The 135,218-nt window shown below is 34.4% G+C and overlaps 3 protein-coding genes across 4 annotated transcripts in view; 1 reads left to right on the forward strand and 2 right to left on the reverse strand.

The window, feature by feature from the left end:
* Positions 1-3,869, reverse strand: part of LOC115981993 (agamous-like MADS-box protein AP1) — a 7,739-nt gene extending 3,870 nt beyond the window's left edge. Inside the window, exon 1 of the mRNA XM_031104461.1 lies at positions 3,614-3,869. Within this exon, the coding sequence (XP_030960321.1) occupies positions 3,614-3,798 (185 nt within the window). The 5' untranslated portion in view covers positions 3,799-3,869. The remainder of the gene's footprint in view (positions 1-3,613) is intronic.
* Positions 3,870-33,242: 29,373 nt separating this feature from the next.
* On the reverse strand, positions 33,243-71,475 carry LOC115979508 (MADS-box protein CMB1-like). Of its 2 annotated transcripts, none has more exons than XM_031101561.1 (8): positions 71,249-71,475; positions 60,551-60,629; positions 60,315-60,376; positions 59,927-60,026; positions 59,498-59,539; positions 59,366-59,407; positions 33,740-33,870; positions 33,243-33,613 (listed from the first exon to the last, which is right to left on the reverse strand). In XM_031101561.1, exons 1-8 carry the CDS (start codon positions 71,431-71,433, stop codon positions 33,529-33,531), a joined length of 726 nt encoding a protein of 241 aa, XP_030957421.1. In that variant the 5' UTR covers positions 71,434-71,475; the 3' UTR covers positions 33,243-33,528. The 2 variants fall into 2 exon arrangements, with proteins under 2 accessions (XP_030957421.1, XP_030957422.1); XM_031101562.1 differs by lacking the exon at positions 33,243-33,613 and adding an exon at positions 41,849-41,917 and having other exon boundaries at positions 33,783-33,870.
* A 21,506-nt stretch (positions 71,476-92,981) lies between these two features.
* Positions 92,982-108,327, forward strand: LOC115981443 (protein BIG GRAIN 1-like E). Its single transcript, XM_031103592.1, has 3 exons — positions 92,982-93,134; positions 93,171-93,294; positions 106,784-108,327. Exons 1-3 carry the CDS (start codon positions 92,982-92,984, stop codon positions 107,977-107,979), a joined length of 1,473 nt encoding a protein of 490 aa, XP_030959452.1. The 3' UTR covers positions 107,980-108,327.
* The last annotated feature ends 26,891 nt before the right edge of the window (positions 108,328-135,218 follow it).

A 135,218-nucleotide genomic window follows, 5' to 3' on the forward strand; every position in this document is an offset into this window, starting at 1 on the left:
AACCGTTTAGAGTGTTTTGATTAGCTTTTTCTTGTCGGCTTATTTGCTTATATACAAGTTTTTAACAAAAAGAAAATCCAATTCACACATATGAACTGATATTTTGAAAGTTGTAAAGCAGCAGAGACATGTACACATCAAGAGAAACTCAAGCAAGAGGGTTGGATTAAAAACTCAAAGAAGCGCATTACCTTGCATAAGTTTATATCATGTATATTTACAAGTTGAGTTCAACATAATTAGTTTATAGAAACAAACATAGAACTAAATTAATAAACCTATAAACTAGGCATTTATACAATAAAATTTTCTTTCTATTTTTCTTAGTGAAATTCTACTTATATAAAAAATGTACAAGTTAATATAGACATATAAAGAATTCATAAAAGAGAAAAAAAGAAAGAAAAAAGAATCAAATTAAAGGACTTTGCTTTTTCTCCCCAAACCCCTAGCACCACACCATGAGTATCATAATCTTGCATGCTTGCTATTTCATTTAAAATATTAAGGATATTTTTATGTAACTCAGGGCTAATAAATCATCAGAATATATTAATCTTCACAATGTTAATGAAGTCCATAGTGTTTGATAGCATTAGAATGTGTATCTTTGTTAGTCACAATAAGAAAATTTCATGGTATCAACTAGCTTTAATGTTTACTATTGATTACCTTTCCAAAAAAAAAAAATGTTTACTATTGATTAAGGCATTGATTTCTTCTCAACGATGGCTCCAAGTCTAGAAGCCCATAAAATCCCAGTCCAATTCATTTAATTTTACAATATAAAGTAACTCAATATGTTAACTTCACCCTGGACTTCTTGAAATTTTAACATCCATGATTAAAAGAATGCTTAAAATTTTACCATGTTATCAGCCTTTAAAAAATATTAAGATGTTTCTCAAAAATAAATAAATAAAATAAACATTAAGTTGCAATATTTTTTGTATGTAATTAAAATGTAGATGATGTGTTAAAATCCAAACTATTCAATTAACCACGAAGGTTATGATTTCAAGAATTCCATGATTAGTGGTGGAGCAAAGATTATTTTCAAGGACAGTCAAATTAAATATATCAATAATTTCAAAAATTACAAAATAAAAAACACACACATGTATTATATTTATTATTTTCTCATTTATAAAAAAATTTCATCAAGTCAGTTGTATATGATTCCAACCAAATTCGATTTCTTTTTATTAAATCATGTGTATTATCATTTAAATTATATTAATCACAATTAATAATTTTTAAACTTTTAATTAAGGTTTTTTTGTTAAATAAATTAAAGATTACACATCAAAGCAAAATAATATATTAAGATATGAAATGTATACAAATCATTAATTTTAGAATAATTGAATCATAAATATCACTTTGATTATCCTAACATATACAATTTAATATATGAGAAAAATAAAAATAATAACAAATGGAAACTTTTCTCTTGTATAATGATGATAAATAAATAGAACATGTCCAAATCTTTTAACCATAAAAATCATAGTATTAATACACACACACACACACACACACACACACACACACACACATATATATATATATATATATATGTAATGCATTAATCCTAGATACAACATGAAAAGGAGTTTATTTTTTAAGAAAAATATTTGTAGTAAAAAAATTTTCATATATCTTCATGGAAACACACTTCAAATGCTTTTAAAGTTAATGGATTATACATGGGAAAAAATAATGAATGTTAGACATATTAATACTTTAAATGAGAAAGGAGAGTTTGTACAATTTTTAAGAAACATAAAGGGGGTCATTAAGCAAAATTCCTACCTAACTTAAAGGGGGGCCATGGTCCTCTAGGCCCCCTCCTTAATTACCCCATTATCTAGGGTAGAGTTAGCTTAAAAACTCTAAAATATTATGATAGTTTTAATTAAACCATTCGAAATCTGAGAGGTTAGGTTAAATTTTCTTATAATTTGAATTTTCATTAATAAACAAAAGTGGGTAGGATTTTTTGTAAAAAAAAAATTAGGGGACCATGGTCTTTTAGGCCCCCTCCTTAATTACTCCATTCTCCAGAGTAAAGTTAGCCAAAAAACTCTAAAAGATTATAATAGTTTTAGTTCAACAATGAGAGAGAGAGAGAGAGAGAGAGAGAGAGAGAGAGAGATCAGTAAATCAAGTGATAAGCACAAGTAACAGTAAAAAAAAAAGTGATAAGCATAAGTAGTAGTCATAAATCCTTCACACATCCGTATATTCCCCTCATAGTTTCTTAATTAGAAGGCCGAGTTTGCAAATCTGGCTATGATTAAGGCAAGCAGATTTTATCAATTTTTCCTAATTAAACTCTAAAATTATTTTCATATTTTTTTTGATAATTAGAAGAAATTGATTAGATAAATTAGGTGGAAAAAAGAAAGAAAGATATATTAGTAAAAGAATACCAACAACCAAGCTTTTATGGTAGGATGCAAATTAATAATGGTATTTTGTGTGCCTTACCCTATTAGGACCTATCATAATAACAATAAGTCCACCCCCCCACCCCCACCCCCTCCCAAAAAAAAAAAAAACATCCAAATGTGCAGGGCTAAGAGTTTTGCCCTATTACGATCTATCATACAAATAACAAGATAAAACAAAATCCATTATTTTAAAAAAAAAAAAAAAAAAAATCCAATCATGAAGGGCTAAGAGTCACAAAACTTTGATATTACACTTGATCTGCAAAATGCATGCAAGTATACACATATGTTTTTTCTTTTTTTGATAAATCTCACAAATGGTTTCAAATACAAAATCAAATCAAATCAAATCCCAGATCAGATGTTGTTGAACCAAGGTTTTTCATAAATTTCTTGAAAATTCTTTTAATTTTTTTTTTGGCACATACTATTATTTATTTTCTCAACCCAGATCCCAATTCAATTACAGAAAAAAAGAAAAAGAAAAAGAAGTATGTATGTACTTATGTACTTTTTAGAGTAATATTCATAATATTTCGTTTTGTTTGAATTGTGATAAACCGGGAAATAGTAGTTCATCTCATATCCCGAAGTTCAAGGCTCCTTTTAGTATGATATGACATGCCTTCCAAGGCCTTTGTTTTCAGGATCCGTTTAGTGCTTCTGAAGTACTTGTTATTACTACTATTATATTAAATCAAACTGGATTATCTGAAACCATCACTGCAGTATTAGCGGTATAGCATATTTTACTTACCAAAACCATGCTAATCTGACATAAGTTATAACACCTATCCCAAAAATAAAGTGAGAATCTGAAGGTAAGGCAGAAGAGCACAAAAGAAAAATCCACAAAATAGAAGTTAGAGCTTCATAGACGCGCAGAGCTAGCTAGTAAGAAAGCACAAAGAAAGTGTAAAAGAGAAATGAAATCCCATGGCAAAGAAAGAAAGAAAGAAAATCAGGAAAACCCCAGATGAAAAAAAAAACACCTTGTAGGGCACTCTTTCTTGTTTTTCTTTAGATTCATAAAAATTGAGCATATAGCCAATAATATAACTGAGAAGAAAAAGAAGAAGTAATAGTAGTGAAAAACAAGCACATAACCTATATATATATGAGTAAGAAGAAGAAGAAGAAGAAGAAGAGTATAGTACCAAGAATCTGTGGCGTACTCAAAGAGCTTCCCTTTGTGAGAGAAGACAATCAAAGCAACCTCAGCATCACAAAGCACAGAGATCTCATGAGCTTTCTTCAAAAGCCCACCTCTCCTTTTGGAAAACGTAACCTGGCGGTTGATTTTGTTCTCTATCCTCTTCAACTGAACCCTACCCCTTCCCATTTTTCTCTTTCAAAAATCAAAAGAAAAACACGCACACCCCAAAAGAAGAAAAACAAAACCACCTGAAACTGAAAGAGAGAGAGAGAGAGAGAGAGAGAATTATTAATGGGTATTTCTTCTTCTTGCCAAATGTGAAGGTATTTGAGAAAACATGGTTGCATATATATAGAAATAGTAATGGTTACGGAAATTTGACAGAAAAAGTGGTTTTAGAGAAATAGTGAGTGGTTTCTGAAAAAAACCAGGGTGGTTTTTGCATTATTTGTTGTCGACTTCTGATTGGTTGGAGTGTAATGTCTAGTCGTTGGTTGTGCCTAGAAACCACATCATTCTTTTGTATTGGGGGAATACTCTCTAGACTCTAGGCTCTGCTCACTAATAATTTTCTCCTTTAATAAAAAAAAAAAAAAAAAAAAACCTCTATAGACTCGGTACTCACCACTTACTACACTGTTCAGTAGTGTGAAAATAAAGAAGGATTTTTTGTACGGACTTTACAGCATCATAATAGTGATGCCTATTTTTGCTTATATTTTGTTGACGGCGCCCCTTGTGGTCTTTGGCAACATTCATTAAGATGGCCAAGTGGGTCTCTCTCTCTCTCTCTCTCTCTCTCTCTCTCAACTCTCAACTCTCAACTCTCAAGGACTAGGGCACTAGGTTTTCTTTTTATATTTATTTACTCCTGTCAATTTTTTGTTCCTTCTATATCTGGCTATATAGCAAATTATGTTACTCCAAAAGTTATAACTTAAAATGAATATTTGGTTTGTGTGTTTGAGAATGCAATATTGAAAATTTTATGAATAATTTTTAAGGTTAAATATATGTTTTGCCTTTTGTCTTCACTGTTAAAAAAAAAAGAAAAAAAAGAAGAGAAAGTGTATGGGGATGATATAACTCAAAGACATATTTTTAGAAAAATTAAAATTAACAACTTGTTTGGTAAAGAAATAAAGAAATTAAACACAAAACCAGTAATATTTTTAATCAACCTTTCAATTTCATTGCCAACCAACAACCAATAATTGCCCACAAAAAACCAACACATACCGCTGCAACATGGCACAATATATACAAGCCGCTATCAAACTTCACCCCATATACTAAATCCAAGGACATATCTGCTTTGTCAAAGACGCACATCTTTCTATTTTCCCAATAGAAGGTTTTCAATTGCCTAAGAGATCTCTCAAAAGTCTGTATATTTATTAAATTAAGCTCTGAAGATATTTGTTTGACCCCGAATTAAAAATGTGCAGTGGATTATTCAATTAATATCTAATTATGCCAATGATTTAATCTTTGTTTTAGCAAATTAAACAATATATTCAGCAGTCACCGATCACAAAGCAATAAAAAAATTAAGCAATGCACATGTAATATGGTGACAAAGTAGAAAATCTAAAGAAAATGTTTCCAAGAGAAAAATCACTACAAGGAAAACCTTATGTTAGAGTTAAATTTTCTATATAATTGACTAATCTTTTGACAAAACACACTTTACTTATAATTAGGTAGATCTAAGTTTAGTTTAATGTATCAAGAAGTATGTTGTTCAAACATATCAAATGGTATCATTAAAGACATGAAGTTTGATCCAAGAAACAAGTGAAGAAAAGTTGTTTCATTAAAGCTCGACACTAGCTACTATTGAGGATTAATGAAGAAGCCCAACACAAACTCGACACAAGCTCGATCTATCGAGAATTACGATTTTAGAATTCTCAGATTTGAAATTCGGCCCATGATGACTTGAATTATTAGGGTTTCTCTCTCTACAACCCTAGTCATATAAGAGGCTTATTTTAAAAGTTATCAAGTACGGAATCAGAGACTCAGAACTCATATACTTTGTGTGAAGCTATTGCGTTTGTACGCCTTAGGGTTTTGTAACCAAGTGCTTCCTAATTTTCATTGTTTATGAAGTGAAGAATTTTGTAGCCAACAACAATCAATCAATTTGCTGGAGTTAGTCACGTACTGGAATCCATGCAAAGAAGCTAGTCATAGATTGGAGATTTGTGGAAAGCGAAGAAGTTTGCTACATGATCAAGTTCAATTGGATATTGAAGTAAATGTTCAATTGTAGGTTGGTATTTTGGGATAGACCAGGGTAATGGTAAGATTCCTCATACTTATAACTGCTTGATTATTGATTAGTGGATTCTTGGGAGTAGTGACCTGAAATTCACCCGGTGGAGTTTTTGTCTTGCGAAAAGTTTTTCCATTTGTTAACAAATCACCGTGTTATTTATTTTTTGCTGCATATTAGTTATTTGGTGATTTGTTGGTGCCTCCAAAATTTGCATGTGATTTGACTTAATTAATCAACTTGGGTAATTGAATTAATTAACGGGGTCAATCTATTTAAACCCAACACCTTCCCCCAACGAAGAAATTCATTATAATAAGAGAATGTTTATAATCTGAATTAAAATCTTTGACATTAGACTCTATCCGGTAGATGAAACTTCCTATTATGGATGCCTTCATTGATAACATATCCACACTTCAAGACCGGAACATCTTATCGATTCCAAGAACCTTTTAAACATTTTTTTCACCGCAGTAACATACTAGGATTCTGTAATTTCAACCTTTGATCACACAATTATAGCAACCCCATATTGTATATCTCTCAATGATTCAATCTACACTCACGGGTTGTGGAAAATTGTAGGCTTGAATATTGTCTGATTAGGTATAGGACAACATATAGCCTCCCTAGCCTCTATCAAGTCAAGCATAAACTGTATAATAGTGTCTTAATTTCATACTTAATGTAAGCAGTGAAAGCAAACAGCAGATTTCAGGAACTAAAACATGGCAATCCCAATTCTTGAACGATCGAGCCTCAATCGAGGTCCTGTCAAACTTTGATCAATTGGAGAGTGATTGAAGGACAGTCAAATCTTCAAAGATTGCCTTTCTTGAGTTTCTTCTTACACAACTGATCCTGAACTTCAATGAACACGTTACCTATCTTTAATACTCCTTCAAGCAAGACTTTCAAGGTTAAGTACTATCGTACCAAGAGCATTTAAGCCTAAATAGAAAATAATTTCCTATGGTTTTTTAACTTGAAAACTTAAAATGATTTCCATGATAACAACAGAATTTTGTAACCCTTGTCAATGTCTTCAATCAGAGCCGGCAGTTAGAGGCCTAAAGTTATAACTTTATATGAGCCGTTTTTTTATATTTAAATATCATTTAAATAATATTTGGTGAATGTTCTCACTTCTACTATATTATAATATTTTATATTTTTTTTTGGTGAACATAATATTTTATATTTAAATCCATGGTTCTTACTTTTTAAAATCCACTAATTCACTTAATGATGATTGGTTTGAATTGCTAGTAATCCCTATTTTTTTTGGGAAATACTAAAAGTCTAAAACTACAAAAAAAATTTACTACAAAACACTTACAAACTGATGTAGTAATTAATGTGATTGGTAACACGTCAAAAAGATAATATATGAGCATTTAAATTACTTTTTGTGATTAGTAACATATCAATTTATAAAATTTGTAGTACCACTCTATCTTTTGGACCTTTTATGGGGGCCAAAATGGCCAAATACCACTATTGGCCAAATTATTTAGCAATCTACCATTATTTTGGAAATATATATGGATGTACCACTCTTTTGGAATTCAATTTCCAGAAATTCAAGTTCTTTGAAAAAATAGCCTTCAAGTTTGCTGTTCTATTTTTTATGGAACTCAAGTTCCTAGAACTCAAGTTCCATAAAAAATTGGTGGTTATTTTTCATAGACTCGAGTTACATGACAAACTCAAGTTTCAAAATAGTGGTAGATCTCTAATTATTTCTTAAATAGTGTTAGATCGTCAAATATTTCCAAAGATAGTTTTTGGTCCTTTTATGAGTGGAGGAAAAAAAAAGTTTAATGAAAAAATATCACTTATATATTGACCCATATTTAGAGCATCTCCAATAGGCTCTCTAAACACAAAATGTTATCTATTATAGAGAGTAAACCCACAAAATGACTCTCCAACAAACTTTCTATACTTGAAATTTTTTTTGGCTCATAAACAGTAGCTCATCAAGTCTGATGGGCTACTGTTCTTTCTTCAAATATTTTTTTCCTATTATAATAATAAGATATTGAATAAAAAAATGTTGGAAGATGTGTAGTTGTTAAAAAAAGAATAAATAATGAATAAAGAAATAATATTTAAATGAGATAAAGAATCTGTTGGAAAGTGTATTTGAAAAAGTGGGTAGCTAAAAGATAAAAGTCACTGTTCATTTTCCAAATAGTATAAAAATTTGTCTAATCTGCTGGAGATGCTCTTAAGAGGCCTTTCTCTAGTATAGGAGCCCCAGGCTATAACCTAAGTGGCTTAGGCTTAAGGTCAGCCTTGAGTTCACTGACATACTAAAGTTCTAAATTGGTGTAGACATGTTTGTTTGTGGTGGAGACTCCATAGACGAGATCCAATTAAGTTCATGTAGCCCTTATGATGGGAGGTAAACAAATTGTTTGCTTAGTTACACATTAAGTCGGTTGGCAAATATTTTGTAAGTATAGGTTGTTGTAAAAAAATATATATATATATATATTTAGTGATTTTCCAGTGGGATAGGTTACATTGAAAGTATTTTTTTCTTATGACAAGTTCTTCAAAAGTTTTTCATTTTGTCAAAAAATCCCTATATTGATTTTTCTTCTCTTTTTAGAGTAAGTAATTTACTGTTCTTAGATTTTGATGTTATTGTTGTGGCTGCTTTATCATTATGTTCGGTAAACTGCTATTGATTAACTTGATAAGCAATCCGGTTAATAGGTCAACGGGATCAAATTAGATTTTCATGTAAGATAAGCTCATCCAAATAAGCTCCAATTTAATATATATATATATATATATATATATATATATTTGTGAGAATGTTTGGCCCATAAGAAAACCTGAAAAAGGGATTACTTCGTTCCCTCTAGCATTTTTTTTTTCACCCTTTCTAACAGGAGAGGCATTTTAGGGCACCTTTCCCTTTCAAATAATTGAACAAAGTATAAAGGAAAGAACTGAATCAACTGATGCATGCATGGTCTTGTTATAGCCTTACCTTCTTTTTTTCTTTTTTTTTCTTCCTTTCCTTTTTTATGCTATTTAAGCCTCGAGCTAAATTTTATTGGAAATCCAACCCACTCCACTTTCAATTGAGTCAAGCGACCAATATTCTTTGCTCCTCCTATAAGTTCAATCATGTAAACATGCCAGTGATCAGGTGGGGATTCAAGGTAAAGGTTTGATTTATCTGGTTAAGCATAGATCAATCAAATATACCAGACGTCGACATTAGCAAAAGGAAATTAAACTTTCATTGAATACTTCAGTTAATAGAGTAATTAAGCCACCCAAAAAAAAAAAACATGAAGTAGTAAGTTCCAAGACCTGTATGGTTGAGGTTCTTTTTTTTTTTTTTTTTTTTTTTTTACCTGTATGGTTGAGGTTTTTTTTTTTTTTTTTTTTTTTCTTTTTGCTACTTTAAAAACACAGAGAACAAACCAAAGAAAAGATCAACCTAGAGAGATGTCCTTCTTTAAAGCACGAACTACTCTGTCCGGGAAAGTCGATAGCTATTTGTATGGTTGAGTTTACAAGAGTAGGAACAAGTAATTTATATATTTATTTGTAGATATAATTTTTAATGAAAAAAGGAAAAAAAGAAAAAAACATGTAACATGTGATGGTGATGTTGGGGCAAAATATTAAATGGTGTTGATGATAGTGATGGTACTATAATGGTAGTGATGTGATATATCGATGAAAGAAGTGATGTTAGGGTGGTAGTGCAATAACATTGTCATTGATAATGACGATAATGTTGTAGTTGTGATTGTGGTATTGAAAATTGCTTATTGGGATGAGAAAGTTTTTTTTTTTTTTTTTTTTTTTTAGAAGAAAGATAATCTGACATTAAAATTAAACCCGAAGGTCAGATCATACAAAAGTAGAGATGTCTAGAGGAACAGACTCCATCCAAAGTGGAAACAAAGATATAATATGGTGCAGCCTATATCTATAGCAAAAAGATTTAAGATACTACATAGCTCTCTACAATATAAATTTTTTTAAGTTATAATGACCCTAAACTATAGACTAATATTAGGATGTAGTACAAATTAGAATGTACAATACTAGTATTGCAGTAATATAACTACAATGAATCCAGACTAACATATCAAACATCCCCTTCAAAATTAAGGTGAAAACTTTAAGACATCTTGAGTTTAGATAATAGGACGTGAAAGCGTGAGACAAATATGGTGACATTGAACGACAGATGAAAGCATCGTTGGTATTCTTTTGCCATCGAGGAAGGCCACTTAACTAGGCAGAAATACCATTAGTCGACCACTGAATTTCTCAAGCCACCATGAGATCTACCAAATTTGAGGAATTTAACAGATGGAGAGATAAAATGAATGATATTAAAGGCCTCCCTCTCTTCAAAGGGGGTAAGCAAAATAAGAATATGAAGAGAGAACACAAAAAATACTTTTGGTTACAATCCTTGCCGACTTAATCATTGGAGCGACTCTGGTCATCCCCCACTAGGCCAACTTTAAACATTTTTGTGGGTTTCTTTTGTAACTTAGGGAAAGCTAATCAGTGGTGGTGGTGCTCGTGGCTTGGCAACTTCCTTTAGCCTATTATTTTTGTGATCTTTTCATTCCTCAAGTTCACCCACCCATATATTTTTTTAACAAATCCACCATTATATTACATTGTCATCCTAACGTTTGGGGGTGATTTGAATTTTATACCCTAAAATTTTAGAATTTGGTTTTTACCCTCCTGAAGTTTGAAGTGTTTGGATTTTACACCCTGACATTTCAGAATTTTGATTTTATCCCCTAAAGTTTGTGAGTATCTGAATTTTACACTCCAAAATTATGAAACTTTAGGGTGTAAAATCCAAACACCTCTAAATTTTAGGGGGTAAAATCCAAACACAACAAATATATAGGATTTAAAATCCAAATTCTGAAATGTCAGAGTGTAAAATCTAAACACCCCCAAACTTTAGGTGGTAAAATACAAATTTTGAAACTTCAGGGTGTAAAATCCAATCACTCTCAAACTTTAAGGATGTAATTTGCAATTTATCTTAAAATTTTGAATTTTTATTTTTCAATATATATATTTTGTATTTCAATATTATACTCAAAACATGAGGTTACATATCAAATAATAACATTTGATGTACACAAAATTTTGTATACATATTAAAAAAAAAAAAGACATAATTTAACAGTGAGATTTTTAATTAATTTATTAAATGATATAATATCTATAAAAAGTTATAACAGATATAATTCAGTCTTGACTCTTACACACACCAACAAATAGAGACATATTCAATTAAAATAACTTAGCTTGATCTAAGATGATAATGAAATGTGACATCAATGGTACCTGTTAGTATTAATTTAAAATTTCTTGAATTATTACAAGCATGATAAGGGAACAATAAACGGATTACATTTGTAAGGGTACTAGAACAAATATGGGGGACAAAGTTGATAATTCTTACGACAGTTTTTGGTGCACGAAATGAAGGCAAGTGCCATCAAGACTGTTAGGTTCTAAATCTTTCGTTTCTAAAAGTTTAGTTTGTTGGCAAACTGGTCTAGGTATAGATCATAGTATCTATAAGTCGTATTAGACATTGTTTAAACTGCTAAAAGTTAGAATACAAGAACAAGGAAGTTGCAGCTTCAGGAATTCAAAATTAGTTAGTTTTGACCGATCGAGACTATGCTTCGATCAATCAAATTGCGAATTTGCAGAATTTAAATTAAGGCTCATCAACCTGTTAGCCCATCAGAAGATTGGGGTTTCAGATCTACACTAAGTATATAAAGAAAACCCTAAGACATGTTTTGAGAAGACTTTGGAGTTGCTCTTTTGATATCTAAAAGGTTCTGTACCTTCTCCTTTCAAAGTTACTACCGGAAATCAATTTATATATTATTAGACCCGATAGATTTGGAGTTACTACATACCAGTCATCAAAGGTTTTGGATCTAAACTTTCAAGGGTGGTCTTGAAATCCTAGACTGAAGGTCTACGTTGGAGATCTAAAGCATGAGCTGGAAGTTCATGTTGGAGTAGATCCATATAAAAAATGTTTAAGGACTTCATAGCTAGGTTTGATAATCGTAGTTAAGTTTACTACGAATTAAACATTCTTGATTGTAAACTTCTATTTGATAGTGGATTGTTCTTCTTGGGATTGATCCTCCAAAATTTCTTACCTTGAAACTGGTTTGTGTTTCACTAATTTGTTTCATTGGTTTTCTTAAGTCATCATATTTTATGTTATTTAGATTTTCCACTGCATGATATGTTTGATTTATGTTTAACCTACGGCTTCCATAATTGACTTAATCAATAACTTAACCATAAAATCAAGTTAAACATTGTTTGTTCAGAGGTCTAGAAACTAACAAAGACAATTTACAAGTAGTATGTAAAATTGTGACAAGTGTTATATAAACCCAACAAGAGAAAGATAGGTGGATGAAGGAACAATTATTAATAACTATCAAGCCACAAGTATAGATAGGGGCCAATCCTTAAAAAAGGGACATCGTACGCATCCAGAGAATTTATTTTGTTAGGGGCAATCTTTAGTGTTGGCGAATTCCACAACTCCTGTGTATGCCAAAATCAAGTTTTTAATGTGTCAATGAAGATTGGATCAAGAAATAGCTTAACAAGGCAAGATACAACTCAAGTGTTTAAGTCCATCAGAGTTCAGCTAACCCTCAATTGCTGTTCGATTGATTGAAGTTTCAGCAGCCTTTCGATCGATAATGACTATCAATCAAAGATTTTTTCATTGATTTTAAATATCTATTATCATAGTGGATTTTCTTAGTCGGGGAAGGTTTCCTTGGAGTGGGCTTTCCTTTGGAGTGTTCTCCATCAGTTTTCACTTTGTTAGCCATAACACCATCTCCTTGTGAATGATTTTGTGTGATTGGTGACACATTATTGAACATGCCTCTACATGCATTAAAGTGCCTTACTCATGAATTATAAATTGGTATAATCAGACTAATTGAACAACTTGGTTACTTCACTTGGAATTCAACAACCATGGTCTAAATCTTAACATATTTTACACAGAGAACATTGTAATTCTAGTTCCTTGTGAAGTGTTCATGCTTGTAATTGGTTCTTTGTGATCTTGTACTTTTTTTATATAATTTTCTTTTTCTTTACTTTTGATTCAATTTGATGTTTAGTCTTAGGCCTCGATCTATTTATCCACCTTCAATTTAATTAATTTGATACTTAGCTTGACTATTTGGCCTTCAATATTTTTGCTTTAGGATGATCATGGATAACTTAGGCCTTGTTTGGTTTGAACCTAACTCAAAACTCAGTTTTCATTTCTCACTTCTCATCACTCAAACTCTATTTCCATATCTCATCTCTTTATATCTACTTTTTCCATAACTCCAACAGATTTTTGTTTGGTCTTTGTTCTCAATTGTATATCTCACTAGTTAAACTCAATTTTTTGATAAAGTGGTGGAGCCCACACATTATGCTTGGTCAGAAGTCAAAATGGTAACAAGAAGCTCAATACCCACATTTGCCCAGCAAAATCACAAACGAAATTGAAAGAGAGCAAACAAAATTAAACAAGAATCACAATATCAACAACGAAATTGAGAGAGAGCACACAAATATGACAAACACAAATGAAATTGAGGCATAGCTCACCACCATTAAATGCATAAACCCACGATTACCACAACGCACAAAAACCCATCAACCACCGAGGAGTATGCCACCATAAACAACCCACAAACACAACACCACCATAAACAACCCATAAATCCATTGATCTCAACCTAATGAGAAACATATCTATAATTTGGGATGAGAAAGGCAAAGAAGAAAGAAAAAAAATTTCTGGGATGAGAAAGGCAAAGAGGAAAGATGGAAAAAAAAGAAGAAGAAAGAAATTAGAACTCAATTGCTTCTGGGTGTTAAGGTGGAGAAGAAAGAAAGAAAGAAGAAAGAAAGAAGAGGTGGAGAAGAAGGAAAAATAGAAAGAAAAGGTGACCGGTTAGAGAGAGTGTGTTAATAAAGTGAGTCAAAATCTGACTTGACAGAGACCAGTAGGTCCCAGTGCCTTTATTTTTTTTATAAGTTTGCCATTGGACTCAATTCTCATTACTTGAAAATATCTAAAATTTGTTTTTGTTTTCAGTAACTCATAACCTGGTTTTGTGAGAATTGAGTGATGGAAACTTTAATACCCCAAAAATCATCCAAACAAGCTTCTTCTCTATGGGACCCACTTATTTTGGGTGATAAGTGATGGAAACCCACAAATCCAAACAACCCCTTTGTTCTTGAAACTTGAAAGTTCATCAGCATAGGCTTCACTTCAAAATTAATTTGATAACTTAGGATTTGATTCACTTGCTTTCCAAATTCTAGTATCAAACCTCAAAAGGGAGGCAATATCAATCCTCATCCCTTTAACCTAAAAGTCAGATTTTATTTTGAAACTTGAAAGAGACATAAAACCACCTGTGAAACTATCAAACAGATAAAAATTAAAGTATCCCCAAACAGTACCCGTTTGCTATAGCCTAGTGGCAGGGGCAAAGCCACAACATAGCTTGGGGTATGGTCCCCCAAATATTTTTAAAATTCTCTTCATGTATATGATTTTTCATAGTTTTTTTCAAAAAAAAAAAAAAAAAAAAGACCCAAAAAATAAGAGTTGCCTCCCCCCCCCCCCCACACACCAAAAAACAATAAAAAAATGAATTGAACAATTAATCATTGATCTAAAGCCAATAATTGATAATAACAAAAAACTATCTATTTTTTAACCCAAAAAAAAGGTACTACTAGAACAACATTTCTCTTTTATTTTTCCCTCTTATTTGGTAAGTTCTAGTTGTCAAGTTCAAATAGTGAGTATTTAATAATAAAAAAGTACTTTTGCAAATCTTTATTATTTGGAACTAAGCTTTTCGTTGTCGTTGTTGTTAAATTGAAAATTGTTTGTCAATATTTGAATTAGATTCAAAATGTTAAATGTAAAAAATAAATAAATAAAGGAGATTTAATTTAGGGAGTGATAGTATTCAAAAAAATTTTAATAAAATAATGGTGATTTTTTTTATACATATTGATTGCAAAGTAGGTAATTTTTGCATATTAAAATTTATAAAGATAATAAGTTTCCCTTCAAAATTATATATATACACACACACACGCTCGTGTGTAAATGTATGTTTGAATGTGTTTTGAATTTCTCATTACTAATTTATCAATATGTGATTCGACACCCCAAACCAAAGTTTCTAACTCTACCCTTGCCTATTGCCAAATTTGCATGACTCCATTGAGGCTACATTTTAGTAAGTCATGTTTGATTAATTGACTGAAATTAGCAAATTGGTACCACATCAACTGTAACAACAGTTTCTTAATTGATCATATTGTTAAAAAAATTAAAGATGGGAAAGTATGCATTGTGTGTAGGGGTGTTCGCGGTGCGGTTTTGGGTCACTTTTAGCATTTCACTTTGTGGTGCAGTTTATCTAAAATCATAACTGCACCACACCTTATTTTTGCGGTCACATGTGCGGTGTGATGCAGTGCAGTGCAGTTTAAAGTTTAACCAAAACCATAATTACATCGCACCTCATTTTTGTGGTCACATGTGCGGTGCGATGTATAAGATGCGGTTTAAATGGTTTAAAGTTGGTATATTTTTCAAATTTTGGGTTTTTCCTACTCAGCCCAAAACTAATTTTTCCTTTTGTTTTGGTTCAAGTTTTAAATTATTGAGCTAGTTTTTCTTCATTTTGGGCTGGCTTTCCTAATCAACACATGCTAGGGTTATCAAACTTTTTTTTTTTTTTTTGAAAACTAGGGTTATTAAACTTTTAATAATATATTTAATATTAAAAATAATTAAATATATTAATATATAGAGAAGATGCAGTGCGGTGCGGTTTGTGCTATTATAAAACCGCAATCTGCATTGCACCATGCAGTGTGGTGTGATGTGGTGCACTATTACTTACAGTGCGGTATGGTTATGCCATTTTGCGAGTGGTTTTAGTGCGGTTTTTGCAGTTTGCGATGTTTATGCGGTTTGGTGAACACCCCTAATTGTGTGTATGTGTTTTTCCAGTTATTCGTAATAGTACATAGTATTCCATAGATAATAATGTCATTTCTTAACAGCATAAGCGCAATGGTGTTGTACTTATTCCTATCTTGCAATGAATAAGCAGTAGCTTTCATTTTCCATTAAAAAAAATCATAAAAAAGCAGTATCTTTCATTATTAATGGCTATAGAATGACATGTACCTTCTCTTTTTTGTGGACAAAATTGGAGGAAAAAACATCAACAACTAATTTCCATCTGAATAAGCATAGAAAAATAATAGACATAATTAAGTTGGAAAGTAAAAAATTATACAACCGCAAAAAATGGAATCCTTAACCAATTTAAGAAAGTGTCACAAAATGAATGTTTAAAAACTTAGTTTCTCTAGAATGAAATACACATAAATATCTTCATTCTCTGTAGTTTTAATTTTTTAGGTGACATATCACCATTTTCCCACCATTTATGACTTGTGTGATCTTTTTTTGAGACTTCAGACTTATGTGATCTGACATAACCTTGTGGTTGTAGTGTGTAATATTTGGTCAAGACATTGTGTTTCTTTTTGGTACGCCAAATAAATGGGAAGGTCACGGTGTTATATATGCATATTGACATATGGCGGGTTGGCACATAATTATCAATTTTTTTTTTTGGTGAGAATGAACATAATTATTAACTAGTTAAAGAACTTAAGCATATTTTGCTCCTTTTCTTTTGCCACATAAATTTCAAAAATGAAACAGAAAGCTGGAAAATATAGATAGTGTAAGTTTGAGTTTATTCAACCATGTGTTAGGTTTATTCCATACCAAATTTGCTTGTAATTTAGCAATTAAAAGCCTTGTATTTATGTGGGAATAATGTAAGGGTTGTGTGTAAGAGAGTATGAAGAATTGATCAAGTGTGTGCATTTAAGAGCATGCAGGAAGTTGAAGGGTTAGTATAGCTGTATTGTCCAGAAGGGTCAGTATAGCTGTATTTTCTAGAGTGTGAAGAACTGAATCATGAGTGGTGACTCGTCAGAAGTGTCACACGTGTGAAGCATGCAGGAAGTTGAAGGGTCAGTATAGCTGGATCACTATAGGACAAAAAGTACAATCTGGCCATTCTGTTAGTTGGCGATTGGAACTCGCAACTCATCTTAGTCGCGAGTCACTTGCCAAAGCCACCTGTTTTGTAGAAAAAATGTCTTTTTACATTCTTTCTCATACCCTACTATATATACCCACGAAATGTAGAGAGCTTTAGAGAGAAATTTGAGAGAGAAACCCCAGAAAACAACAAGATTGATTCATCCACAATCTTATACGTTTGACTCTTCAAATTCCTTTACTCTCACCCGCTCCATTGACATACCCTTGAGAGGATCTTTAGCCAAATTCTTATCTCACCATACCCATATCAGTGAAAAGGTTATTTGATGCTTGGGAAGTAGTTCAGAGAGGACCAATTCATTTGGTTGATGCGATGGGCTTATTGCGAGATCCGGTAAGCTAGAGAATACAAGGTTAGGCTTAACCCTGTTGGAACAAGAAGCTTTGGCCCCCCTCCTCCCAATAAGTTACAAATTGCCCATGAAAATGATAAATTCAACTGGCAAACAACTATACTACAACATCTATGTTACTGTGTTGGCTGTTTCTTACTCTTTCTTCTTAGATCCAAGCTATTTTTTTTATGAGTGTTAAGATTGACTATTTGAATTTTTGTGAAAAGGATATGACTATTTTTGCTAAAAAGAAAAAAAAAAATGCACAAAGAAGAAGAAGAAGAAAGATAGATGAATAAAAATTACAAACCAAGTTAATGTACTTGTAGTGAGTGAGAGTGGGGGTGCATGGGTGGCCATTAATCAGTGTGTGGGTTGGGATGGCAAGTGTGTTTGAATATTAATTTTTAACTTAAAATATTTAATTTTTTTTTTTAACTTACTACTTACTAGTTGGTTGTTTATCAGTAAATTGGTTTAATTTTATGTGGGGTATTATAGAATTGAATAGTTGCGTTAATATATTGGTGCTAATGTGTAGTGTACAGTCATTAGTATTACAAATTTTATTATATAAATTTTATAAATTCATGTATCATTAATCAAAAGAAAATTAGGATTGAAAGGGAGATTGTTGCAAAGTTTAGTACAAAATCGATGATTTTTGTTGTTTAAAAGAATGTTGAATTCTATTTTTAAATTATTAATTTAAAATGTATTAATAAACGGTTACTTTGTTTCTCCTCTTTTTTGTTGATATTTTCTCAACATTAAATATATGCTAATTTGTATTTTAAAGATTTTTTTTTATTGAGGTTTTAGCCCCCTTAAAATTTGATCCTAGTTTTGTCCCTGCTTAGGTGTATCGGGTAGATTAGGTTTGGAGGGTTTATTGCTATTCATGTATTCCAACTAATTTTCTAGTGGATCATTTGACCGCTTGGAGTGGCGGAGAGGTTTTTCGCCGAGTTCTTTAGTTTCCTCTTCAATAACACATGCCAGTGTTATCTTGCGTTTGCTTCTCTCTATCCTTTACTTTTTGTATTTAATTACTGTTGTGTTGTGATTAAATTATGGTTTAGAGTAGTTTGATTGTTTGGGTATAGCTTATATTAATCATTCCGCACATATATTGTTTGAATATAAACTTGTGTTGGTATTTTTGAAATTGGGGGTCTAAACATTCACTAGTGTTTTACACACCAAGTGAACATTCAGAAAGGTTGGAAAATAATACAAAAGGGCACATTGCCAATCTAGTAAATGGTCCAGGGAAAAACACACTCACACTTCAATGAAAAGGTGATAACATGCTTGCGCTGAAAGTTTGGCACTTCAGAATTGATTGATGGAGAGTTCTTCTAGTACCACAAATAAACTCACAATTTTTGCTACAACACTTTAACTTGTTGTCTATCACTTTTACATGAATTCATTACTTTTTATTTAGCAATCACAATCAGCTATACAGAGAGCTGTGACAAAAATTATGTCTTTTATTGTGGTACTAGATCTTTTGACTAATTAAATTCAAATGGATGTGATAGGCTCGACAAAATATCTACAAAGATTTCATTGTTAACCATTAATTCATTTCCCAAACATGGTACAAAATAGCAAGTTGATTTTTTGGTGAAATACATTTATTCAGGTGACAATAAATTTTACCATGAGAGGTATCTTTGCTATATAGAGCTACACAAATTCTGCATTGCTAGTGACAGTAAAACAAAAAAAGCACAACCGAACGAATCTTTGCGCGTGGGTCGACATAATTCAATAATTCCAGTGCTCTAGTCTTTACCTTCTCGAGTTGAATCATGCACGTACGGGTGGCCATCTTGTGAGTTAACTTTTAAGTCTTGAAAGAAATCTACTCTAATAACTTTACCGACACATTTTTTTTGGAACGGTTAATATGAATAATTGCAATTGAAATAACATTATTTTTATATGAACTTATTACTTACATCTTATATTTTTATTAGCATCAATTACGAACATATAATCCATGTTGATTATATATATATATATATATATATATACATAGAGAGAGAGAGAGAGAGAGAGAGAGAGAGGTTGTAATGTGTGAGTAATCTTGCTTGAGAGGTTGTAATGTGTGAGTAATCTTGCTTTAATAATAAAAGAATGAAGAATGACTAAGAAATAAAATTTGAGTTTTAGTGGATCCCTTGAACGAAGTTATCGGTAAAGAAAGTTCCCAAATGGACAAACTGAGAAATTTGTTGTAAAAGCGGCAGCAATAATACTAAGTTGTTGCAGGAATGGGCCTCCAAATAACACTCCCATATAAGATTTTTTCTTTTTTCTTTTTTTTTTTCTTTTTTTTTTTTAAATTTAAGGGAAAAGAAACGAAAAATAGCAACCACAAACAAAGTAAGAGCATAGAGAATTTATATAGTTCAAACAGTAGCCTAACTCTAGCGGTATTAGATTACAAAGTGTTTACATACTCAAAGAACCCTCACAGATAACAAAATCTCTCTCAAACTCATTTAAAGTCTCTCTCCATGTGGGAGGACCTTCTGGTCAAAGCCATATTCAAAATGTTTATATAATATTTCAATATTCATTACTTGGTAGATAAGGTTTACCTTTTCGTAGTGGACAATGAATACGTTCCTTTGTAGGCAAAGAGTACCATTACTTATTTAAATAGGAATAGACTTAATTTCTTTCTACACCATGAAGACCCAAACCAAGTAAAATAGGAATTTGGAACATTTTATAAATTAAAAAAAAAAAAGAAAAAAGAAAAAAAAAGTCCACCTTGACTCAAATTCCACAAAGTATGAGTCATAAATTAAGCTATTTCGTAAATTGTAATACAAAATTAGATTGGCACTTTAGTTGAGCCTACTCGAGTAAGACTTCAGCAAGTATGGGCGGAGTCTTATAATGGCTCGCTCGATTGGCATTCGAAGGCCACTCAAGCGAGATAGCTGCAACGTATTAAAATTTTGTTGAAAACGATAGAAAAATAAACTTTTCCAGCCTGTAACGATTAGTAATAGTCAATGCAACATTTTAGAAGGTTTATATCAACCAAAGTGACATTTCAAGTTTATATTTTTAATGGCAAACTTTAGAGAAATTCACAGGATTCTCAAATTTGCTTCTAGAAGGAAATCTAACTTACTTGTATCATAGAGTTAAATTTCTTTGCAATTATTTAGCAAACTCAATCAAGTGGGGGGAAAATATTGTCTTAAAAAAAAGATACATCCATGCCTTTAATTAAGCCTACTATTCTTGTGTTCTTTCTATTGTTTACCCCCTAAGAGCATCTGCACTGGGCATGCTAAATGGCATATGTCCAACAATTTTACCATTTTCACACAAAAAGCATGCTTCATTTGGAATTGTAAAACTCAACTATTGCAAATTTTTTTGCAATAGTGCTACAGTGCAATTCAACTTTTAGAATTGCACTGTAGCTCAATTGTAAAAAAAAAAAAAAATTCCCGAAATTTCTCTCCCCTCTCTCTCTCATTATTTCTATTCTCTTCTCTCTCTTCCTTCTCTCTTTCTCATTTGCTCTCTCCTCTCTTTAGACCCAAACACCATCCGCCTCCCAACATCAACATCGCACATCACAGTGGTTCATTTTTTCTGGTGGGTTGCGATCCGGGTTATTTTTTTTTGTGCTGTGACCAGTGCTTAAAGGAAGAGGTGGGTATGGTTGGGTTTCTAGTTTGCTTAGATTGGTGATGGGTTTGGTGGAGATTGGCGTAGGTCATAGCGAGGTTTGGGTTCTGCATTTTGGTTGGCGTGGGTTACGGTGAGGTCTGGAGATGAGGTCGTGCTTGGTTGGCGAGGTCTAGCTGGGTTCTGCGTTTTTTTTTTTTATTATTATTATTTATAATATGGGTTTTTGTTCTGGTGGGATTTTGGTGGGCAGTGGGCAATGGTGGCATGGTGGGCATGGTGGAGGCGCGGTGGTGATTACTGGGCAGTGGAGCATGATGATAGAGGTTGAGGGAAGGTGGAGGAGAAAATTGGGAAAAAATAAAAAAGGAAAAATATATTTTATTGTGTAGATTTATTATTTTAATGAGTAGAATAGGAAAATAAAAGTTGGGATGTGGATGTTTTGTAAAATGGTATTATATAATTGATAAAATGGCTTTTTGAGATGGTAAAATAGGATAGAGTAGAATTTTCTAATGTGAATGCTCTAATCTCCCATTCTCAACCATTATAAAAAAGATGGTGAAATTTATTGCATTTCTTCACTTGCTGAATATTTCACTATTTGGGGTCTTGAAACCATGTGATAAATCAATTTGATATAGTTAAGTATTTTTTTTCAATTAAGGGGAGATATAGACCAAAATGAGAAATATTAAGAGGTGAAATGAAATTTTTGGGTATAATTTGTTACTTTTGAAACTATTGGTAGTACAAAATAAGATAAATTTCTCTCCAAATTAGTTTAGAGAAAAGCCCTTCAAACTCTCACTAAAAAATTAAAATAACTATATATTTTGAAAATTTAATTGTTAGATTGCATGTTCTTAACATGCATGTCAAATTTTGTTCAAATCGTATGTTAATTACTATTCTATCCAGAAACCTATTTTTTATGCATAATTTAAGACTAAAAAAACTTGAAATTTGAACATTTTATTGATAATATAATTATCGATCTTTGATCTTTTTGAAAATTTGCAAGCATGGAGGATATATCTTTGATCTTAACATGCAGGTCAAATTTTGTTCAAATCGAATGTTAATTACTATTCTAGACATTTTATTGATAATATAACTATTAATCTTTGATCTTTTTGAAAAATTGCAAGCATAGAGGATATAATAAGAAAATGCAATCTAACGGTGGTTTGTCAAAATTCACTTTCAATAAAAAGATATAAGAGAAGTGTTGGGTTATAGATTGAACACATTTAATTAATTCAATTACCTAAGTTAATTAATTAGGTCAAATTATATGCAATATCATGGAGGCACCAACAAATCACAATTCTAATCTAGAGTGCAACGAAAAATAAATTTGACACAATGATTTGTTGACTAATGGAGAAAATTTTCACAAGGCAAAAACCCCACCAGGTGATTTTTAAGTCATCACTTTCAAGAATCCACTAATTAAAATCAAGTGATTACAAGTAAAGAAATCTTACCCTCCTGGTCTATCCCAAAATACCTATCTACAATAAAATCTTTACGCTAATCTCCAATTAGACTTAATCTTATAGAGACTTCTTCAATTGCACAAATCTTCAATCCATGACAAACTCCCAGCAACTTGAAGTTTGTTATTGGATGCAAAGTTCTTCAGTACACACTTGTAGAAGAGAAAGCAACTTGGTCACAAAACCCTAAGGTGCATAAGAACGCAATAGCTTCACAAACAGTGTATAGATTCTTTGTGTGAGTCTTTGTTTATAATGACGGCTTTAAAATTACTTTTATATCATATAGTAGTTTAGAGAACGAAACCCTAGAAGAGACACGTCTTCATAAGCTGACAATCAAATATGAAAATTCTAGATCTATGAAACTTGATAGTTCAAGAGGTATCGAGGTTCATTTATTCTCGATAGAAGCAGGTACCAAGTCACCAATTTTCAACTTTTTTACACTTATTTCTTTGTGCAGTCTTCATGTCTTCAATACTACCACTTGTAAAGTCTTTTCAACATACTTCATGATATTCTTGAATCCACTTAAAATTACCCAAATATAAGTAAAGTGTGTTTTGACAAAGGATATGCTAACTACATAAAAATATGACCTTAACAAGAAGTTTAAAGGTTTTTTTTTTTTTTTTCAAACTAGTTTAGGAAGAAACTTTTTCCTACAAAATATGTTTTTGAACATGTCATATAACTTATTTAAAAAGTATTTTGAAAAAGTATACATTCATGGTCTCATAATATTTCTATTACAATTCATATCTAGACTTATATTTACAATATTATTTTAGTTCAACAAAAACACTTTCATATATCTATATCTCATTTAAAACATTAGTTCTTCACTAAATATTTTACATGGTTGAGTCCAAATTTGAAAAACGTAAACATTTACTAAATGTAATCATGGGTTGAGAAAAAAAAAAAAAAACTATTATTTTAATGAGGAAGAAAATTATGATTTTCATCTTTAACAAACTTAGTTAAAATAATAAAACAATAATTTTTATAATGAAAAACAAACACACTCAAAAAAGAAAAGTTTCTAGCATTATAGGAACAATATGTCCTCGGTTTAATTTTATCCCAAGATAGGGTCCATTATTTTTGTCGTGTGAGTGGGTCATTATAACACATTTCCGTACATGGTTCGGCCAAGGGATCAGTCACACTCTCTCCAAAAGAAACTAGGTTATATGCCTATAGGCATGCTAGTCCATGTGATTGGGAATGGCCTTCAATAGGAACCTAATTCTTACAGATTTTCCTTTTTACAAAATTCTAACCCTAAGATCAAGTTTGGGGCTAAGTTACTTACTAATCCACTTTAAAAATCAAGCTATTAACATCATAGAGCCAATAATCTAAACATAAAACATTAAGTTCATCAAAATGTGAAGATCACGCATGATTGGCTTAAACATCCTAATCATGAGAAATCACCAAATCGCAAAAAAAAATAAACTACATTCCTGAAAAGGTTATAGATGATTGATGCAGGTAGAAAACTGCAAGAAACATAATACATCTATTTCAAGATGATAATCTATTCACAAGGAAAACTCCAGAATCCACCAAAAAGTAAAAGAGAAAACTGTATTACCTTGGAGGCTACAATACTCTTAAAAACCCTAATTTGTGTTAGACACTAAATTAGACTAGAAAATAGAAAAGATTGCCAAAAAATGGAAAAATTGCAAAATCAAATACTACGGTTTTTTTTAAGTGGAGTTTGTAGTGTGCCTCGGTCCCTCTCCCTTGTATGCGTGTTTGTTTCTCAAAAGATAAAAATAAAAATAAAAATAAAATAATCCTATAGTCTCTAGGAGACATCCTAGAACAAATGAAACATTATTCTAACTTCTAAATTGAAAGTTATAATGAGAAGAACAATCACTATAAATAACAAAGATGATTAATTAAAGGCCTAAATAAAGGAGTTTTCTTGAAAATCGATATAGGTCATGGCCAAAGGCATGAAAATTGATCCTTATGACAACTCGCTTCAGATCACCAATTTTCATGCGATTTCATCAATGGCTTCGATGATTTCTACTAGTACTTTTCATGAGTATTGAATGATCTTAACCCCAACTTTCTCTATTCAATCTTCTCTCCTTTGCAATGCTTAAAAGGGAGTTTCTCTTTCTTTCAAATTCTTTGTGAACATAAGCAGTTTGATTAGTCTAATATTAATAGGGATTACTGACCTATTTTTTCTAAATACCATGATGAAATTTAAGAATATATATTATTAATAACCCCAAGGTAATTTTTTACTAAATTAACCAGTTTGATAAACCACTTATTACTTTGTTTCAATTGTTACACCAACCTTTTATACACTCTATATTTTGAAACATTATTAGATATCCTCAAAATATGATTGACGTGGTACTATATACCAATAAAAAAAAAGTCACCTAATATAAAAGTTAGTATTTTCATATAAATTTTTGAGCTTATGTCAATTTTTTACATTAAACTGTTTGTTTTTACTAGTGTGGAAATTGAAATATCACGTTAGCTATATTCCAAGACTACTTAAGAATTATTTACACATCTTATTTTCAACTTAAACATAATTAAGATATATTCCAAACCCATCTCACTTATATATATACACACACACATACACACCCATCTCACGTGCACTTAAGCTTAGAAATCCAATCTTTCAAATAAAACATTCAAATTTTATAATTTAAAAAAAAAAATCCAACTTTGATTAATGGTGGAATATGTAGATATTTCTTTTTTTGGGAGAGAGGGAGAAATTATAATTTTAGAATGTGTAAGCAAAAGAAAACTTAGATATTTCAGTATAAAAGTGTCACACTCATACCCTAAACTTTTAATACTTGGCACCAGAATGTCCATGGCCTGATCATCTTGAGAGATCAATGGGCGCATAAACTCTCCTTTGGACATTCGTTCCATCGCTATCATTATGGAGCTAGCGTGATAAAGAGAAACTTATATTGATCTGGGTAAGGTTTGAATTCTACCTACGATTGGGATGGGTAGAAAAATCCATCAAATCCATCTCAGTCTCATAGTCACCCTTTCTAGAAATTAGAAAAGTCTAAACAAATTATTTTCCTTTTTAAAAAAAAAAATATATATATATATATATATATATGGGTCATACTAACGGGTGCCTTTAGGCAATTGTTAACAATTCATTTTAGGAAATTTTTGACACCACTTTTATGAAAAATGGAAAGTCAAAATATTAATTTTTTTTTTCCATAAAAACTTTCTTTAAATAGATTATTAACCATTGCCCTAAGGACATCCGTTAGCATTTCATTTTATATATATAAATATATATATAAGTAAATGACTTTAATAAGAAAGGAAATAATCAAATTATTGATAATAATAATAATAACAATAACATTTTCTCAAAAGGTACGAAATATTAATGATAACAATATTTTGGGGCATAAACCTCTTGTCATCATTTTGGAGCCATCCCCTATAAAATTCATTCCTATAATAACCTGTATACACCCGAAGAAATAGTCAGATACTCAAAAAGGTTTGGACGCCCTCATTTATAATAAAAAATAATAATAATAAGAATGTCCTCTTCCTTTTGGCTTGGTCGACAAGATAGAAAGGTCCCTCTTGTTGAGGGTTAGGTGGAATTGATTATATCAATCATGTTTATTTGACTTCCCCCTCCCCCCCCCCCTCTCTCAAATTAATGTCCTCTGCTTCCAATCACAATTGTGTTACATTGGAAAAGTGAAACTACGAACCATTATATAATAAGTTAAAGGAGATTAATTGTCATAGTAAAATAAAAAATTTTCAAAATTTGATTGACAAGATGAGGGTGACAATAATTTGCAAATTTGAGACAATTTCAAACTGGATGTGAAGCACATGTGCAATGAGTGTCTCGCTGCTTGCAGTGTACCACATAGGATACCAATTCCTCTATTAGAGCATTCCCATCAGAAAATGTCATTCTATCCTATTTTATCATCCAAAAAAACTACTTTATCAATTATATCAATTATTTAACAGAGAGCTGACAGAGAAGAGAGAGAAAGAGAGGAAAGTGAGTGAGGGACAGAGAAAGATAGAGAGAGATGAGAGACCATGAATGAGAGAGAAAAGTCTGATATGAATAAAATATTAATATATTTTTTTGGCATAGTGCTACAGTACCATCATACATTTACGATGGTACTGTAGCACTATACCAAAAAAATTTACAATTTTTCAAGTTTAGCCTTCCAGCTGGTGAGACAAATTGGGCCTTAATACTAAAATATGCTTACATTTGGCATTTACCAGCCCATCTTTGAATGCTCTTAAAGGTCTACTGGACCTAAAATAGCTACAATACCAAATATATATATTTTTTAAAATTGACATACTTTCTTAGCTTTGATTTTAGGGAAATGTTAAACAATATTATTAGGAGAATAATAAAATAATAAATGTTGTCGACATCTTTTGTTATTTCCTATGAAAGTTGTGTCAAAATTGCCCCAAGGGCATTCATTAACTTTTTTATTTTTTTTAGGGACAAGGGCATTTTTTAACATAACCCATGATTTTATGCCCATATTTTTTTATAATTATTGGCAGACTTCCTTATGGGGGAAAAAGAACATGTATAATAATATTGACCAAATAGCCAAAAGCCTTACAATTCAATTACATAACTCACTTTCATTTATTGGGCCAATCAAGATTTAAATTAAACCGAAAAACAAGGAAACCGATACGGTGAGACCCAACCATACGTTACGCACGTTAACGCAATCAATACCCCAGCAATTACTCCATGATACGGTACAGGTGGATGCGAATATTTCAGGAAATATGGTTAATGCACATTCACGCTCGACCAATATGGAAACTGAAAACGGTGATCATGGCCTTTATTACGTGCCAATCAGTTACGGGGAATCAAATGCAAGTCACACGCCGTCTACTAAGGAGTCACGTGCCACTGTTGATGAAGCAAAAACAACACGTACAGCTACTTGGAAGAAGATACCAAGACAGGGGACGCCCAAAAACAAAACAGAGGAGGAAGACCGTGTACCAGTAGGGAAGAAGAGACAATCTAAAACTAGTGAGCTTGACAATGGACAGGATATCACAACCAGCAACAAACGGCTTAAGGGTGTGGCCGGATCAACACAACCTACATCTCCAACGGTGGTGGCTGCGTCACAGCCCCGTCGATCGCAATGATCGTCCTAAGCTGGAACTGCCGAGGGCTCGGGAACCGCTCGGCAGTGGAGGTTCTTGCTGCATTGGTGAGAACACAAGTTCCCACAATTTTGTTTCTCATGGAAACAAAATTGACCGTGCGTGAGATGGAACCGATTAAGTCAGAGTTGGGATTCTCTTCTATGTTGGCTGTCTCAAGTGAAGGAAGAAAGGGTGGCCTGGCTATGTTGTGGAAGCCCGACGTAGTGATTGACACACAGACATACTCCCCACATCATATAGACGTTCAAGTGCTTGTCCCGTCCACTCAACCATGGAGACTAACGGGTGTCTACGGTTACCCGGAGGAGCAGATGAAGCCTGAAACTTGGAGATTAATAAGGCACTTAAAAAACAGATCCAATCTACCGTGGTTATGCATAGGCGACTACAATGAGATACTACATTCTGAGGAAAAAAATGGAAGGCACCCTAGGCCATTGCCACCGATGGCTGCATTCCAGAGCACCTTGTTGGCTTGCGGACTAATAGACTTGGGATATAGTGGGTATATGTACACATGGCGGAATGGAAGAGAAGGAGAAGCTTTCGTTGAGGAAAGGCTGGATAGAGCGTGTGCCTCCCTGGAATGGTCTGACTTGTACCCGGCGGCCAAGGTGAAACACTTGACAGTATCATACTCTGACCATGACCCAATCATAATTGACACAAGACCCATGAACCATCAGCAGGTAAGCAGGTAACAAAAGCTCCACCGGTTTGAAGAAAAATGGGTTGCTCACCCGGAGTGCGAAGGGGTAATCCGAGATTCATGGACCCATACTCAACCATCGGGCAGCCCTATGTACTGCCTTTTTGAGAAGATTAAAAGCTGCAGAGCACGCCTGGTAGCATGGAGTAAGTCAGCTTTCGGAAACACAAAAGCTCGCCTAACAGAAAAACAAAAGGAACTTGCGGAGATAGTGCAACAGGGACATGCACCAAATCTTGAACGTATAAAAATATTGAGAAGGGAGATCAATGAATTGATACACCATGAGGAAGTGTTTTGGAGGCAGCGGTCTAGGTCCTTATGGCTTCCGGCGGGCGACAAAAATACTAGCTTCTTTCACCAAAGGGCTAGCCAAAGAAAGAAGAAAAATACTATTGAGGGGCTGTATGATGAAAATGGGGTGTGGCAAACAAATGAGGGAAGAATCTCTGCTATAGCCGAAAGATACTATGCTGACTTGTTCAAAGCTCAAAGTCATACAAATATGGATAGGGTGCTGAAGGATGTGGACAAGGTAGTCACGGATGAAATGGTGGGCTCTTTAAACCAACCATACTCAGAGGAGGAAGTAAGGAGGGCTCTTTTTAGCATGCACCCATCAAAATCACCCGGACCGGATGGTATGTCTTCTTTCTTTTTCCAAAATTTTTGGCACATTGTAGGGCCGGATGTTGTCATGGCTGTGTTATCCATCTTACATTCGGGTAAATATTTGAGAAAAATGAATTTCACACATATTGTACTCATACCTAAAAAGAATGACCCACAAAATATCACAGAGTTCCGCCCCATAAGTTTGGGAAATGTTGTATCCCATATTGTATCAAAAGTACTTGCAAACCGGGTGAAATCTATTTTACCCAATATTATATCTGACGCCCAAAGTGCTTTTATTCCTAATAGACTTATCACAGACAATACTACAGTTGCGTATGAAATGCTTCATAGAATGCGCAATCGGAGAAGAGGGAAGATAGGTCACATGGCGATAAAGCTTGATATAAGCAAGGCGTACGATAGAGTCGAATGGGGTTTTCTCCGACGGATTATGCTCAAGATGGGACTACCGGATTAGTGGGTGACTTTGGCTATGGAAACCGTGAGCACAGTCTCCTACTCCATACTCATCAATGGAGAACCAAAAGGCCTCATAACACCAACCTGTGGAATAAAGCAAGGTGATCCTTTATCCCCTTACCTCTTCTTATTTTTTGCTGAGGGGCTATCTTCTATGATCAGGAAGGCAGTGACTACCAATAAATTAAAAGGCATTCAAAGTTGCCGGGATGGTGTCCGTATCTCCCACCTCCTCTTTGCAGACGATAGCCTGTTGTTCTGTGAGGCTAAGAGAGGCGAATGTCAGCAGCTCCTTGAAATCCTTACACAATATGAAGAGGCATCCGGACAAGCAATCAACAAACAAAAGACCACAATTTTCTTTAGCAAAAACACTGCCCCAAGTGTTAAGGAGGAAATTCAGAATTTGTTTGGTGCACAGGTTATGACAAATTGTGAAAAATACCTTGGCCTTCCTATGGTGGGGGGAAAATCTAAGGTGAATACCTTTAAGGACCTGCAGGAGCGGATAACAAAAAGGGTGATGGGGTGGAAGGAAAAAACAATCTCTAAGGCGGGAAGGGAGGTGTTGATAAAGACGGTGGCCCAAGCAATACCCACATACTCTATGAGTATTTTTAAGCTCCCTAAGAAGGTGTGTGACGATATTAACTCGGTGTTGGCTAAGTATTGGTGGGGCCAAACTCGCAATGAGAAAAAGATACATTGGATAAACTGGAATAAATTGTGTAATCCAAAGAATAAGGGAGGAATGGGTTTCCGAAACATCCACGCCTTCAACCTAGCTATGTTAGCCAAGCAGGCTTGGCAGCTGGTCACAGGGGCACAATCTCTATTTTATAGAGTGTATAAGCTAGATATTTTCCCCGGTGTTCATTCTTGGAGGCTGAGTTGGGTCCTAATCCATCTTTTGTGTGGCGTAGCTTGTGTGCTGCTAGAGAGCTCATCATAGAGGGGTCACAATGGTAGATTGGAAATGGGCAAAGTATCACCATAAACAACCAAAAGTGGCTGCCTTGTCCACCCCTTTTCAAACCGGGGGCTGACACATCATTGAAAGTAGGTGACCTTATTGACACACACACCATGCAGTGGGATAGGCCAAGGGTACAAGACATCTTCATGCCACCCACACAACAGGATGTACTCAATATCAGGCTCGGTGACCTCCGGACACAAGACATAATTTATTGGAAGGAAAATAAGGCCAACCGCTTCACAGTCCGGTCTGCCTACTTTGTTGCCCTTCGCTTGAACCAAGGAGGCGTGGTTGAACACTTCAGAGCACACGAGGATAAGAGGTTGTGGAATAAAATATGGAGATTGCGAGTACCACCGAAGGTGCGAAACTTCCTTTGGCGAGGACATCCTTCCAACTCGAGCTAATATTGTGAAACGAAGACTCCCTATTGATCCTAGCTGTGCAATCTGTGGTCAGGCAGAAGAATCAGTTTGTCATGCACTATGGGAGTGTTCGTTAGCCACCAATGTTTGGGCGCTGGTTAAAGGAAAGTTGCAGAAAAGCTCGGCGGTAGTGCAGGATTTCCATTCTCTCGCCAGACAAATGGAAGACAAGCTCACGGGTAAGGAAATGGAGGTTTGGGCAATGGTTGCTTGGTCTATTTGGAACGCCAGAAATCGTTTCTACTTTGAGAAGAAACAGTCCCAACCTGGCGACATACTCCACAGCGCCATGTCCCTGTTACAAGAATACCAACGTCTGAATCAGCACCTAGCCGGACAGAACCACCCAATGTGAGACCTCATGGGTTGACATAATGTAACTTCTTTTTATGTTTTAGTGGACAAAGAAAATGTAAGCCAATATGGGGTGTCCCCTGTTTTTTTATTAATGAAATTTCTATCTTCAGTGTCAAAAAAAAAAAAAAAAAAAGATTTAAATTAAACCCCTCTTATTATACTATTGAATTTTTTTTTTTTTTTAAAATAAAAAAAACCCCTATATTGATAGTATATATATCCTAAACTGAATAACTGCCCAAACTCATTGTTCTAACTTCTAACAAGAAAAATAAGACTTTGTGGTGTCTCCAGTAAATATCCATATTTGAGTGATAACAAAAAGAAACTAAGTTCAATAAAGATTCAGTGTAAAATGGTGTTACATTAGGTTTTTTTTTCTTTTTTTAATCAAATAAAAGTACAGGGATTAACACACATTTCTTTTCAACTAATATATTCTGAATATTTAGAAAAACCTAAAACAAAATAAAACTATTTATGGTGGGCCGTTGCTGGAGATGATGATGGAACAGGAATCGAACTGGGACAAACAGAAGAAGACCATGGAGCAGAGAATTAAGAAGCATGGGGAGTAGATGGACAACATGCACGTGCAGCTAGCAACCTCGGTACCAAAGCCAGCGAACAAGAAAAAGGCCACAAAGCGTGTTGCGATTGTGTATATCGTGAAATTAAGCAACAAAGTCATGGGGGCACAAAACTGTCTCTGAGGTCTATGGCCATTGTTTAAAGAAGAAACCAAAGCTTGGCAATATAGTCATGAAGGCACATACCTTTATAGGTACAATACCTTTCCACCAATGTTTGGGATGGAATAATCCATGGCATAATACCTTATATTCATTCAGTTATGGGTAAATTTTAACTTTAAAAAATGACATTCACAAAAATGTATACATGATAATACAATTCAATTGATGGAAATCCATGGCAAAATTCCAAGGCATACCTACTCAAATTGTTACTCATCCATGGAACAGGGATGTCAATCAATGGGACATGGTCGAGTCAAATTAGGAGTATCATGTCCCTACCTCGTCCCTTCTTTGGGGTGGGGAAACCCACATGGGGTGTGAGCATTACAGGTTGGTAACAAGATGGGGGTGGGAGCTATTTTTTTCATCTCTAATTAGATGGCTTTGGAGAGAGGAAAAGGTCAATCGTGAGATTAATTGGTAAGAGAGAGAGTGAACAAGTGTTTTGGAAGATGGTAATCGAATATGTACAAAGTATGGGTAAATTGCATTGAATTCTCATGAGGTTTTCGTTATTATACACTCACTTTCTCTTTCGTTTGGAATAAGATATCTACCTCGCTTAAAATGCAAATATTTACATTGACATCCAGGGTGATTCAAAAACGGCTCTAATAAATCTTGAATTTTTTATTTTACCCTTCATCTATCATTCATACCCTCTCTAATAGGAAACTCGGGATTTGTAACATTTTTATTTTTTTGAATTTCTAAAATATTTTTCACCGTTCTAAGGGAAGTTAGAGTAAATAGTTTGCATTTTAGGTGAATAGAGTGTTTTATTCCAAACTAGAGGGTAGGTGAGTGTTATGAACTACTCTGAGAATCCAATGAAATTGACGCAAAGAAAACATTTCTTCAATAGAGTAAAACCAAGATAAAAATAGTTTTCTTGCACCCAGAACATTTATTCATCATTTCCACACAAAATATATGCAGGTATTTAAGCTACAGACAGAAATTATATATTATAAAAACTTTGAATTGCATGTCCAATACCAGTAAGAGCCTTTTTATTATTAATGGTATAAAAAAGTATTAGAAATTATTTATTACATTCCACTTATTAGCTATTGCTCATGTCCCCTAATGCTCTCAAGTTGCCAGATAATATACTGAGCTTTGCAACAATTTGAGCAACAACACTATTACTGTAGCATCTGCTTATTGCCAACTCTTGCAGACAACATTGCAACAATGATAAGTAGGTGAGCATGAACAGTCATATATATTTTTTTTAATAAAGGTTAAGGCTATGATGAATTTCAAATGTGACTTCAAAAATCAAAGCATCCACCCTGGAATGATGCCATTAGCATTTTCAGCTGAAGTTGCAGGATTTGCCTGATTTGTCACTGAAGGATTGTAACTGCAGAAAAAAATAAATAAATAAATAAAAGAAAGGAAGGCCAAAAATACAAATTACAATGGAACATACATACCAAACTATCTTTGGACAGAACTAAAGCATTAATTACAAATGCCAAATATTTACCAAATGTGCAATGTGCTATCACATCGTAGAGGCTGAAAAAATTCCTCTTGCTGTGCTGGGTTGCAACTATATAGAACATTTTTCTCCCTAGCTTCCCATGTTGATTGAAGGGCAGCATTACCTTCTTCCAACTGTCCAACATCAAAATTAAGGACATTAACAAAATAACACAATCCTATGAAGTTAAAAGATGGATTGAGAGGGACAGCAGAGGAAATGCAAAACTAGAGGGGTTCACTTCACAGCAGAAACCTGGCCCTACCCCCAACCACCACCTGCTGATAGCATTTGTGCACATGATAATATCAGCATTGATGATAGAATCATTGAGCTCCCACATTAAAAAATAAAAAGAAATTACAGATGCTCGAGAATATATAGGGATGAGAAGTGTTCTGGCCCCTTCATCATTTTGACCCGAGTTTTTCGCCGTTGTCATTCCCTTTTTTTCTCTTATTTCTTTAAATCTTGTTGGGTTGACACTATCTCATTAGGTATAGCAAAATGCCTCTACCCCACACCGTCCTGCCTCACCCTACTCCAACCAACGTGTAGGTTTTTCTTACCCCAAAGAGTGAATGGGGGCGCTCATGATTTGGTCATGCCTTGACATACCTTGTTGCATTTCCTAGTGAAGAAATTATTCATATCCAATTCATACATACATATATATATATATATATATATAATCACATTCTAGATATAATGAAATAAGATGAATTGATCGATGATAGTTTGTAAATAAGAATGTTGAAGATTAACTTCTTCTTTTTTTGTTCGGTGGCTTGAACAAATTCAATAATTTCTGATCTCAAGTGGACATCTCTGTAGGATTTGAATCTAAATGAATAGTTGACCTCATTTTAGAGGGAGAAAAAGAATGGATCTTGTTGGATTTCTAAGAAATTCTTCGATTTCTCACGTCCTATATGTGAATTGCTCAGTATTTTATTAATGATTTTAAATAACACACTGTCGTATATTAGTAAATTTGGCCCATAAAGAAATGAACAGCAAAGTTGTATTTACGTAATTTAACATAAGTAATTGGATCCAAGACTTTGTTAAGTCAAGTTTCAGTTCTATCCGTATAAATTATTTCGAAGACTCCACCTTCCCCAACCATTATCCTTGGGTAGATCATGGAATGAGTATTGGTTTAAGTCTGAAGTTTTCGGTTCTAAATATTTAGAATTAAATGTTTAGATTCTTATTTTGTGTATGTTGGCAAACTGAGAACAAAAACATGTCTAGATTAGACTTGATCAATTGAAAATCATAGATAAGTCAATTTTGCAAAATTTAAATTAGGCCTAAACCCGCGAAAACGTTTAGGGTTTCAATCCATCACTACTTGGTATAAAAGGAAAACCCTAAGTACATTTTCAGAGCTCTTGGAAGACTTGTGAGTTACTCTTGTGAGATTTGAGAGGTTTCTATACCTTATAACTCAACAAGCATCTGTCGAAACGAGATCTACAATCAAGAATTAGTGGAAAAAAGTTGCCACTAAAAATCTACTACTGATGGTGATCTGAAACCTTTGAGTGGGATCTCAAAGCCATAAATGGGGAGTTTGTGTTCAATAAATCCAAGATAGAAGAGTCTGTGGAGTCAAAGCTGCACGTGATCATGTTAGTAAGTTCTACTTGAGATAGCTTTAGATTTAGGGTTTAAATCTATAGTAATCTTCCATTCTATCGTAGTGGATTTGTTTATCTTGAGGATATCTAGGTTAAATTCTCCTTAGATTTTTACCTTAAAACAGTTGGTTTCATTAGTTTTCCTAAGTCATCATATTTCTGTCTTCTTTACTTTTCTGCACTTAGTAATATGTTTGCATGTGTTTAACCTAGATCTCATAATTAACCTAAGTAAATACTTGGCTAATTCATTAGGTTAAACTAATATGTTCATCAGGTTAAATTAATCTGTTTCTCAAGGAGTCTAAACAAACAAACAAGTGGTATCAAAGCAGGTTATCTCTTATTTAGGTAGTTTTATTTTGAATTGATCCCTGACCCCTACTGCTATGGAACACGGTCACTCTCTTGTGATTCCTCCCCACTTTGATGGGAATAACTATGCCTATTGGAAGATAAGGATGAAAGCCTTATTGAAATCTCTAAATGAGAGAGTTTGGTTGTCTGCTGAAAACGGTTGGGAAAGACTTGCCACTCCTGTGGGTGAGTGGACTATTGCTCAAAAGGATGTAGCAAGCTTTAATAGCAAGGCCATGAATGCAATATTCAATGCCGTTTCTATGGAAGAACTCAAAAGGATTTCTAATGTGGAGGTTGCACACATTGCCTGGCATATTTTGCAAACTATGCATGAAGGCACTAAGGCTGTGAAAATAAACAAATTGCAATAGTTAATTTCTAGGTTTGAGAGCACTAGAATGGCAGATGATGAAACTTTTGATGAGTTCTATGCCAAACTAAATGACATAGTCAACCCAGCCTTTAATTTGGGTGATGTATATGATCAACCTAAGATAGTTAGGAAGATCCTTAGATCTTTAATTAAATATTTTAGACCCAAAGTCATTGTCATTACTGAAAGCAAGGATATTGACACCATTCCTATTGATGAACATGTTGGATTCCTTCAATCCTATGAGTCTGACTTACCCAAGACTAACAAATCTAAATCTATCCTATGGCTAGGGGTGTCCACGGGTCGGGTCGATTTGGGTCTGGTCTCAACCCGGAATCGACCTGATCTTGTCGGGTGGTTGGACGACGGACCCGCCGCAGACCGTGAAAAATCACAGGTCGAGTCAGATCGGGCTCAAGTGGAAAGCAATCAAATCCAACTCCAACCGAAAGACAAAAATCAAAGAACAAACTTGAAACAAATTCCACAAATCTGAAAGAACAAATCTATAAACCCAAATACTAGTAGCCCATCCAAAGAAAACAAACAGAGATAAGAGAACTGATAGCAGATCTGAACATGCAAGAGACTGAAATAAAGAAATAAAGAAACAAAATGACTGAAAATCAAACCCGAGAGAGATTATTTCAGATCGGCGATGGTACGATGGTGCAATGGAGGAGAATCACAGATCAAGGAGAATCGCAGATCGGTGGAGGTTCGAAGATCTAAAGTTTGATGGTTTGAAGATCTAAAGTTCTAAAGATCGGTGGAGCGAGTTGGCTGTTGAGAGATCAAGTGAGTGAAAGAGTTAAAGAGACCGAGTGAACTTAGAGAACTAAGCGGTGAACTAAGATTTGTTAAGTGTTGGGTTATATATCACGGTCAGGTCGGGTGGATCGGGTTTTGGAAAGGAAGACCCGTCACTCGACCCGCCGGAATTAGTTTAAGATGGCAGGGACCCATCGCCGACCGCTAGGTCGTCGGGTCGGACGGCGGTCAGTTCGGATCCAGTCGGTTTGGCTGGGTGGGTCGGGTCTACGGATTTGTTGGACACCCCTACCTATGGCATTAAAATCTGCAGATGATTGTGGAGTTGATGATGAGATCTCTTCTACAGAGATTGATAATCTTGCCAAGAACTTAAGAAACTTTCAAAGAAACAATAATAAAAGGGAAAGAAATCGAAACAATACTAACTCTAAGAATGTGAAGAAGAATGAAACAACCAAGAATACTATTTCTGAAAAAACAAAAGATAAAGTTGTTCAATCTTCTAACAATTCTTTATGAAAGCTTAGATTTGTACTAAAACACAAGAGCTTGTTCAGACTTCCAATTAAAAAATACGGCTAGATTGCTTTTACTCTAATTTAAACAAAATGCAGAACAAGAGTAAATAAGGGAAATGAACTGATAAGTCTACCCTAAGCCATATTCATCTATCATCAACAATAAAATGACAGGTTAAAGAGTAAGGAAGAGAGATGCAAGCACAAGATAATACCAAGACGTGTTATTGAAGAGGAAACCGAAGAACTCGGTAAAAAACCTCTCTGCGACCCTCCAAGTCGAAATCGATCCACTAGAGGATAAACTTGAAGTACACGAATAACAAAAGACACTCCAAACCTAGTCTACCTCATGTACTTGAGCCCTCCAAACTCCTGCTACCAACGGACTTCTCGGAGTCTTATCTTCTCTAGCTTTCCAGATCTCACAATTTAGCCCGATTGCATCTGCCAATGAATGGCTCCTTCCAATACTTCCCAACAGCACTAAAATCTCACTTATCACTCAGAATAGGTGTGGTAAGTGTTTGGGCTAACAACCTTTCAAGGATCTAGAGATAGAGAGGTAGGAGTTTGAGGAAAACCATAAGGAAATGTGTAGATGATTGTAGGTATAAAAATCTCTAACTCTCAAGTGTATTTGCTAGGGTTTACTCTCTGAAAAACACTCCTTACAATTCATGGGTAATGAGGATATATATAGTGTGGGTAAAGGATATTGTAAAGCAACATAACTTTTTGCCAAACAGACAGTTTCGCTAGTGCTTTGCGGGTTGGCCCTTCTCGCGAAACACTCATGAAATTCACAGTCTGGCATGACTCTTCAGCTTCCAATCGTGCTCCACACATGACCTTTTCACTGGTTGCTTCTCGCAAGCTAGTCGCGAATTCCACTGATTCATCTTTTGAAACTTGTTCTTCACCAATCTCTCATACTTATCCCTTACAAATAAACCCACATACATACAAGGAAAATAATTGAAGAAATTACAATCAAATTTGGCACGGAATTAAAGTCAACACAAGATAGTTAGAAATCACAACTTTACACTTTAGGCCAACAATGTTTTGGTTTTCAAAGGTATGGTCATGTTAAATCTGAATGTCCCACATTTTTTTAGGTCTGTTAGGGTCATATTTTGTATAATTGGCTAATCCTTTGGCAAAATGAACTTTACTTATATTTGGGTAGATCTAAGATGAGTTTAGTACTTCAAGAAACATGTTCAAATCAAGTATTAAAGACATGAAGATTAGTCTACGAAACAAGTGAAGAAAAGTTGTTCATTAAGTCTCGACAGATAGCTTGACAAAAGTCTGCTATCGAGACTTAATGTGAAACTCGATAGATAACTCAACAGTAGCTCGATCTATCAAGAATTACAATTTTAGAATTTCCAAATATGAAATTTGGCCCAGCCTTGTATGTTTGTTTGGGGTTTCTTTTCTCACAACCTTAGACATATATATAAGGCTTATTTTAAAAGCCGTCACACACAGATACAAAGACCATGAGACTTATTTTCTCTATGTGAAGCTACTGCATTTGTACGCCAAAGGATTTTGTAACCGAGTGCTTCCAGATCTTCATTGTTAATGAAGCGAAGAACTTTGCAGCCAACCACATCTGTTCAAGTTGTTGGAGTTAGTCACGTACTTGGAATCCATGTAAAGGGTTTGTCACAAATTGGAGGTATATTCATTAAAGGAAAGAAGACTACTACAAGATCAAGTCTGATTAGGTATTGGAGCAAAGGTTCAACTGTAGGTTGGTATTTCGAAATAGGTCAATGGTAGTTGGTAAGATTCCTTATTCTTGTAACTGCTTGATTGTTGATGAGTGATTCTTGGGAGTTGTAACCTTAAAATCACCCAATAGGATTTTTGCCTTGCAAGGTTTTCCCCATTTGTCAACAAATCACCATGTTCAATTTATTTTCTACAACATTTAGTTTATTTGGTGATTTGTTGGTGCTTCCATGATTTGCATGTAATTTGACATAATTAATCAACTTGAATAATTGAATTAATTAACCAGGGTTAAGCTATCTTAACCCAACAAGTGGTATCAAAGCGGCCACACCGTGATTAGGTTTTAATCTTTGCTGTGTGATCAATTGACCCATGTTGTTATGAATTGTGGGCAATCTTTGATTATTCCTCCTTTATTTGATAAGACTAACTATGCATACTAGAAAGTACACATGAAAGCTTTTTTGCAGTCCTTGGATGAGAAAGTTTGGCTTGCGGTTGAAGTAGGTTAGACAAAGCCTGAAGAGCCACTCACAACATGGGATGATACCAAGATCAAGGCTGCCAACTTTAACAATGGGGCATTGAATGCTCTGTTTAGTGCTATAACAAATGAAGAATTCAAGAAAATCTCTTCAACTAACAATGCCAAGGAAGCTTGGACAATTCTTCAGAATACTTATAAGGGCACTAAAGCTGTTAAGAACTCTAAACTTCAAAGGCTCACTACTAGCTTTGTGGAAATTAGGGTGGATGAGGATGAATCATTTGATGAATTCTATGCTAAGCTAAAGGACATAGAAAATTTAGCATTCAATCTTGGAGAACATATTCTGGAGCCCAAGATTGTTCGGAAGATCCTCAGATCTCTTCCAGAGAGATTCCATGCTAAAATCACTGCCATTAAAGAATCAAAGGATCTTGATTCTATTCCTTTGACTGAACTGATTGGAAACTTGCAAACTTATGAACTAGGGTTAGCAAGGGTTGGCAAAGGTGGCAAAGGCAAGATTATGGCCTTGAAGACCAAGATTGATGACAATGATGAGTCATTTGATGATGAGGATACCAAGTTAAAGTCATATATCACCAGACAGTTCAAGAAATTTATCAAAAACGTGAATGTCAAAGCTGGTGATAAGGATTGCAAACAGACTGCTTTCTCTCAATATAAGTCCTAAGACAAGCGCAAGAGAGAATCTAAGGATGCTAGTTAAGGCAACGGTATTCCTACTGGACCAAAGTACTATGGGTGTCATGGATTTGAACATATGAAACAAGAATGTCTTGCATACCTTAAATCCATTGGTAAGAGCAAAGCCCTAGCTACCACTTTAAGTGATTCAGAACCAAAAAAAAATTCTGATAAGAGTGACCAAGAAGGGATTGTAAGTGCTTTTACAGCTACTGTTAAGTCTATTGAGGGAGAAGTAAAGGTAGTTGATGAAGAAGAAGAGCTCATGGAATCGAAGTTTGGAAAGATGGATGATCATGATGACATTCACACTGCTTACACCAAGCTCTACAAAGTCTCTGAGAAGCATGAGAAGCTCTACAAGTTGACCATAAGAAAGCTCAGTGAAGTAGAGTTGGAATGTGAGGAACTCTCCACCAAGTTTGATAAAGCTAATCAGACCATTGGAGCACTGAGATTTGAGAATAATCTTCTTGTTGAAAAGACCAAGAAGCTGGATGCTGAACTATTTCAAGTTAGAGTACAAATGGAAAGGACTTCAAGCACCAAACTAGATGAAATGCTGAATGTTCAGAAATCAACATTCGACAAAACAAGTCTCGGGTATAATCACTCTCTCTCCTCTTGTAGTACCTCTTCTAATGCTTTGAATGGAGTTATTTTTGTTCCTCCTACTAATAATGATAACTCTGAAAACGATGAGGTAACTGATAGTAAAATTGAGAATGTAAGTAAGGATAGAAGTGATAAGGGAAAATCTATTTTAGGAGCACCCCCTAAGGTTGGTAAGAAAGAGACTAAGCAGAAAAATCATCGCTTTACCAATAAAAAGTCTCCACCAAAGAAGCCTCATTTCTGTCACTATTGTGGAGCATTTGTTCCTCCTACTATAAGTGGTTAGCCACTTAATAAAGCAATAGTGTGTCATCTTTGGGGAGCCAAAATCAACTTCAACTCTCTTTAGCCCCTCTTGGTGAACTGAAGGCAGTCATGTTTCTTTCGAACTTCAACAGTTTCAACTCTCCTCCTTATCCATCTAGACAAAAGTTCATGCAGAAGAAAGGATCTCCATCCAAGTCTCTTGTTTGGAAGGAAAAAGATCCTAAGTGATTTCTCCTCTTTTCTAATCTCTTGATTGGTTTATGTTGTGGGTTGAGTCAGTCTAGTTTTGATGCTTTATTTATTTGTTTGTTTGTTTTAAGTTCTTTTTAATAAATAAATAAATAATCGAAAAAAATACAAAAACAATGTGTGTTTGTGTATATTGGTACTTGTGTACCTTTGATGGCCTTCGAAATAAAGTTTCCCAACTTTGTATCTTTTGCAGCTTAGATGAGTATCCTCATGCGCAACTAAGCAATGTAAGCTTTATGGCTCGTTTTATGTGATTTGTATGATTTGGTTGATCTATTATCTTTTATATCTTAAATCACTCTTTTTGACGGGAAGGACTAGAAAATCCTAAGAGAAATACATAAATAACCATCTCACCACTAAAACTCGTCAATCATAAAACATCTGTGTGCAATTCATAAAGGCATGCTCAATAAGGTGTAGCACCTGCACAGCAAAATAAGGATGTTCAAGCTTACATAATTGGGCATTTTCTTTTCTTTCTCTTATATGCCCATGCATAATATGCTTAAAAGAAAAATATGCAAAGAATATGAAAAGCAAAAAGAATCAAAATGTTTTTAATATGGTTGCAAGCGTGTTTCTAGGAGATGTGGGAGTTATATAATATATCTCAAAGGTGATAGTCTCCATCAAACAATTATGATTGAGTGTGATTGTGTTTGATCCTCCTATATCATTACTTGTCATATAATGATGCTCTTGCTCTCTTGCATAAGTTTCACACACAACACGCATAATCTTTGCTACCTTTGACACTATTGTACAGGTACAATGTGATTTGGCCATTACAAGGAACACGTGTAGTAGTATATGCTCTCTAAACTGTCCAAACTTGTTTTGAAATAAAATTTGGTTAGATAAGTTTAGTGTGTTTTGATCTAGGAATGCTTTACATCTAGAATTGAAAATGTGTATCTATGCTTTAACATGCTCTTCGAATGCTTGCTTTGATGGTTATCTTGTTTGCATTCATTTTATGTTGTTTCTCCTTGTAAAAATCTCTTCTTCGGGGCTCTCAACAGATACCTTGATAGAAGTCTCGATACCTGCTCAACACCTCCTCAATACAAGCTCTTCTATCGAGATTTCTAGGTTTCTACTCGATACCTCTCGATAAATAGCCTAATCCATTGAGCCTAATTCTTTGGAGTCACTGTCTGCTCGATAGCACCTCAATGCCTTCCGCAATCTGTCAAGATTGTTTGCCTTCAATACCTCCTCGATACCTCTCAATCTATCAAGCTTTTGTTCTCGATAGAAGCTTGATACATCCTCGATCTATCGAGTTGCGTTTTCAATATATAGTTTGAGGTCTGCCCCGATTTTGTTATTTCTCAAATATTTCGACTTCTCTCTCCCCTCTCATGACCTAAACAAATCTCTCTCTAAAATCAGTCTTCCCATCAAATTTTCGGCCTTATCCAAGTCTCCCTCACTTGGTAAGTGTTCTTAATCTCTTCTTTTCCTTTGTCTTCATGCATTCATGCATTTTTTTACCTAAGTTTTCATTTTTTCATTTTTTTTGGGAAATTTTTGGGGTTTTTGTGATTTTGTCAAATTTTTGGGTTGAGTGTTTTTAATAAGAACTCATATGCTCATGCATTACATTCTATGCTCATTATAACAATGTTTCATACATTCTAGGATTGTGTGCTTAATTAAAAACTGTGAGTGCTGTTAGGTTGCATTGGGTCTCTACCCATGATGCAATTTATTTTTGCACGTAACGTGTTTATACATTTTCATGCATTGCATGTTTTAATTCTTTTCTTTACTATGCCTTGCCTTCTATTGTGACTCTGTTTCTATCTTTTCTCTCTCTCGCATTTAGTCTCCTTATCATGGCACCAAAAAAGTCTGTTCCTTCTAAAAACCTGATTCGTCATGGTTCTTCCTCTTCTTCTTTTCCCCTTGATTTTGTTAGGTTTTGTGATAAAAAGGCACGAGCTGACTTCTCAAAGAACTTTTCTGACCGGGCGATTCATTCGGAACACTAGGTCATTCTGTTTGACTTTCTAGACACTCCTCTACCTGGTGCTATTAGCTTTCAAGGATGGGCTTCTCTTTGTGAGAAACCCTCGAGGTGTCCCGATGTATTCATAAAGGAGTTTTACTCCAATATGCATTCCATCAATACTTTTGTGCTTAGTTTACTACAATATTTCGTGGTACACGTATCGTAGTCACCCCAAACTTTATCACCAAGGTACTACATATTCCTAGGGTGGATCATCCGGATTACCCTAGTCATCCTCGTCTCACTTCCATCTCTTGAGACAAGTTGGCCTTACTCTTCTGTGAGAATGGCATGTTGTGGGGAAGTACCTTTAATTTCTCCACAACTAAGTTCACTAAGGGACCACGATTCCTTAATATGGTGATGACCTTTGTTCTCACTCCATGGTCACACTATAACACTATCACCGAGCCTCGTGCTCGTTTTCTTTTTTCTTTTATGCAAGGTCTTTCTATAGACTTTCCTTCACACATGATAGAGTCCATCATCAACTGCTATCATGACATGGCAACACGTGATAATCTCATCTTTCCTTCAACTATCACGCATATCCTCACACACATGCATCACTATCCCTCCCTCTCCTCATTTCTATTTCATTGGTGCCATTAGCAAGGAGTCTATCCGGCGGAGTGCAACACAACTTGCTGCAAAGCGACCGCTAGTGGAGCCTTCCAATGCAGCCCCAACTAATCTAGTAGCCCCTTCTTCTTGCCCTTCTTCATCCTCTGCTCCTTCTTCCTCATCTCGGGTCACTATCTCCCTTGCTGATATCATGGAGTAGCTTTAGCACATGCGTGTTGATTTTGGTAGTCGTCTGGGCCATCTATCCGATGAGATGTGTCAGGTGAACACCAGAATCAGTCGCATAGCTCGCCACCAGTCTCGACTTGGTGGTTTTACGCCCTTACCTTCACCAGAGCTTGCTGAAGAGTCTTCTTCTTCAGATGGTAGAGATGATGATGTTGATGCTTTTGGCTCGGAGTATGATGATGAGATTCTCAGTCATACACCCTTTGTCACTCGTGACAAAAAGGGGAAGTAGTTTTTCAGATGAGAGTAGTCTAGGTGTTAGGGGGAGAGCTAGAATAGGACATACTAGATAGGGGTAGAGTAGTACTTGAGTTTTTTTTAAGGAAGCAGTGAGGTTTTGATGTATTCTTTTCTCATTACATGTACCATGGTCTTGTGACCACTTTTTTACTTACATTGTATTCTTTGATATATATATATATATATATATATGAGATGATGCATGTTTTTCTTCACCTTTATCTCACATGTATTGTTTCTTTTCTATCTTTGCACACATGTTTCTTTTTGTATACAACTTGTATATTTCACACTTGATACCTTGATGAATCTTGTTTAAGTGTTTCAGTTAAGATAGGTTACAAGTCTACCATGCCATGGTCTCTTTTCTAGCAAAGTTTTTCAAGAGTTGGTGTTAGGGTTAGACTTATGTACTTTTGTATATTATGGAATAGTTGTGTTAAGACTTCTCTCATAATTGTTTTTTTATGGTTTTGCCACGGATTGCCAAAGGGGGAGATTGTTGGGGTCATATTTTGTGTAATATGCTAATCCTTTGACAAAATGCACTTTACTTGTAATTGAATAGATCTAAGATGGGTTTAGTACTTCAAGAAACATGTTGTTCAAGTCAAGTATTAAATATATGAAAATTGGTTCAAGAAACAAGTGAAGAAAAGCTGTTTATTAAGTCTTGACAGACAGCTCAATAGAAGCCTACTATCGAGACTTATTGTAAAGCTCGATAGATAGCTCGACAGTAGCTCGATTTATTGAGAATTGCGATTTCAGAATTTCTAGATCTGAAATTTGGCCCAGCCTTGCATATTTGTTTGGGATTTCTTTTCTCAGAATCCTAGACATATACAAGACTTATTTTAAAGGCCGTCACACATAGATACAGAGACCAAGAGACTTATTTTCTCTGTGTGAAGCTACTGCATTTGTACGCCATAGGGTTTTGTAACCGAGTGCTTCCAAATCTTCATTGTTGATGAAGTGAAGAACTTTGTAGTCAACAACACCTGTTCATGTTGCTAGAGTTAGTCACGTACTTGGAATCCGTGCAAAGGGTTAGTCACAAATTGGAGGTTTGTGTATCAAGGGAAAGAAGGCTACTATAAGATTAAGTCTAATTATGTATTGGAGCAAAGGTTCAACTGTAGATTGGTATTTCGGGATAGGCCAAGGGTAGTTGGTAATATTCCTTATACTTGTAACCACTTGATTGTTGATTAGTGGATTCTTGGGAGTTGTGACATTAAAATCACTCAATGAGGTTTTCCCATTTGTCAACAAATCACGTGTTTAATTTATTTTCCACTGCATTTAGTTTATTTGGTGATTTGTTGGTGCTTCCATGAATATCATGTAATTTGACATAATTAATCAACTTCGGTAATTGAATTAATTAATCGGGGTCAAGCTATTTTAACCCAACAAGGTCAAAGGGTAAAATTATGGCTGTTACTTTTAGTGAAAATGAAGGATTTGATCACAAGTCTAAAAGTGATCAAGAAGGAAATTGCATGGCTTTCACTGCTATAGCTGTAGTAAGTGAAACTGAGATTGTTAAGGAGAACCTTTCTGACGAGGAAATCTTTGAAAATGCTGACTTGCAAAAGGCATATAACAAGTTTTGCAAGATTGCTGCAAAAGATGCCATGAATGTTGACCTAGGATTGAGAAAGATAGAAATTCTTGAACATGAAAAGAAAAATTTCTTGGTCAAATTGTTTGGTGCTAATGAACTCATAACTATTGTTAAGATTGAGAACATGTCTTTGAATGAAAAAGTTAAAAGTTTAGAATCTAAATTGTGTGTTGCTAGAGAACAACTCAATAGGACTTATACTTCTAAACTTGATAACATGTTGAATGTTCCAAAAAATTGCATCTGATAAGACAAGTTTAGGGTTTGCTGAGAGTGGTTTATCTTTTGTTATGTCTCCTCCAAAAAATTTTCCTACTATATCTATACCTAAACTTGATGTTAGGATACCTGAGGAAGAGGTCCTAGCTACTAGGAGAGTTAGGGTAGATCTTAGTGAAACAAAACCCAAGAAATTTACTCATTCTATAGGTAAGAAACAGCACAAGCTTGAATGGTTTTGTCACTTCTATGGCGGAGCTGGGTATACACGCCCAATTTGTTTCAAGTTGCAAGCAACTAAACAAAAAGTGTCTGTGCCAAAAGCACAAGATCCTTTGACACTTATTCATGAATTAGTAAAGGCACTTAGTCTCTATACCAATGCTGGAGTTGATCAAGAATCTCATATGTCTAGAAACTCAAACTTTAGTCCTACATCTAAGAAAGTGTGGATGTAAAAGACTCAACTTCACTAAGTCTATCTGACATGGTCCTTATGCTATAACGCTCATTCCTTTGGACCAAAATTTTTTTGCTTAGGATTTTATTTTTCTGTATTTCATTCATGCATTTCTTTTTAGGGTTGATAAGTGTAGGGATAAAGGCCCAGAATAATATGTTGGGCCTTGGGCTTTTGTCTGAGGACGCTGAATTGTCCGAAGAAGGGAAAATAGTAGTTAGGGGTTTCTAGTTAAAGTCTCATAAATGAGGAACGAACAGAAGGTGGTACGAGGAAGAGCTCCTTCTCAGATATGATGAATGTAGCTCAAGTATGTATTCCAGCAACTAAGGTAACCCTCCAAAAAGCTCCAGCGATAGGAACGTGTCTCATGAACGTGCAAGAAGAAAGGAAACTCAAAAAAATCTAAGGGAAATCTACTACCATCGCATTAAATGCACTACAGCTACTTTTCTAGCCGCATTTATGTGGAAAAGACCTCTGAACAGTGTTGCCTTGGCGAACACAACTCATAGAAAGCCAAAGAAGGTGTCTGATGGGATAGGTACTCAAGTAAGGGCTTAGATGATCAACAAGTGTAGGATCAAGATGGTCCAAAGAGGGCTATATAACGTGAGAGACCCTCCATGAGGAGGGGGACCAGAAAAAACTGAAAAAGTGATCTATAACAAAGCTTTAAGAGTAAATATTTAAGAATCAGTATCCTCGGACCAATCCGAGAACGTTATTCCTTAATAAACTTCTGTTATCTTTCTTTCTTTGGAATCAAAATCTATTTTTCTGTTATCAGATTCACTAGAGCCCAATTTTCCAACCCATTCTCTACAAATTTATTGTTTCGGGCTGTTTTGAGCTTAAGTCCATATACCCGTTGGGCTAGAAATCTAAATTAGGCTCTTACAATTGGCGCCATCTGTGGGGAAGAATACTTGGGTGTTAGTGTGCATAACGTTCAACCATGGTAGGTTCAAATCCACGACAGGCAGAGTCCATAGGATCCTAACGTCAATCCTTTTGTCAATCTTGAGCGGAGAAGAGATCGAGAGGGGAGTATGCATAGTGCCCGAACCGAAAGAAGCCAATCACAGGGAAAGGGTCACCTCTCTCAAGAGGAGAATACCAGAGCACTGCAACTGGAAGTCAACCAGCTGAAGAGAAAGCTGCGCCATGCACAGCAAAGGCAAGCCTCCTCCAACCCAAACGCCTCCCCTAACAGTGAAGAAGATGCTAGCTACAGATGAAGGTCAAAAACCCCACCCAGCGAGTCTTTCTCCCACGAAGAGGAGCACCACCACAAACGTAGGCATAAGAGCCCCCCTCAAAAAGGTGTGAGAAACGACACTATGGGCAAGGCGTTGGATCAAATCTCCAGGCCGCCTTTCACGTGCAGAATTGAGCGAGCAAAACTCCCCCGGCGGTTCACTTAGCCCGTGTTTACCATGTATAATGGTAGGACAGATCTCGTAGAGCATGTGAGCCACTTCAATTAGAGAATGGTCGTCCATTCTAGAGACGAAGCCCTGATGTGCAAGGTCTTCCCATCCAGCCTAGGACCCGTAGCAATGAGATGGTTTGACTACCTGAAGGCCAATTCCATAAGCTCATTCAAGGAGCTCACCCAAGCGTTTGGTTCTCGCTTCGTTACCTGCAGCAGAGTCCCTTGGCCCCTATCTTCTCTACTATCCTTAAGTATGAAAGAGGGAGAGACCCTGAAAACATATTCGGACAGATATTGGGAGATATACAATGAGATAGATGGTAACTTTAAAGACGTCGCCATTAGTACCTTCAAAAGCGGCCTCCTAACTGAAAATGGTTTAAGGAAGTCCCTAACGAGAAAACCTGTCACCAGCCTAGGCCAACTTATGGACTGGATTGACAAGTATAAGAACCTCAAGGAAGACTAGCAACTGGGTAAAGGAAAAGATAAGGTTATCCCTTAGGAAAGGAGGGATTTCAAGTTGGACCGATACAATAACAACCGGCCACGGAGAGATTTTGCTGATCAGTCAAGATCTACCAATAGTTAGGCGGTCAATGCAGTGTTCCGAGAACTAGTGCACTAGGTTCTGGAGAAGATTAAGATAAACCGTTCTTCAAATGGCCAAACAAGATGGCTGGAAACCCTTTGATGCGCAACCAGAACCTTTATTACCAGTACCATCAGGACCAGGGGCACACTACGGAGGATTGTAGGAATTTGTGGGACCATTTGAACCAGCTGGTCCGAGAAGGGAAGCTGAAACAGCTATCGCACCATTCCAATGGCCAAGGAGGGAAGGCAAACAAATTCGGAACCCAGGAGGGATGATTTCTCAAGACCACCCTTAGGAATGATCAATGTCATCTTCGCTGCTCCCGGTAGAACCGGTCCTCGTCCCTCTAGAGTGATGTCTGTAGCTTGGTTTCCCCTCGAGAGCAACAATTCGGAGCCTAAAAGAGCTAGAATAGAAATCTGACCCGTTTTGGACTTTTCGAACGATGATAAGATCAGAACTATCCAACCGCACGACGATGGGTGGTCATACTCAGGATATAGGGGTATAATGTGAAGAGAGTGTTAGTAGACTAGGGTAGCGCTGTCGAGATCATATACCCCGACCTATACAAGGGGCTGAGGTTAAAACCCGAGGACCTGACAACCTACAATTCCCCTCTGGTAAATTTCGAAGGGAAGACTGTTATTCCAAAATGTCAGATTAGACTACCCATATAAACTGGTTCGGAAGTGGTGGAAGTAGACTTTATCGTGGTGGATGCATATTTCCCCTACAAGGCTATTGTGGCCAGACCCTGACTCCATGCTCTAAAAGCCGTCTCATCTACCCTGCACCAAAAAGTGAAATACCCCTCGGAGGGCCACATCAAAGAGATTGTGGGGAATTAACCTGTGATTAGGCAATGCCTTGTGGCCGCCATCTCACATCGACATGAAGCTAGTTCCTCGGCCACTGTCGAAAGGGACTTATAGCAATCAAAAACTCTGGAGTTGCCAGCCCATGGACCAGCCGAAGAGCCGAAATGCGAGGATTTGGAAAAATTTGTCATAGGTGGTGATCTGGAGAAGTTCTTTCAAGTCGGGGCTCAACTGCCTCCTCAAGAGAAGGAAAAGCTGTTGGTATTCCTCAAAAGAAACATTGATCTGTTTGCATGGGATGCTTATGAGGCCCAGGGGGTGGACCCAAATTGCATCTGCCATCATTTGAATGTTAACCCATCCATCACTCCCAAGAAGCAACCGCCTCGACACCTCTCTAAAGAACATGCAGACACTGTTAGGGAAGAGGTGATGAAACTCAAAAAGGCAGGGGCTATCAAGGAGGTCTTCTACCCCAAATGGTTGGCCAATACCGTAGTAGTGAAAAAAAAAAAAAAAAGAGTAGGAAGTGGCAAGTATGCGTGGACTTCACGGATTTGAATAGGGCCTGCCTAAAAGACTCCCTCCTTATGTCTCGAATAGACCAATTGGTGGATGCAATAGTGGGCCATCCTTGGATGAGTTTCTTAGATGCCTTTCAAGGGTATCATCAGATACCACTTGCCTTGGACGATCAAGAAAAGACAATATTTGTAACTCCCACTGGAAACTACCACTATAAGGTGATGTCATTTGGCTTAAAAAACACAAGGTCAACCTATCAAAGGATGATGACGAGAATGTTTGAACTCCAGTTGGGCAAAAGTATTGAGGTCTACATAGACGACATGGTGGTGAAGAGCAAGGTGGTTTCTAAGCACGTTAGAGACCTCGGAAACATCTTTGAAATCCTGAGGAAACATAGGTTGCACCTAAATGCTTCCAAGTACTCGTTTGGTGTCGAATCAAGCAAGTTCTTGGGATACATGGTAACTCACAGGGGTATCGAGGTCAACCCCAATCAAATCAAAACCATTAACAATTTACAACCACCCCGGAATCCTAAAGAGGTTCAAAAGCTTACCGGAATGGCTGCCGCCCTGAACTGGTTTATTTCTCGGTCAGCGGATAGGTGCAGACTTTTCTTCCTCTTGATGAAAAAGTAGAAGGGATTTGAATGGACTGAGGAATGTGCGTTGGCTTTCCAACAACTTAAAGAATATCTATCGCGGTCACCTATCATGTCCAGTCCTGAGGTGGATGAGGTTTTGTTTGCTTACATCGCCGTGGCCCCTCACACTGTAAGTTTGGTGTTGATACGAATTGACAATGGTGTACAATGGTCAGTTTATTTTGTAAGCAAATCACTACATGAGGTCGAGGTTCGTTATCTGCCACTAGAGAAGGCTGTCTTGGCGATGGTGCTTGGTACACGAAAGCTTCCCTATTACTTCCAAGCACATACAGTTGTCGTCCTGACTCAGCTTCCACTCAGAGCTATACTTCGAAGTGATGATTACACGAGGAGGATTGCTAAATGGGGCACGATCCTAGGGGCTTTTGATATCAAGTACATGCCTCGTACCTCTGTCAAGGGCCAGGTCCTCGCGGACCTGGTGGCCGAGTTCGCCGAACCCCCATTAGAAGAAGTGATAAAAGCACAGCACATGGATGGAAAATCGGTTGGCATGATCTTCCAATAGGACCCCCTATCCTGGAAAGCATACATCGATGGTGCAGCAAACCAAAAGGGGTCCGAAGTGGGGATAGTATTAATATCCCCCGAGAAAATCACTATTGAGAAGTCGCTAAAGTTGGACTTCTCGACCACAAATAACGAGACTGAATATGAGGCCCTGCTGATGGGAATGACCATGGTTCAAAAAATGGGCGGGAAGGTAATAGAGATGTTCTCGGACTTAAGATTAGTTGTTGGCCAAGTAAAAGGAGAATTTGAAGCGAGGGACGAAAGAATGCAGAGGTACTTAAGTCATGTGGGACACCTACGATCAGGATTCAAATCTTTCAACCTGTTACACATCCCTAGAAGTGGAAACACCCATACTGATTCCCTGGCCACACTTGCGACCTCCTTGGCACAGGGCCTACCTCAAGTCATCCTTGTAGAAGATTTGTACAAACCTGCAGGGGTGGAGAGAGAAGTGGTCCATGTTCACCAAGTCAAGGTAGGGCCTAGCTAGATGGACCCCGTAATATCATTCTTGAAGGACAACATCCTACCTGAGGAAAACTCAAAAGCAGTCAAGGTATGTAGGAAAGCTCCTCGATTCTAGTTGTTCGAGGACCAAAAGTTATATAAACACTCATTTTTCGGGCCATACTTGCTGTTCATACACTCCGAGGCAACATAATTACTACTGGAGGAGTTACACGAGGGGATCTGCAGAAGCCACACCGGAGGTAGATCTTTGGCACACAAGGCCATCACTTAAGGCTACTGGTGGCCAAAAATGCAAAAGGAGGCACAAGAATACGTAAGGAAATGCAACCAATGTCAAAGGTTTGCGCCAAACATGCACCAATCGGGGGGAGTCCTTAACCCTTTGTCCAGCCCTTGGTTGTTCGTGCAATGGGGCTTAGACATTGTAGGCCCTTTCCCCAAAGCAGTAGGAAACAAGAGATACCTGCTAGTTAGCACAAACTACTTCACCAAATGGGTTGAAACCGAGCCCTTAGCAAATATCAGGGACGTGGACGCCAAAAATTTTGTTTGAAAAAACATTGTCACCCGATTCGGAGTCCCTCATACCCTTATCTCGGATAACGACCTTCAGTTCGATAGCAAATCTTTTAGGAGATATTGCTGTGACTTGGGAATTAAGAATAGATACTCTACCCCAGCTTACCCCTAAGGGAATGGACAAGCCGAGACTGTTAATAAGGTCATAGTAAATGGACTCAAAAAGAGGTTGGATGACGCAAAGGGAAAATGGGTGGAAGAGCTGCAACATGTCCTCTGGACATACCGAACCACACCTCGCAGATCCACCGAGGAAACCCCATTTTCAATGACCTACGGGGCCAAAGCTGTCATTCCTTTGGAGACCGGCTTCCCAACGATGACTAGCTCATTCAATCCAAGTAGCAACAATGATCTATTATAAAAGAGCTTAGACTTCATTGAGGAAAGGAGAGAGAATGCAATGGTAAAGTTGGCATACTACCAACACAAACTCAAGTAAGGTTATGATGCCAATGTAAAGTTAAGGTTATTAGCACCTGGTGACTTAGTATTGAGAAAAGTTCTAGGTACTGTAAAGAACCTAGGGTGGGGAAAGCTAGGGCCCAATTGGGAGGGACCATACCGCATCACCTCGGTGGCTAGCATAGGAGCATATTTTTTGGAAGACTTAGATGAGCATGTAATACCACGCCCTTAGAATGTAAACAACCTGAAGAGGTACTGTTATTAATAAAAGTTTCCTTTATCAATACATCCATTTGTTGTGTAAATGTGCTATACTTCCTGTTATTCTTTTTTTTATAAGTGTTTAAACAGAACCTTAGTCATACCTGAAGTCCTCGAACCAGATGTTTTGGAGAAATTAATATACTATGACATTTTTTATAAGTGTTTAAACAGAACCTTAGTCATACCTGAAGTCCTCAGACCAGATGCTTTGGGGAAATTAATACACTGACATTTTTTATAAGTGTTTAAACAGAACCTTAGTCATGACTGAAGTCCCCAGACCAAATACTTTGGGGAAATTACTACACTATGACATTTTTTATAAGTGTTTAAACAGAACTTTAGTCATACCTGAAGTCCTCGAACCAGATGCTTTGAGGAAATTAATATACTGACATTTTTTATAAGTGTTTAAACAGAACCTTAGTCATGCCTGAAGTCTTCGGACCAGATGTTTTGGGAAAATTAATACACTGACATTTTTTATAAATGTTTAAACAAAACCTTAGTCATGCTTAAAGTCCTCAGACCAGATGCTTTGGGGAAATTAATACAATACACTGACATTTTTTATATATGTTTAAACAGAACCTTAGTCATGCATGAAGTCCTCGAACCAGATGCTTTAGGGAAATTAATACACTGTGACATTTTTTATAAGTGTTTAAACAAAATCTTAGTCATGCCTAAAGTCCTTAAACCAGATGTTTTGGGGAAATTAATACACTTTGACATTTTTTTTATAAGTATTTAAACAGAACCTTAGTCATGCCTGAAGTCCTCGAACCAGATGCTTTGGGGAAATTAATACACTATGACATTTTTTATAAATTTTTAAACAGAACCTTAGTCATGCCTGAAGTCCTCGGACCAGATGCTTTGAGGAAATTAATACACTATGACATTTTTTTATAAGTGTTCAAACAGAACCCAAGTTATATCAGGATATGTGAACAACTCTCATATGACTGGTACTTAATTAGATTGATCCAATTGTTAACAACATATTGTTGTCTGTTTTTATTAAGTATAAAGTAGCAATGACACAATGCTATTTATAAAATCCTCAAAGCATATAAAATAAAAGTGCAAGGGGTTTCCGAGATTAAAAAAAAAAAAAAAAAAAAACATTTCTATTAAATAAGAAGAGTAAATTACATTCAGTGACAAAGTGGCACTACAAAACTCCTAAGTACAACAAAAAGTTCCTAAGTACTAAGCCTTTGCCCTAGAAGCATGAAGGTCTTCTTGCTGGCCTGGCCGAGAGGTAGGAGCATCCTTGGCCTTAGTGTCAGCTTCTTTAGGCTCGGCCTCTGCTTCTTTTGCCTTAGCAGCAGCTTCCTTATCCTTAGCAGCGTCTTTGACTTCAAAAGACTTTTTCTCCTTACCCTTGCCCTAATCTTTGGACCCCTCGGCCCCTTGACCTTGGTCACTAGCTTGGTTGGATCCCTTTGGAACCTCGGGAAGAAGAAGTGCAACTTGAGTAGTCAAAGCTGCTCCAAGGGCTTAGGAGCAAGGGTAGAGGGAGGTGGAAGGCCGCTAGGGATTGCACGGATATCAGGGCGACAGTAGGTCTTTCCTTGCTGTCTCTACTCCGAGTTTGCAGGAACTCCTGCAATGTTAAGGGCTTCAGCCCATGTGGCATCGCAATAGTCCCTGCATGCCTCAGCCAGCTCCTCAGTCAGCTTGGCTTGTGTTTCCTCTACGCCAAGAGTATAGGCTGCTTGCTTCTCGGCCTCTAGTGCCTTCTTGGCCAACTGAGCTGCCTCTCTAACCTTCTGCAACTCTACCCTCAGATACAGCGCAAGTTGCCTAGAAGTGGCCAGCTCTATCTCTGTTTGATAAAGCAACTTGCGCTGGTCCTCAGCTTAAGTCTCAGCATTCTTTAGACCGGCCAAGGCACTATTCCGATCCTTCTCCGATGCGGTCAACTTGGTGGCCAGGTCTTTATTCTCCTCCTTTGCGGCCCCCAAAGCCTTCTCGGCATCAAGGTAGAGGTTAGCCTCATTCCTGGCATCGTTCCTAGCTCTATTGACCCACTCCTCGACCACATAAACCTCCTGGGTAATCTGCATAAGAACAATATTGTAATCTCATGTAAATAGACGAGAAAGCATATTAGTACTGAAACAAGTAAAAAGAATGAGAATGTGGACTTATCAGAGCAAGGTCCCTTTTTAGGGACAAGAAAAGGTCATGCTGCTTCAGCTTCCTCAAGGCATCCATGTCCTTAGGCAGGAGGAGTGGTTGCTCTAAGGCCTCAGCCACATGCACAGAATGACTTCTCTAATACTCCCTAACGGAGGCGTTCCACGGAATGGCGGCCCCATCTACCTCTAGCCGAGGCGACTAAGCACACTGTTGTAAGCGCACCTCGGCTGGGTTTTGCTCTTCTCTACTGTCCACGGATGAGGACCTCCTGTCCTTTGGATCCTTGGCAGTCTTTTGTTGCTTCATGCCCTTTTGAGGGAGTAACTCTCCCTCCTTAATCTCTTGTTGTAGCCTTTTCTTCTTCATGTCTTTCATCTCGTGCAAGCCAAGATCGGTAGGGGGAGGAGGAGGAAGAGTTGGAGGGACTTGGGACTTGGGTACTTCTTGTGAAGTTGCCCCCTTGTTCCTAAAGGCCATGAGGTCTCGCAAACTTCTCCTCTGGTTCAGAGCCATTCCCTCTTCCTCGAAGTCGGAGTCAATCTGGGCAATCACCAGTCCCAGAGTATTGGCTGCCGAAAGCCTGTCAATGTCAGCCTCGGATTCCGAGAGCACTATCGGCCCGCCTAGAACTTCACCTTCGTCCTTAAGGCGAAACTGGTCTATCTCGGCCGAGAGAGACAAGTGTGCAGAATTTGTCCTTTCTTTTGGAGCAGCTACTTCCTGGGGAACACGCTGGATGGGTAACTCGACGGGTGGAAGATCTCTTTAAGCTAGAAACCCTGGCTTGGAGATGTCTATTTGGTTCAATCGAGGATCACTAGCCTTTATTGCCTGACCTACATCCTGGAATATACGAGGTAGAGGCTCGTAATCCAAAATCAAAGGAGCAGCCCGTAGTTGTCCGTCCTCGCTTACGAATATCTCAGATCTCAGTAATTTGTTAAGGGTCGGTACGTTAACCAGACTTAGTCTCAGAGCAATGTGGTTTTTGTTTCCAAAAAAGCATTCGAGGAGGAAATGATGGTTAGGTTAACAAAAACTATCATCCGAGAAGACGAAATATCAAGGAAACTAAACTACGGAACCTAATCCTAAGGCACCCCACCTGGACCCCCCGCCCGAGTTGGGTAGTGAAAATCGTCATGCCACTCCCCAGAGACCAAAAGGTAATCGTCCTTCATACCCTTGTTTGATTTGGGAAGGCACGATATCATTCTGACGATGTCGGACTGGGACTTTAGATAATGTCCCGCACCGGTGAGCTTATGGCACTCGTACAAGTGGACCACATCAAGCCACGTGACTCCCAAGCCCATTTGCTCATTGAGAGCGTCTACATAGCCCAAGACCCTAAAGAGGTTGGGGGCACACTGATGGGGAGTCAGTATGTGGTTAATCAGGTAATCCCTAGTCATCCTACCCATGGGAAGCGTCATTTCTCCCTCCAAGAAAGCAATCATAGGAATGATGACTTTACCCACTTCTCTATCGGTGAGAATTCGATCTGGGGCACAATATTGCAGGGCTACTCCCTCCAGAATACGGTATTTGGCCTTAAAACCCTCCATACTGGCCGAGGAGTCTACTAAGTATTTGAACCTACCCATCTAAGTAAACGCAAGTGACGCTAAAAAAGTCTTTCAAAAGAAAAGAGGGCCGAGGAGGACGTCCGAGGAGAAAACAGCCTGAGAGAAAAATGAAAACTTTCAAGAAATGAATGAGCGACACTGTAGAGAGTTTTGGAAAGTTTAAGAATTCTTGAAAGTTTGAAAGCTTTTGCAAAATGAGAAAAAAGAAGTCCTTCAGGCGCCTTTTATAGGAGAAGAAATTGAGTGGGAGTTATGCTGCTCAAACTTCAAAGAAAAAGGTCCACCGTTGGATATGCGCCTCACCGTTAGATTTGGGGAACAAGGTGCCGCCTAGAGCAATTAATGGCGCCTCCCGAACTTTGAAACGATAGCAGCAATTATAAGGCGCGTTAAACTGTACTCCCACACGTGTAAATCAAGAAGTTAGTTGGCTTCATCTCTTGGGAATCAAAATCCCACTTTTTCTCCTTGAATGAGAGGGAAAAACCGGAATTTTGAGGGGCTATTGTAGGGATAAAGGCCCAGAATAATATGTTGGACTTTGGGCTTTTGTCCGAGGACGTTGAATTGTCTGAGGAAGGGCAAATAGTAGTCAAGGGTTCCCAGTTTAAGTCTCATAAGTGAGGAACAAACGAAAGGTGGTCCAAGGAGGAGCTCCTCCTCGGATATGATGAATGTAGCTCAAGTATGTATTCCAGCAACTAAGGTAACCCTCCAAAAAGCTCCAGCGATAGGAACGTGCCTCATGAACGTGTAAGAAGAAAGGAAACTCAAAAATATCTAAGGAAAATCTACTACCACCATATTAAATGCATTACAGCTACTTTTCTGACCGCATTTATGTGGATAAGACCTCTGAACTGTGTTATCTTGGCAAACGTAACTCATAGAAAGCCAAAGAAGGTGTTTGATAGGACAGGTACTTAAGTAAGGGCTCAGATGATCAACAAGTGTAGGATCAAGATGGTCCAAATAGGGCTATATAACGTGAGAGACCCTCCATGGGGAGGGGGACCAGAAAAAACTGAAAAAGAGATCTGTAACAAAGCTTTAGAGTAAATATTTAAGAATCAGTGTCCTTGGACCAATCCGAGAATGTTATTCCTTAATAAACTTTTGTTATCTTTCTTTCTTTGGCATCAAAATCTATTTTTATGTTATCTAATTCACTAGAGCCCAGTTTTCCAACCCGTTCTCTACAAATTTATTGTTTCAGGCTATTTTGAGCTTAAGTCTATATACCCGTTGGGCTAGAAATCTAAATCAGGCCCTTACAATAAGGATTTTTTTTAGTTAAAAAAAAAAAAAAAAAATTGTATTGCACACCACTAAGTGTGTAATTAAGGTTGGCCAATGAAATTTTCATTTCATGACTCCACCTTCCCCAACCGTTATCATTGGATAGATCATGAAATAAGTATTGGTTTAAGTCTGAAGTGTTAGTTTCTAAATATCTAGGTTTAACTGTTTAGATTCTTATTTTGTGTATGTTGGCAAACCAAGAATAAAAACATGTCTAGATTAGGTGTTAAACATTGATCAAGATTATACAAATCAAGATTCTAGAACATTCAAACTATAGAAAGGAGAGTTCAAGTTCTGTGAAGCTCGATCGATCGAAGATTATACTTGACCAATCAAAAATCGCAGATAAGTCAATTCTGCAGAATTTAAATCATCCCCAAGCCTGCGAAAACGTTTATGGTTTTAGTCCATCACTAATTAGTATAAAAGGAAAACCCTAATTACATTTTCAGAGCTCTTGGAAGACTTGTGAGTTAATCTTGTGATATTTGAGAGGTTTTTGTACCTTCTAACTCAACAAGTATTTGCCGAAATGAGATCTACAATCAAGAACTGGTGGAAACAAGTTGCTACTAAAGATCTTACTATTGAAGGTGATCTGAAACCTAATTTGAGTGGGATCTCAAAGTCACAATCAGGAAGTTTGTGTTCAATAAATCCAAGATAGAAGAGTCATTGGAGTCGGAGCTACTCGTGGTCGTGTTAGTAAGTTCTACTTGAGGTAGGTTTAGATTTAGGGTTTAAATCTATTGTAATTTTTCATTTTATCATAGTGGATTTGTTTACCTTGAGGATATATAGGTTAAATCATCCTCAGGTTTTTACCTTGAGATGGTTTATTTCATTGGTTTTCCTGAGTCATTATATTATTGTTTTCTTTACTTTTCCACACTAAGTAATACGTTTGCATGTGTTTAACCTAGATCTCATTATTAACCTAAGTAAATACTTTGCTAATTCGTTAGGTTAAACTAATCTGTTTCTCAAGGGGTCTAAACAAACAAACATGAAGTTTATTAACTAGTAATTTATTTTTAATTGGCATGACACTATTTACACTTTTAAATTTGTAATATTTAATTTGAATTATTAAATAGATTTATTTGAAATATGAAGATAATATTTTTTCAAAATTTTAGAGATATGTTCAGTACCTTTATCCTTAAGGCTTTGTTGGTTTCCAAGAGCAGGTCTTCCTGCACAATCATCAAGCCTTGATAATATATGTCATATAACTACTTACATAGATAAGCAAGAGTAAAAATTCTAGGCATCTATATATATACCTTCTTTTGAAGGTCAGAGAGTTGATCAAGCAAGAACTGCGTCTGCAAGACATATATACCATAATACATAAGAATTAATTTGGTAATAGAAATATCATAAAATAATGGTTCAGAAGCATCTGGGTTTTTCTATAAGATATGTGATAGATAAATACTTAAAAAAAATGTAGACAACGATCTTATTGCGAAATGAAAATCAAAGTGATGAAGAGAGCTGAGGACAAACACAAAGTAAATGATTAGAAGAAAAGGTTAAAGAGATATAATGATTAATGATTAGAAGAGAAGGACTCAGAGATAAAACGCACCGGTATAAATTCAATGGAACCAATACTAGTTGCCCAAATATAAAATCCACTCTGTTATAAAACTCCAAGCACATATCTAAAATAAATAAACCCTCCAAGTGCATACATAACTTTTGAATACCTTTGTTGATCTTATTTGCTTCAGTGTTTGTTCCAGCTGATGCTCAAGCTGATCAAGCTCTTTTGCGCCCATATGCTCCAACTCTTCCCCAAGAAGATTTCTAAAGAATGTTAAAGTTTTAGGTGAACATTGTCTAGTACTTACATTTGTCTAGTGTACATTGCAAAATGCATGCTTTGGCACAAATGGAAAAAAGTAACTAATTAATTTACCAAAGTTATCATCATGCAAACATATTAATAGAGATAGCAGCTAATATTCTTAATGAGAAAGTAAAGAGAGTATCACCTATTTATCCGTGTAGATTTTCTCTCATTGTCTCTTATTTTTCACTGAGTTTGCGTGAAACAAAAATCTTAAAACACATATATATAAACAATGATGATACCTCTGTGTGTGTTGCAAGGCCTCAGCTTTTTCCTTTAGCTTCAGATATTCTTGGTAGCTGCTCTGCTAGGACATGTGAAAGCAGTTAGGTAACATTGTCACGAATCAGCATGACAATATATATGCGGAGAGGAAAATCATTCACATAATATGGAAAGTATAATCAACAAAGAAACTATTCTTTTCCTTTGATGTGACATTAATTAATGCATGAGTTAGAGAAAGAGATTGAACTACCTGTGTGTCCTTTGCAGGCTGGTTTGCCTCTAGTGTTGCATAACTACATCGCTGATACTTCTCAAGTGTCCTAGCCATGCTGGAATTAAGGCAAAAAAAAAAAACAGTTGACAGTGAGGCTGCTAAATTAAAATAACTAGATAGGTCGCTTTGCAGAAAATAAAATGCTAGAAAACCCTTTTATATATGAAAGTATTTAAAATCTAATTTTCAAGTTTGTAAATACTCACAGATGAACGGGCAACAAGTTACGGATTTGAATCCAAACAATAACAGTCAGGAATGGGCAACAAGCCTAGGATTACATTCCATTATGTAATGTAAAAACAAAAAACAAAAAAACAAAAACAGAAAAAGGCAAATAAAGGTGAAAGTTAAAAACCTAGGGTAGATCAATGGTATCTCCTTTATGCAAATGAAGTTTCTTTATCACCGAGTAAAGGACATATGACTTACATTCTGCTCTCATAACTCCAAATAAAAAAGTCATTTTTTTTAATAGGAAGTTTGTAATGTTTCATATCTAACTTCAAGCTCCATTCATATCTTTGGGGCTTAGACCTAAGACCTATTGATAAGGACCCAACTTGCGAGGTCATCCCTAAATAAAACTGGAGACCATGTATGATGTATCAACCTTGAAGCCAGCTTTAAAACCAAGCCGTTTTTGGTCAAGCAATGCGAAAATTTGGAATAGGAGAAAAGTTTCAAGGAAACACAAAACAGAACCCTGAAAATTGTAGCCTGTTAATATATATATATATATATAGACACACACAAACCTCATCTTTTTGTTGATCAAACCACTTTGGCTAAAAGTGAGAATATGTATAATTAACATATGGTGGGGGAATTTGAACCCAAGTTTTCCTCCTAAGGGAGACTAGGCAATGCCATTGAATCATAAAACTCTTAGTGAGAATAACTATAATTGAGATATCCAAATCACTTCCAAGTCCGGAAAAAAAATAGAATTATTTAGGACTATCCACGCAGCCCGCCAACCCACTCAACCCGGCCAACCCGCCCGCATCCAATCCGCCGCCACCCAATCTGACAACTCTAGCAGTCAAATGTGGGTTCCGAACTCACTAACCCAACCCCACGCGAGTTGGTTGTTGATTTTTCGTTTCAAAACCCATGACACCCGACCCGAACCAAAACCTTTATCCTTTCCAGCAAATTATTACAAATTTCGAACCAAATCCGAGGAGATCTTGTCGAGATCTGTCGAGAACTGGTCCAGATCCTTCGAGATCCAGCAAAATCTCGCCGTTATCTGACAAAATCTAGGCCAGATCTCAACGGATCTAGCCAAATCTCAACAGGTCCGGCCATATTTTGGCCAGATCTAGACAGATTCGACCAGATCTAGCCGGATCCAACTAGGTTTCGACCCTGGTGTTAAAACACGAGACCGACTCAAATCAACCCGAAACTGACGAGACCTAAATTGAAAAATCCGACCAGATCTCATGGTCGATTTCGGGTCAAATTTTCATCCACCCGCCACATTCGGGTCGAGTCTAGGTTGGGAACAAACCCAACCCGGCCCGACTCGTGGACAACCCTAGAATTATTGGAGGAATAACACTTTACGAAGACTCTAATTTCAGTTTTTTGTTTTAGAAGACTAATCTGAGTAATTAATATAATATATAGGAACAGTGTACTTGATCCAGAAACTTAAGTTAATAAATTTCGGAGTAATTATGTTATATAAACAACTCATTATTGTTCCATAAAAAAAATAAAAATAAAAATAAAAAAACTCATTCTTGTCATTTGTATCTAATGTGGAGCTTCACTACTTAACCAATAGCACTACTCTCATGTGAATATTACAACAAAAAATCGTTTTTATTTATTTTCTTTTATTATCCGTTAACTATCCCATTCTAGTTCATCTCCTCCTCCATCTTTGCTATCTTGGGCTAGCCCTGTGCCTAGGCCACTTAGGCCATGGCCTAGTGTCCCATACTAGAAAAGTCCCCTAAATGTGGGGCACCAAGTGATAATTTTTTTTTTTAAATATGTTTTTTTAAGTATAAAAAAAAAATAAAAAAAAAAAAACTCATTCTTGTCATTTGTATCTAATGTGGAGCTTCACTACTTAACCAATAGCACTACTCTCATGTGAATATTACAACAAAAAATCGTTTTTATTTATTTTCTTTTATTATCCGTTAACTATCCCATTCTAGTTCATCTCCTCCTCCATCTTTGCTATCTTGGGCTAGCCCTGTGCCTAGGCCACTTAGGCCATGGCCTAGTGTCCCATACTAGAAAAGTCCCCTAAATGTGGGGCACCAAGTGATAATTTTTTTTTTTAAATATGTTTTTTTAAGTATAAAAAATGTTAATTATACATTTGTTTTCTCCACTTTTAAGAAGACTTAAAAAATTAAGTAATACTAGAGATAATACAAATTTTATTATATAGTTCTTCAAATAGATATGTCACCAATCACAAGAAGAAATTCAAATAGAATAATACTAGAGAAACTACAAATTCTTAGGCATTCCCTCTCCCCTTGTGTCTGTTTATTTCTCAAAAATAAAAAATCTTATACATAGACTTTACAAATTGATGTCATAAGAAATATAATTAATATATTTCAACAACATAATAAATGCATGTTTGAATTATTTTTTTGTGATTGATGATACATCTTTGTAAGCCTCATATTGTAAATTTTATAATATCACTAACATCATACATTCAATTACTTATTTATTATCTTCTTGAAGTGGCACAAATTACATTCATTACTACATCAGTTTGTTAAATTTTTGTATTAGAATTTGTTATAGCTTTAACATTTTTTTTTTATTTTTTAAAAAAAATCATGAATTAATAGAAATCTAGCTTAATCACTATTAAGTGAATTAGTCATTTAAAAAGAAAGAATAATATATTTAAAAAAATTTTAATGTCTTCCATCACAGAGGTCATTTACTTTTCTCCTTCTTTCTTTTCTTTCGTTTCCTTTCCTTTCCTTTCCTTTTTTTTTTTTTTTTTTTTTTGAATTGGATATTTGAAACTGAGTCATGTGTAAATTTTATGTATGAATACACATACATACATGTGTAAGTACATGTTATAAGTGAAGAAAAAATAGATATAATATATTGGAAAACGCTAGAGCTGTGGCAAATATTATAGCATAAAATTTACAAATTTACAAATTGATTAATAAGCTTTAATGACTTAATAAATGATTTTTTTTTTGATCGGTGACACATCAATTTATAATTTCTATGTAGTGAAATTTGAAATATTCCTAACATTACTCCAATATATACAAGCAAATAAATTAAGAAACCCCTTGACTTGACAGATACAATCCTAAAACTGTAGGAAATATTCAAATGCATTCAATCAGCCAAACAAATATACCAAATTATGTGGATTAGATTGCATAAGCATGTGAGTATGTGTTGTGCAAATATGTTCTGAGTCTCACATTGATCAGTCTTTATCAAGTCAAACTAGATTATATAAGAAATCACAAGTAATTCCAATTGTAAATTAATTAGTCCTTCTAGGGTCTAGCACAAATGTGGCTATTCTACGGGCCATAACAAGTCTGCACTCATCATCCAATAAAAAACAAGATTCATTTCAAACCATAATAAATTACACTTTAAACTCCAAAATTTAGAGGTATCATCTAATTAAACCCAAGACTTTCAAAAATTTTGATAAATCTTATACCAGTAATGGAAAATGCCTAAAGTGGTTATTTGCAACAATTGCATCCATTATATATGAAACTATGAATATTATTTCACTTCAACTCATTTAATACGGAGTCATTTTGTTTTAGGAATTTTCATTAGCAACATTACCCATAATGGGTTTATGATATGAATTAAAACATATTTGAAAATACAGAGGTTAGCTTGAAACTTATAAAAGTGTGTAATTTAATTTAAAATGAACAATAAATTATGTGGTTTAAATGTAATTTACCAAAAATATTATATCCCCTTCCCCAACCATAAAAATCTTTTATATATTCCATTATATAGGAAATGCTGCATTCAATTTGGCCGCCCAACATAATTTTCTGAATCCGTACTTGTGGGAGAAACTAGAAAGCAATGATTGGTTGAGAAGCTTGTGGAATTTACGAATAAATAGTAGAAATTATTCTTTACCCCCCAGACAATACTCTCTTTACACTTATCTTTCTAAACTATAAGAATGCACACCTTATCTCTAAATTATACTTCCTTCTACATTTACCCGCTAAACCATGTGAATACACGCTTTACCCTCCTAAATTATGACTCATTGTACATTTACGTCCTTAAAATATGGAGAAGTGCTACATCCACAATATTTTCACAACAAATCATAGGCTTTTAGTTATTATTGGTTCTAATTTGAACCTACCATTTGTCCCACCAATATCAACCTATATGCATTCTTGCATGGTGACTTAGTTGAGGATGTTTATATGTGTTTGCCACCTGGTTTTCACAGCAAGGGTGAGCAGAATTTGGTATGTAAGTTGAACAAAAGTCTTTATGGCCTCAAGCAAGCTTCAAGGCAATGGTTTGAAAAGTTTTCAAACACTATTATGCAAATGGGGTTTGTGCAATCTAAGTCAGACTATTCTTTGTTTACTCATACTCAAGGAACTTCTTTTACAGTGTTATTGGTTTATGTGGATGATATATTACTGACTAGAAATAACCCTGACGGTGTTGCTGGCTTGAAGAAATTGCTTGATGACAAGTTTGGTTTGAAAGACCTTGGTTCACTAAGATACTTCTTAGGACTTGAGGTAGCAAGAACTGATGAAGGTATCAGTTTAAATCAAAGAAAATATGCCCTTGAAATTTTAAAGGACACTGGATTTCTTGGTTCTAAGCCTGTGAAGTTTCCTATGGAGCAAAATTTGAGATTGTCTAAGTATGAAGGCAAGCCACTTGCAGACCCGGGTCAGTACAGGAGATTAATTGGAAGGCTGTTATATTTAGCTTTAACAAGACCTGACATTACCTATGCTATGTATAGGTTAAGCCAATTTGTCTCACAGCCAAAGGAACCTCATTTACTAGCAGCTCACAGAGTACTACAATACATAAAAGGGTCACCAGGGAAGGGGATTTTCTTTCCTAGCAAGACTAATTTGCATATTAAATCCTTTTGTGATGCAGATTGGGCTGGATGCCCTAATACAAGAAGATCTTTGACAAGCTATGCTGTGTATCTAGGTGACTCACTGATTTCATGGAGATCAAAGAAGCGAGGAGAGGTTTCAAGGTCCTCAGCAGAAGTTGAGTATAGAGCAATGGCTAGTGTAGCTTTTGAAATAACTTGGTTTTTGCAATTACTCATGGATTTAAAGGTTGAACACTCTAGGCCAGCCATGCTGTTTTGTGACAATCAAGCAGCATTGTACATAGCTGCTAATCCAGTCTTCCATGAGAGGACTAAGCACATTGAAGTAGACTGCCATCTAGTTCGAGATAAGATTTTAGAGGGAATGATTAAGACATTTCATGTATCAACAAATGCACAAGTGGCTGACATCTTTACTAAAGCTTTAGGCTATAATTCCTTTACAAGATTGTCTAAGAAATTAGGATTAAAAGATATATTTGTGACTAAGAAAGTGAAGCAATCATCTCCAGTGCAAGTCACTGAGTTTGTAACGGAGCCTAAACGACAAACTGAGCTAAACGGCAAGAAGAAGATTGTAGCAGAGAAGCAAACAACAGAAGAACAATTAGTTACAACACGTGCCACATCACGTGCCAGAAAGAAGCAGTAGTGCATTACAGCTATCACACGCTGATTGGTAGTTTCCTAAGTTGGTTAAGTAGTTATTTTGGGCGGGAAGTCTAGCCCTTGTTTCTTGGTGTATATAAATAGAGTTGTTAATTATGTAGAAGTTAGTTTTTCATTTTGTAAACCTTTCAATCAATGAGAAGTTTCTAGTTTCTTCCAGAATTCTCTTTCTTTACACTATAACAACCTGCCATTTAAAATTTATTGTGAAAGTGTTGTGAAAATATTATTGACATAACATTTCTCTATATTATGACCCATTTTACACTTATCCCCATAAATTATGAGAATGTACATTTACTTCCCTAAACTATTACTCATAGAATGAAGTACAAAATGTTACACAAATAATAGTTTAAGGGTAAGTTTGCACTATCATAATTTATGGGGTAAATGTAAAAAAATTTATAGTTTAAAGGAATAATGTATAATTTTCCTGAATAAATACAATGAACTGTTGAGCCATGCAAATAACCCTCCTCTTGGGGACAAGGGACTTTGTTTGCACCCAAATCTACCAGTTAATGAGTGCAATTGCAACGTAAGCGATTGTCATGAGTTGGTTTTTTTTTCCACTTATCATTCTTTTCCAAGTCTGCATGCAATGGTTAGTCACTCACAAGTCACAACAGGTTACAAGAAAACTAATAATGATTGAGGCGATTTTATAATAAAGTGTAAAATGAGATTCTTTTTAATTTGTTTAAACATTACAATATCATTCAAAACTGAGCAGACCTCTAGTACAAACAAATTCTCAATAGAACATTCACATCAAATGCAGTAAAAAAAATTTAGCTTTTTACACTAAAAAAACTATTTTATTTATTTTAACACTCACTTTAAAATAATCATAAATTAAATCTTTTATTTTTTACATACAGCTCATTAAAATAATATAAATAACCCAACGTATTAATTTCTCTATAAGGTCTCTCTCTCCCCCTTTCCAACCCTAATAAATGAATTAAATAATACTAGCAGAATAGTACAGTAGTGTACTACAGTAGAAAATCACTATAGCCTGTTGTCTTTTAGCTTTACAGTAGTCTGTTAGAGCATCCACAGCAGTGAATCTATATTTTTAGCTTTTTAGCTATACAAAAAGTCACTTTATCTATTTTAGCTCCACACATACTACAGCAGTGGATCTATTTTAGCTTCTAACCCAATAAAATAATATAAATATCCCAATAAAATAATATAACTACTATAATAAAATAATATATCTCACCAACAAAAAAACCTCCACACCATCATCCACAGCCACCTCCATCATCAGCCCCACCCACAACCACCACCACCACCACCACCACCACCGGCCACAACCACCATCTACTTTGACAATCACAACAGAACATAGGAAAAAAAAAAAAAAAAAAACAAAAACAAAACCACAACCACATTCACAAATTCCACAAACACCATTTCTATTCTCAATTCATTGAATCAAACACTTCTAAACAACGATTCCAGGCACCGAGCTCCCGGCCTGAGCTGTGGGACCCAGATTCTTGATCTTAACCGTGGCGGAGGAGCTCAGATTCTCCGTCTTGATCTGCGTGTTTCGAGCTGAGCCGAACCGGAGCCTCCACCTGCGTTGGCGGCATCGAGGCGAGCTGCGGTGAAGGTGCGAATGGAGGAGTAGTCTTCATCGGAGTTTCAGTGTTTGCAGCGTCGGGGGCTTCCTCGTCGGAATCGTCGTCAGAATCGATGTGGGCGATGGGGCTTGGGGTGGGTCGGCGAGCTGGGCCGGCGGAACAGATCGGCGTTGAGGGAGTTGGCCGGCGAGCTGAGGGATGAGGGAGATGAGGGAGCTGGCCGGCGAGAAAGAGAGGAAAAAAAATTGAGGAAGAAAGAAAAAAAAATTGAGGAAGAAGAAAGAGAGAAGCCGGATAGAGAGAGAGAGAAAATAGGAAATGTATATTTAATTGGAGAGGAGAGAGAATGGTAATAAAAAAGTTTTTTTTTTTTTACCTGTGAGCTACAGTGCACATCTAAAAATAGATGTGCACTGTAGCTGAGGAGCTAAATCTTTTAGATTTAGCTCCACTGCTGCATGGTGTTTTTTGTGATAAAAAGCTAAAAATATACCATTATACCTATATAGCTTCACTGCTGCAAATGCTCTTACAGTCGCAAATCAGTATAGCTCGTTGTCTTTTAGCTTTAACACCTTTGATATAAGCTGTATTTTAGCTTTAACACCTTTGATATAAGCTGTATTTTTATGTTTGAAGTGCTAAAAATAATTGTTCAGTGGTTTTACAGCCACCACTGTGCTCCCATAACAAATTACTACTTGTCCCCGACACTTAAACTGTTATGAACGAATCATTTAATCATTATTCTTTCAGACCTTTAACATCTTGGACTTGCCAAACTATTGGATGTTTGAGGGTGACTTGGTCAAAAACTCTCCGAAAAATATTGCTTTGTTTTGGTCATTCATGCACTATGATGGAAAATAAACAAAGCACAGTTTTACATGACAATAATGTTGCTTTTTGAGACAACAAAATATGATGAAAATGAAACGCCATAACTATGTTGGATAGTGTGCCAATGGAGAAGAGAAAAGACAAAATTTTGAAGAGTTGATGAAAGTTGAACTTGGAAATATTATTCATTAGTACATGACTATGAGATAAATTAGAAAAAGAAAAAGAGACCATATATAGATATAATTATGCATATAAAGTCTAAGAAATATTTTGTTCAGTGAAGAATATATAGATATAGTACGTCCTTTAGTTAAAAGGTTCTTTTGAGTGCCCTTTGTTCAAGCAATAAAATTCAAGGAACTTCATCTTATACTCTGATATATTTATGAAAGAAATGTTTAACTAGGAAATTTTCTGACATTCCTGCCAAAATCATATAAAAAATTTAAACATCACAAATCACAAGAGAAATTTCATTTACATAAAGAATTTCAGAGATATTCATTAGAGGGATATTCTTTTTTAGTTATATAACAAACTTCCATTGACAAATGTAAGAGCTCCCAAAACAATTATAAAAATGTGGCTGTTCAAACTATGAATTTAGTCACAATTTTTTTTTTTTTTAATTTCCACAAATTATGATGAGTATATAATAAAAGTTATATCATTAGTGGACTCATGCAAAGTCAGGTCATTTTGAACCAAATTTGAAATCTTAGTAAGTTAAAAAAAAGATTGTAAAAAATTGTATTCCTAGCATTTTTCTTGTTCAAATTATCTTTGCAAATCCTAACAAAATTATATAGCCAGCATCCAATATTGAACGTTGAGGACTCTCTCAATGGAGGTAGAGATTGATATAAAAAAAATGTAGTGCCCATATTTTTTTTATCAAATTTAGAGAGCTCAACATTAGGTTTTCAAGAAAGAACTTGCAACCATATTGTGGTAATCATTAGTGGTAGATATTTATAATATACATTAAATCTAAGACATTTGATTTGTGGTTGAACTCATGAATTTATGCCACGTAGGCTTTAAAAACCTAACAATTTTACATAACATTATTCTAATATACATCTATAATAAAATCAAAAGCGATTAACTTTTGGTTAAATTCATGAGTTTGTGCCACATCAAAGCTTTGGAAGCCTCACAATTTTACACTTCATTAGTTTAATATTTTTTTAATTGAAATTAAATTATATTCAATATTTAAACTCTCCTTTGGGCGTAATATTTGGTCTCAATAAAAATTTAAAAAAAAAAAAAAAAACTCTCCATTAAAATCCCAGTTTACTATATAATATATAATCTCATATATAAACAAAATCTTAAAAAATGTCTAATATTAAAATATATAGTTTCATATATAAACACAATCATAATAAATGTCTATTAATAACAATAAAAATGCCTTCAAAAAATAATAAGAATCATAATTATCAAATTTCATATTTAGATAATAGAAAAAAAAAAAATATATATATATATATATATATAGAGAGAGAGAGAGAGAGAGAGAGAGAGATTATGTTAAACTTGGCCACGCATTGCAAGAGTTGTCAACTAATTAATGAATACATATTGCACAATCATTCAGAGAGATTAAAATTTGCATCCAAAGCTCTAAGTCCTTATTTCTTCATATTACTTGGAAACCTATCCTATTGGCCTCACAAAAATTGATGACCTTTTCTTTTTTAGGTTACCCTTTTTTTTAGATAATTTTTTTAGGTTACATTTGAATATATGCAAGTTAGCTTTAAATATGAGTCGAATTAGTTTACTATTATTGAGAAAGAGGGTTAAAAACAATAATTCAATAATTATGTAGATTTTTTAATCATTAGATTGTGGAGAACTATTTCTCCTAATAAAAGAAAACGGTTTATGTCATTCAACTATAAGGTTTTTGACAATTTCCTTTATTAAATTAAAACCAAATCTCAAAATATGGTAATTATACGGTCGTTATCCATAATAATAATTAAAAGCTACAAAAAAAGTAAATAAATAAAGGAGGAAAAATTTATAATATTAGCTTACCATCGAAATTGAAAACCATAATTTTTCAATGATAATATCATGAAAAGGACTTCACTTATATGACTCAGATCTCACACAAACTTGAAAAACCCAGATAAAAATTTGGCAACATAAACTCAGGACCAAACAAATTACCCCTACATGACCCATCTATACATTTCAACTACACATATCACCATCAATGGCCAAACTAACTAACATATATTACACAACACACAACAATTACTACAGTTCAAGCTCATCATCCAAATCAATAACCCCCCTAAAAAAAACAACATTAAACATTAACAAAAGAACCTATAGAAGATGTATATATCTATATATACAGTATACACACAGACAATAAAGACATAAATATAGGGATAATACAAATAAAGATAAAATATATATATGTACCTAGGGCCGCTGCAAAACTCATAGAGCTTGCCACGGTTGGAGAAGATGATGAGGGCAACTTCTGCATCACATAGAACTGAGAGCTCATAAGCCTTCTTTAGCAGTCCAGTCCTTCTCTTTGCAAATGTTACTTGCCGATTTATTTTGTTCTCAATCCTCTTTAGCTCCACTCTCCCCCTTCCCATTTTTTTTATTATATTTTTCTAAATAATAATAAAAAATAAATAAATAAAAATCTATAAAACTGTACTCTCTCTCTATATATATAAATATATGTATATATGTATATTTTTTTGTTTCCCTTCTTTTCTTTCTTCAACTTGCTCCTTTTAGGCTTTTAGGTTTCATCTCCTTCATCTTTAAGTTAAGAACTTTCTCTCTTTGAGTAGGTATTAGGTTTAGTTTCGTACTTGAAAGAAAGTGAAAAGGTTCTGCATAAGGACGTGGGGTGACTCTGTATTTGTGATAATATATATATATATATATATATTTTTTTTTTTTGTTCTCAGTAACAGTTTTAAATTATATTTTTCGGTACTATGTTACAGACTTGATGTTTTGTTTTTTTTGTTTTTGTTTTTTTTTTATAGGAACTTGATGTTTTGTTTGTTTCACTGATATGAGGTCTTTTTAAAGTAGCTAGTCTTAAATGTCACCTTTCCCAATTGAAATGACTGCATTGCATTACATCGCTATCAAAATTAGGCAGTCCAATGTCTTTAGGGGTTTTACGTGTCGAAAAGCCAATGGAGAACTTGAGTACTATGTGTTCTGTTCGATAGTGATAATACTCATGCCATATTAAAGAGTGTAGCTAGCTAAATGTGAAGTACTTGTCTGCATTGGTGGCCACGTGAACATATATGGAATCGCTTCTAAGGTCTGAATCTGGTCAAAATCAAAGAGGATTATTTGATTTCTTCATAGATAGGTATCAATTATCATTGGATGTATCCTAGTTTTTTTTTTTTTTTTTTTTTAGGTAATTATTAGAGATTGCTCTAAAGATGTGTTTTATAAAATTTTTTGTGTATTCAAACTTATATTATTGGTTCATAAATAATTTTTTGTGTATTCAAACTTATATTATTGGTTCACTTCTTAATGATTTTGTCTAAATAATATGTAACAATTAGGAGGCATGCAGATAAAATTATATTCTCTGTACAATTAGCATAGTGTGATCTTGTAATTTGAACCATGTTATATGGAAAATCATGTAAATTAAACTTGTGTCTATCTCAGAAAATTCGATTCTATAACCGTTTATATCCCCATTGAAATATTATGTGGTGGTGAGAAGTAGGGAGGAATGTATGCAAAGTATATTCTCTATAATTAATTGTGAATACATATGTGAACCATATTCGTACTTGTAATTTTATGGATGAGATCTATATAGGAATTGTATAGATCTCACAAAATGAATAATATAAATATTGCATTACACTTTAAAAATACCTTTCAATGCTCTTTTATTTGTGTTCCTTTAAAACTGAAATGACTAGGCAATGACTTTCAAGGAATATCACAATTCGATCTTGTCATGTCTTTTTTTTCTTTTTCTTTTTCTTTTGAGAAAATTGTCATGTCTAACTTTATAAAATTTGTTCATACCTTCCATGTTAAGTATTGTAGTCAAATTATTAACATTTTCTTTTACAAATTTGCTTTCATTATAGAGACGAAAAACGCTTGCGATAGACCCCAATTTTCACGTCCCATAATATATGAACGTCATTGTATCACATTTTCCTCATATAACTAAGTACATTTTCCTCATCTACCATGATTGCTCGGCAAAACGTATATTATAGTGCGTTTCTCACTCAAAACCCTGTATGCAATCCACTAGCTTGGCAAAAGATCCCAGTTATTGAAAATGCCTAGTGGCCATTTTCCCTTTAAAGCTGCTCTAGTTCACGCGTGCACTTTCACAGTTATCTCTTTCATGACATAAATGATGTTTGGATATATATGCTCCTAATTAAGAGAAGATTAGCTACCATGCCAACAGAGGTAAGTGACCGTCATTTGTAAGCACTATAGCTAGATTTGTAGAAGATGTATGTAAGTGAATTGTTTCATTCATTTTGAAAAACCTAGCTACCTATATATTGTTGGTGCAAAGAAGTTGAAACAAAGTGTTAAAGTCTTCTAAGAATAATATTGTGAAAAAAAACCATCCAAAGAAAAAAAACTCTGCTAATTAATGTCATCAAGTTAGGTGGATTTCAGATTTGTTCATGGACTTTAAAGAGTATTTTGTGCCAAAAAGTAAACAACAAATTTAGGACAACGATATTTTTTACACAACTCTCTTAACATGATATGTAATGATAGATATATAATAAAAGTTATGTTTGTAATGAATTCAAGTAAAAGTAAAGGTACTCAAAACATACTTAATTGTTATTCTTTTTGTCCCAAATTAACGATATTCAAGGCAATTCAGATATATATTAATTAAGAAATTAGAGAAAAATCAAGATGATCTTCTCTCTCATTGCCCAAAGAACTTGGTTTGATTCTTAAGTGCCCTTATCCTAAGACCACTTAATTAAAGGTAAAAGAAAAGAAAGCAGTCGCTTCCGAAGAAGACCACTCCATCACAGGAAGCACCAAAGACGTGTCGAATAATGGTTGGTTAGCATGTATGCTGTAGCTTCCTTTCCTTCTTTCTTTATTTGCTTGCTAATTGCTATGGCCCAAGGTAAAAGTTTCCTATGCTCGACCTAAGCCCTGCAAATACTTACACACTTTGTTGAATTTTGACACTCAAAAATAAGAGACAGTAGTTTAAGTCAATAGGGCAGGAGGGGGCCATGTCCCTCCACTTATTCTTGTAATATGAATAGTATGTCCCATTAATGGGTAGGATCCGGCATTCAATTGAGAGGAGAGACTCAAGAGTACTACGTCTCTATATCCTCAAAGTACTTAATAAGTTTTATTTTCAAAATGAAAAATGATTCTAACAAAGTTGACAATCAGAATCTGAAAATTGTTTAATAATCATATGCATTTAGATTAGGAGGGGGCATTGATCTAAATATGCATTTAGATTAGCTTCTTTTTTTTCCATTAGTTATATTTTATATACAATTTTTTTTAAGTCTCATTCTTTTTAATATAAATATGTTTTTGTAAACTTTTAGAGTCTATTTGCATACAATTCTTTCGTTTAACTTTTATGTACAGTTTTTTAGAATTTCATTAATATACTTTGACATATTTTTCAAAAAACTGTTTAAACGCACCATTAGAGGAAAGCAAGCCCCATATCATAGTTAAGACCAGCATAAGGATTTTATAAGATCAATGCTGATGTTGTGTTCGAGCTTTGAACACTGCCTGGGGTGATAATTTTTACTTTTTATTAAAATGTTATGTTAAAGGGTATCCTTAAGATAATTGTTAATAAATTATTTTAAGAAATTTTTGATACCATTTTTATGAAAAATATAAATAAATAAAAATTATCAAAATATTTAATTAATTTTTTTCCAAAATTTTTTAAAAAAATCTCACGAACTAATACCATCAAAACATCTATTAATATTTCTCTTTGTTCAAACTTGGGAAGGAGTTTTAAAGCTGCTTCAAAGCAAATTCCTCTGTGCTCCCCTATTATTGCCAAAGCCTTTCCTATCAGGTATAGGCTCTGTACTTAGCAGACCGGCAACAACTCCAAAGACTCACTGTGAAGTTTGACCCTAAATAGTGAGCTTGGGGCCCCTATTGAGAGATGTCTTCCAACCAACTTAGAAGTGATGTTTTGTTTTCTTCATCTAGACTAACAAACAGATATAGGATTTAGACTAACAAACAGGTAATATCCGTTAGAAAAATGTAATATGAAAATAGTCTGTAATATGTTGATAATTTATTGAAGAACGGATCATGGCTAAAAGCCTAAAACTGTTTAAAGATGTAAAAATTGGGAAAAAATTTCTCGATTCTCGCTCGTGCGAGTCATCAAACACCTATAAATTGGCTTGATCTTGCTCAAGGCTCACTAAAACAAGAGTTGTATATTATTATGTCTGATAGGTTCTAAAAGTTTAGCATAACTGGCAAATCATGAATACAAACTTGTCTAGATATAGATTTTAGAATCTACAGGGTTTATTAGGCAATATTCAAGGTACTGCAAGTCAAGATACAAGAAGAAAGAAGCTACAAGTTCAAGAATTAGAAACATGCTAGGTTCGACCGATCGAAAATTGTATTTTACAGAATTTAATTAAAGCCCAACAATCTGTTAAGCTCATTAAGTGATTAAGATTTCAAATCTAATTCTCCTAGTATTTAAAAGAAACTCTAAGGCACATTTTGTTATGATTTTGGAAGTGCATTTTTGAGATCTAAAAGGTACCGTTCCTTCTCCTTCAAAAGTCACACCGGAAGTCATTCTCATATTATTAGAACTGGTAGACCTGAAGTTGCTACTACAAGATCATACATAGCTAATAATTTAAAATTTTGAGTGAGATCTCAAAGTCACAAACATGGGTGTTTGTGTGTGACAAATTCAGATAGAAGAGTCCGTGAATTCAGAGAGCTGCACGTGGTCGTGTGAGTAAGTACTACAAGAGGTAGTTTTAAATTTTAAGGAGAAAATCTAATGTAAAAATTACATTCTATCATAGTGAATTTGTTGCCTTAAGGATAGTTTTGGTTAAATCATCCCCAAGTTTATTACCCTGAAACTGGATGGTTTCATTGATTTTCCTAGGTCATCATATCGCTTGTTTTCTTTATTATTCCGCTATATGTGATATTATTGTTTGTGTTTAACCTAGATCTAAATAATAAACCTAGTTAATAACTTGGTTAATTAATTAGGTTAAAAAATCTGAGTATTTAGGGGTCTAAACGAACAAACAATGTCTTTTACTAGTCATCATTTAAACCATATTAATTTAGAGCACCTCTATAAAGAACCTTAAACATGACTTTTCAAATATTGAGGGCCTGTTTATGCAATCTCAAACACAATTTTCAGTGTTTAACCATTGAAAACTGTAGACCCCAAAAAGAAAACTATGTTTGGTTGGAGTTTTTTATCAAGAGTGTTTGTGTTACCATTCTTAATTTAGGATGTTTAAAACATGTCTTTTGAAAACTCATCATACCGGTTTTTAATTTTCAAATAATGTTCCATATTTAGAGCACCTCTACAAAGCACCTTAAACATGACTTTTCAAAGATTGATGGTCTGTTTATGTAATCTCAAACACAGTTTTTAGTGTTTAAACACTAAAAACTATGGACCCCAAAAAGAAAACTATGTTTGGTAGAAGTTTTTTTTATTAAGAGTGTTTGAGTTACAGTTTTCAATTTAAGTTGTTTAAAACATGTATTTTGAAAACTCACCCTACCATTTTTTTAGTTTTCAAGTAACAGTGCTAAGTGGTTTTTTGTAAATAAATTGAAAATTATGGGACCCATTGACAAGACTAAACTCTCTTTTTTTTCTTTTTTTCTTACGGGCCCACCACTTTGCCCTTCTCTCTTATGTTTTTTTCTTTCTTTTTCTCTCTACTTAAATAAAATAGAATTCTTTTCATTACTTTTAAAAATAAATAAAAAACACATGCACATACCAAACACACAATTATATTTTTTTCATATTTTAAAATATGTTATTTGAAACATGTTACTAGACGCATTTTTCACATTATGAGTACTTTAAATATGTATTTTCACAACACTTTTTAAACTACAATTGTTGAGGTACAAATTTTCGGGCCTTAAATTCTTTAGCCCACTTACAAAAATGCCCACATGAGTCCATAAATTATTTTGCGCTCACATAAATATTCCCCACATATATTACCCAAATATTCTCCATGTTATTGGGCTCCCACAAATATCTCCTATATAAAGCCCCATAAATTAGCTTGGGCCCTCTCACAGATATTACCCATATTATCCAACTTAGATTTTCCACAAATAATACTTATCACATTACTACTAAAATCGGGCCACAAAATTACACTATCTCCACAAAAAGCCCAAAATCATTTTACTTGTGGGCGAAGCCCAAAAGGGCCTAACAATAACATTTACTAAGCCCGTTGCTATACGGCACCTCTAAAGCCTGGTACGATTCGGCACCTTTAAAGCCCATTGCTACATGGCACTTCTAAAGTCCAATACGATTCGGCATCTCTAAAGCCCGGTATGATCCGACACCTATAAAACCCGTTGCTACACAGCACTTCTAAAGCCCGGTACAATCCGACACCTCTAAAGCCCGGTACAATCCGGCAGCTTTAAAGCCTGCTACGATGCGGCATCTCTAAAACCCGTTGCTACACGGCACTATTTACGATGCGGCATCTTCAAAGCCCATTACGATACGACAATATTTTTACAAAATCCTACAAAGCCCAAATACTAATTTGGCAACTATCTTTAAAAACCCAAATAATAATTTGGCACTATTTTCATAAAGCCCAAATACTAATTTGACACTATTTTACAAAGCCCAAATGTTAATTTGGCTCCTATTTTACAAAGTCCAAATACTAATTTGGCAACTATCTTTGAAAGCCCAAATAATAATTTGACACTATTTTCACAAAGCCCAAATACTAATTTGGCACTATTTTCATAAAGTCCAAATACTAATTTGGCACTATATCATAAAGCTCAAATGCTATTTTGGCACGTATTTACAAAATCAAATATTATTTCGACGCCTATTTTACATATGCTAAAGTCCCTAACTCATGGAAAATACAAATTACTCATATCTCAAAAAATATTTCTTTCACAAAATTTTATGGGAAGTATGCCTATTTTTCTATAATCAACTAACTACAAAAGCCCATGTATGTTACCCATGGCAAAACCATTCATTTTTGTAGGGATGACCAAGCCCAAAGGAAGCTTGACTACAAAACCCAGCTGGACCAGCCCAGCCCACACACAAAATCCAACAGCTGAAAGCTTACATAAAGTGACCAGCCAAATCTCACCACAAACAGTTGGAGCCTTTCCTATCAAGTCCCAACTTGTTTAAATCAAATCAGAAGAGGACATGTGTCCCTCAAGGGTTGAATCCTTCCTTCACAAGCTGAAATCCCATCATTTCTCATGTGACATAAAGTTGAGATGGATGTGACAGAAAACTGAAAAGCTTCAGCCAGCTATCCCTTCTTTCTTCTCCAACCCAGTCAGTCAAAAATCAAGAGCAACCATTATCATGCCATTAAAGCTCCTGAAACAACATGGAATTAGCTCATTTTCATACTAAAAATGTGTATTCTCAGGTTCATGGACCAAGCACATGAACCCCAAATGGGGAAACTTAGGGAAATATGGTTTGGAGGGCACCATAGGGATTCCAGCAAAGTTCTCAGTAAAGGCTCCAAGGTTGACACCTGGTTTGGAGTGGTCCAATTTGCCTTAGGGAGCTTTGATTCTAGTTGCAGTACAACCAAGATCATTAGTCTAAAGCATGCTCTAATCCCATCAACCAAGGCTAATCAACATTCAATGCTAAGCTAGAAACCCAACTGTTATTACCCAAAACAACAAGAACCTTCTAAAGTTGAGCTTACTACTCTTAGCTAAAATCCTAAGAACGATTCTCTAAGGATTTTCTAAAGATTGAGAAAGATTTAGCAAAGATTATTTGCTAAATCACCCCCTCAAAACCCATCTATAAATGGAACTCTCCATTAATGCTTCAACAACACACTAAAACACCAAGATACACTCATACATATACCAGAAAAGATTCTTCCTTAACCTCTCTGCTTAAGCTTTCTCTAAACTCTGAAAAAGTCACTGAGTTCTTAGTTTCAAGTTTAGGAACTAAGTTTCCCAGCTCCTAGCTGACAAACACTTCTCATATCTCTACTCATAAACACTTATCTACCCCCAGCAAAAAGCTCCAACAGCCTTACAAATGACTCTCTCACTCATTACTCATACTACTCACAAATGACTCTCTCACTCATCACTTATACTACTCACAAATGACTCTCTCTACTCATTACTCACTATATATTCACGAGCATTCCATGGCACCATAATGATCTTGCTGCGCTAGCTGGGATCTTTCTCTCTCCCTTCATCTCACACTAAGTTTTCCTCATTATTTGTCATAATGGAACCTATGATATATACTTATTCTTTTACTATCAATGGTTATGATGTAACTGTTATTATACAATTTTTCCCTCATATTGTTGTATTAGAAGACTCCTCTCTAGGGCTAACGGATGATGAGTCTAAATATATGGATATTTTTCTTAGTTTGTGAAGTAGTCAATAGCTGGAAGTTTATCATGTTTTATCTTACTTTACCGTTGGGCTATTTTCTGCAGAAACACCTTACTGCTGGGCTGTCTTCTGCAAAAACACCTTATTGCTAGGTCATTTCTTGCAATATGCTTTTTAACCGTGCTGACGTGTCAGCTGTAGGGATTGTTTGTGGGCTACTCTTGTCAGTCCCAATCTAGGCCCAAGGTATAAAATATAGTGGATTCCTTGGATCTTCACCGATAGCCTTTGGGTCATGCATCAAACCCATCGTCGAGTTTCGGTTTAGACCCCCCGACCTAACATAAATCTTATTTGTCAAAAATGAAGCTTTTTTGCCCCCGATAACAGTTTTCACATCATTTTGAACAACAATACTTGAGCACCACTACCAAATAGCCTGAGAGGTTGGAAAACCATTGATAGTTCACCATTTATGCTTGTGATCCAAAATGTTCAAGAGAGTTTTAAATCATTTTTTTTTTTTTTTAACGAGTTCATTGTAGAGAATTCTTCAAGTAGGTTCTATGAAGTGCACAAAAGGTTTTGGTTTGTGAAGCGAATGTGTCTTTTGTAAAGGGTTGCATATAGAAGAAGTTAAGAGATTTTGAAATTGCTATGGTGACATCAAGGAGTAGTCCAATCGAAAAGTCTATTTACAAAGATTTTGTGAGTAGTTGCAAACTTCTTATATAGTGAATTTCCTTGTTGGGGTACATTATCCAAAGTGATTTTTTTTTTTTTTTTTTGAGACATTCTTCGTCAATTTTTCACTTCATCACCAAATCTCGTGGTGTTGTTTTTATTTTTTTTTCTTTATGATTAAATATATACTAAATTGTGTGGTGAAATATAATTATTTTTCTGATCAAATATTTGAAATAAATTGATAAGTAATTAATAGCTACATTGTGCATTTAACAAAGTCTAAACTAGAATTTTTACAAAACAGTATAACTCCACTTCTAGTTAAATGGTTGTTCAGTTGTAATTATTTTTGTGTTTTCTCCTAAGATGTGCAGATAAAGGTACAAGTATGAGTATGGTATGGTGATATGAGCAATTTTAAAAAAATTATAACATGATATGGCATATAAGATAACGTTACGACGCAGATATGACACTTCAAATGAAGTGTCCATACATCTTAGTTTTTCTCTCTTTCTCTCCAATTGATAAAAAATGCGTTGGTGAGGAATGTTTGGAACTCTGTTGTTGATTAAAGGCAATGCTATGTTCTACTATTTATATGTAGACACATAATAGATATATATCTCCTTAACATTATCCTTTTTTGAGAAGAATCTCCTTAACATTATCTAAAAGTAAAATATAAAGAATTTAATCCATTATTAAAAATTTCCTAACAAAAATAAATAGTTTAATGAAGACATACCATCATTTCATAAGTTTTTACATTAAAATTTCAATTTGATGCTCATGTGAGGAGTATTTTAATGTCCGTATACTATCAATGAGTTCCAGTCAGCGCAACTAGTAAAGTTTCTGATGGTTAAATAAGAGATTTGGGGTTCAATCCCCGCCTACACTAAAAACTTATTAGTGTCTTGGTCTGATGATAAAGAGCTATCATTAGAAGCAGATGCCATAGGTTGAAACTCTTTAAAAAAAATGTCCGTATACTTTATCAAGAAAAAAATGTCCATATATATCACAGCAAACGCTGTTTATCTGACTTTCTGTTACTTTGTATTTTACAATAATTCTCTATAAATATGAATTAAAACAATTTAAAATGTTCAAAATTGTAATTGAAATTTCTAGAATCTCAGTTTAAATTTGAACTTTGAAGCCACCCCCAAACTTCACTTGAAATTCCCCCCCCCCCCCTCTCCAAAAAAAATAAAAAATAAAAAATAAAGCTTGAGGTCAATGAAATCGGTAAATCCTCCAAAATAAGGGCCCTAAAATAAAAAGAAAAAAATATTAAAATGGAGTTGCTTAATATTTCCAAAAGTACTTATGCACCTTATTCAAGAATGAGTCCCGACTTTTATTTTTTAATTTTAACTAACATAAATATAAATTTGTATTAACAAAAACATTTCTAAAAGATTTCAACTTTCTTAAAAACTAGTTGATAACTCATGCTATACATGAGAAAGTTTTAATATACAATAATTATTTTTGTCTAAATATAAAATTTGATAATTTGAATAGTTCTTATTAAGCATTTATTATGATTGTGTTTGTATATGAAAATATAAAATTTTCTTATTAAAAGAATGAATAAAGTTTAAATATTGTATAAAATTTAAATTCAATTATATAAATATATATTATAGATTATAAATTTTGGAAGACAAAGTGTGCCCCTCCCCCTAACAAGTTTTGAGAAGTCATGTTTTATTATTGGCTTAATTCAATGACAAAAGTTTGTTTGTAATGTTTATAATGTTGATGTATTGTTTCATAGGTGTTCATTTATTTTGGGTAGAGTACTTGAGCCTCTCCTTGAAGATTGGAAGTAGCATCAAACAGAGATTTTGCAGCCTAGAGGCGACCATCTTGCTACCTAGCTTGTCCGCAAGATCCATGTGGCAAGTATTTTGGATGAGAGTGCAATCATGCATCTCTGTACTCTGTATTGTACCTATCTACTATTCATTTGCCAGCACACACACAGCTGTGAGGCTTGGCAAAGGGCCTCAAATAAGGGTTGAATAAACCCTAAAAATGTGAGAAGAGTGAAGATATTGAAGCCAAGCCTTTATATGAAAAAATAGAGTTTTTTCCATAAGAAAAACCATAACTTCCATTCCCTCTATTACATCTCTTTCATTGCATTGATAGAGATTCTATAAACACCTTCCTCATCCACAAAACAGACCTTGTGAGTGAGAGAATGGCATTAGAAACATGAGAAACCATATCTAAATCCAAATCCTTTGGTGGCTTTCTGTTGGTGGCTCAATGGTGGTGACTCCGGGAAGCTAGGTGAAGAAAAAACTCATAGGGTTGGTTACTTGCTGCAGCTTGAAGAGCTTTAGTACACAGGAAGATATAGGCTTGGAGGGTTTACAGCCATCCATGTATTGCAACTATTCATTTTAGTAGAGTTTTCCCGATGGGTGGTCGGGGGAGAGGTTTTTACCCGGGGCTCAGGTTTTCCTCTTCCATAACACTTTGTGTTGTTATATGTGGTTTGCTTACTTTGCTTTTTATTTCCTTTATCTTTCTATATTGTCATGTTTATGTAGTGTAGTATGTTTGGAATTTTACTAAGTAATTTATACTTGGACTATATTGTTTAGTTTAGTGTTAAAATCAACTTAGCCGTAAAACTTTATGTTTCTAAATATTGTGCGAGGGTTAATATAGCATATTTAAAGTTTGGTTAAACAAAATGAAATTTGTTATACTACAATAAGAAATTTGATAATCTAAAGAGATTCATCTACGTTAACTTTCCACACAATGTTATAATATATGTACGAGTGACAGTTGATGATATGCTACACCTGAACATCTTAATCCATTAATATAAAAAGGTACTCAAACTTGCTTCCTATTCACCAAGTCCACCATTTAATATTGGGTCTTGTTAATGAATATCCTTAGGACACATGTTAAAAATTAATAAACACTCAATTATGAGCATTAATATGCACATTTTTCATTTTAAAAAAAAAATTGTTAATGATTCATTGGCTTATACACATAAATTCACTGTCGTTGTAGGTGATTTTTTTTTTTCTTTTGGTGTACGGTATAATTTTTTTTTAAAAATTACATATATAAAAGTACTATTTAACGAAGTATTAAATGCACTTTAACCACTATTCTTAGGAATTGGTAAAATTTTTTATCTATAATACTTTGGTTAGTATGGTGACAATCGCCTACTACTCCCCAACCCCTCCCCCTCCCTTTCAACTTTCAAGTACCTAGGGAGGTGCCATTGATCATCTCTGTGTCGGCAACAAAAGTCTCTTTTAAACTTACACTATCAATCAACGGAAGTGAATCTAATAGCTTAGTTCCAATGAGAATGAATGTCGCTCAATAACATATGAAAAGAAAAGAGGAAAACTGCAACCATTGAGAGATAGCGGTCCAAATTCCAAACACTAATCTAAATAATGTAATAGCAGCATGGAGTGGACCAGCAGGGTATATCAAAAGAATCGACTTTGCCGCAAAACATAGTTTGACCTCAACTTTCAGCACCCATCATATTGTATGACTATCAATTTTCTTGGATTCAATGAAAATGAAATCTATGATGTTACTCTTCAAAGAGTTAATTGGAACAAGCTTCAAGTATATATAATATTCCATTTAAGAGAAATGAGACTCAGAATTGAAAGAATATATAAACTGCATAACCTAAAATTGCCAGTCAATTTTTCGCAGGACTCAAATATCGATCACCCCCTCAGGGAATTTTTTGTCAATTCGATGAAGATCACGAGAATAATTTCATTGCACTATCTACTATCTTATAGTCATTGTCAATTCATTTCGTTGGAAACAAAAATCCCAAGTGCTTTCATTTCATGAAGACTATAAATGCAGTTTTGTGATCTTGTCTCGCCTTTTTTATGAAAGAGTCATCAATGACTTTCTTGACTAACATTAAAAACATAAATAGCATATATATTATGCAAGCTAAATTAATTAGAAAATGAAATAGCTCTCTATATTCTTTCACTTAAAAAGCAAAAGAATGGATCATTTGTATTTATAAATATGAATTTCCGTTGTTTGGTTTAAAAAAAATAAAGAAAAAGTAATTTGTCTGAATTTAATAATAGGCCCCTAACAAAAAAATTATTTTCTATTGGTATCTATGAAGTAAAATTTTCCATTATGATATAAAAATATTTTATTACTTAATTAATAAATAAATATGACATATTATAAAAGTGAAAATACCACATTTATTATATTAATTTATTTTTCTTTACCCATGCATTTTAACTATAAGGAATTTTTTTTGATTAGATGAATTAGTTAAATTAAAACATTATAAAAGTAAGCACAACACGATTATTATAGGGCTTTTGGAGGAGGTCCCGGTCTTTCTCCAACCTCAACTCAATCTTGATATTGGTGGATACTTTAGTTAATGAAATGAATGTTTTCCACTTTTCCTTCTTTTAGGAAAAAAAAAAAAAAAAAAAAGATGTTTTTTTCTCATTTGCCTCCAATTCCTCCAATTTGAGACGACATGTTTTGGTGGGCTTAGGTGGAATGTGGAAAACTATCTTTCCTTCTACCCAAATTTCAACCCAACCAAACAGATTAAAACTCATTTCATTCCCCATTCTCCTTCCATAGATTTCCATTATCCCTATTTTCTTCCAACCAAACTGATTAGGAAACTTTTGATACATGTTTTATAGAACTCATAAAGGTCCCTCTTTTATTTACTTTATTTTAGGTTCTAAATATTTAGGATTAAATGTTTAGATTTCTAAATTTATTCTAAATTTATGTATGTTGGCAAACCGAGATCAAAACATGTTTAGATTAGGTGTTAAACATTGTTTATGTTGGTTCAAGTCAAGATTCAAGAACATGTAAGCTGCAGAAAGAAGAGTTCAGTTTCTAAGAAGCTTGACCGATCAAAAATTATGTTTTGAATATTTTAAATCAGGCCCAAGCCCGCAAAAAAGTTTAGGGTTTCAGTCCAACACTACAAGGTATAAAAGGAAAACCCTAATTACGTTTTAGAATTTCTTGAAAGTCTTGTGAGTTACTTTTGTAAGATCTGTGAGATTTCTGTAACCTTCTAACTCTACAGGCGTCCATCGAAACGAGATCGACAATCAAGAACTAGTGCAAACAAGTTGCTACATAAAGATCTACTACTGATGGTGATCTGAAACCTTTAAGTAGGATCTCAAAGTCACAAATGGAGAGTTTGTGTTCAGCAAATCCAAGATAGAAGAGTCCGTGAAGTCGGAGTTACACGTGATCGTGTTAGTAAGTTCTACATGAGGTAGCTTTAGATTTAAGGTTTAAATCTATTGTAATCTTCCATTCTATAACAGTTGATTTGTTTACCTTGATGATAGTTAGATTAAATTCTTTCTAGGTTTTTACCTTAAAACGGTAGGTTTCATTGGTTTTTTTTTTGTCATCATATTACTCTTTTCTTTACTTTTCCGCACTAAGTAATATGATTGCATGTGTTTAACCTATATCTCATAATTAACCTAAGTAAATACTTGGGTAATTCATTAGGTTAAACTAATCTATTTTTAAGGGGTCTAAACAAATAAACACTTTTCTTTCATTGAATAAATATGTATGTATCATATTAGCAAAAATAAAAACAAAAACAAAACGTAAAATGAAAATCATGGAGTGTGTTTTTGTGATATTTTCGGTCTTAATCATAGGACATGACTTTATACTTTGTATGTAACATTGCATTTCCAATTTGAAAGCTCATAAAGATGAAAGGAATAGACTACGTTCTTTTTTTCTTTTCTTTCTTTTATCAAACACCCCCCACCCCAAACGTTTGATGTCATTTTCAATTTGAAAGCTCATGATAAAGATGAGAGGAATGGACTACTTTTATTATTATTATTATTATTATTATTATTATTATTATCAAACACCCCCACCCCAAAAAAAAAAATGTTAATGTTGCTGCTTATTTATAAATTTTAATGCATTATAAAATTATAAAATTTTGGTACAATTCGTTTCTACTTATTTTTAAATTTTAATGCATTATAAAATTTAGATACAATTCCTTAACAAAAGGAAATTGGTCAATGCAATCATGTGTTTAAAATTTATTATTTTTTAGATACGTTAAAATCTCAATCTATGATATCCGGTCAATAATGATTGTTTTTTATTATCAAGTCAAAATATCAATCAGTTTTTAGTATAGGCGCAATTTGAATGTCAAATTTCTATTCAACGACAAAAAACTTTACCAAATGAGTTAATTGCAAGTGTGAAACCCACTATATCTATATGTTTAAATTTTATTGAGAAATCTAATGTCATGCAAAACGTAAAATTAATTTACAATGGGTTCTAACTTACTTGTCGGTATCTTTACTTAAGAGCTCTTGGACTCCAACGTAGCTGGCCCTTAAGACACATTGTAACAACTGCACATGGCCATTCGTTATATGGCCCAAAGGCTTTGGCGATGATATCACAATGAATATCATCATTTAGACGGTACAACTTATAAGATAGCTTTGATTTTCCTCTCAAAAAAAAAAAAAAAACAAGATAGCTTTGATTTATGCTCAACATTTTCTTTTTCGGAGTAAAGTAAAAGTTAGGTTTTGCCCAATATTTCAATATGGCTTAGATTTATCATTTTAATGTGAACAATTCTTTTTTTTTTTTTTTTTTTTGTGATGTGCATTGATAATACCTTAATTTTGCATATTTATATCATTATTAGAAAGTATTATCATACTTATTTTGAGTTAATTCATGCATTTTATATTTCGTTTTGGAATAATGCTGAATAATTAATTTTGTGCTTAATTGAACTTTATTGCGTGAATTTGTCTTTTGTAGGAGAATGGAATTAAATAAATAGATTTGTGCAAAGAAGAAAGCTAATGGACTTTACTTTTGCAAAGGACATAATGAAGTTAAAGAAGGCTAACCCAATTAAATTTAAGTTCAATTTAAGTAAGGAATCAAAGGAACTTTGCACCAAATCCAAGTCCAATTTGGATTAAGATTTCAGCCTGCACATCAGTTAGTATTTCTTGCATAACTTTCGGATCAGACATCTAATCAAGATGATTCAAGTTGGACTGGAAAGTTAACTCAAAAGGATACAACTTTTTAGTTTATCAAAAGTTTGAATTTTGACGTTAAATGGGCCAAAATCATCAATTAATTGAAGCCTAAAAATCTGGAATTTTCTCCAAACAGGAATTCAACTTGTAATAGGATTCCTTGAACTATTTAAAGGCTCTTTAGGGAAAAATTCAGAAGAGGCTAATGCTATGACTAAAATGTGTTTAATACTTCAAGGAACAAGAGTTCAAGTCCAAGTGTTAAAACCATGCAAATTTGTCCAAGATCTGATTTCACACATATTCGTGTATACTTGTTTAGACTTTATTTTCTCACAACCCTAAATATAAATAAGGATTATTTTAAGGGCCCTCACAACTAATGAAACTTAAGGCAAAGGTTTTGTTCAAGCACATTGTGACCGGAGACAAATTTGCCCTAGTTCATCTTTCTCTTAAAGAAACTACTATATTTGTATGCCATAGGATTCTAAAACCAATGAGCTTTATGATCTTTATCATGTTAATGAACTGAAAAACTTTGCAGCCAATATTCTTCTCAAGTTGGTGGTTAGTCACGTACTTGGATCTGTGCATCGATTAATTAGTCACATACTGGGAGCCATGCATTGAAAATGAGAGATTGTCACTACAGAAAAAGTCCAATTGTGTATTGGGGTAAGGGTTCAACTATAGGTTGATATAAGGTACTGGGATTCCTTTATTTGTAACCGCTTGTTGTGATAATAGTGGATTCTCGGGAGTGGTGACCTTAAATTCACCAGGTGAGATTTTTGCCTTAGAGGTTTTCCCTATTCGTAAACAAATCATCGTGTCAACTTTATTTTTCACTGCATTTAACTTAGTTAGTGATTTGTTTTTGCTACCATACGTATTGCATTTTAATTAACTTAATTAATTCATTAGGGTAATTAATTGGTTAATTTATCACAATGGGTCAATACACTCTTGACCTATCAAGTGGTATCAGAGCAGACACACTTTGATTATGTTTTAATCTTTGCTGTGTGATCCATTGACTCCTGTTTGTCATGGATAAAAGACAATCTCTTATTATACCTCCTTTATTTGATAGCACTAACTATGCATACTAGAAAGTACGCATGAGAGTTTTTTGCAATCATTAGATGAAAAAGTGTGGCAAGCTGTGGAAATAGGCTGGACCAAACCAAAGGAAGCGCCCGCTGATTGGGATGATGCTAAGATCAAAGTAGCTAACTTCAACAGCAGGGTATTGAATGCTTTATTTAGTGCGGTCACGAATGAGGAGTTTAAAAAGATATCCTCTACTTAGACTGCAAAGAAAGCATGGACCATCTTCTAGACAACCTATGAAGGAACTAAGGCTGTCAAGGATTCAAATCTTTAGAGGCTTACTACAAGTTTTGAAGAGATTAAGATGGAGGAAGATGAGTCATTCGATGAGTTCTATGCAAAGCTCAAGGATATAGTGAACTCAGCCTTTAATTTTGGGGAAATCATTCCCAAACCCAAGATCGTTAGAAATGTGCTCAGATCTCTACCTGAGAGATTTCATACCAAGATCACTGCTATAGAAGAATCGAAGGACATTGACCAAATTCCTTTGACAGAACTAGTTGACAACTTGCAGACCTATGAATTGGGTTTGTCTAGGATCGGGAAATTGAGGAAGAGCAAAAGCACGACACTGAAGGCTAAAAGCAGTGATACTGATGAGTTTTCTAATGAAAAATATTCTAAGATGAAATCCTATATCACAAGGCAGTTCAAAAAGTTCATGAAGAATGCCAATACAAGAGGATTTGATAAAGACCGCAAGCAGTCCGGTTCGTCTTAGTTCAAGAACCAAGACAGAGGAAAGAAGGATGCTAAGGCAGTCAGTACACTGCTCCCTCCAGACCTAAGTGTTTCGGATGTCAAGGCTTTGGACACATGAAACAAGAGTTCTTAACGTATCTCAAGACCATTGGGAAAAGCAAGACCCTTTCTACTACCTTGAGTGACACCAAGCTTGAAGATGACTCAGATAATGAGGATGATGGAATCTTGAATGCCTTCACTACCACTGTGAATCCTACTGGGGGGATTGATGAAGAAGTGGATGAAGAAGAGGACTTGGGGGAGTCTAAGTTTGAGAAGATGGATGAACAAGATAACATCCACACAACTTATGCAAAATTGTACAAGGTCTCGGAAAAGTATGAGAAATTGTATAGGTAGGCCACCAAGAAGCGCAATGATGTGGAGCTTGAACGAGAAGAAATCTCCACAAAGTATGATGAAGCTAATCAAACTATTGGAGTACTGCGGTTTGAGAACAATTTCTTGGCTTAGAAGACCAAGAAGCTTAAGGCAAAATTGTTCCAAGTCAGAGCTCAGTTGGAGAGGACTTTAAGTGCAAAGCTTGACAAAATGCTTATCTTCTAGAAATTTACTTCTGATCAAACCGGTTTAAGGTATGATTTCTCTTCTCCCAGTATTGCTTCTTCTAGTCCTACTGCTTTTGTATCACCTGCTAATAATGTTGAATCTGAGAACAATAATGTGAAAACTGATTTAACTAGTGAGAACATAGACAAGGGTAAATCTATCTTAGGAGCACCCCCTAAGCTTGATAAGAAAGAGACTAAAAACTCTAGGGCTAAAGAATCAACATCTTTGTCATCACTGTGGAGCGATTGGATATACTCAACCTAATTGCGATAAGTGGTTAGCCACTCAACAGAACAACAGTATGATATCATCAAGAAACCAAAATTAGTTTCCATCCTCTTTTACTCCTCTTGGAGATCTTCTCAAGATCCTCACATTCCTTTTGAACTTAAATGTTTTCAATTCTTCCCCCTTACCACTGGATCAAGGGTTTGCTAAACGAAAAGATTCTTCCAATGTGTGGAAGGAAAAAGGCTTGAAGTGATTTTGTCACTTTTCTCTCTCTCCCTCTATTTTTTGCTTGCATTCTTGTGTGTTTTGTTTTCTAGTTTTGAGTCAATCTAGTTTTATACTTTGCTTTATTTAATATTTTTTTTCTTTGGTTGTTTTCAGTTTTGCTTTATTTTTTTTTTCATAAAAATAAAATAAATAAAAATTGAAAAATCATAAAAATACAAAAACAGTGTGTGTTTTGTGTACATTGATACTTGTGTACCTTGGATGGCCATTGAAACAGAGTTTTCTAAACTTTGTATCTTTTGTAACTTAGATAAGCATCTCTATGCACAACTAAGCAAGTGAGTTTTGTGGCTCGTGTTTGTGATGAGTAAGATTAAGTAATCTTTTGTACTTAACACTCATATCACTATTTTTAATGGAAATGACTAAAACATCCTAAGAGAAATGCATAAATAATTATCTCACCACTATTGCCCGCCAATCATGAAATGACATTTGTATGCTTCGGTATAGCAAAAGTGCAATGTCAAAAGTTTAACATAATTGGGAATTTCTTTTCTCTCTCTTATATGCTCATGCATGATATACTTAACAAAAGAAAAATATGCAAAGAACGATAAAAGCAAAAAATTACAAGCATGTCTTCTAGGAGATGTGGAATTATAGGATGTACCTTGAAGGCAATAGTCTCCATCAAGCTATTATGATTGTGTATGAGTTAAATTAATTTTCTCATATCTCAAATCGTCATAACATGTAAACACTTATGCAATCTTGTGATGTTTTTCACACACAACACGCAATATTCTTTGCTATTTTTGATACATGTGTAAGTACAATGTGATTTAGCTATCACAAAGGATACATGTGTTAATATATGCTCACTAAACTGTCTTGACTTGGTTTTGAAATATAAAATTGGTTAGACTTGTTGTGTGTGTGTGTGTGTGTGTGTGTGTTTTGGATCTAAATGCTTGATTTTTTTTTTTTTTTTGTTGAGAGATGTTTTTGAGAGCTTAAAATGTTGATTGGATCTTTGGTTGAGTAGCATGTTTGATTGCATTCATTTCTGTGTTTTTCTCTTCTTTGAAAAACTGTTTTGTGCACTTCTTAACAGCTTCTCGATACCTCTTAACAGCTAAGCTATCTATCGAGCCTCTTGATCTTCTTTCTCGACAGTTGTTATCGCAATCTCGATCCATTGAAGATTTTGAGAATTTGTCTCGATAGCTTCTCGACAGATTCTCGATCCATCGAAAAAGTTTCTATCTGCTCGATAGATATTGGATAGCTTCTCGATCCATCGAGGTCACTTTGCTGTGGACACCTCTCGACAGCACCTTGACAACTTCATCTGTCGAGATTTAGTGCTCGATAGCTTCTCGACACCTTTCGATCCATCGAGCTTCGTGTTTCTTTATATAGCTCAGCGCAATAATTTCTCTCATTTTTTCCGATCTCTCTCGACAGTTTCTAACCCTTCACCTCCCCAAACACTTTCCTCTCTCTCTCTAAACCTTTTACCCAGTGGATCTTCGACCTAGATTGATCTTCCTATCTCTAGTATGATCTTGTTTTCACTCTTTTTCATGCATTCCATTCATGTAGATCTAGGTTTTTGGGGTTTTTCAAAATTGATGAGGTTTTTGAAAAATTTTGGGTTGGGTTTTGCTTAAATGATCTTGTATGTTCATGCATTACATCACATTTGCATTTTCACAATGTTTCATGCATTATAGATGTGTGTTTACTATGTTGAAATCATGTGTGCTGGTAGGATTGGATTGGGCCGAGCCCATGATGTATTTATTGTTGCATGTCACATGTTCATGCATACGTACCATACTTTTCTTCCTTATTGAAATTAACTGTGTTTGGTACTTTTCTGCGTTTGGTACTTTTCTGCGTCTCTCTCTCTCTCTCTCTCTCTCTCTCTCTCTCTCTCTCTCTCTCTCTCTCTCTCTCTCTGTTAGTCTGCTTATGGCACCTAAAAAGAGCAAATCTACTCCGTCCCGGAACCCTCTTCGTTCCGGGGCATCATCTTCTTCCTCTGTTAATCCTACCCCCTCTCATGTTAGGTTCCATGATGATAAAGCCCGTAAGCACTTTTCGGAGAATTTTTCTCGATGCGACATTCATCTGGAACGCCAAGTCATCCTTTCAGATTTTTCCGATATTAACCTTCCTACTGTCATCTATAGTAGGGGTAGGGAGTCCCTCTATGACATCCCAGTCACTTGTCCCTCCATGATCATACATGAGTTCTACTCTAATATGCACGGTTTTGATTACTCTATACCTCAGTTCATCACTCGCATTTAAGGTACGCACATTGTAGTCACTCTGAATCTTATATCCGAGGTGTTACATGTTTTGAAGGTATCGCATCCTGATTACCCCGGCTGTCCTCATATGTGAACTGTGTCCAAAGGCGAACTCTCATCTCTCTTCTGTGAGACACCTTCATCCTGAGGTGACCGTCAAAACACCCATTGCTTGGGCTTTGCAAAAGGTTCGAGATTCTTGAATATGGTGATGACATTTGTTTTACATCCCTTGTCTCACTATAACTCGATTACTAAGCCTCGTGCTCACTTTTTGTTATCCTTCATTGAGAGGATTACCATAGACTTTCCCTCTCATTTCATACTCTCCCTTATAGATGTCTATGAGGATACGACGACCCATGATAAGCTTATTTTCCCTTCTGCTATCATGCGGATTTTTCGTCATGCGTCTGTCTCCTATCCCAAGTCTCTTCACTTCTCTGTGATGTGTGCCATTAACGCACCGACCGTTAGATGGAGCGAGGCCTAACTTCGACTCCTCTAACTTCTTCCGCTCCATCCACATCCGCTCCTTCCTCCGTGGGTAGTGTGACCCTCGAGGTGGTCATGGCACAGTTTCAACGCATAGATGCTCGCCTTAATACACTCACTACTGAGATGTATCAGGTGAGCACCTATGTCGGTCGTATTGCTAGATGACAGGCTCACCTTGGTGGCTTCGTAGAGTCTCCTTCTCCTTCTCCCGAGCCATCTGAGGACGAGGACGATGATAGTGACTCCGGTAATGATGTTGATGTTACTGCTAATGAGGATGCTAGCTCTTCCGGTGACAATGAGATGACTACTTCTCAGTAAATTACCCTTTGTCATTCGTGACAAAAAGGATGAGTAGTTTTGGGTATGAGAATAGTCATGTACTTAGGGGGAGAGTTAGTATATGAGATATTTTTGTTAGGGGGAGTGTTTTTGTTTTGAGGGATGGAGTGAGGACTTTTTGTATCTTTTCTTTTTTTTACTTTTTAGATATATTGTTCTTACTTTGTGATAGCAAACCTTGTACTCTTACAGTTTGGAGATTCTAGCCTTTTGCCCTTAATTTTAAAAAAAAATTTAGCAATATGCCCCTATTTCGAAACTATATAGGGATATGTCCCTATTTCGATACTCGATTACCTTAAAATCGAGTTTCAATGAAATACTCGATTCATAGAAAATCGAGTTAAACCCAATAAAACTACATAAAAAAAAAAATGCAAGGAACTCGACTTTAGAGAAGTCAAGTTCCAAAACGCTGTTATAAGGCTTTAAAATATCACTATAGGGCTTAAAAACACCACTATAGGGCTCCTTAAACTTGGTATGAGGACTTACAAAAAAATTTTGCAGAAAAACACCGCTATAGGGCTTTAAAACGTCATTATGGGCTTAAAAATGCCACTATAGGGCTCCCTGAACAGTGCGACCACACTTACAAAAAATTTTGCAGGAAAATGCCACTATAGGACTTTAAAATGTCACTATAGGGCTTAAAAACGCCACTATAGGGCACCCTAAATATGGGGCAATCACATTTATAAAAAAATTTGTAGGAAAACGCCGCTATAAGGCTTTAAAATGTCACTATAGGGCTTAAAAACGCCACTATAAGGATCCCTAAATATGGCGCGATCACACTTATAAAATTTTTTTTGCATGGAACTCGATTTCCTGAAACTCGAGTTCCATACAATTTTTTTTTTTTTTTTAAGTTTGATCGGGCATAACTCGATTTTCTACAAATCGAGTATTTAATTAAACTCAATTTTAGGGTAATCGAGTATCGAAACAAAGGCACGCCCCTATATAGTTTGCAAACAGGGGCATATTGCCAATTTTTAAAAAAATTAAGAGTAAAATGCCAGAATCTCCCTTACAGTTTCACCTATCTCTTCATGTGTTGTTTCTTTTCTCTCTTTATGCACGTGCTTCTTATTTATTGTATACAATCTTTTATATTTCTATTTCACACTAAGATGTCATGATAAGTTTTGTTTAAAGTTTTTTAGAAATACAGGTTGTCAAAGTCTTTCTTGCCATGAACTCTTTTCTTGCAAAATTTTTCAAGAGTTTATGTTAAGATTAGATTTTATTGTATTCAACAAGTGAGTATGAGTTGAGTATTTTATGACTTCTCTCATATGTTCATTTGTTTGTTATGGTTTTGTCAGAGATTTCCAAGGGGGAGATTGTTAGGACATATTTGAATCATGTTAGGAACATATGTCATTTAGAATTGGCTGATCCTTTGACAAAACGCACTTTACTTGTAATTTGGTAGATCTAGGATGTGTTTAATACTTTAAGGAATAAGAGTTCAATTCCAAGTGTTAAAGCCATGCAAATCTGTCCAAGAATCAAGTGGAGAAATGTTGTATTTTAAAACTCGACAGATAGCATTTATCGAGGTTTAAAAGGCATGTTTAGCCCGTTGCTCAACAACTGCTCGATAGATAACCTATCTATCGAGATTTACGAAAATTAATTTTTTAGATCTAATTTCATGCATATTTGTGTATGCTTGTTTAGGCTTTCTTTTCTCACAACCCTAAACATATATAAGGATTATTTTAAGGGCCGTCACAAATGATGAAACTTGATGCAAAGGTTTTGTTCAAGCACATTGTGACTGGAGACGAATTTGCCTTAGTTCATCTTTCTCATGAAAAAGTTACTGCATTTATACACCGTAGGGTTTTATAACCAAGAAGTTTCATGATCTTCATCGTATTAATGAACTGAAGAACTTTGCAGCCAACATCCTTCTCAAGTTAGTGGTTAGTCACATACTTGAATCCATGCATCGATTAGTTAGTCACGTACTGGGAGCCGTGCATTGAAAATGAGAAATTGTCATTACAGAATAAGTCCAATTATGTATTAAGGTAAGGGTTCAACTGTAGGTTGGTATAAGGTACTAGGATTCCTTTACTTGTAACTGCTTGTTGTGGTAATAGTAGATTCTCGGGAATGGTGACCTTAGATTCACCCGATAGGGTTTTTTTTTCCTTGGAGATTTTCCCCATTCATAAAAAAATTACTGAGTCAACTTTATTTTCCGCTGCATTTAACTTAGTTGGTGATTTATTTGTGCTACCACGCGTATTGCATGTTAATTAACTTAATTAAATTCACTTGGCTAATTAATTGATTAATTTATCACAAGGGGTCAATACATTCTTGGCCTATCAGTTTTTTTTTATTTGTCTAGTTTAATGTTTAGTATTTTATTTTTGTGTTTTCTTTCAATTACTATGAGTAGCTAAATTTATAATTAAGGTTGATGATGAAACCTTGTTAAGGATTATCAGTATTGTTTATGTGATTTGATTTTTCTTACAATAGCAGTTCTTTAATGATTTAAATTGTTCTTACTTCATATCAATTGACTAAGATAAGATTCTACATATGAGTTCAATCATGTTTTTCTCATGATTTAGGATTTATCTTAATTAATTGAATGCTTGGTTTATTATTTCTTGATTATAAAATTGGATATCTCTTGTGATTTGTTTGTCAACAAATATAATAGATGATTTGATTTTATACTTAAGAAACGTAAAAGAGCATGTTTTAGATATTTAAATAGAAGTTTTAATGATAATATTTTTCATGGTAGCAAGATTGATTTCTAGATTATTATGCAGTAGTTGGGAAAAATTAATGATCATAAATATATGCTGATATGACTTACAAGGTGGATTCCAAAACCTTAATTCCTCCCTCTAGATTGTTTACATCTCTTTACTGTTTTATATTATATCTTTGCTTAGTTTAATTATTTGTTTAGTTTATTTAATTTCAAAACAACCAATTTTTATTAAACTAGATTAGGATTAATTTGGTTAAAGTTTAATTAATTTTCCTATGTTCATTCAAGTCTTTGTGGGTTTGACCTTGTTCTTGTCAAACTATACTTCGGTACAGGTCGTACACTTGTGAGTATTTTAAAATTTCTCAACATTTGGATAATTCAATAATTGGGGGTGAGGGAATTTAAACCCTAAATATGGACAATCTAATATTCAATTTGAATTATGATTTGAAAAAGTTCAGACAGCTAAATTTTTCAAGGTTCTAACTGAAGAGTTCCTTTTATCTCTCTTATAGGAAAATTATTAATAAAATCTAGAACCCTAAAATTTTATTATGGTACCTCAATTGTTATATAATTGAAGTACTGAACCCGACAAGAAAATAATTTGTGTTTCATTTTTACTCACTCAGATTAAAATATATCTACCAACATAAGATTAGTGGCAGAGGTATTTTAGTTTAGATGGGCAAAATTTATAACTAATATACTTATATCTCAATATATCCATAGATATATATATTTACGCATATATATACACATGTATGCGCATAACACACACATTTACCTATATAATATCTAAGGTCAATATGGACAGTAAAATGTCACTCATATTAATATTTTGAATGCTAAATAACCTATAGAAAGATAGCATATCCACTCTATTGGTTTATATATATATATATATATATATATATATGAATAAGTTGTGTTGTATTTTTTTCATAAATGAAATTCTACTTATAATTAACATGCTATGATTTTTAATAATTTGATAAATATTAATTAAAACTTATGTAGACTTTTGTTATACTCGTAAAATGATTAAATTATAACAATTTAAAACCATATAGAAACCATTTATGCATCTAAAAACCCTAGAGTTGAACTTAAGAAAAAAAATCAAATCAAATTATGGATATTATATTGTTTCCAAATTTTATTACATACATTCTTAAGTAAAATAATCTATTATTACAAAAATAATTTGAGCTCTTACACTTTTGATATATAAAAATATTTTCTAGAATTTTCTATAAATTTGGCATGTATGGTTATTTGCAACTTAAAAAAGAAATGAGTGAATCATTGAAAGTTTGTGTTTCATCTTTATGCAAGAGATATTTTTCACCGATTACAAGAAATAAGAAAACACAAGAGAACCAACGTGGGAAAGCACTTGGGGATTCTTTGAATCATGATAAAAATACAAGACAAGTGATCATTAAAATATACAAGATAAGTACATGTCGTTGTGGAGATAAGATTTAATTCTTTTTTTTTTGAAAGATGGAAAAGAAAGAATTATTATTGATGCAGATCACATGCCAAATGATCATTACAAATCTTATGTTGAACTTTCTTCGATCATCTTCTATGGAACCTAAAAATGATATTTTTGCAAGAGACTTTTGGATTTGGTAATAGAGCACTACATGTGTAGCCAAAGCTGCCACGTCTCTTTTGAGCTATACAAAAGTTAAAGAACTAGGTTCGTGTGATATAGATGGTAGAGACAAAACATTTTTTATAATCCAAAGATGTCCCCTATTTTATAAAATGTACCTAATTAAAAATTGCATTGCACTTCATACTAGAGAACATCTCCACCTATCCCCATGTATCCAAAATCATCTTCTTATCTTATCTCATCTCTCATTTCTTTCTTCTCTAAGAACACTTTATGGATACAAAAGCTAAACTCAAATTGATGCAACCCCATTGGAGAAGATTGCATGTCAGCAATCAGAGTTCCGGCCACTATGTGGGTGAGTTTGGGGAACAAATTAGGATCATGTCCCATATTGTCTAGGTAGAAAACACAAAGTAGGGTCTTGTGGGGCCAGCCACTAGGCCTTTGCTTCACCCTGAATTAAACCTATAATGGACCAAAACTAGCCAAAATAATGGTGTTGGGTCAGTGTCTTAACAAAGCCTTGATAAGATCTATTTCTAGCTGGGGCTCTCTTTGGTTTGTAATAAGTTAAAATCTTAGAGAAGTACTCCACTAACCACTATATCCACATTGAGCCAACTTTGTTTCATTTTGATTCGATGTTGTATTGAAAAGGGCATAACTTAGACGTTCGGGGATAGAGATGGGACTCAAAGGAAAACCATGTCCATGAAAGGTGACTTTTAGAATGAATGGTGCAAAATCAAAGAAAGCAACAAAACATCACAAACATGTATCTAACCAAGATTATGAGGTCTTGGCTAGAGGGGATGAAGACATTATTAGTTAGCTTAGCAATGTGCAAGTCACGACAACCGTTAGATGGTCATTGGCATAATAGCATTGTGACTCTGAAAATAAAGCCAAATGGCCCAAACATGAGTGGTCACCTTCCAATCAGGTCCACCTGTTTTCATCAATGTAGGCCCTTCATAGACCTTTGATAAGGGGCACACAGTACACCTGGTTACTGAAGCTTGGCCCTTTCTGCGGGAGATTTGTGGTTTCTTGCTAAGTTGGCCCATCTTAGGGTATCCAAATCCATAAGTCATTGGCTTAAAAAATGAAGAAGCAAATTTGATGGTTTTGATGGTGAGGGAAAGCAAGGATGAAGCCACTTAGGGCCTGTTTGTTGTTTAAACAACATTACACGTACTTTTATATACTTTTTCACCCACATCCACACGTATTTCCAAAAAATACAAACAACGTTACTAGAACAACATTACCAAACAGGCCTAGACTTTCTAAAAATTTACTGTTAATTTTATTTTCAAAACTTTTTTGGGTATTTATCTAATTGCACCCATTTGCAATAAAGTATCAAGTTAAGAACTGTTTATATAAATAAAAGATAACATTTCTTCCAAAATAAAATAAAATAAATTGTAATTAATTGAAGAATCCTCTAACATTTCTTCTTTGCAAAGGGTGAAAAAGTACAATTTATTTCTGGAACACGAAGTTCCGGATTTAGCCCAAAAGATTACACTAAAGAAAAGAAAGAAAAAGAAAGTTAAATTTATTCCATTAATTAATGTCTTGAAACAAAAGGGAGGGATGGGTTCAACAGAATAGGATATAATTCTTTTACTTTGTCCTTCCTAGAAAAAGATCCCCTCCTTATGAGAAGAAGGGTGGTATTTATAGAATTCTTCACTGGGATGTTTGGACATGAGTTTTAGCATCCTCAAATCATTAATGGCCTATTCGGAAGTTTAAAAAAGGAGGGGGAGTAGAGTAGAGGGAGGGAGATTAATTCAATTACCTTATTTTGAAGTTTTTTAAGGGAGGAGGGGGAGGAGTTTGAAGGGGTTTGGAGGGGTTTCAACCACCTCTAACCCCTCATTTTTTATTCCCCCAAATTGGAGAGATTTGGAGGGAGAGTAGAGTAGATAAATTATTGACTAGATAAATTTTCCAATTTACCATTTCTAAATTAATAATAGACCAATGTTGCAAGTCAATTTTTAAATAGGGGTAAATTTGTCTATTTTAATAATTTCCTCTCCTCTCCATCCTAATTTTTAAAACATCCAAACAAGGGAAAGGGCTAATTACTCCCTTCTCCCTTACTAATTTTAAAAACATCCAAACAAGGTGGAGGGGAACCATTCTCCTCTACTCTCCTCCCCACTACTCTCCTCCCCTCTACTCCCCTCTACTCTCCTCCCTCTCTAAACTTCCAAACAGGCCATAAGTGTTTATTTGGTTGGAGGGGTGAAAAAATGGGAGAATAAAAAAAAAAAATGAGTTTGTAAATTCACTCATATAGCCTTGTTAAAAAATGATGCCCAAGTAAAACAAAAAAGTTTCCAACAACCAAAAAAAATATTTAAAAAAATCACCCAAATTTATTATTAAAAAAAATCATTCCCAAAAAAAATGTAAAAAAAAAAAAAAATACATGTATAGTTAAACCAAAAAAGAAGAAAAAAATAATAAGAACAAAATTAAACTTGCATCACGCCCAGGAAAGGGGGGAAAAAAGTCAAGAAGCCAACCAACATGTCCACGCCTAGGAAAGCAGAGAGAGAGAGAGAGAGAGAGAGAGAGAGAGAGAGAGAGAGAGAGAGAGAGAGAGAGAGAGAGAGAGAGAGAGAGTAACAAGAAAATCCACGTAACAGGAGGGAGTAGTTCAATCATTGACTGCAACTATTCGCATCCCCTCTATTTTCTCTTCAAATTGGAGAAATAAAATTTTGGTGGGTCAAGGGAGAAAACATATGGCCTCCCAATTTTCTATTAAAGGAGGATTTGACAAAGAGTGAATGCATTTAATGTGGTAGTGACATTTACCCCCTCAAACAAACAAGCTAACCAAAGTAGTGGAGGTTTCCCAGACAAGCTAACCAACTAGATAATGGAAAAAGATGGAGCTCGAGGCATTTGCAAACTTCTTCAGATTTTTGGATGGACTAGTTCATCAATTTAAAAGTACATTCAATTTGATCTGAGATTGTTGATACAGTCGGATGCTCATTCTTGGGAATGAGAGGCTGTTAGCTCAGCCATCGAATACTTGACTATATGAAGGGGGACCCATTTGTGGACTTTTGGGCCTTATGAAATCAACCAAATTCAACTTGATTATGATTTAGACCCCAAGTAAAAATTGCGGCTACTACCAATTTAAAGCTTGATTGTGTACATGATTAGCTAATTAACAATTTTAAGCATTGATTAACATAAATACTAACACAACCACAGAAAATCTAAGGCATAATAACACACAAATGTCTTATTAAAGAAAAAAACCTGAGTGACAGGCATTAAAAGTTCTTTGTCGCATCACCGCCGAAAATGATCCAATATAATAAATAGTTGCAGTATATAATACTCGCAATAATAATTCATATATATTTGAGTTTAATTAACTTTACGGTACTACTCTATTAGGCTCCCCTGTATTAAAAATCATTAAGAATGATATATAACAATCATCTCTTTTATAATTAAGAATTTTTTTTTTTTTTTTTTTGAGAATCCAGGCCGAGGGGCCCTTGTTTTATTCATTGATAAAAGAAATTACAATGCATCTCTAATAACTAGAGGAGCTATATCATCAGGAATAAACTCAAACCAAACCTGTAGCTCATTACCTAACTTTGAACGTTTGGCAAGAAAATGGACAACTGAGTTGCCTAAGCGTTTGACATGGGAAAAGTTAAGAAAATTCTACTGGTTTACATTGCTAGTACAATGTAAACCTATAAAAGTCAATTTAATTATATATCATATATGAAAACTTATTTATTACCTCGCTAACATAAAATCCTAGCTCTGCAAGGGTTCCCTATTGTATGACCTAGCCATTGGACTGGGATGAAAAAAAATCATGTAAGCATGATCGTCATAAGCTTTCAAGGCAATGTGGACCATATGCACACCTTTTTTGGTAAGAACAATTTGAAGTTACTAGAATGATAATATTCATCTGTCGTTGCCTTCACAAATCACAGACATTGATTTTAAGATGAATCCATCAAATATGACACCTTTGAATTCTAAAAATTTTGAACTAATTAATACTTTGACTGAATGACTTGTTGTTTTATATGGGCATGCCATGTTAAATCGAATCTGAATGTGGATCAAGAGTTTTGGACTTGGCTTGTTTTATATATGCTTCTTATACCTACCAGTGACAGTGACCAAAGCGTTATCACAGTACAATTTACTTTTTTTACGCTTCAGAATTCAGGTGCTAAGAACGATCTTTTAAGAGAGAGAAGAGTGAAGAAGAAGAAGAAAGAGAGGGAATTATTGTTTTCTTTCTTGTACTCTATATCAATTTTACTATATCTAATCTACTAGTACATCTATCTGATATTGTGATTTTTGAAAGCATCAATTATAACGAGTTTGCAACAGGACTCGTATAAATCTTCTTTTAGATAGTGATGCTTGAAGTTGGATTCTCACAAGCAAAAGGGTGGATTCTTTGGTGGATTTGTGGTGGTGATGAAGGCAAATAGAAAGGGGGCCATCGTGTTTTCACATGATGATCAATGAGGAAAAAATGACTAGACACCATAGTCTTATTTGAAATGTCATGATCATTTAACTCAGCTGGCTTTGGAAGATCTTTCAAATTGATACATCACATTTTTTTTTTTTTTTTTTTTTTTTTTTTTTTTTTTTGTGATGGAGATACATCACATGTTGGTAGCCCAAGAATGACAACGTACAAGTTGATGTGTGTAGTTTTTGGCTCGAATCCATCACTTAGGTGTCATGCTGATAGCCGATATGTTCACTAGATAATATCCTGTGCGATGCACGAATGCTTGGTAATTTTATTTGTAAAAATTAATATTTAAAATAATAAAATAACATCTAGATAAAATGTAGACTTTATTTCTAAAATCAAACACTTCCTCAACCACTTCATTCTCACCACCAAATTCCAAGACCCCAATGTCAAACACTTTGTTCATAATCTAAATTAAACAAAATTATTTGTGTACTAACATAAAGAGAACGTAATCAAAAAATGAAAAATAGGCTAAATATACTTCCATTTATCAATTTTTAATTGCCTCTAATAGGGCCTTTATATGCTTTTTTTTTTTTTTAAAAAAAAAAGAACAAAGAGAATACTAAAATTCAAGAAAAGTATAAGCTAAAATGGGGAGAACTAATCTTGTATTATTAATTTTACACATGAGCTTTGTCATCATATAGAGAAGTAGATCAAACTAATTAACTTACAATCATATATCAAAACTGTAACAACAAATCAAATAATTTGAAACTAACCCTAAAAAACTGCAACAACTATAATTAATAGAACTAACAACTAAGTAATCAAAGAGATATATGTGGATGAGTACTGTACGTGAAAGATAGATGAGAAAGAACATAAAATTTATGTGAAGAACTACTTAATTGTAGCTTTGATGGAGAAAACTAACAATATGACTGTAGTATGTATACCATTTGCACACTATTCTTGAATAGCTACAACTAAACTTGGAGTTGCAACTAAAGTTGAGATAATTTGGATTCACAACAAAGAAAACCCCAAAATAATCATCACTTTTTTTACTTTTATGGTTGAGACTCATACGAATACCACACTAAATAGTAGTAAAAAATTAAAAAGAAACAAATAAATTATGAGGGCTAAAACAAAATCAAAAAGCATATAACCTATGGCAAGATGAAAGGCTATGGGTAGGTGTACATAAAGTAGCAGAAGTGTAAGAGATGAAAACCAGTGAGAGGAAACATGAAAAGTTTTGTGCTTTGTGAGAGAGAGAAAAGTATTGAAACAATAAACCTAAGAAAACAAAGAGTCCTTATCTTTTAAATTTTAATTAGTCTTTATTTCTAATATGGCACTTGTGGAATGTTCTGATATAATGAATCTAAGAAAATAAAGAGTTCTTATTCTTTAAATTTTAATTAGTCCTTATTTCTAATGTGGCACTTGTGGAATGTCCTAATATAGTAAATTTAAGAAAATAAAGAGTTTTTATCTATTAAATTTTAATTAGTGTTTATCTCTATGTGGCACTTGAGTAAAAAATTTATCTGAAAAAAATTTCTTATGAAAGTGAGTGTCAAATGGTAAAATCTCCTACTCTTTGAGATATCTGTTTTTGTATTTATATATATAGATTTTGATTATTCAATATTCTAAAAACATAGAATCTTATGTGTGAGGAGGAAATAAAGGTATTTTTAGAATACTAAATAATTGGTTCAGACACTGAAAATTGGGGTTTGTGTTTAATGGGCCAAATCCATTGACTAACCCAATATCTTTGAAAGAAGAAAGAAAGTTGTTTTCACTTGGTATGTGTCTAGTTCTTTATACAAAAGAGGGACAGTCCACAATAATCCTTTTTCTTTTGGTGGGGCTTTACAATTGATTATATAGTACTCCTATATAAATTTTGGTTTTTTCTGATACTCAAGTGCATTCAGAGAGTATGATATATAGGCTGGCCAGAGACAGAGATGGCACAGAAATAACACTTGGTGCAGTCATTGTAAGTTCAATGTGATCCTCAAATATCTGTAAATTGAGAAGGGATCACTTTGTAAACTGTCAGTTTCCAGTTACATGATGTTTGAGTTAAAAAAGCAAGGGTGACTTTTATTTTTTCCTCATATTTTTATATATTTTTTGACTTCATTGTTCAATTAAAGGCTGATTTACATAATCAACAATAATGATCTTTTAAGAGGAGTCATCTCAACCAATTTTATATCATCATTCATGTTAATCATTCACTTTGTAAGCAACCTTATTAGGCTCTGTTAAATTAAATTTTGTCCTCTTTCATGTTATAGATTCTCAATATCTCACAAAATTATTTTTTGATTGCTCTCAAAGTAAACCCATAGGGTTTAGAAAACTAGCCTCTAATTAAGTCACCAATACGGTCAGACCCCAGTTCTCCCTTAAAGAGGAGGCAGCCAAATATTACTGGGCCATAGTTATTTTATGGCAGTCAAAGATTTCTTAGCAAACAAATTACTTTGATTTTGTTAAAGATTCCAATAAATTAAATAAAGAGTGACTTACAAGCTCTCAAAAGAAGCTAGGGTGGGATCTATCACAAAAATTCTCTATATCTCTATGTGTTCGAAATTGTCTAACGTTTCTATCGTTTCTCTCAAAAAAAAAAGAAATTGTCTAACGTGGGGTTAGTAAGGCCCGCAACAGCAACTCCTAATGAATGATGCATATAATTCACCTCTAGTCTATGGATTGTCAAGCTATTATGGTCAAGATGAAAAGAATGACATTAAATACTATTATTAGAGCAACTCTTAAAGAAAAAAAAAAAAGAAAAAAAAAAGATTTGATTATTATTAATATGGTAATTAAAGAAAAAAAATGAATGATTTCTTTCCAAAACCCCTTACACCATTTGCATAATAAAATGTCATCTACATAGATTTTTAATTAATGGAAAGTGATAATGATAAGATAAACTATGAATGAAAATCAATTAAGAACCTAATTCAAAACTCAAAAAACTCAAGTAGGAGACTAAGCAGGAAACTAAATAAATATAAAATCAATTAAGGAACGTAATATGTTGATCCTCTAAATCAATTATCTCTACCTTTGAACTTTATTGTAGGGTGTAGATTGGTATTATCTTCTTGAATGATTTTGGAGCCCGCTACGTCAACATTATAGTTGTTCAATTTTACGAGATGTATCGCTTGGTGTGCTAAAAAGCCTAAAATCAACATTGCTAACATGCATGATATTGGTTGAAACTTGAAACCCCCCGACTCCTAGTCCTAGGTCATTGACTCAAATTGTTATTTTCACTTAATTACTTTTTTGAATTTTCTTATTATGTAAGGAAAATGTTTTTCTTGTTGAGAGAGTAGTTTGTATTTTTTTTTTTTTTTTGTTATCCTACACGTAATGGGGTCAAAGATTTAAATATAGATAAGACCATAAAGATTCTAGTTATTTAAAAATAAATTATATATATATATATATATATGTATAAAATAAAAGTTAAGAAAAAGCTTTGGCCTATGTATGAAGGTACTAGTTTGAAAGCTTTTGAGGTGGCAAGATATCTAATGTTGAGGCTAAAAGATGTATGCATGAGTTTTGTAATAGATTTTAGGGCTGAAGATGTCCATTTGGCGATCGAGAGAGTGTCATACTTATGAGCTTAGTTGATTTGCGTTTGTGGTTCATGAGAATCAATTGAGGCTAGGGTTTATAATCATTAGCTTTGATAGCGAAATTTTGTTTGTGTTGTCCATGGATGTAAATATAGAGTTCATCATGAAATCAATTCAAATTTTATGTCTTGTGTTTATGATCGGAGCTCATAAATGTACACATGAAATTGGCCTATATAAATTAATTTATACTATTTTAAGACCATACTTACAATATGCATGTGTATAAGTATTGTAATAACCTTGGGGTGAAAGATATTTGAGTGTGAGTTGGATATGATTTTTAGTATATCAGGATTTAGGAATTGTAAGTGCTAAACTCGAGAATTTGAGTGGCTTTTGTAAAGGATTATTAGTGTGTGGTTTATGCAATACACACGTAAAAATAGTAGAAGCCCATCTTCCCATAGCCAACAGGCACTTGAAAGCAAATTCCCACTGTGATGGGCAAGAAATCCTAGAATCCAAGAAAACACAGCTCTTTGTCCCCCACCATGCCCAACACACACTTCTGGTTTTCACAGAGGATGAGAAAGATGAAAAAAGTTTTGTTTCTCTTGTACCCCACTTCTCTTCTGTAACTATAACTAAAGCAAAACTAATTCACATCATGTGGGTCTCTCCCAAAAACCTCCAAAAATAAAAAACACCCTCATCATATAATATTGTAGATACAGCAATTTATTATTACAAAGCTACCTTCCCACTACACTCAATCATTTCAAACCCCTTGAGCTCTTTCCAAACAGCAACACAGACGGCAACAAATTTCACTATTTTTTAACAACATCTAAGATTACAAATTAATCTATTAATATAGCATCACTTTTATATAAGATCACTATTATCATCACTTTTATTATATATCAATCATAACTTACAACCTCGACAGCTGTGAAAGAAATTGTGAAATTTATCGTGTATATATATGCTTAATTATTTATCTCTCTATAGAATCCCATAAGCGCACTTCCCTCCCCTTAAATACCTTTAACACCTATGACATAACTTTCAAACAAGTTCCATATCCCATCAACAATTTGAGAAAAGTTTCAAGTTTCAGACTTTCAGCCATGTCTATCACAGCACTTTCAGACCCAGATAAGTTTTACAAGAAAGCTTTCCACCGAAGGAATGATTCTGGTGAGCTTCATGTGTTTGAGGCTGCAAGGTACTTCTCTGGATACAATGAAGCTGTTGAAGGCTACAACAGTGCAGCTTTTACTCAGAAAATTACGAGAGAAGAGAGGCTACAAGGTTACAAAGGAGGTAGAATGAGCTTAGATGTGCCAATGAGAAACTCAAACTCTCTTCCTCAACAATCTCATCATGGAGTACAAGTACTGGAAAAGCAAATGATCATGAAAGAAAAGAAGTACAAGCAACCAAGCTCTCCAGGTGGGAGGCTAGCTAGTTTCTTGAACTCACTTTTCAGTCAATCAGCTTCCAAGAAGAAGAAATCAAAATCCACCACACAGTCTATGAAAGATGAAGAGGAAAGCCCTGGTGGAAGAAGGAAAAGGAGGATTAGCATTAGTCATTTTAGAAGCTCAAGTACTGCGGATTCCAAGTCCATATACTCTTCTTCAAGTTCAGGTTTTAGAACACCTCCTCCATATGCACAAACTCCTACTAAGAGCTACAAGGATTTAAGAAGCTATTCAGATCATAAACATGTGGTTTCTTTGCCAAAGTACAATAATGATGGACAGGTAAGATCCACATCCTTGCACAATGAGGTCTTGGATGATCAGAAATTCAAACTGAGCAATGGGATTTCAGAGAAATGCAAGAATCTTGGTAATGGGTTTTCACAGAAAGATAGGATTTGGTTGGAAAAATGTCCATCAGATGAAAAGGATTTCAGGAAGTTCAGTGAGGTAGATGATGGTGCAGAAAGTGATTCAAGCTCTGATCTTTTTGAGTTGCAAAACTATGACTTGGGTTACTACTCAAGTGGTTTGCCTGTCTATGAAACTACCAACATGGATAGCATCAAGAGAGGAGCACCAATTTCCAATGGTCCTCTATGATATACTGTATATTTCCCCCTTGTTGTTTGGTTGTTACTTCTTGTTGATGTTTAGAAGCTGTGAGAAAGAAAATCTACTAGATTTTGCTGCTGCTTCTTCCTTCTTTTTTTTTTTACTCTTATCTTCTTTGAAAGTTTTTGCAGTGCTTTTTTGCTGTATGTACAGTTTGGAATGTTTGTTTGTCCTTCATTTTTTTTTTTTTTTCCTTTGCTTTTCTGGCTATGTTATGGAGTGCAAGAACATCAAAAGTCCAACATTGGAGTGCCATGACTAGAGATTTCCACTAATTAACAGAGAAACAAGACATCATCACCCCATGTGGATTGCATCTCTTAATCTTTTTGACTTTGGAGAAAGTAGCAATAATTAAATAAACATAATTGTATTAGTTTATTAGTTTTTTCCTGCATGTGTGGTACATGTAAGGCTTTTATTATTATTATTATTATTATTATTATTATTATTATTTTTCATTTTTCCCACTTTGTTTGGTGGGTTGGGGGATCAACAAATCTTATGCAGATCTTATATGCATGCATATTGTAGCAGATATGATGTTTCATATGCAAATTGAAACCCCCTGTGTATGAGTGTGTGTATTTTTGGCTGAAAGCCGGCCAGAGACAAATTTAAACAGTTTAGGCAGTTTGTTTGAACTTTTATCACTATTTGGCTGGAGTATAGTGTGTGTCAGTGTCAAATGTATGCAGCTTTATTCAATGGAGGTCCAAGCAAGGAGACGGGATCTTATGGATAAATTATGATTTATCACAAGAGTTTAAGATATCAAGAAGTATAAGAATTTATGAATTTAATCATTTAACTATTATTCTAAGGTCTAACACACTTTATCTTGTATGGAACAAATAAAATTATGATGAATTTAATTGTTTACTGTTATTCTAAGGCTTAAGCAAATTTGAGGGGTTTATGTCATTCTATCTAAGGCACTGACAGGATATATCACATACATGCAGCAGTGTAGAGTGGACATTGTTTGATTTAAGTTCAGAAATTGGAAGGGAAAACATAAAGTTCAAGTTCCGTACAGGCCCATAATTTCCCCTATGTTGCACTTCTTTTTAGCTTGGCTCAAATAATTAGGAAGTTGATAAAATGATATTCATTTCTGTCTAATCAGAAGATCAACATAAAAAGGCAACTAAAGCTTAGCACTAATTTCTCAATATTAGAGACAGCATCCAGACAAAGCCTAACTAGGTTCAATATTCAAGATCGGTTTCATTGTAAAAAATAAAAGGCTTTAAAAAGTTATTATATTAATTTCCTGGCAAAAAAGATACCTAATGTGTATGATGATAAGATTATGCTTGGATTTTAAATAAAAAAAATTATACCAAATAAAAAATTGGTTTTGAACCCTAAAATATCTAAGCAGCGGATTAATTGATCAAGTTATAATTTATTCCAAGCTGATAATGCAAATAGATATCTTTAATGGATGCGCATGCCCTAGCTATGAATCTATGATTCAAGACTAATGGGGCCAAAAACTTTCAATCTTTTCTTTTTTTTTTCTTCTTTCATATATATTTTCCAGTAGAGTTTCACATCATTTTAAGTTGAAAAGTTGTCACCAAGACCAAACCCAGCATATACATAGGCTAAACAAGAGCTATTTGATTGACAAGTTAGTTCATTTATTGTTGCCAACGAGAATGATTGTTTGTATTTTTTTGAGCACTTGACTATTTTCCTAAATGTGTATAATCTCACGGTCCCTCACAAAATAGGTAATTACAATAAAGAATCCTTGAAATTCAAGAATTGCAAATTTTAAAGATTGTATGTATGTATGTATGTATGTATGTTTACGAGTGCATAAATGCGTGTTAAAGCTCAAAGTTGGTGCTAGGTCAATCATGGAACCTGTGGATAGCCTTTAGAAAGAATGACACCCAAAAATGATGCATGGGGTACCAAAAAGTCCTTGAGAGGCATGATATATACAAATGATGATGCATGGGGCACAAAAAAAGGTTCCTCCAAGCATGTAACTATCCGAGTGGGTGGAGGGCCCTAACATGTTATGATTCAAAGTGAGATGTTATTACAAAGTTTCATGCCCTTGCCCACGGACCCTGATAGATAGCATCAGATGAAGAGAAAGAGAGACGTGCAAAACTTTCCTGGTCGACAATCAAATCCTCCTTTCTTTTGTAAAAGCTAATCTACCTAAGTGAAAAAACACTGCAAAGCACCAACACCATTCTGCATCAAATCCTAACCATTGAATCCATCAATCAAACACAATGGAATTCACCAATGTATCAAATCCAACTCTCCCGCTTAACGTCTTGATATAACCCAAAAGCTAAGCGTATTAGTTTAAGCTTAATTGCGTTATATTAATTTTTTAGTTTTTTTACTTCTTTTTCTTTTTTTAAGTGAGAGTTTCTCCTATATGTGTATACCCAACAGTCAGGAAGATCATTTTTGTTTATGGACAACAGGTAACACTACTAACTATGCTAAATAGAATTAGCAGTGCAAACAACGAGTCCATACACAATGCCAACCATGAATATTAATCAATCAATCAAGTTCTCGTTGGATTAACATCTCAGTAAGTTATTTGTATATATCATCAATTTTTTGAATCCTCAACTAATTATTTATTAATCCATTTTTTTTTTTTATTACTTACCTAGTAACTATGCCTCAAGCAGTTTCATTCTGAAACTTCTCCCATTAACAGTTCATAATGCATTATTGTCATCATCAAAGTAACCTCCAAGATGATAATTAATCATAAGTGCAATTATTAGATCGGGACAGGTGTTGTAAAGAGTCATTTACTCTTCCTTCTTTTTGTGGTAAATATAAAAAATCATTTTTACTATACTATTTTTTTTATACATTAATAATTGAAGGCAGGAGATTTGAATCATAGATGTTTCTGTTTGAAATATCAGGATATACTAGATATCTATAATCCTAGATACACGTTCTATCATAAATGATAGGCCAAGAATGTACTAACCCCTTTGTGATGAATTAACAAATTAATTAGCCAAGTTAATTAATTTGTTAGGTTCTAAGGAATTAGGAACTTGTATTAGAACTTCATTTTGTAATATTGGCAAACCATGATCAAAACGTTTTAGTCTTGTTTAGACTTGCTCAAAGTATATGCTTTTTATGTAAAGTTGGAATTGAGTTGCTGCAGGATTTACTGTGTAAATCTGTCTGGCTTGATCAATCGAGAATTAGACTCGAACAATCGAAAGTCGTGCAGATTGTTTTTTCTGCAGAATTTCCAACTCAGCCCAAGCCTGTTTGACGTGTGGGTTTTATGTTTTGTCTTAAGTATAAAAAGGAAAACCCTAGCCACATTTTGAGGTTGCTCTTTATGTTGTGTATGTGAATCTTCTGTGAGATCAAGAGGTGGTTGCCTTTACACATACTTAGGGTTTCCAAGATTCAAGATTATGTCAAGGACTTGGTGATCAAATCAGTTGCAGATTCAAGAGTTTAAAGATACATAAGCAGAAGTGCTTGTACTTACTAGGAATCTAAGAAAGAAGTAGTCCGTGGACTCGGAGCTATCATGGGGTCGTGGTAGTAAGTTTCCTACTCGAGGTAGCAATAGTATGTTAGTAGTCTAAGTCGCTATTGTGTAAATTTCAATTCTTTCATAGTAGATTCAGTTTTACCTTGAAAATAGATAAATTAAATCCTCCCCAGGTTTTTTACCAGTTTGGTTTTCCTGGGTTATCATATTGTTGTGTTCTTTATTTTCCACACTTGTCAATACTATGATTTATATGTGTTAACCTAGATTTACATAATTTACCTAAGTTAATCACTTAACTAAATAACTAGGTTAATCTGGTTTTATTTTAAGGGGTATAAAAATGAACATAATTAATTCAATTAACATGCAATACGCGTGGTAGCACAAAAAAATCACGAAATAACTAAATGTAGTGGAAATTAAATTGACACGGTAATTTGTTTACGAATGGAGAAAACCTATACGACAAAAACCTCATTAGGTAATTTTAAAATCACCACTCTCGAGAATTCACTATTATCACAACAAGTGGTTACAAGTAAAAGAATCTCAGTACCTTATACCAACCTACAGTTGAACCATTACCCTAATACCCAATTGGACTTGTTCTATAATGACAATCTCTCCTTGTAATGCACAGCTCCCAATACGTGACTAACCAATCGATGCACAAATCCCAGAACACGGCTTACTCACCAACTTGAAAAAGAAGTTGGCTGCAAAGTTCTTCAGTTCATCACATGATGAAAATCACGAAACTCTTTGGTTACAGAACCCTACGATGTACAAATACAATAACTTCTTTAGGAGAAAGATGAATTAGGGCAAATTCTGTCTTCGGTCATAATTTGCATGAACATAACTTTGCTCCACACTTATGCAACCTTTAACAACCCTTAAAACAATCCTTATATATGTTTAGGGTTGTGAAAAAAGAAAACTCAAACATGTATTCATGGATTGGATTGAAATTAGTTTTGAAAAACTAATTTTTATAAACCACGATTGATAGCTTATCTATCGAGATGGCTGTCAAACATTGGGCTTTAGCAACTTTTTAAACCTCGATAGATACTAGCTGTTGAGTTTTAAAATCCAACACTTCTTCACTTGTTTCATAGACAGACTTACATGGCTTTAACGCTTAATCTTGAAACTTTGTTCCTTGAAGTATTAAACACATCCTAGATCTATCCAATTACAAGTAAAATGCATTTTTTCAAAAAATTAGCCAGTTCTATATTGACATATGCTCCTAACGTGATTCACATATGTCCTAACAATAAATAATAATTAATTTTCTTGCATTGTGGCTGACTTTTCAATTAATATTTGTTTTGAAATCTTGCTTTATTTATTGGTGTATTAAGGATTAATCAATCAAATTATAGATTACTTTAAGAGATAAAAACAGAAGTGGGTAAATCTTTGGGATGTGAACTAACTAACCTGCAACGGGTCCCCGAAAAAAAAAAATTAACATAGCTGCCTAAAATTTATGTTGAGTGATGGTTGCGAATGGAATATAAATATAAGTAATTTTTTTTATGCTAGGCAAATAAAGGGAGGAAGAGGTAGGATTTAAATTCTAGATACCAAGCACTATAAATGACGCTCAATCCCCGAATATAAGTAACTATAATATTAGATACAATAAAGAGTAAAGACTATTATGGTCATGTTCAAAGAGGGTCTCCACGATTAAACACTTTTCCTTGTTCTTTTCATTATAAAAAATACAAAATAAAAAATAAAAACTACACTTATAGGCATGTAATACATTCATAATATAAGTAGGGTTAATTATAAATAACATGAAATTGGACCAAATCACAAGTTGTGGATATATAAGAAACTATTTTAGTAGACAACTAGGTTAGGAACATAGGCAAAGGAAGCATGTGATTTAAGAAAAAAGCCAAAACCATACACTAGAAGCTACAAATTTCCTCCAATCAAATAGCTCCCTCTACTTTATTTATTTCACTTCAAGGTATCATTGTCAATCTCTTTCCATAGCAACATTTAGACCAAATATTGTTTGTCATTCTTTTTATCCATATATCCATCACTTATGACAAATTTGGGCAAAGGAAAGTAAAAAAGAATCACGACCATCTTGAATTGTGCCAAGCTCTCTCCACACCAAAAAAATTCACAAAATTTGACCCCCACATTGATAGGAGAAATTGACGCCACTTGTCATAATAAAGTAGGTGTGAAAATGTTTAACTGAACCACTTTTACAATAATTGATTTCGATTTCATTTCCAAAATTCTCAACCAAATCTCAATCCCATCTTACAAAAGTGAACAAACACTTTAATCATGGCCACAGAGCCCACCCGTACTAGCAAAACCCGTCTTAAGTTGGGCGGGACTGGGCTCAAAGCTTAGGCCCAACGGTTGAGGCCCGGCCAAAATTTATGTGCGATTCAAAATAGATGATTTTCTCTAAGTACATGGATATAAATGTTAAATGAAATTTTAAAGAGCATACATAGGAGGTGTCTATTTTTTTTTTTTTTTTATTATACAATTTAATATTTGGAGGAGGAACGACACTATACATTTTTGTTGAAAATATCAAGAGATGTCAGTTAAATTATAAGATGTTTGACACGAGGTGACTATATTTAATTAAAGGTTTAGAATTTGAATTTCTTGTACACCTAAATAAACTTGTTAATATCTTAACTTATGGTTTTAAAAAAAATTACTATGGAGCAAAGGTTATAAGTTCAAATTTGTTATTATGGATGGGAAAACTAGTCATTTTCCTTTGTATATAAATGTAGCCACGTTTGCCCTATTCCTCAAAAAAAAGTTGACCATGTGACTTTGACCTCAAGTTTGTTGGAGACCTCACCTGATTGTTTCACAATAGTTTGGGGGTGCATAGGCCTTCTTCTATTGGTTGGGTTTTATTTTTTATTTTTATTTTTTTTTTTTGATAATCTTCTTCTACTTGTATTTAGTTAGATGTGGAATCTTCCCTTTGGATGTAAAATTTTATTTGAATAAAATCATCAGAGAATTATTTATGTAGAGTAAATCTGTTGAGGTCAAGAATTCCTCAATTAATCTTTTTTTTTTTTTAGTGTTTATCCAATAATTATCAATATAGGTAAAGATATAGTTTTATAAGTACCATTGGGCACATAACATTGACTCAAATTCGGAATAAATGCAGTTTCTGCTGCTTCTCCCTGGGACCATGTCTCCCTCTGCAGTTCCAATTCGTGTTGTTGGATCCTCCAATTCCAATAGATCTTCAAACTCTATACATGGTGGGAAGTCCTATCAACTGCATGTCCCTTTTTTAGGGAAATTTCAGAAGCATTTGAGGTATAATACTTGTGGTTAAGAATCTTTTTCCCCTATTTCTTTTTATTTTGGGGAGTAGGGGTCCTACGTTTTAAACCATGTTTCTAGATAAGTCTTAAAAGAAAAAGTATGCGCCTAGAGATTGAATAAAATTCTGGCCGTGCATGATAATTCAATTAATGGGCAAGTTTTTATTCTTTGATAAGATTTGACTTGATGGTATTTTTAGCACAAGGATGACCACATGAAGTTGCTAATCCGCTAATCCCAGTAAAAGAATATAAGTTTAGCTGCCTTATTTCTAAATTTGCAGTTCATCTATTCAATTTCTTGAATCTTCAGACAAGCAGTAATAGATGGTAGAATCTAATTTGACTTCTTCAAACTGGATCAAAATTTTATAATTTGATTCCAATCCTTTAAAATGACTTCTCTTAGGAATTATCATAGCAAAAAAAGAGAAAACTTATATAATTAAGTATGAGTTATGACATAGAAGAAGATAATAAAATGTACCACTTAGTGTTTTTGTGTCCGACTCTATAATATTTAAACTATGGTTTACTGGTTTTTTTTTCTTATATAGTTTCCTTTTCATTAAAAAATAAAGGCCCAAAACAATAATATTGCGATGTGTTCTCAAAACCCAATAATTAACAATAACATGGATATAATTTATGAAAGCATAGTATAAATTTACTAATTAAAACTTTCAAGCTCCCCTGCTATTTGTGATTGTTAAGAACCAAGTACATCTGGAAAATCAAATACATCTGGAACAATTCCACTATTGCTTGCAACTTCCAAACATATCTTCAATAGGATCATTCATTCTTGCATTGAACTCTTATCATATTAATTTTCTTGCACATTCTTTTTTAATATTTTTTATGTGACAATTCATTCTCGCATTGACCTCTTATCATATTAATTTTCTTGCACATTCTTTTTTAATATTTTTTATGTGAAAGACTCTCTTAAGGTTTTCAAGAATTCAAGTGTTAGCTTCGGGACTAAAGTAATGTTTCCTAAACTGACAATCAGGCATAGTGGCATACAAATAACACAAGCAGATCAATATGTGATTGCCATGATAATAGGAAGTGATGAGGAAGAATTGAGAACAAACAGAGAGATGAGTGATGGTGGATAATTAAAAATTAAAGTCAACTAGTTTTTTTATTAGTTTCCTTCAATATTTTAATCATTTTTCTTTTTAAACATTGTAATATTTAGTGCTCTATTTTTATAGACAAAATAGAAAGACAATTAAAAATTTTGTAATATTTAGTGTTCTATTTTTATAGACAAAATAGAAACACAATAAGGATAGTGTAGTAATTTGATCATACTATATATGTATTTACAAATTTGAAAATTACATGATATTGTAACTAATATAGATAAATATGTTTCATGCCTACTAAAAAATGCAAATATCCTCCCATAAATATATATATATATATAATTTACATTCTTAATAGTGTGTTATTAAATTTTTCTTCTTCTTTTATTGGACTTTGTTTCAACTGTTGCAAAAGTAATTAAATTTGACCAAGAATACCATATTTTAAAAATAAATTGTTTCTCATATAAATCTTAAAAACTAACATCAAAATTTTATTATAGTTATAATTAATGCACACTAAAAATAATTAATACAAAAAATATATATTTATCCTACTAGTAATCTTTTTATTACATAAGATAATATCATCCTATTAACACGAAGAATAATTACATAAAATAATCTTTTTAATATATAACACAAGGAAGAACATCATATCCCAAATAAACTATTATTATTATTATTATTCCAAATAAAAATATTTTTTTATACAAAATTTATAAAAGTAATTGTAAGGTCACGATTCGGGGTTCGGGCCCAACAATTATGTGGTTCCAGCCTAAGGAGCCCTGAACAATGAATTTGTAGAGAGTGGGTTACCAAAACTGGGTTTTGGTGTATGAATGACGACCATCAAGGTATTTCCCATGGGCCAAATTTAACAGAGAGAATTAGTCCTCGGCAGAATCCGAGGAGCTTTTCTTGGTGCTTCCGATGTGTTGGGGATCCATCCCCCCCTATTTGTTTCTCTTTACTCCCCTTTTATAGTTGTTTTCCTCCTCTTGACTGGAGTCCCCAGGGCAGGTACTTGTCCCATCCGCCCTTACCCCTAGTTGTTGGGAGTGGTTGTAAGGACAGAGAAGTATGGCTGTGTCAGGCACAAGGCACTGAATACAATAAATGCTGCCTTCCCTTGTACGCTTTCGTTCTATCTGTCGTCTTTCTCCACTTTCGTGCTTTCCCTGCCCTGTGGAATGGTCTGGAGTTTCGCCATTGATGGTCTGTTACCTCTTTTACCCTTGGTTATATCCATCCGAGGAGGATTTTTTCATGGCCGAGGAGGGGTTTTTCCATAGACTGGGCCCCTGGCCCAGTATAGATATTCAAACGGGCCTATTAGTCTTTTTTCCCCCCACAATAGCCCCTCAAAATCCTGTTGTTCGGCTCCTCAAACAGACAAGAGGGTTTTGGTGATATTGAGCCTCTGTCACGGTTTCCCAAGCCTTGCCTTCTATTAATGCCAGAGTCTCTTCGTTTACTCGAGGCGCGTTCTTGGCTATGGGATATTCTTTTAATCTATCCCAGCTACATCTCTGTCGTTTCGATACACGAGGTGCGCTTTAATTAGGGCTCTTTCACGAGGTGACATAAATCCAACGGTTGAAGGCTACTTTGGAATTCGAATGAGATTAATCTTGTTTGTAATTCCTTCCTGGGGTTTCAGAGCGAATTGATTGCCTCCAAATTCGTCCTCTATATAAGATGTGCAGTGAGAGATAGTCCCTCCTTATTTGCAGAGTCTTGAATTTTCAGATTTCTATCTCCTCAAAAGTTCCTAAAGTCCCTACTACGAGAGTGACTGAGATTTTGGGAGCGAAATAATCATGGTTGGGATGAGGGTCAAGGAACAAAATCCCCTTCAGAAGCCTTGGGTATCTCCAAAATTCAGAATGGCCCGATCAGGACAAGGGAGACCAAGGCTCAAGTCCTTCCTTCTTCTCGATAGGGTAAGAAAGGAACCTCTTTTTCCTTCAGCCAAAATCCGAAACAGGTGGATGTCGCATCGGATTTTTGGTGCGACAGCACTGAGATTTCCCATCGCCAGTACCATCTGCTCCCGCTCGATTATTGCTAATATGGTTCTTGCTCGATTGCTATCAGAGCTGATACGGGGATTTGGCATTCCCGCTTCTTCCTCTCTTCCATCACTGGCGCCACCCAGGTGCCTCCGCTTCTTCTTCTCTTCCATCACTGGCGCCACCCGGGTGCCTCTGCTTCTTCTTCTCTTCCATCACTGGTGCCACCCAGACTTGCCTAGTCGTCGTTAAAGCAGAATTGAAGGGTCTATCGTCCCCGTGTATTTTTTATGTTATAATTTTTTATTTTCAGTTAGCTTATGATTTCAGGCTTGTCTAAGCCCCTTTATGTATATTGTACCGTCTCTTTATCTAATAAAAGATGATTTTATCGCATTTTACGTATCCTTTCTCTTTTGCAATGATTATCATGTGAATGGATGTACTAGTGTTTTTTCTTTTCAACCGTATTTAGAACCGATGACCTCGTCAGTAAAGTTATTTATCGAAATCTACGAGCACAACAGTGCTGATATTAAATAAGTTAACCATACAGGACTAACCGGGATAACAGCCGCACACTCCGTATTGCAAACGGAATAACTGCCTAAGGATGTGCAATTTGAAATTAACTATTCGAAGGGGTCGCCAGGCATTAGGGTCCTTTCCCTAGTTTCCGATGATATTCGAAGCTTTAACTTGTTTTAGGTATATGATCCGAGGACCATGCAATACCTTGGTTCTGTCCAGCAATTAGGCTTTATTTTCAATGTGCCTATTTTCCTCATAAGCTTGAGTCTGAGGACCATACAAGGCCTTAGTTCTGTCTAGCACTTAGACCTTGTGTTCAATATGCCTAATTTTCCCCATAGGCTTGAGTCCGAGGACCATGCAAGACCTTGGTTCTGTGTAGCACTTAGACCTTGTGTTCAATGTGCCTAGTTTTCCCCATAGGCTTGAGTCCGAGGACCATGCAAGGCCTTGGTTCTGTCTAGCACTTAGCCTTTGTGTTCAATGTACCTAGTTTTCCCCAATAAGCTTGAGTCCAAGGACCATGCAAGGCTTTGGTTCTGTCTAACACTTAGGTTTTGTGTTCAATGTGCCTAGTTTCCCCATAGGCTTGAGTCTGAGGACCATGCAAAGCCTTGATTCTGTCTAGCATTTAGGCTTTGTGTTCAATGTGCCTAGTTTCCCCATAGGCTTGGGTCCGAGGACCACGCAAGGCTTTGGTTCTGTCTAGCACTTAGGCTTTGTGTTCAATGTGCCTAGTTTCCCCATAGGCTTGAGTCCGAGGACCATGCAAGGCCTTGGTTCTGTCTAGCATTTAGGCTTTGTGTTCAATGTGCCTAGTTTCCCCATAGGCTTGGGTCCGAGGACCACGCAAGGTTTTGGTTCTGTCAAGCACTTAGGCTTTGTGTTCAATGTGCCTAATTTCCCCATAGACTTGGGTCCGAGGACCATGCAAGGTTTTGGTTTTGTCTAGCACTTAGCTTTTGTGTTCAATGTGCCTAGTTTCCCCATAGGCTTGAGTCCGAGGACCACGCAAGGCCTTGGTTCTGTCTAGCACTTAGGTTTTGTGTTCAATGTGCCTAGTTTCCCCATAGGCTTGAGTCCGAGGACCATGTAAGGCCTTAGTTCTGTCTAGCACTTAGCTTTTGTATTCAATGTGCCTAGTTTCCCCGTAGACTTAAGTCCGAGGACCACGCAAGGCCTTAGTTCTGTCTAGCACTTAGGTTTTGTGTTCAATGTGCCTAGTTTCCCCATAAGCTTGAGTCCGAGGACCATGCAAGGTCTTAGTTCTGTCTAGCACTTAAATTTTGGCTATTAACTTCTCTCTCCGTAGGGGATTCAACGGACTGGACTACTAAGCCCGCGAGAGTTAGCCCCTTGTCAAGTGCCCAGGGCAAATGTCTAACGTCAGAAGCCCCTAGGACCACGTTTCATTTAACAACCCTTCCCGCGTAATCAACGCTTTGAAGTATGGGCTTGAGTGGAGGCTGAGTGACGACAACGACGATGTGTTTTGGGAGATAAGGGAGGGGCTTTCGTGTAGCTTGTACCACCGCCACAACAGTCTTTCTGATGGACTCCTGGTGGCAAAAACTCGACCCCGCTATGATTGGTCATTGCATTTGCTAACGCTCCAGCTCTTCCCACAGACGACACCAACTGTAGGGTCACGATTCGGGGTCCGGGCCCAACAATTATGTGGTTCCGGCCTAAGGAGCCCTAAACAATGAATTTGTAGATAGTGGGTTACTAGAACTGGGTTTTGGTGTGTGAATGACAACCATCAAGGTATTTCCCATGGGCCAAATTTAACAGAGAGAATTAGTCCTCGGCAGAATCCGAGGAGCTTTTCTTGGTGCTTCCGATGTGTTGGGGATCCATCCCCCCCTATTTGTTTCTCTTTACTCCCCTTTTATAGTCGTTTTCCTCCTCCTGACTGGGGTCCACAGGGCAGGTACTTGTCCCATCCGCCCTTACCTCCAGTTGTTGAAAGTGATTGTAAGGACAGAGAAGTATGGCTGTGTCAGGCACAAGGCACTGAATACAATAAATGCTGCCTTCCCTTGTACGCTTTCGTTCTATCTGTCGTCTTTCTCCACTTTTGTGCTTTCCCTGCCCTATGGAACGGTCTGGAGTTTTGCCATTGATGGTCTGTTACCTCTTTTACCCTCAGCTATATCCATCCGAGGAGGATTTTTTCATGGCCGAGGAGGGGTTTTTCCATAGACTGGGCCCCTGGCCCAGTATAGATATTCAAACGGGCCTATTAGTCTTTTTCCCCCCACAGTAATCATATAAATGTCTTCCATAAAAATAATTAACTATAAATATTTAATATATGCATTTACTCTGTTAGCTAATTCAATAAACTATTTTGATATAAATGCAAACCTTGTTAATATAGAAACCTAAATAAAGAAATCTCAAGGAATGAACCATATAGGCACATAGTATAACTTTATACTCTCTCACGTAAAGTCTTCAGCTTAACTTGTGCATTAACCATAAAAATAAATAAATAAATCCCTTAAAAAAATAAAAATGAAAGATAGTAGGACTGGGCCTAGACTTGAAAGTTGTTTTTAATGGCTGGGATCGACTCAAAAGGTATGCTCCTCCCCCAGCCTAGGCTAAGCTGGGCCCTGTGTTTTTCTTTTTTATAAGTTAAGCCTAACTTGACCCATGACCAGATATACTCCCCAAGAATTGGACGAATCGTATCCAATACTGAAAATACAGTTTCTTTGAATTTCGGCTTAAATTGAATGAGAGATTAAGCCCAATATCTGACCATCATGGTGGGTATGGGTGTCCTTTAACTCAAGGGCTTGGGCACGCACAAGATTCACTCAACCTAAAGGTGGATCTCCCATTCGGTAACAAACTTACATTACTATGCTCGTTAGGCCAATATCTATTGGTAAAAAAATATAAGACATTTATTTTCTTATCATATTTATTTTATAAAATAATCGATTCTTCCTTCATTTTTTTTTTAGTATAAAAAATGCAATTATCTTTTTACTAATATGGTACAATTTCAAACTTGGGTCATTGATTTAAGATGGGTCGAAATCGAATTCTATTATGGATTTACCATAAGAGACCTAAAGGATTTGGATCCACTCTGAAGATCATGTGAGTAAAGTTTGGGACTTGTTAGCTCATAAATTCTACTTGGCAAAAACATCGAATTGAATAAATGAGGTAAATCTAAATAATTTTACAGTCTTTTCTCAACAAAAAGATCTAAATTGTTTACATTTTCTATATTCTACCACATTTTTTTTTTATTGCTAATAAGCGGAGGAAGGGGGATCTGTAATTTTGTATCCAAGTTTCACAATACCACATAGTCACAAGAATACTCTCCGACATTCTTTAAGCGTAATTTCTTCCCTACATAATCAACCTACTTCACTTCGTTTTTTTTTTTTAGGAAAGGATCAAATGTGTAAGCTTAATGGTGCATCACATAGCCCAACACAGTCAGGCTAGGCAAGATGAACACTTTAAATTTTGTTTTAAATTTTCACTTTTCCTTTTGTAATCATATGAAAATCAGAAAATGGGTGGTATTTCTCTGCCTTGATAAATCTTGAACTCAAACGTTACAACAAAATACAAATTGCTCAAATTGCATATGTTGTACACCATCTACGATTAATTTGAAGTAATGAAAAGGACATAATATATTTCATAATTATTGACATTAGTCATAAACCAACACGATGTGTTGAAAAAATTAAGACTTATAAGCGTTAATTCTAAATTCTTCTTAAAATGATGTGATTTTTTTTTCTCATGAAGTATAATTGATATAATGTATTAGATTTTGTTAATTAAGCTATCTATATTTTTTATTTGAAGGTGCCTTAAATTTTGTAAGTTTTTTTTTTTTTTTTTTTTAAAGGAAGCATAATACATTTTACATTCAATTATTATATAAAAATGCGAGATATTTTGTAAATAATGTAATATGCTTTTAGTACTCCTTACAAACGGTTCATCATCTATACATCTTGATCAGCCTAAAAATAAAGCAAATATAAGTACATTCATAACTTATATTAGGGAAAAAAAAAAAAGACTTTGTTTTTTAGAAACCTAAGAAAAAAAATTCAACATTATACTGAGAATATGACATAATTGTCAATGAAACAACTCATTTTTCTACACAAACCTCTCCTCCCAAAGCATCACCGAAGTGAATTGAATGGACTAAAATGCTATACTGATGTGGCTTAACAAAAGCGTAGCAACAATAAATGTTATGATTTAGTTTTTAAATATTATATAGATATATATAGATGATCTATTATGAATTGTGATTAGAGCAACATCATTTTCACTTTGACCTACCATTGACATCATTTTTATTATACAACAATACATTTATTGATTCATTTAATAGGAAAAATTCCAAAAACCATTACCTAAAAAAGAAGTATTACATCCATAACATTTTCCCAATACTTTCACAATAAATTATAGGTAGTAAGTTGTTATTAATTATTGTAAGGACTCAAAAGAAAAGCCTAGACTCACTTAGAGTAGAGGCTCCCAGTTCTTCGAGCCCAATACAATAAATGAGAAATTGCACTTTACCCACCTATGGTTTGGCCTGTTTTAACAGTACCAACATGTGGTTTGAAAGTTATCACTTAACCCACCTGAGGTGACCTTTGTTAGACCCCCGTTACCCACCTCTGCACTTTCCGTTAGAAAATCCCCTTTACTATATAAGCTAAAATTAGAACCCAAATAGAACCCCCAAAAAGAAGAACGAGCTATCTCCCTCTCTCTACCTTAGAATCCCTAAAAATCCTCAAACTTATTTCTCTCTTTACTCCGATTGCCAAAATGAAATATGAACATGTCTTCTTCAAGTTATTACTCGGGTTCCAATCACCATTCATGTTCTGCTGGCCGTTGTTAGCTACGAACTGCTTTAACTTTGAACAATTTTGGGAGAAGGTTTTATGGGTACTGCTATTATGATGTGGTGAGCAAGGTTGTCAAAATCGGGATCCTACATAGGATCGTGAGAGGTAGGTGGGATCGTGAATCGTAAGATCCTACATTATTTGAGAAAAAAACAAAAAATACATATTGGTATGTTAAATAATCACATAAATTATACATTCATTGATATAATTACCATACATCACTACATTCATTTGTAGCATTATTTAAAGATGCTAAAAATCTCAAAATGTGACACTCTATTGGAATATTTTTTATTTGAGTCTAACTGACACTCTCTCTATATTAGAGTGGAAAAACTTGATCTATTGGGATTTTATTTTTCATTTGGGTCCAACTGAGCCTTCTATCAAGTTAAAGAAGATTACAAGAAACCAAGGTTGTTTGAGATCGTCAGAATCGTACGATCCTACCAATCCTGAACGATTGCAAAGATCCTTGAAAGATTTAGATCGTTTTGGGTAGGTGGAATCGTAAAATCGTAGGATCGTAAGATCCAGATCGGGATTTTGACAACCATGGTGGTGAGTAACAGTTGGTTTTCAATTTTTTATTTTTTTTATTTTCTAGTTTTGTTGGCTTTATGAATACCCTAATTTGATTTTGTTTGTAGGATGATGAACCTACTTGTAAATACTTTTAGGTGGTTGGATGGCAAAACATGTAAGTGTGGGTCTGAAGCAAGGAAGTTAATACCGTACGATACTTTAAGTGGTTGGATGGCCACCAATACGATACAGGTGGGTATAGTGTAATTTCCCCTACAATAAATTTGTAAGAAAGTGGGCTTTTGAGTCAATTGCAATGCTAAGGAAATTACAAGCTTTGGGACAACAGGACCGACGCAATTAATATGAATGATGGAAACACCAATTCAGTATACATTCTTCCTCGGGCACATCCGAGGATGGATTTCTCATTAACAGTCATTGCATCTCAGCCTTCCATCTATACGTCTCAGGGAAGTAATTTGGATGCTTGTCCCATCAAGGCCCTTCTGGAGGTCGTAGAGAGAGCTGTGAGCTGTGGAGTCATTGTTTAGATGTCTTTTCCTCATAAATGCGACCAGTTCAGTTGGTGCAGAGTATTAATTGTGGAGGTGGTAGTCACCTTCCTAGATATTTTCCCCCTCCATTGCTTACACTACTCTATTGTCTTCCTTAGAGCTTTACCTTCCAATGCATGACTTACATATAGTACTCTCGAGGTGCATTTGCTCCTCAGGAACCTCGATCGACGAGTTAGTTAGCCTTCTTTCCTCAGACCTTTTATTCTCAGTTTTAGTCCGGTTTTGAGTGATCTTGAAGTCTTCCCTCCTCAATCTTGGCCCACATGTCAAACTTGGGTTTACGCATGTGTGGGCCTTTGATCATCCTCGAACAGGGCCTATAGCCTTAGAATGTCCTCAGACCATTTGCTCCCACAATTATAATTTGAATACACAACTTAAATTACTTTTTTATCCATCCATAACAACCAATAACAAACTACCACTTAGAATTTGCTATGAAAATATTGTGGACATAGTATTTTTTAAAATAAAATTCAACAACAATAATTAAGCACTAGTTCATGTATTCTTTTTCATCATTCTATTTTATTCAAAATCACACTCTCTATTAGTTTGCTTAATTGGCAAGTCTTTTTTACTACTTTCTATTAATATTATATTTAATCTTGCTCCTCTTTTTTTTTCTTTTTTCTTTTTCCCCTCAATCCCTTAAATAGAATTTTATATATATATATATATATATATAGTCAACCTAGTTAGTCAAGACAATCCTAGGATCACTAGGCCAAAACAAATGAAGCCTACTGGCTAGGCTAGTAAGCATAGAAGCAAACTAGGAGTAAAGCATGAGTTATAACCATAGCATAGATGTCACAAATTCTTCAAACCTGTCATTACTTTCTCTCTTTCACTTCAAGGTTTCATCCTCAAGTTCAACCTCTAGGAAAAAGAGGGAGGCAAGCCTACAGAGTGAGGTGCTCATTTTCAACCTCCCAATTTCCAACTTTCTATCATCATTATTATTATTCTTTTTTATGAAAACTTGCTATCATTCTTGTGATCATTATATATATATCACACATGAACTATCTTGAATTTTGACAAAATTGGATTAACTCTTTGCACCCAAATTCAAAGTTTTTGACCCCTACATGTTCCATCCTTGTAGGTATGTGTAGCCCACGGTACCTAGGTTTTGTGTAGCACGTGGCCACAACCCAGTGCAAAGCTTACTTGGGGTCTCTATTTTATGAATGTAAACGGTGTTTGTGTGTGTATACATGCCAAAGTTTTCCAAGGCTTCAATTAGGAAATTTTGGCTAGCATAGGCATGTGGGAAAGATTGTTCACAAGGAAAAACATCAAGATCTTAGTTTCAACTTTTGGTCTATAGGTTATCATGATCCAAAGAAAGTGCCAATAGCTTCCGAGTCATACAACATTATTAAGTTGACTCTAATATTATTTTTCACAATTCAAATAAAGTGCTAATCATATTTGTGTTATGCCTCTAAAGGGATTAGAGGTATAACACAAATGTGGCATTGGTTCCTAATCGGATAAGTATGGTCATTTTTCACAGACTAGTTGCACCAACCTTTTGTTTTTATTTAGGAAAAAAAAAAAACTCTACATTGTTAGTAATTTAAGGTCATGTTTATGTACCGGAAAAATAAAATATAAAATTAGTAATTTAATCCATTTGAGGTGACCAATCTTCTGAACGTTAAGAGAAAGAGAGATTTTTTTGAGTTTAATTATGCTGACTCTATTCATAAATTCCTACGTACATAAATATTAGTGAGAAAATCATCCTCATGGGCCATCACAATGAACTCCTAAAACATAGGATCCAATTCTTATTTAACTACAAATTAAAATTAAATACTAATCCTAATCCTAAATCTACTGCAGAAATCTTCATCCTAATCTACAACAAAATTTTATTTGAAATTCAAGAACTTCATTTGAATTCAACTTGAAAACAAATATCTCTTATCTTCTTATACTGCTATCCACGTGAAATTCACTCTCCTTTTGGTGTTGCTTGAACCATAACATGTTGTATGATTGTCATGGTTCTCCAAAAGTTTTAAGAGGTTGGCTAAATAGTTTGAGTGTGAGGGTGTGGTATCAATGTTTTGTTCATTCTATTTTTATCAAATGGCATAACAACTCAAACAGTCAAACTACAAGATACAAATAAATTAAACAGACAATGGAAGTATGGGACTTAAAGTGAATTTTTTTTTTCTACACAAAACCATGTCCATCATAAATTAAACAGACAATGCAGTCTGACCAGTTCTATTGATCAATTTCCAGGTTGAATCCCAATCATCTTCATGTAACAAAGCAATGAAATTGTTTTCAGTGCTTTTTTTGACACAAAATAACTCTCACAAGTATTTATTCACAGACCATTCACATCACATATATTCCTAATTTCTACCACTAATTTGAAAATCCCTAGTACATATTTATTCATGTTATTATGCTAGGTTTAAAATCTCTAGTACATATGTGATATGTCATACATTGGCGATTTATTTTCCCTATAGAGAGGGATGCATGCCAGTGTTCATATGAAAAACCTATTGGTTGAAGAGGAACATTCTTTTGTTTTTGTTTTTTATATGGAAATTTTTTTTGTTTCTTTTGAGAAATACTAAAATATACCTATTTTAAAAGGGACTTCTTTCTCTCTCACTTTTTGCAACAAGTCTAGAAATATATGAATAAATAAAAAATCACGATTCTTTAGAGTTAAGACGGTCCATTATGACTTGTTTAAATAAAGATGATATTAGCGATTGATTCAAGTGATATAGTGATATTATTTCAATCATAACTTATTTCATGAATTTTTTTTTAAAATACCTCTTTTATATATATATATATATATATATCATTAATATATAAATATGGGGTCAAAATAGGGAAATTTCTCCCCAAGAACAATATTGAGTCAAGTTGACTAAAGCAGGCCAAAGTGTGCTACAAATATCCATAGCCCTCGTTGAATGTGGGCTGGCAACTTGCTCTCACTCTCACAACTCATTCACACACACTCACAACTCTCACTATCTATTCTCTGTGCGTGTTTACATCTTTCTTCACACACAAACATAGAGTTGTCAATGTTGACCACTCCCTTTGTCTCCTGAAGGTTAATGGCCTTCTTTGCATAAAGCAAGTGCACCTTTGTTTTTTCCCCTCACAAAATTTCATACAACTTTAAAATGCTGATAGTGACCAATGCACCTTCGTGGTGCAAATAGGCCTTGGTTTTCACACACCAAAAGAAGAAGCATTAAGCTCAGTACACATCTCTTGCTTCCATTCCCATTGTGTTCCTCATCCTCAGGCAGTATCTTTCCAAGGCTCCACCATTTTTCCCCTTTACCCATTAACACTTTAATTATTATCCCTTCACTAATTAGCCTTTATTTTCTTTTTCTTTTTCTTTTTCTTTTTTGTGCTAATAATTAGCCCTTATCCTAAGAATTAGAATGGAATGAACACAATAATATGGAACACAATAATATGGGACACAATAATTCTTAAATAAATATTAGGATATGACATTATGGAAATACTTGAGAGGCCGGCCTATATCTCCCCAATATTTTTAGAGTAATTCTAGTGCCACATAAAGTGGCATAACATTGGCCACAACTCGCCCATGTGGCGAGTTGTAATTGGTGAAGGGGTGTCCCCACATGGGCCCACGGACACCCCTCCACCAGCCACAACTCACAACTCACCACATTAGCGAGTTGTGGCTAGTGTTGTGCCACTTTATGTGGCACAAGAATTTTTCATATTTTTATCATGAAACCCAACCCTGGTGCTAAGGGGACCCATTAGGGCTTTACTCTTTTCGGTAAAGGAACATGAGCCCAGTACCAATATGCCCAATAAAAAACCATTCTAAACAATTAAGCAAAGAATCCTTTGCCCTAAATAGAAGAATTGACCAAATACAACAACTTAGTTGAATAATTTCACTGTTTGGATTGACAAGGTGATCCAACCAAGTGTTCCGAGGTAGAATCTTCATGAGCCTACCATCAAATTGCTAGGAAAGTTTGTTTCACTTCAATTAGCTTGTTGGAGGAGCCGACTATCATTTCAACATTATATGCTCTAATAAACCATTGCCACATCCCCACATTAAATGAGAAATGAGCAAATTATGGGTCTTTAGCTGGCACCACATTAGTACATTCCAATAGTAGTTTCTTCTTTATAGGTCTTTGAGAGCTCTTAGTTTGGATAATGCTTACTGATTTTTCTTATATCATTAATATTTATTGAGCCCCTTGGAGAACTAAATCCACTAACCCCTCCCCTCACTTATTTGGGAGAATGGGTTAGTGTCCGAATCATAGTTATTGAACCCAAACTTGCCCGACCAATCGAACTGGAAATTTGGTGACCCGGCACATAGATTAGTCGAAGTGCTTGATTAGACCACTTGTGTATGTAATCCGGTCAAACTTAATGGTTTTGGGTGAACTATTCAACCCAGGAGGGTTTCAATGACTTGAATTGCATATCTTGATAATACCGTAATTTTCACGTAGGAGAAAACCTAAAGAAATCAAAAACAAAGTTTCACAGCCGTGTCCCATCAAATTCAAAGTTACTATTATTGTGATTTATCACTTTTCAGCCTATACTTTCTATTTATGCTTTTGACTATTTATATAAATTGTTTTGTTCTATCATGTTAGTGTTAAGTGTCGTTATTAGTTTTCAGCCTTTAACATTTTCTATTGTTTTGTTCAACGTTTTGCTTTTCTTTCCTTTTTTATTATATTTAAAATTATAATCATTCCTACATTAATATAACCTTTTGTTAAACATGTTTTTAATTTTATTTTAGTTTAATTTACTGATTTCATATTTTATGAATTTTAAACTTATATATAAATATATAAAATAAAAAAAATTTATTCAACCTTGTGGTTCGACCGATGATCTACTGGTTAAACCAATAACCTAGTGATCTGGCTTGTAGATAGGGTCAACATCCAATCCAATTTTAATACCTGTGATTTGAATTATCTTCATTATTTATTTAAGACATTTTTTTTTCTCTTCCCGTATGTATGTTAAAATATTTAGTATTCTAAAAAAAAAATCCCCATTATTTATTTTGAATCCATCAAAAAACATTGAAGAGCAAGCAATAGCATTGATTATAATTCAGTATCCTATCTCACCGACAAAAGAATACAATTATTACCCAAAATTGTCGTGACCCTATATATTTAGAGATTTTATAATTACCATCTAGTATGGGCATATGGTAGTGACTTCCAAAAGTTCTTACATAACTAATATATATATATAGAACTAAAATGAATTAAAAACTTTAACTAGAAGTAACATATGCAAATTTAAGGAAAACTTGTATGCAGAAAAGGTTTAAGCAATAACACTAAGAAAAGAACAAAAATTGTCGGTGGTGGTGGAGCGGAACTTGAACTTTACCAAAGGCTGAATTAATAGGACTTTAATTAATCTTATCATCCTTGAACTTTGCCAAAGGTTTGATAATGTTTCCTCGTAATTCATAGTAGTAAAGATGTATCTTCCTTGTAAACTATGCTTGGAGCCAGGTGTTATTGATTTGACAAAACCTCAAAACTCAAAAGTATTGTTTATACCAATTGCAATTGCCTCAATTATTATTATTATTATTATTCATGATTATTACTTAAAATTCCAACTCCTAATAATTGGAGCAAAGGCAACTGATTCAACTGAACCTTCCTAGTATCTAAGAAAGTGGCAATAAAGATGTTATTAAATTTCTTTGTAATGACTTTGACTGTACTTAATCAACATCCTAAGAATATTAAAGCAATGACAGAATTGAGCTATAACTATTTAAGTATTATACTTCAAATTAATTTTTTATTCTAATTCACTGTCATATTATGTATTAACATTACAACAAAATCTATACTATCTTTTTCAAGAACATAATGATTAATATAACTACATGAGTGAATTTAATTGAAAAACTCAAACTAAAAAGATAAGTAATGTGCTTCAAAATTTAGGTAAACCCCTTAATGATGAGAGATTCCTTTGGTGGACAAGCTTTTCACACCCTTAGAGCATCAATATCCGGAATTGTAAAACTCCTAATATGCTATATTTTAGCATCAAACCACAAAAGGGAAGCATTATCCCAAAGGTTAATTGTAAACAAATTCACAACTGAGTTACAGTAGTGTCCTAAATCTAGAACCTATTGTAGCAAGGTTGCAAAAATAAAATTGCGTTTTTTTATTCCTTCTTCTCCTAAAATATCTCATTCTTTCTCTCTTTTCAGTCTCTCATCTCCTCTCTTTCTCTCTGTTATTTTATTGTATAAATATATTAATTTAATATGTTGTATATGAAAAAAAAAATTGGGACGTTATGTATATTGTAAAATGGGATGATATAATAGTTAAAATAACTTTTTAAATGGTAAAATATAACATTTTTTTTTGCAATCCCAAATGCTAACAGTTGTTGTACAACATTTGAGAGAGAAAGAGAGATGGCTTTTAGTATAAATAACAAAATCCAAGTTTAGTTTTTTTTAAAGTTTTGTATTTTAGGTTCTTTAATTCAATTCAACTATGTACTTGGTAATTGATCCATCAATACAAACAAATATTATATTCTTTTAAGAACAATTCAATTTGATCTATTGGTTAAAGTAGATATGTGATTGATTTGAATTAAACCATCCCAAAAGAAAAATTAGTAATGTGTTTCAAAAGTTTGGTAAACCCCATGATAAGCTATTCCTTTCAAGGATATATTTTTCACACCCAGTTAAAGGATAAAGTATAACATGTTTCTCCAGCTAAAGGGACAGTTGTTAGATAAACTTTTTACAAAGGGGGGGGAGGGTTGGCTGGCTTTTTGTTGTTCGGCACTCTGCAGACTGCACTCATGCAATGGTTATTGGAATGGGAAAGTAAAGAGGAAAGGTATAGTGTCAGAGAACTCAGAAGATATATATATTTTTTCAAATTCCACTTTTGCTTTTTTGATTGCACACGTGTAGCTCACCAAGGCATACAAATGGCTCTCAGGGGTCTTGTCGCACTTCAATTTTTATTTCTTATATTATATATATGTATATATATATCCCACCTATGCCTATGGGGTTCATTCATGTATGAGTGGGGGTGGGTCTCTCAACTCTCAAAGCATCCAAAAAGGAATGAAAAAGCATGGCCAGTGAACAGTGTTAGCTAGACAATAATTTCTTGATTTTTCTGTTGCCTTAATGCTATTATGTTGGTTGGTGGATTCCACTTATTTAATTTTTGGTTAAATTTTTTAGGTGGGTTGAAATCTCACCTATACCAAAATAGTAAAATTTAACTAAAAACCAATTTTTAGAGCAATCTTCTCTAGCTTATTACGTGACGATTTATATGATTATCACTTTAGTTTATTTAAACAAGTCAAACGACTCGTTAAAAATGTTAAATGACTAAAACTACACAGGAATAGTCTTTTTAGAAACTACATAGTGAGTTGAAGGAAGATTTAGAGCGAAACTTTCTTCCAAAAATCAATTAATATTTTAATCTAATATTGATAAAAGAATAAAAAATTATAGAAAAAAATACCACTCGTATTGAATTTATAAGAAAAATGATATAAAATAATTTTACATGGTTTTAAGAGTTTTATAATTTAATGACATTGCATGACCTAACTTATTAAGAGAATTAGGGTTTAAATCCCCTTCTCCCACTTATTGTTAAAGAAAAAAAAAATTTAACGTGGTTTTATCGAATTTTATTAAGGAAGTAAAAATTATAATGGTATGATTACAATTTATGATTTTCCAATGACTAAAATTGAACTTTTCAAAGTTTAATGGTTGAAATAGAACCTAACTTAAATTTTATGGACAAAATTGATACCCAAAATGTATGTATGTCACAATTAGAAAAATAACATTGATGCCTCCTTATTATGGAAATCAATGGTTACATGCTTAATTAAGAAGTAAACCATTTTATAAGTTGGGTCCAAACCTGTTATTCTCATCGAATCTTCTAATGGAACTTTATTAGTACATGTTTTAAATAGATTGTTGTTGTTGTTTTCAAAGTCCTAACAAAGTACCTGATCACACGGTTACATAAATATTCTACATGTACTATATATAGTCTATGGATGGAATTAATGAAACTGCAATTGGTACGAATATCTTCCTATCAATTATTGAAATATTGCTGGTTGTTTAGGGTCATTCTAAGACTACCTTTTCACTAACACTTTCTATTCTTACTTTTTTTTGCATTGTTTTATATAGTATTTATAATTATTTTTGTACCACTCGTATCTTATATACCATGAAAGTGAAACTAATAAACTTGTGGAACTTGAATATTTAGCAAAATGAGAAGAATATTATGGACTTTGAGAGGCATATGTCAAAATTTTAGCCCAAGGTCCTCTTGATACAATTTGATATTAAGGTGACTATTTTAAGTGAGATATTTTCTTATATTTCAACATTAATCACCACCGCGCACTTTTAGCACAATAATCATTCCACAAGTATAAGTGCTTGTGGGGTGTGAGGGGCAAGAATCGAGATTCAAATCTCCAAGAAGAAACTTCATACACATATATACTTAAATTAGACTAGAATAGAAATTTTATCTTGTATATATATATATATATAAACATTAATAAAATATTTTAGAGTTTTTATTTAGAGTCAAATTTGTATTTTTTGATATGTAGAATCATTAATTAAATTTTTGTATTCAAGTTCTATTAATTAATTTACTTAACATAATCCATCTTAAGTAGGATTTTTATCAACTTTAATTTTGAAAAACTCATATATGCTTAAACAACTGTAATAAATATTGTTAATAAGATTCTATAAGCAATACACGTGTTTGATAAATAAAATAATTTTGTTGCATTAAAATTAAGATATTTCCTTCTACTTTTAACACTTCACAAAATAAATTTATTTCTGAAAATAAATCAAAATTATTTATAATAAAATTAATATTATATTTATTAAAAAAAAGCATTTGAGATAAAGAATAATTTTTACAATATCATTGTCGAGAACCTACAGGACCAAATTTAATGGGCATTAGACAATTGGCAATTGACTTAATAGCCGTATATTTTGACAGGGGAAGACAAGAGAAGTGGACAAGGATTGCAACCTTCCTCTCTCCTAACTCTTCCCCCTTATTAATATTAGGCTTAATAAATATATGTGATGACATCTAACCACTCCCTTAAAATCAACTAAGGTCGGTGCTTTCCCTTTCTTATGTTTATGGTAAACCTAGATTGAATTTAATAACGGAGTTTATCGTAAATGTGAAAGGAATAAGTATCATATTAATATATTATCATATTTTGGAGGTATTTAATAATTACTCTTTTATTGCATTTTTTTTCTTTACAATTATCGTATGTAGTTGTGATTAATTGTCTATTACTTTTATATAAATTTTTTTTTTCCCGTTATTAATATAGTATGTCACATCAAAGTTGTGGCACAAAAGAGTGTGGTACTCTTCTTCTTAAATTACTTAACTTATTATACATGACAACTACTAATCATTATTAAGTTAGACCATGAAACATCTTTTCATCTTAAGTGATTGAGGAAACAGGTAAAAAGTATGATTAAAGCTTTACCACGCGGAACCAAGGGACATCTTCTACCATAATTATCTTACCCCAGACATAAAATTAATTATATTCTAGCTTAGTTGTTAACTGACGCAAGTAATCACTCATTGTCAACCAAATTGCATTTCTATATACTATGCCATGACTTATCTACAGGCTTGAATCCCACCATCCAATGGACCCCAATAAAAAAAAATGTAATAAATAAATAAAGTTGGAAGTAGGTTTTATAGAGTTGTTTATCTAGACAAAAAATATATAATATTTAATAGAGATAAACTATAAATTTACCCCTGAAGAAAATTGATTGCACACTAATAAAAAAATGTCCAATCATTCCAATTGTTCTTTGCTTTGCTAAGTCCATGGAAATCTTCAAGGATTGTGACCCATTAAGATGCGCTACAATATTTTACAAAAGAAAATGACAGTCTCATGAAAATAACAGAGCATCCTTCCCATTAGGAGAAAAGGCCAAGTAAAAAGTACTGAAAGAACATTTTATCTACATTTTTACTGAAAACTATAGGAGAAAGACCAAATGCCAAGCTAAAATAACAAAGCATGCTTCCTAATTTGTATGGCTTATGCCTAAAATTTACGCATATTGTATTTTTCGAATGCACGTGATTGCTTCTAACTAAGTTATTGAAAATACTTTCTCAAAAAAAAAAAAAAAGTTATTGAAAATTCATAACCAATCACAAAGTTTAATATTAAGACTTATTGCTGTTACGTGTATTGGATGCAATAAATCCCTTATTATTGAAAAGAAGTTATATCATTAAGAGTCTTGTAAATCAAGATATTATTCTTTGTTGTGACTATCAAATCATTACACACACAAAAGAAAAGAAAAAAAGTTGAAATAATTGAAGTGACAAATTGCTAATGGTTTCCATAAGAGTCTAATTTTAGGTCTTTATGGTAATGTTGTTCTAGTAATATTGTTTGTATTTTGTGAAAATACGTGTAAGTGAAAAAGTATGTAAAAATACGTGTAATGTTGTTTAA

The sequence above is a fragment of the Quercus lobata genome, chromosome 3, assembly GCF_001633185.2.
Source record: "Quercus lobata isolate SW786 chromosome 3, ValleyOak3.0 Primary Assembly, whole genome shotgun sequence".
Taxonomy (NCBI): domain Eukaryota; kingdom Viridiplantae; phylum Streptophyta; class Magnoliopsida; order Fagales; family Fagaceae; genus Quercus; species Quercus lobata.

Bases quoted from the DNA above. Each gene is read 5' to 3' on its own strand.
- LOC115979508 (XM_031101561.1), bottom strand. From the start codon at position 71,433: ATGGGAAGGGGGAGAGTGGAGCTAAAGAGGATTGAGAACAAAATAAAT. The intron at 60,377-60,550 runs GTAGTTCAATCT...ATGTCCTAGCAG, and splicing joins AGCCTGCAAAGGACACACAG to AGCAGCTACCAAGAATATCT. The intron at 59,408-59,497 runs GTATATATATAG...ATGATTGTGCAG, and splicing joins TCTCTGACCTTCAAAAGAAG to GAAGACCTGCTCTTGGAAAC.
- LOC115981443 (XM_031103592.1), top strand. From the start codon at position 92,982: ATGGAGCGAGGCCTAACTTCGACTCCTCTAACTTCTTCCGCTCCATCC. The intron at 93,135-93,170 runs GTGAGCACCTAT...GCTAGATGACAG, and splicing joins TCACTACTGAGATGTATCAG to GCTCACCTTGGTGGCTTCGT. The intron at 93,295-106,783 runs GTGACAATGAGA...CTTTTATATAAG, and splicing joins TGAGGATGCTAGCTCTTCCG to ATCACTATTATCATCACTTT.